This window comes from Salvelinus alpinus, chromosome 16 (assembly GCF_045679555.1).
Source record: "Salvelinus alpinus chromosome 16, SLU_Salpinus.1, whole genome shotgun sequence".
In the NCBI taxonomy this organism is placed as follows: domain Eukaryota; kingdom Metazoa; phylum Chordata; class Actinopteri; order Salmoniformes; family Salmonidae; genus Salvelinus; species Salvelinus alpinus.
This window is the reverse complement of record NC_092101.1, coordinates 30916724-31060902: the sequence shown is the minus strand read 5'-3', so window position 1 is coordinate 31060902 and position 144179 is coordinate 30916724. Positions and strand designations below refer to the sequence as shown.

Here is a 144179-nt window from a genome sequence, read left to right as displayed (position 1 = left end):
GGACTGAAGGATACTGTAGATATACAATGTGCTTCTGTGCGGTATGAAACTGTACAGCGGACCAATGTCTTCACTGACATTTTCAACCTCCCTCTGACCGAGTCTGTAATACCTACATGTTTCAAGCAGACCGCCATAGTCCCGCCCATAGGAAAGCATAATCCAAGATGAGATCTCCTTTATAACCTGTGTCCATCTCCTATACAAAAAAGAGCACTAGTCAATACTAAAGTGAGATGTTGTGCATTTTCTCATACATCTCAATTGTCACTCCTGAGAAGTAGACATGGATCTGTCTCACAGTGATCACTGTATGAGTTCTCTGAACTATATACGAGACTAATTATTACAGGTCTGATCAATTCGTGCAAATGTCATCTCAGATATATATCTACATGATCTCAAAGCGGTGCTGAAGTGTAAAATAATCACTAAAGTGGAGCAGATATGATTTATTTCCATTAATTCATCATTCAATACACATTCATACTGTTCCAACACAAGTTATTTGTTGAGTATACCTAGTCCTTCTCAAGTGTGTTTGGGAAATGAGCTGCAAACACAATACCGGGCATAGATGTCAAGTCAAGGAAAACAACTTTGCCCAAAACATGGTCAAGGGCAATTACAGGAGTTTCCAATGGCGGCACAACATGAAAGCATGTACCATATGTTACAGTGTCTTGCAGCAAAGAAAAACCTGCACTTTCATACTCGCTAATAAGTGCCCATTTGTCACCTGATTCCTCAGAGTTAAAGAATAATTAAATCTGTCCATACTTCAGTTGTGCTACATTAGAAAAATAAACTGTAAAGTTGTTCCCTCTTTTTCCTTTCCCATAATGCCTTGATGTGAGACGAGTTCTCAACTTGTGCCCTGTGAAATGCCTTCACTGAATGTGGTGAATTAATGTGGAGACCTTGCCTCCAGTTGAAGTTCACTTGATGCTCCAATTATGTTTGTTCTCGACTTATCACTGTTTTCGTCACAACTATGGTCATTGGTCATCCGTGCGTAAAAGTCAGCTATGGCATTAGCTGGCTTTATGATTTGCCAAATAGCAGGGATAGACTGCATTAGTTTGACTGCATGGACCATTTGCATGGGTATATTTTGAGTACCATGTATGAGCCTTAACAAATAGCCATTTTCTCTTCAAAATGGAAACATGAATGAGTCCATAATGGGCCAAAGACTCTGACGCTGTCTGCTAAGTGCACAAGAAGGTGAATATTGGCAGTTTGGTCACGCTCACCATAGAGATGACTAATTTGAGAGCAAAAGTTCCATAGCAGTTTCTCTGCATGATCGATCTGTTGTATTGATATGGAGTCCATCAGAAGAATGAAAATAGCTTCACTTAGAAGGAGGAAGTGATTGTAGTAAAGCATTCCAAGAACACCACGAAAAACAACAGGTCCAAAAAAGGTTAAAAGAGCCCGATATTCCGATGCCTTAAAAAACATCCTGTGAGATGCTACTGATCCGAGGATATCGTGTCAAGGATGGTGGTCAGATATCTTGCAATCACTTGTCTATTTCTTTTGTTTCTTTTGACATGCTGAAGGGCTGATGAGAAAAGTGGAAAACCATGGAAGCATCAGAAGGCGCATTACTCCCAACAGAGCTGAGTGCACGTAGTCTATGCCAGTGCTTTGGATTAGGTCATAACTTTTAAATTGGCTAAGACAACAGGGTCCCTTCACACCTTCATAGGCCATTTTAGCATCATCAGAAAATGTTTGCTGCGTGCGAGGTGGCCCTTTTGGATCCATTTCTTGGAATGGAAATGCATGAACATGGCCCCTTCACCCTGTCTTCAGTCTTTCCAGGCTGCTCACATTTCGAACATCCAAAGTTCCTATTGAACTGCACTGTATTTATAACTATTGCTTTGGCAGGCAAGTCACATGTGCCAGCAATGGTGAGCACTTTGCACAAAAACGAGTCCTCTGCTGGTTGCACGTGAATTGCATCCTCTTGAAGTTTACTCAGTGTGTTACTTACTGGTCTAAGAAATGCAACCATAGGTGGTTTTGAGTCCCCATACTAAAGCCCAGCAAAAATGTTATGTTCTCTTTTTGTGCGTTCAATAAAGCTCAATTCATTAATGATAAAATAAAAAGGCCACACTGAAAATGTAGATGATTTAAAAATAGGTACCCCATCTGTGTTCCATGTTTCTAGGATCACTAAGAGGACCCCCCCATCTACATGCTGTCTGCAAACTTCTTCTAAGAAATATATTTCTTCTTCCTACAAAATCTAAAGTTAAGCTTTTCCTGAAAGCCATGCTTGAGAAAACATTGTGTTGCACCTTCACTGAAATGTACACATGGGTCTCAAAAAAACTTGGCAAGATAACACACCACATAGAAGTGATAAAATCTAATTAGATGTTTATGCAAATATGTTTCTAGTACAAGAGGGTGCTACTATAAAACATAGGGAGTGGAATAAGAATGTATAACTTAAATATTGTTCATCCGTCGTGCTGTCCTGATTGAGTGGGTGTGTTCTGTCCTGATGGGGCAGGTGTGTTCTGTCCTGATGGAGCGGGTGTGTTCTGTCCTGATGGGGCAAGTGTGTTCTGTCCTGATGGGGCAGGTGTGTTCTGTCCTGATGGGGCAGGTGTGTTCTGTTCTGATTGAGCGGGTGTGTTCTGTCCTGATGGGGCGGTTGTGTTCTATCCTGATGGGGCGGATGCCTTCTGTTCTGATGGGACGGGTGTGATCTGTCCTGAGGGGGCTGGTTAGGTTCCATTCATGCGGGCAAGCTGCAGGGAGTAAAAGAAAACTATTATAAAAAGTGTGTCTGCTATGTTAAAATATGGCAAAGCAATGCCACACCACTCACCAAATGTGCAGTCCTTCTTGGTCGTTTAAGTGGCCTAGCGATGTCTTAATTCATATTTCTTCTCCATCGGCTTCCAGGCTTTGGTCTTGACATTTTGAGTCTCCAATATTATTCAATAGAGATACAACTAATTACGGCTAGCCCAGTGCTGCAATGTGTTTGCTCACTCAATTATCATCAAGATACGTAGTCCTAACACATTTTTTAAAGATACAAGATGCAATACTAATATGCATTACCAAATAAAATTGTTAGGAATTTTGTCCCTTATACACAGTACACACATATGCTGAAATACTAGAGTTGGTGTTTTTCATAAACACATGCATATCAAAAATAATAAGGCTACCTGCTAGGCTAATGCTATATTGGAATGGAATATGGGGTCTCGATTGAAGGATATTATGTGATAAACTTTCATTACTAATACAAACAGATAAAGCTATTTTACTTACTTAGTTACCTCTTGCAAACACTGAAGCAACTTTTCCCAATGAGTTTGTAAGAAGAGCTCCCTGGTAAAACCATATAAAGCCTATTTGCTCCCTAGCAACTAGGTAATCAACCCAGGCATACTGTTTCATGTGTTTTTCAAATAACATATAATTCATTGGACGACCTTACTTGAAATGTGATTGGACGCCAGTCAAAGAACCCGCGAAATGACAGTTGGAGATTGGATTGAGATCATTGCTTTGCTGATGCTGATGATGAGTGATCCACGAGGACCCTCGCCACAGATAGTTTCAATTTGTAAAGTAAAGAACGTAAGATTCGTAATCAACTGAATACACTGTGAACTATTAAATTATTGTACCTCAAGTTGAAATAATAATACATGTAATATATCATTTCCAGGGGTATTTTCCAACATTAGCTTCAGCCGGGTTAGCAGCTGGCTGTTCAGAAATACAACAGCACAATTTTTATTTATATAAATTGGTCAAAGCAGGCAAGTTACAATTGAATCCACAAATTCTCTTGAAAACAAACATATTGAAATTACTATTCACAGAATGGACATGCCAAAGCCTAAGAGATTTGTCCTCCAAAGAGACAAAGGTTTCCCATAAAGAAGGTGCTGGATATGTCTCCAGAATTGGACCCAAATGAGCATTCTGGTAAGTACCGCTAATCTGAAATCATATCAATGTTTACTACTTGTAGGATAAGCACCATGCAGGAGAATATGATGATGTGCAAATATGTGTCATTTTTCACGTCTCAACCAGTGATATTTTGAGTATCATGGCAGACCTCCTTTAACATTTTCTCTCCCTCTTCTCAATTTGTCTCTCAGGACATTTAGCTTTTGTAAAGTTTGAGGATGGATACACTGCAAAAATCTTCCAAACATCTGATACTCTAGGTGAAGAGGACGTTCCTATCAGATAGCTGCAAGATCTTAAGTCAGGAGTAGCCATTCTAGCCAAGTGGTCAGATGGCAGATTTCATAGGGCCACTGTTGAATACATTGGGCAGCCAGACCAGATTGAAAAGAAGGTTTGATAGAAGGCCATCAGTGCCATCCGGCGAGCAAAAGTTGTTTCCTGACAGTGGCATGTTCCTCTCATCGTTCCGCCTTGCTGCCATCCATCAGGCATCTAGGCAAGATTGCTTGCGTCTCTTTCATTTGCTTTTTGACAATTTTTTCTCAGTGGAAGAACGTGTCAATTCAGTTGCCTTTGGACGCCACGGCAAGATCCCCAAGGGGAAGCGAGTCCTCGACCGGAAGAGGGTCAGTGGAATTCTAAGTATGTATTTTCTCAAAGCTAAGAAAATTAGGATTGATTCTTGATGAAAAGGATTTACATATGTTATTTGCTAATTCATCACTGCAATCAAGTCAAATCAAGTTTATGAAAACGATATCTTAAATACTTGACACTGTTCTCTTAGGGGAATTTACAACTAGATTTGTGTTCTGCTCTGGCGGCCTCGTACGGTGTCGCACATAGTCTCAACCCCCCCCCCCACACCCCACCGGCCTCGATGAGGCTCATCATGGGTTTGGGCTACTATTCCCCCCCTTTGTGGCTCGGGACCCCCTCCCCCCCACCAGCGGTTGGTGTTGGTTACAGAGTCACAAACGAAAAGGTCGGACCCTATGTACGACTGTGGTACCCTATGTACTGACTGTGGTAGCAAACGAAAAAAACAAAAGCCCCAATGTCCTTTCAAGTCGTTTGTGTTTTATGAGATTTGTGTTTTGCATACTGTGCGTGTGTGTGTTATTTGACAAAATATTCATAACATGTTTTATGAACTTTATTCCAGCCCATGTCTTGCGATGTGCTATCTTGGATGGTTAACCGGAATCGATTAAGCCAAACTGAAGAAGGCATTCATCAACAAGTGTAGGACCAGAGCAGGACATACATAGTAGTGACTGTACTAAAATATGTTTGTTTGTGTACAATGTGCATATTTGCAATAAGGTTAATTTAAGAACATACTGTTATGGGCTTACTGGTGTCACATGTAGGGTAGACTTTTGTTCACTACATCTAGTGGGTGACAAGTGCCTATTTTCATTTCTACAATATTCTTTTTGGGTTTACCTAATGTTTCAAATCAGGTACAAGAGCATATGTTGTATATTCATTTTATTTATTTATAGTTAATGGAACCCAATCTGTGCTGGGAATGAAAAGTGAGATGCTTTGTTAATATAATAAGCACTGTTAAATACATTTGTATATTTGTATCAGTTATCATTCTTGTTTTTAACAGGTAATCATAATTAATTCTGCAAATTAATGCTAACATATTAAATTCTCAATTGTGTAGCTTCTGTAGTAATTTTTTGAGAAATAAATGAGACATGGAGGAGACGTTGCACATACAATGTAGAGATCTCCTTTATGGCTTATACTTCTTAGATATTTCTGAAATTATCATCTCAGACTAAGATCAATAGTCTAATAAAAGTCTCAAACTTGTCTCAGGAACTTATCATTATTTCTCCTTTAAATAACTGAGGCAAGAATGAGCTCAAAGGTGTACTATGATGAGACCTCCTCTGCTGATCATACTTTTCGAATACTTCTAAAACGATCATCTCAATTCAGCTTCAAGTGTCCAATATATGTCTCATGGAAGTCTAACTTCTTCTCAATATTTCTCTTAAGGGGCCTTTAGGAGCAATAACCCAGACACAAACGGTCACAGAATGACTCACAATTGAGAAGCTCTATGTAGTCTCAAAAGATCTGGAGGATATCTGAGTGAGCATCAGATTTTTTCCTACGGGCCCAAAAAAGTGAAGGTAACCTGCCTACATGACTACTGACCCATAGCACTCACGTTGGTAGCCATGAAGTGCTTTGAAAGGCTGGTCATGGCTCACATCAACACCATCATCCCGGAAACCCTAGACCCACTCCAATTCGCGTACCGCCCCAACAGAGCCACAGATGACGCAATCACACTCCACATTGCCCTTTTCCACCTGGACTAAAGGAACACATATGTGAGAATGATGTTCATTCAATACAGCTCAGCGTTCAACACAATAGTGCCAACAAAGCTCATCACTAAGCTAAAGGACCCTGGGACTAAACACCTCCCTCTACAACTGGATCCTGGACTTCCTGATGGGCCGCCCCCCAGGTGGTAAGGGTAGGTAACAACACATCTGCCACGCTGATCCTCAACACAGAGGCCCCTCAGGGGTGCGTGTTAGTCCCCTCCTTTACTCCCTCCTTTACTCCATGACTGTGTGGCCAAGCACGACTCCGACACCATCATTAAGTTTGCTGACGACACAACGGTGTTAGGCCTGATCACCGACAAAAAACAGATAGCCTATAGGGAGGAGACCTGTCAGTGTGGTGCCAGGACAACAACCTCTCCCTCAACGTGAGCAAGACAAAGGAGATGATTGTGAACTACAGGAAAAGGAGGGCCGAATAACGACCCCATTCACATCGACGGGGCTGTAGCGGAGTGGGTCGAGTGTTTTAAGTTTGTTGTTGTCCACATCGCCAACAACCTATCATGGTCCAAAACACACCAAGAAAATCGTGAAGAGGGCACAACAACGTCTTTTCCCCCTCAGGAGAGTGAAAAGATTTGGCATGGGTCCCCAGATCCTCAAAAAGTTCTACAGCTGCACCATCGAGAGCATCCTGAACGGTTGCATCACCGCCTGGTATGTCAACTCCTCTGCATTCGACCGGAAGGAGCTACAGAGGGTAGTGCGTATGGCCCATTACATCACTGGGGCCAAGCTTCCTGCCATCTAGGACCTATATGCCAGGCAGTGTCAGGGGAAGGCCCAAAAAATTGTCAAAGACTCCAGTCACCCATAGTCATAGACTCTTTTCTCTGCTACCGCACGGCAAGCGGTACCGGAGTGCCAAATCTAGGTCCAAAAGGCTCCTTAACAGCTTCTACCCCCAAACCATACGACTGCTGAACAAATTATCAAATGGCCATACGGACTATTTGCATTGACACCACCTTGTTTGTACAATGCTGCTACTCACTATATATTATCTATGCATATTCACTTTACCTCTACCTATGAACAAATTACCTGTACACCCGCACATTGACTTGGTACCGGTACCCCCTGTATATAGCCTCATTATTGTTATTTTATTGTGTTTCTTTAAAAAAATATTACTTTATTTTCTTAAAACTGCATTGTTGGTTAAGGGCTTGTAAGTAAGCATTTCATGGTAAGGTTGTATTTGGCGCATGTGACAAACACGATTTGATTTGATTATGTATACATGCTACATGATATACAATGAAACACATATAGATAATTTACTTTAATACCAGACTTTGCAATGCTGTCACTGACTACTGTATACACAAACCTATATGTCTAAAATGATGATGATTTATAGTAGACCTGTTCCAACCTTACCTCGGTTGGTGACCTTCAGAGATATGTATTTCCTAGTTTCAATATATTAGCATCTGTGTGACCGATAGCAGGGAGGTTTTCCATCTGAGGATGGGCGTGAGAAGTTGGGCTAGGCTTGGTTATCTGGCCCTATATTTCACCCACTGAACGTCCATTTGTCTCGCTAGCTGCGCATTAATAACAAACAGGGAGCTGTTTATCAGCCTAACGTTACGCTCTTTATTCACATGCCATCGCTCCGAATACTCATACACGCACACACACACACACACACATAGCCTTCACTCATCCCCTCCTCCCTCGTCTAAATCAACTTTCTCTAGAAGTCACTGGGAGAGTGGAGCTCCAACGCTCCATATGTCAACAAGATTTGCCCTTACAGCGAAGGAAAAGAAATAGTCAAAAGACAAGCAGGCTCCTCGTGAAATATTGAAACTCTGAAGGGGTACATACATGTGTTCTAATGGAAATGCCACAGGCTATGCCGGAAAATTGCCACATCGCGTTCATCAGTGTACACTAGAGTGGAAAAACATAACCTTATCCGGTATGATAATTATTTAATCAAGATACCTTGTTTTTATCATCATGTATCTTTAATGTTCTTTTGATGCGGTTGTTGGCTTGTGGAGTGCTCATCAAGGCAACACACCCTGCTGTTTGGAATCCTCCTCAGAGTGAACACACACACACAAGCACACACACACACGCAAGCAAGCACACACACACACACACACACACACACACACACACACACACACACACACACACACACACACGCGCGCGCGTGCAAGCATACACACACATACACATGCATGCACACTCACATACACCTAGCTAGGGGGATGATTGCAGACAGTATGTCAGTGCAGTTAGATGCCAGCATTGGAGGAGACCACTGGTTTCCATGGCAATGTAATATATGATGGCAGCTTGCTGCCAGGGAATGGGAGGGGTGGGTACTGGCAGAGTAAAGTCTGGATAAGAAATTAAAGCAGGAAGTGGCCAGGAGCTTCCTTCAAGCCTTTGTCAGTCACACTGGTTAACTGATACACATGATCGTCCTGTAGAGGCACACAAGATCCATCTCTCCCTGACAGAACACAGGGAGGGGTTGGTGGAGTTGAAAGAACAATCTGGTGTCTACACTTTCCTTGAACCCTACATTATGAGTTAGTTCATAATACTGATATAGACAGGATATAACAGATGTTATAAACTGTCATGGCAGCTGGTGTCCATTTATAACTGGTATAGCTAGGGCCCTGAAGGCCATACGAGGAATGGTTTGAGTAAAGTATGGCCATCTATCTCTGTGCAACATCTGCCACATACAAATCTTGGCAAATCACTGTCGGACCTAGAAGCACAAGCATTTCACTACACTCGCAATAGCATCTGCTAACCATGTGTATGTGACCAATATTGGATAAACAATGGAACATGTTTGAAATATTTGAAAAAAATATGTTTTGCTTTGTTTATGGGTTTTGCCTTTTTCAGTACTTCCTCTCTCTCGCTCTTATATTGAGGCGTTCACTTAGACTGACTGTCTGTAAACTTGCTTGGGCTTGGAATTGTTCTATATTCACAACACAGTCCACACACTCAGTATAACAGAAGTGGAATAGATATTAAAAAAAATATATAAAAAAATAACAATATGAATTATAGCAGGCTTTTTTTTATTACTTTCCAATGCTAGCCGAAATTAATCAAGTCTTCCATCTGAAAGTAGAAGTGATATTCAATACCTATATATACAGTTGAAGTCGGAAGTTTTTCACAGTTCCTGACATTTAATCCTAGTAAAAATTCCTTGTCTTAGGTCAGTTAAAATCACCACTTAATTTTAAGAATGTGAAATGTCAGAATATTAGTAGAGAGAAGGATTTATTTCAGCTTTTATTTCTTTCATCACATTCCAAGTGGGTCAGAAATTACACTCAATTAGTATTTGGCAGTGTTGCCTTTAAATTTAATGACTACAACCTAAGTGTATGTAAACTTCCGACTTCAACTGTACATACATACATGGGCATATATATATATATGTATGTATATATGTACAGTTGATATACAGTGGGGAGAACAAGTATTTGATACACTGCCGATTTTGCAAGTTTTCCTACTTACAAAGCATGTAGAGGTCTGTAATTTTTATCATAGGTACACTTCAACTGTGAGAGACAGAATCTAAAACAAAAATCCAGAAAATCACATTGTATGATTTTTAAGTAATGAATTTGCATTTTATTGCATGACATAAGTATTTGATACATCAGAAAAGCAGAATTTAATATTTGGTACAGAAACCTTTGTTTGCAATTACAGAGATCATACGTTTCCTGTAGTTTCCTCACAGAGTGATCTCCAGTCTTGTACTCGTCAACACTCACACCTGTGTTAACGAGAGAATCCCTGACATGATGTCAGCTGGTCCTTCTGTGGCAGGGCTGAAATGCAGTGGAAATGTTTTTGGGGGATTCAGTTCATTTGCATGGCAAAGAGGGACTTTGAAAACAATTGCAATTCATCTGATCACTCTTCATAACATTCAGGAGTACATGCAAATTGACATCATACGAACTGAGGCAGCAGACTTTGTGAAAATTAATATTTGTGTCATTCTCAACTTTCGGCCACGACTGAACACCCAGTCACTGCAAAGAGGAAAGGCATCCTTCCTAACTCAGTTACCGAAGAGGAAGGAAACAATTTAGGCTTTACACTGAGGCCAATGGTGACTTTAATACAGGTACAGAGTTGAAAGCATTATGTTTGAGGCAAATCCAACACAACACATCACTGAATATGATGGTGGTGGCTGCATCATGTTATGGGTATGCTTGTCATCCAGCAATATAAGGCACCAAAGTAAAACCGTCTCGCACTGCTCGTATAAACAACATATTCTGTTGGCTTTCGGTTATGGCTTTCACTACACAGCAGCAGGAGTTAGTTGGGCTTGACGCACCGGGGTAGCTTGTACACAACCCAAAGCCTATCTGGCCTCACGTGGTTTGAAACTGTAATCCATCACCAGGAAGAGAAAAGGCTAGGGGAGAAGACTAACAAATCAACTCCGAAATCTCATGAAACCTCCCGAAACCCAGAAATGGTGGACAGTTGGGCATTGGGCTTGCAACCCCATCCCATAAAACCTTTGTGATAAAGAAACAGCAACAAATGACAATCCTACAACTGGATGCAAATATCTACCAGAGTCCCAGACTTGTACGAATGCCATCAGTGAAAGACTAAGGGAAACTATTGATGTGAAGACTGGAGCACTGAACACCAAAAACAAACTGCACGTTGGCTTATGGAATGTTCAAACAATGTTTGAGTCCCAAAAGCTGGCACAGGTTACCAATGAAATTAGAAGATACAAGCTACAGATCCTGGGAGTGAGTGAAGCCAGGTGGACTAACTCTTGTTCCAATGAGAACCAGCACTGGAGAAACACAGTTCTACACTCTTGCCAAACATACACTCGTAAAACTGACTATCCTACCGATCCTTGACTTTGGCGATGTCATTTGCAAAATAGCCTCCAACACTCTAATAAGCAAACTGGATGTAGTCTATCACAATGCCATCCATTTTGTCACCAAAGCCCCATATACTACCCACCACTGCGACCTGTATGCTCTCGTTGGCTGGCCCTCACTACATATTTGTCGCCAAACCCACTGGCTCCAGGTCACCGTAGGAACACCCACCCGTAGCACGCGCTCCAGCAGGTATAATTCACTGGTCATCCCCAAAGCCAACACTTACTTTGGCCACCTTTCCTTCCAGTTGTCTACTGCCAATGACTGGAATGAATTGCAAAAATCTCTGAAGCTTGAGACTGATATCTCCCTCTCTAACTTTAAACATCAGCTGTCAGAGCAGCTTACCGATCACTGTACCTGTACACAGCCAATCTGTAAATTGAACACCCAACTACCTCGTCCCCATATTGTTATTTGTCTTCTTGCTCTTTTGCACCCCAGTATCTCTACTTGCACATCATCATCTGCACATCTATCAATCCAGTGTTAATGCTAAATTGTAATTATTTCACCTCTATGGCCTATTTATTGCCTTACCTCCCTAATAATCTACATTTGCACACATTGTACATACAGTTGAAGTCGGAGGTTTACATACACCTTTGCCAAACAAATTTAAACTCAGTTGTTCACAATTCCTGACATTTAATCCGAGTAAAAATTCCCTGTCTTAGGTCAGTTAGGATCACCACTTGATTTTAAGAATGTGAAATGTCAGAATAATAGTAGAGAGAATGATTTAATTTAATTTCACTTTCATCACATTCCCAGTGGGTCAGAAGTTTACATACAGTCAATTAGTATTTGGTAGCATTGTCTTTAAATTGTTTAACTTGGGTCAACCTTTTCGGGTAGCCTTCCACTAACTTCCCACAATAAGTTGGGTGAATTTTGGCCCATTTCTCCTGACAGAGCTGGTGTAACTGAGTCAGGTTTGTAGGCCTCCTTGCTCGCACACGCTTTTTCAGGGTCAGGGCTTTGTGATGGTCACTCCAATACCTTGAATTTGTTGTCCTTAAGCCATTTTGCTACAGCTTTGGAAGTATGCTTGGGGTCATTGTTCATTTGGAAGACCCATTTGCGACCAAGGACAATGGACAAAACATGTGCTTTTCTAAGTGAACCCAGGACATTTCTAAGTGACCCCAAACTTTTAAACGGTAGTGTATGTATACCGTAGCTAAGAAAATAATACTAAGTGTATGTTGTGTAGTAAGCTGTTAGTTACCCATGTGCCTCACCCTAATTGGTCCCTTTCCACTCATAATTTAACTTACTGTTGTGACTTGGTGGTGCACGTGTAGCCTGTTTTAGAGAAATGTAATCATGGAATATTGTAAGAGCTTTCTTTGTCTGCTTATATGACCCCTTTACTTATTATACAGTTCTGACTTGGTGTACAGGGAGAATATTGTATGAACAGCCAATGTTCTGAATTTTTACATTTCAAAAGTGCGGAACAAATAGTTATATTGCCTATGTCAGTCCTAGCTTGCTCATTAAAGTCTTAATCAAAATTACAGATAGCCTCTTATCCGCTCGTCGTTCTCTTATGCCATAGTTTGTACATTCAAGTACAGATGGAGATTCACTCCATCTATGTTGCTGAAAAGAAAGCTCTGCTGTTGGAATATCTTTATGTAGGCCCTAACGGTTTGTGGCCACTGTTTGTCACCATTACAGTGCAATCCATGTATTGTTTAGCAATGTGTGGTGTTGTGTAGTGGATTTATTGGTATGCATCTAAAACATTTGTTTTGAGTTGGCCCCATCAAGATTAACATGATAAAATCGCCACTGGTCATAGATTTAGCTGGTAACACACAGTGTATTGGCACGGTAAAATAAAATTGCTATAGTTCACTCTTACATGCTCTATATTTGAGCTGTTTTTGAAAGCAAAAGTCGAATTGAAAACATTATTGACATTAGAACATGATTGTCATAATGGCAAGCTAGGACTGATGGTTTGGATAGCTAAACTGCCAAGTCTGTTTGTTTGGTTACCACGGCAACAACTGTAGCTAGCTATCTAGTAAACTTGCTAGCTACTTCAATAGATGTTGAACGTATTTATACTGTCAAATGTGTTAAATTATAGCCATGGTTTAAAAGGGATAACCAACTCGAGGTTCTATGCGTTCTCTGGAAAATAATGCAACTCCGTGGAACTCCACTAGCGCATTGTGGAACACACCTTCCAAGTTGTTCTTTACTTTTCCATAGAATGCATAGGCCCTTGTTGATTATCCCTTACATATACTGAACAAAAATATAAACGCAATATGTAAAGTGTTGATGTTTCAGTGTTTCCCAACCATGGTCCTCGAGTACCCCCAACAGTATACAGTTTCGTTGTAGCCCTTGACAAACACACCTCCTTCAACTTATTGAGGGCTTAATGATTAGTTGACAAGTTGAATCAGTTGTGCTTGTCCAGGGTTACAATAAAAATGTGTACTGTTGGTGTGCACATTTTTTTTTACATCCCTGTTAGTGAGCATTTCTCCTTTGCCAAGATTATCTATACACCTGACGGGTGTGGCATATCAAGAAGTTGATAAAAAGCAATATCATTACACAAGTGCATCTTGTACTGGGGACAATGAAAGGCCACTCTAAAATGTGCAGTTTTGTCACACAACACAATGCAACAGATGTCTCAAATTTTGAGGGAGCGTAAAATTTACATGCTGACAGCAGAAATATCCACCAGAGCTGTTGCCAGAGAATTTGTCAGTACTTACAACCGGCTTCATAAACGCTGAACACATGTAGCCACGCCAGCCCAGGATCTTCACCTGCGGGATCAGCAACCTGAACAGCTGATGAAACTGAGGAGTATTTATATCTGAAATAAAGCCCTTTTGTGTGGAAAAACTCACAATTGGGTGTCCCTATGCCCTCTCAGTCAAACCCATAGCTGTGCCCCTGCCCAATCATGTGAAATCCATAGATTAGGCCCTAATGAATTTATATCAATTGACTGATTTCCTTATATAAACTGTATGCATGTAGTTCTGTCCTTGAGCTGTTCTTGTCTATTGATGTTCTGTATTATGTAATTTTCTATTATGTTTCATGTTTTGTGTGGACCCCAGGAAGAGTAGCTGCTGCTTTTGCAACAGCTAATGGGGATCTTAATAAAATACCAAAACTCAGTAAAATCATTGAAATGGTTTTATGTTGCGTTTATTTTTTGTTCGGTGTATATATACAGTGCATTCAGAAAGTATTCCCACCCTTAACTTTTTTCACATTTTGTTACGTAACAGCCTAATTATAAAATGTATCAAATTGTTTTTTCCCTCATCAATCTACACATAACACAAATGACAAAGGAAAAACAGTTTTTTTGTAATATCACATTTACATATGTATTCCGACTCTTTACTCAGTACTGTTGAAGCACTTTTGGCAGCGATTACGGCCTTGAATCTTCTTGGGTTTGGCGCTACAAGCTTGGCATACCTGTATTTGGGGGAGTTTCTTCTATTCTTCTCTGCAGATCCTCTCAATCTCTGTCAGAGATGTTCAATTAGGTTCAAGTTCGGGCTCTGGCTGGGCCTCTCAAGGACATGCAGAGACTTGTCCCAAAGCTACACCTGCGTTGTCTGGCTGTGTGCTTGAGGTTGCTGTCCTGTTGGAACGTGAACATTCGCCCTAGTCTGAGGTCCTGAGTGCTCTGGAGCAGATTTTCATGAAGGATCTCTCTGTATTTGGTCCGTTCATCTTTCCCTTGATCCTGATTAGTCTCCCAGCCCCTGCCACTGAAAAACATCCCCACAGCATGATGCTGCCTGATCAAGGTCACCTCCCTGACCAAGGTCCTTCTCCCCCGATTGCTCAGTTTGGCTGAGCGCCCAGCTCTAGGAAGTCTTGGTGGTTCCAAACTTCTTCCATTTAAGAATGATGGAGGCCACTGTGTTCTTGAGGATCTTCAATGCTGCAGACATTTTTTGGTACCCTTCCCCAGATCTGTGCCTCGACGCAATCCTGTCTTGGATCTCTACAGACAATTCCTTCAACCTCATGGCTTGGTTTTTGCTCTGACATGCACTGTCAACTAACTGTGGGACCTTATATAGACAGGTGTGTGCCTTTCCAAATCATGTCCAATCAATTTAATTTATCACAGGTGGACTCCAGTCAAGTAGCAGAAACATCTCAAGGATGATCAATGGAAACAGGATGCACCTGAGCTACATTTCAAGTCTCATTGCAAAGGGTCTGAATACTTATGTAAATAAGGTATTTGTATTAAAAAAAAATCTAAATTAGCAAACATTTCTACGAACCTGTTTTTGCTTTGTCATTATGGGGTATTGTGTGTAGATTGATGAGGGAATAAAAAATTAAAAAACACATTTAGAATAAGGCTGTAACGTAACAAAATGTGAAAAGGGAAAGGCTCTGAAAACTTTCCGAATGCACTGTATATATTTATATTCCGGACTCTGACATTGTTCATTCTGATATTGCTTAATTTCTTTCTTTTTACTTTTTGGATTGTGTACTTATTGTGGCTAGGAATTATTACTGCACTGTTGTAGCTAGAAACACATGCATTGAGCTGCAGCTGCGATAACATCTGCAAATCTGTGTACAAGTCCAATAAACTTTGATTTTGGTTTTGATTTAACCAAACACAATTCAAAATCACTTTTGCAATACAGTAAATAGCCTATTCAAAATCACTTTCAATATCACTTTTGCAATACGATAAGTAGCTTATTAACTAGTCAATGATGTTCACTTCTCCAACTAAAACAAAAATAAAAGTTAGATAACAGGAATAAGCCAGTGGCTCAGATTAACTGCCTAAACATTAGATATCCTTTAAATGTTGATATTTGGTTGCATTGTCAACCAAACACAATTCAATAAGTGTTTTGTAATACAGTAAATAGCCTTAAATTAAGGCTATTTACAAACTAATGTAACAGTATTTATTCAACCTTAAAATTGCTGTAATAATCTGAGTCTTGAACAGCATTGATCACTTGCGCTATGCACTCTAATCTCAACTGCAATCCAGGTCATTTGGTTGTTCTATTAGATGAGGCACAGTGATAACACATTAACACATGATAAAGCAGCGGTCTAAGGCACTGCATCTCAGTGCTTGAGGCGTTACTACAGACACCCTGGTTCGATTCCAGGCTGTATCACAACCGGACATGATTGGGAGTCCCAACACAATTGGCCCAGTGTCGTCCGGGTTTGTCTGGTGTAGGTTGTCATAGTAAATAAAAATGTTATTTTTTTAACATTTTTTATTTCACCTTTATTTAACCAGTTAGGCCAGTTGAGAACAAGTTCTCATTTACGACCTGGCGACCTGGCCAAGATAAAGCAAAGCAGTGTGACAAAAACAACATCACAGAGTTACACATGGGATAAACATGGGATAAACAAACGTACAGTCAATAACAGTCAATATCTGTATTTCACACCATAAGAAACACAGGGAGGTGATGGGTTGTGGGTTACAGACAAAACTAGAGGACAGAGTTTGGCCACCCATCTATTTCTGTCGTTTTATATAGGTCTGGTGTGGTAGACATGGAACACTAGGGGATAGTATTTCAGTATGTACTGTACAGTACGAGAGGGAATCTTGCCTGTGGTGCTCAGGACTAGCAAGGTCAGGAACAACATAGCTGTTGCAGTTGTTCATGTACTGATAGTGGGAATGAGCTTTACCAAGCATCTATTTAATATGGATTTATACCCTCCACTGTGTTATTCCCCTTATCTAACCATAATAAAAATGTCCAGCACTTGCGAAAATGGCTAATGCAGCATGTGAGTGTTGGCTGTCTTTATTTGTTAAAGCTAGATTGCACCCAAAGATGCAGCACCTGTACGGTACACTCCTGTTCAGATTTGAGCACACCAGATTTTCCAACTGAATTGGCTCTCCTTTCCATCCGGTATTCCTAGTGACAGCAGAAAAGTGGTGTGACCTTTGTGAGTGCGGTCAGGTGCTGATGCAATGTCTCGCCAGGTAGGCCGAGGTAAAGGCTCACTAGCTTCAACAACCACATCAAAGTGAGGATTCTATTTGACATGCATGACTTCATGGGAACACTTGGTACTCCCAAGCTTTCTCAACATGTCTCATGTTATCTATTTGGGTTTTTCTAGTTTGTTTCAGTTACATACACAGAGGAACAAACTCTCTAATAATGGTATTGTTGTCTCAATCTTGATTCCACATTTTTAGAAATTGCCTTCTAACAGGGACACAAATGTAATTTGCAGATTTTGCTAATTTGAAAAAAATTCCTTTAAAAATCCCTCCTTGACGTTCAAGGAACAACACGGCTCCGTTGAATAGAAAGGCCCTACCGGATAACACAAATGTCATGCATAGAAAATTGGTGTGAAAATGACTGTCCAGAACAGTTTATAATAAAGACAGCAGCACCCACCCTGCCTCTGCTACCACCAGGCCTCTTTCTAACAGCATTCCCATCATGGATGCGGCCCTGCTCTGACTGATAACGGTGTGTACTATCTCCTACTCTCCCAGCCTCTTTCCAGGAATAGTTGCTCAGTGTGATTGGTTTGGGCGGCCGGTCTGAAAGCCTGTGCATAATGCTCACATCATTTTCACACCACATGTCGCTGGAAATAACAGCTGCCTGGCCCTAGCTCCATACTGTGTGGCCCTAGCTGTCTCTCGATCGTTCTTTCTTTCTCTTTTACTTTTTCTCTCTCACCCTTTTCATCCTGCAGTCCTAAAGACAACGTACCGCCAAAGGAGTAGTACGCACAGAGAGAGAGAAAGAGAATGAGAGACAGACAGTTTGTCAGTATCCACTCAAGCAAACGTCTGCACACATGCACGCACACACATGCATAAAAGGGAAAGGGGGATACCTAGTCAGTTGTACAACTGAATGGATTCAACTGAAATGTGTCTTCCGCAATTAACCCAACCCCCTTAAGGGTTCTCAACTAAGCATTGAGTCGTCTGTATACGACAAAACTAGTATTAGTATGCTGAGCCAAAGCCTAGGCATTAGCTTGGGGAGGTAAAACAAGTCTTCATGCAAGGTTATCATCACGTGAATGTGGTTCAACAAAACACCTCCATTACAGAGGCACACAGACAAACACACACAGACAATATGATATATTGAAAAAATATATAATCTTATCTTCATCGCACAACCCCAAAACATCAATAATTCATTTGTGGATAAGAAACCATCCCTTAAGGACAAAATAATGTCTTAATCAGTGTTTAAAACTAGCATGGAGGGAAACAAATGGATTTTAACTTTCCAACTTCCTCTCAGCTTTACATCAATTGTATAATATGCCGCCTCTGCCTCACCTGCTCAAGTAGTTGGTTGCAATTATAAACTGAAAAGTGGGAGAAAACAGAAAGTTCCACAGTTGTCTGGTGACAGTAAATAAATGGATTTCTGTCACCTTGGTGCGCATAGTATTAAAGTGTGTGTCCATTTGGTTTTAACACAACACTTCAGAGAATGAAAATAATCTAAAGGAACTCAATGAGCTTCTCTCTCTCTCTTCCATCTCCACCTCTGTCTGCTACAAGCTTTATTATCACTCACTTAGTGCTGCCGCAACAACCATACAACACATCTATCAGCACTCAGAACTCTGTTATTACTGTGTGTAATACCATGACATTTGAAGGACCTTTGAGAAAAAATTTACCTTCAGGTTTAACCTGATTCTAGACTGCTCTGCTTGGTTCATCAACTGGAATCATGTCATGGTTTTGAGAGAAAAGGATAGTGAAAGAGAGAGGGGGGATAGATAGAAGAGTAGACAAAGCATGTATGGTTTCAGAGGGCTGTGTTGAGAAACTAGAAGTATAATTTTAGTCTTATGTTAATGAGTTGAGCATGGCTGACAGTGTGCAGGTATCTTCATTGCACTGAACTCCCAGCATAATTCTAAGTAATCTCCATAAAAGCAAGGTGCACTGTTGAACAGAGCTTTGTAGCTAAAGTCATAGCATACAATGACAGAGACCAAAAGCCTGTTGTTGTATCAAAGTTCAATACCAGTAATGAAAGAAGCAATTGCTTTTCATTAAAAAAAAAATTATATATAAAAAAAAAAAAGAAGAAACCTGGCCCACACATTTACTACAAACCCATTCATTTCTTCTGGGCTGACATCACTGGAAAGTTGTAATTGTTTAGTTCTATTTGCTTTTTTATGGGTTATTTAGCTGCCTAAGAGTCTATTGTCTGTCCCAGTCTCTGTGTCTCTATTTCTCTGACTTCGCAGTCCACTCACACAGGCTCAGGGCGCTGCTTTGGACAAACACAGCAGTCTTTTCATTAAGTAGCCTCCACTGTTTCCAGCCCCCTAAATATTTCTCCCCTCACACCACAGCCTCCTCTAGCTCCACACTGGCTGCTCTGTTTAGCCTCTTTGTGACCAACTCATTTGCACCTGTTCCTCTCTCTCTCTCTCTCTCGCTCTCTCTCTCTCTCTCTCTCTCACTCACTCACTGCATCGAGGTGCCTTTGAGAAAATCCACTGGCATCTAGCTCTATGAAAATTCCCACAATCAATGGTTTGGGTGAGGAAAACATAATGCTTGTTAAAGTGAAAATTAAGGTTCCTCTCTCTCTCCATCTTTCCTTATCTCTCTCTCTCACTATCTCTTTCCCTAACCCTATCTCTCACACCCTTTCTCTCAAACTCTTTCTCTCTGTCAATTCAATTCAATTCAAGGGGCTTTATTGGCATGGGAAACATGTGTTAACATTGCCAAAGCAAGTGAGGTAGATAATATACAAAAGTCAAATAAACAATAAAAATGAACAGTAAACATTACACATACAGAAGTTTCAAAGCAATAAAGACATTACAAATGTCATATTATATATATACAGTGTTGTAGCAATGTATAAATGGTTAAAGCACACAAGTTAAAATAAATAAACATAAATATGGGTTGTATTTACAATGGTGTTTGTTCTTCACTGGTTGCCCTTTTCTTGTGGCAACAGGTCACAAATCTTGCTGCTGTGATGGCACACTGTGGAATTTCACCCAGTAGATATGGGAGTTTATCAAAATTGGATTTGTTTTCGAATTCTTTGTGGATCTGTGTGATCTGAGGGAAATATGTCTCTCTAATATGGTCATACATTGGGCAGGAGGTTAGGAAGTGCAGCTCAGTTTCCACCTCATTTTGTGGGCAGTGAGCACATAGCCTGTCTTCTCTTGAGAGCCATGTCTGCCTACGGCGGCCTTTCTCAATAGCAAGGCTATGCTCACTGAGTCTGTACATAGTCAAAGCTTTCCTTAAGTTTGGGTCAGTCACAGTGGTCAGGTATTCTGCCACTGTGTACTCTCTGTTTAGGGCCAAATAGCATTCTAGTTTGCTCTGTTTGTTTGTTAATTCTTTCCAATGTGTCAAGTAATTATCTTTTTGTTTTCTCATGATTTGGTTGGGTCTAATTGTGCTGTTGTCCTGGGGCTCTGTGGGGTGTGTTTGTGAACAGAGCCCCAGGACCAGCTTGCTTAGGGGACTCTTCTCCAGGTTCATCTCTCTGTAGGTGATTGCTTTGTTATGGAAGGTTTGGGAATCGCTTCCTTTTAGGTGGTTGTAGAATTTAACGGCTCTTTTCTGGATTTTGATAATTAGTGGGTATCGGCCTAATTCTGCTCTGCATGCATTATTTGGTGTTCTACGTTGTACACGGAGGATATTTTTGCAGAATTCTGCATGCAGAGTCTCAATTTGGTGTTTGTCCCATTTTGTGAAATCTTGGTTGGTGAGCGGACCCCAGACCTCACAACCATAAAGGGCAATGGGCTCTATGACTGATTCAAGTATTTTTAGCCAGATCCTAATTGGTATGTTGAAATTTATGTTCCTTTTGATGGCATAGAATGCCCTTCTTGCCTTGTCTCTCAGATCGTTCACAGCTCTGTGGAAGCTACCTGTGGTGCTGATGTTTAGGCCGAGGTATGTATAGTTTTTTGTGTGCTCTAGGGCAACGGTGTCTAGATGGAATTTGTGGTCCTGGCGACTGGACCTTTTTTGGAACACCATTATTTTGGTCTTACTGAGATTTACTGTCAGGGCCCAGGTCTGACAGAATCTGTGCAGAAGATCTAGGTGCTGCTGTAGGCCCTCCTTGGTTGGTGACAGAAGCACCAGATCATCAGCAAACAGTAGACATTTGACTTCGGATTCTAGTAGGGTGAGACCGGGTGCTGCAGACTGTTCTAGTGCCCGCGCCAATTCGTTGATATATATGTTGAAGAGGGTGGGGCTTAAGCTGCATCCCTGTCTCACCCCATGACCCTGTGTGAAGAAATGTGTGTGTTTTTTGCCAATTTTAACCGCACACTTGTTGTTTGTGTACATGGATTTTATGATGTCGTATGTTTTACCCCCAACACCACTTTCCATCAATTTGTATAGCAGACCCTCATGCCAAATTGAGTCGAAGGCTTTTTTGAAATCAACAAAGCATGAGAAGACTTTGCCTTTGTTTTGGTTTGTTTGGTTGTCAATTAGGGTGTGTAGGGTGAATACATGGTCTGTTGTACGGTAATTTGGTAAAAAGCCAATTTGACATTTGCTCAGTACATTGTTTTCATTGAGGAAATGTACGAGTCTGCTGTTAATGATAATGCAGAGTATTTTCCCAAGGTTACTGTTGACGCATATTCCACGGTAGTTATTGGGGTCAAATTTGTCTCCACTTTTGTGGATTGGGGTGATCAGTCCTTGGTTCCAAATATTGGGGAAGATGCCAGAGCTAAGGACGATGTTAAAGAGTTTTAATATAGCCAATTGGAATATGTTGTCTGTATATTTGATCATTTCATTAAGGATACCATCAACACCACAGGCCTTTTTGGGTTGGAGGGTTTTTATTTTGTCCTGTAACTCATTCAAGGTAATTGGAGAATCCAGTGGGTTCTGGTAGTCTTTAATAGTTGATTCTAGGATTTGTATTTGATCATGTATATGTTTTTGCTCTTTATTCTTTGTTATAGAGCCAAAAAGATTGGAGAAGTGGTTTACCCATACATCTCCATTTTGGATAGATAATTCTTCGTGTTGTTGTTTGTTTAGTGTTTTCCAATTTTCCCAGAATTGGTTAGAGTCTATGGATTCTTCAATTACATTGAGCTGATTTCTGACGTGCTGTTCCTTCTTTTTCCGTAGTGTATTTCTGTATTGTTTTAGTGATTCACCATAGTGAAGGCGTAGACTCAGGTTTTCCGGGTCTCTATGTTTTTGGTTGGACAGGTTTCTCAATTTATTTCTTAGATTTTTGCATTCTTTATCAAACCATTCGTCATTGTTGTTCATTTTCTTCGGTTTTCTATTTGAGATTTTTAGATTTGATAGGGAAGCTGAGAGGTCAAATATACTGTTAAGATTTTCTACTGCCAAGTTTACACCTTCACTATTGCAGTGGAACGTTTTACCCAGGAAGTTGTCTAAAAGGGATTGAATTTGCTGTTGCCTAATTGTTTTTTGGTAGGTTTCCAAACTGCATTCCTTCCATCTATAGCATTTCTTAATGTTACTCAGTTCCTTTGGCTTTGAGGCCTCATGATTGAGTATTGCTCTGTTCAAGTAGACTGTGATTTTGCTGTGGTCTGATAGGGGTGTCAGTGGGCTGACTGTGAACGCTCTGAGAGACTCTGGGTTGAGGTCAGTGATAAAGTAGTCTACAGTGCTACTGCCAAGAGATGAGCTATAGGTGTACCTACCATAGGAGTCCCCTCGAAGCCTACCATTGACTATGTACATACCCAGCGTGCGACAGAGCTGCAGGAGTTGTGACCCGTTTTTGTTGGTTATGTTGTCATAGTTGTGCCTAGGGGGGCATATGGGGGAGGGAATGCTGTCACCTCCAGGTAGGTGTTTGTCCCCCTGTGTGCTGAGGGTGTCAGGTTCCTGTCCAGTTCTGGCATTTAGGTCGCCACAGACTAATACATGTCCCTGGGCCTGGAAATGATTGATTTCCCCCTCCAGGATGGAGAAGCTGTCTTCATTAAAGTATGGGGATTCTAGTGGGGGGATATAGGTAGCACACAGGAGGACATTTTTCTCTGTTAAGATAATTTCCTTTTGAATTTCTAGCCAAATGTAAAATGTTCCTGTTTTGATTAATTTAATGGAGTGAGTTAGGTCTGCTCTATACCAAATTAGCATTCCCCCTGAGTCCCTTCCCTGTTTCACACCTGGTAGTTTGGTGGATGGGACTACCAGCTCTCTGTAACCTAGAGGGCAACCAGTGGGTCCGTCTCCTCTATACCATGTTTCTTGCAGGATGACAATGTCTGCATTACCGATTTCTTTGGTGAAGTCCGGGTTCCTGCTCTTTAGGCCAAAGGCAGATGACCTCAGGCCTTGGATATTCCAGGATGATATAGTGAAGGCTTTTTGTTCCATAAAGTGTCCAAAGTTGTTGGTCGGGGTTTGGCCTCAGGCCAGTAAGTGTGAGCAGAGCCTGCTGAGCATCTGGTACATGCCGTTGGCTTGGGCGAGTGTAAGAGTGGGGGTTGGGCCTGTTTGCCCGCTCACTACCTGGGCGTATGTGTGACTTCCATGTTGATGCCCTCTTTGCGGGGGTGGGGTGCATGGGGTGGGCAGGAGTGGCATGGGTCTGATCTGAGGGGGCCTAAATTGGGTGTCTCTCTGTCACGCCCTGACCTTAGAGAGCCTTTTAATTTCTCTATTTGGTTAGGTCAGGGTGTGATTTGGGTGGGCATTCTAGTTTTCTATTTCTTTGTTGGCCGGGTATGGTTCCCAATCAGAGGCAGCTGTCTATTGTTGTCTCTGATTGGGAATCATACTTAGGCAGCCTGAACTTTACGTTCGTTTATATTTTGTTGGTGTTTCAGTATTAAATTATCATGAACACTTTCCACGCTGCGCTTTGGTCTCATTCATTCAATGACGAGCGTAACACTCTCTCCTTCTCTCTTTATGTTAATGTATGCTGTAAGCCTCCATAGGTTCAGCTAAGTGTTTACTATAGCTCCTATGATGCTATATTAGGGAGGAAGTATAGCAGCTCTCAAGGATCCCAGTCCTAGACGGTTTGCTCATCCTTGGCACATTTGCTGAGGTTTGTTAAAATAAAGATATGGTTGCACTGCAGCAGGCAGATAGGAAGGCTAGAAAGTCCTGAACCAGAACAGAAACAGAAGGCCATATCCTGTTGGCTAGCGGAACTCCTCGCCAACAGCCAATAAAATTGCAGGGCGCCAAATACAAAATAAAAAGAAAACTCATAAATCAAATTTCTCAAACATACAAGTATTAGGCACCATTTTAAAGATAAAATTCTCGTTAATCCAGCCACAGTGTCTGATTTCAAAAATGCTTTACAGCGAAAGCTCCACAAACGATTATGTTAGGCACCACCAAGTCACAGATAAACCCAGCCATTTTTCCCGCCAAAGAGAGGAGTCACAAAAAGCACAAATAGAGATAGAATTAATCACTAACCTTTGATGATCTTCATCAGATGACACTCATAGGACTTCATGTTACACAATACATGTATGTTTGTTCGGTAAAGTTCATATTTATATCCAAAAATCTTATTTTACATTGGCGTGTTAGATTCAGTAGTTCCAAAGCATGCAGTGATATTGCAGAGAGCTACATGAATTCACAGAAATACTCATAATAAATGTTGATGAAAATACAGCTATTATACATGAAACTTTAGATACACTTCTCCTTAATGCAACCGCTGTGTCAGATTTTTTTTTTTACTTTACGGAAAAAGCATAATCTGAGAACGGCGCTCAGAGCCCAAACCAGCCAGAGAAATTCCGCCATGTTGGGTAGTCAACATTTTTCATAAATAGCATTAGAAATATTCACTTACCTTTGATGATCTTCATTAGAATGCACTCCCAGGAATCGCAGTTCCACAACAAATGCTTGTTTTGTTCGATAATGTCCATCATTTATGTCCATTTATGTCCAATAGCTTCTTTTGTTAGGGTGTTTGGTAAACAATCCAAAAGCGCAATCTGGTCAATTCGGACGAAACGTTCAAAAAGTTATATTACAGGTCGAAGAAACTTGTCAAAGTATAGAATCAATCTTTAGGATGTTTTTATCATAAAAGTTCAATAATGTTCCAACCGGAGAATTCCATTGTCTGTAGAAATGCACTGGAACGAGAGCAACCTCTCAAGTGAAAGCGCGTGACTGAGAACGAGGGTGTAGGCAGACCCCTTAGTAAAACAGCTCCCATCCGGCCCCCCTTCACATGAGAAGCCTGAAACCATGTTCTAAAGATGGTTAACATCTAGTGGAAGCCTTACATGCTGACCAGACCGGACACGTCGCGTGCGCGAGCGTCGCAAAATAAATTTTGAAATCCATGTTATTAAATTTTTGCACCCACACTGCTTGCGCGTGCCAACGAGCGTCTGCGACACCAATGGCTAAAATAGATGTCATTCCTATTTCTGATGCAGATCGCGCTGCAAGTCCTGCCTTTCCCATCTCCTCATTGGTTTATAGAAGCAGGTACCCACGTGCCATCTCCTCATTGGTTGTACCCACGTGGGTGATAGAAAGACGAACTGTTTTGCCGGTAGTCGTGGTAATACAATGAAAGTTTAGATGCGATCACCATATAATTTAAACGATGAAAAAGCATGGAAGGAGGAGAGATGACTAGAAACGATTTGGTTGGCCGTTTTATGTGTGGATTAATTGTCGGAGTAGAGATCCTTGTGCATTTCAGGTAAAATAATAACTCAATGTTTATATCCCAGGACAAATTAGCTAGCAACAGCAAGCTAGCTAAATAGGACAAATTAACGTTAGCTAGCAAGAGCAAGCTAACTAGCTAAATGACCATACATGTTTAATGCTTTTCGACCTGTCCCCAAATTAATGTCAGTGGTTCAGAGTTTGTTTTGATATTTTAACCTGCGTGTCGTGATCGCGTTTGGTGTGGGGGGGGCAAAATACATTTATGCACGATAGCGCACGATGGCGCACGCGTGCAGACGGTTTGAGCAAGGTGTTAGGAAGTGAAAAATAACCCGTATCCCACTGTGTATTTGATAGGGGTGAGTTCAAAAACTACAAACCTCAGATGTCCCACTTCCGGTTTGGATATTTTCTCAGGTTTTGGCCTGCCATATGAGTTCTGTTATACTCACAGACATCATTCAAACAGTTTTAGAAACTTCAGAGTGTTTTCTATCCAATACTAACAATAATATGCATATATTAGTATCTGGGACTGAGTAGGAGGCAGTTCACTCTGGGCATGCTATTCATCCAAAAGTGAAAATGCTGCCCCCTATCCCAAACAAGATATACTGGAGCAGACACTAGCCTAGCATGAGGGAAAGCCATCATCATTGAACGCCTCTCAGGGAGAGAGAGAGAGGTAGGTGAGAGAGAGGGAGAGAAAGAGAGAGTGATGGTGAGCAGTGACAGAGAGGTAGCCAGAGAGACAGTGAAGGGTGTCAATATATATAAAAAATTTAATTAAAGTATAATTAGGAGAGTCATCACCTGACACTTCTCCAGTGGGATTTGGTTAATCCACTCAACAATCCTTCAGCGAATGGATTGCGTCTTATAAGACATTTTTTTCCCAGGGTGACTGACTTGCTGTATGATAGGAGCTGAACTCACAATACCCTTTCTGAGACTGACAATCAAAGGTGATGCCCAATCAATTCAATCAAATGTGATGCCCAAGCAATGTCTACCTAGTTTGATGAAAGTACACAACATTATTTTGTAAACTGGGGATGTCATTAGACATAACATGTATCTGGGGGTGTCATCAAATATATCTGACCACTGCCGAAAAAAAGTTAAGCAGGATACGTTTGTTACACTGCCAAAATGGCATGTCAAAAACAAGACTATGTCCCCAAAATTAGGGGGAAAATTCTCAAAGTAAGTCAAATGACCTGCCAGTGCACTGAGATAATCCTACTTGGTAAGATTTTCTTAAAATAAGACAAAATATCTAGTTGACTAAAACCAGCCTTAAATCGTAAAATAAGTGAAAAGGGATCAATTTCAAGCTTCTCTGTCTAGTTTTAAGCATGGCTAGTTTAGTGAGATGTTAAAATAATTCAACAAAAATTAGCATTTTTGTCTTATTTCCGGGAACACATACTTTAATCTTTGATGAAAATGTCTAGAATCAAGACTACATGTGAACTAAAACAAGCGCAAGGCTGACAATAAGACTGAAATTGTCACGACTTCCGCCGAAGTCGATCCCTCTCCTTGTATGGGCGGCATTCGGCGGTCGACGTCACCGGCCTTCTAGCCATCGCCGATCCACTTTTCATTTTCCATTTGTTTTGTTTTGTTTTACACACCTGGTTTCATCCCCCAATTACTTGTTCATTATTTAACCCTCTGTTCCCCCATTGTTTTTGTGTGGGATTGTTTGTATATATATGGTCCGTTATTGTGGGCTAGTTTATTGTGTTGTATATATTTGTATTCTTGCGTAATGAATGTTCATTACTCATATCTGCTGTCCTGTGCTGGTATCCTCCACACCAGCTACACACAGGCCGATTACAGACATTTGATGAAAATTCATATTGACACTTGTTTCAACAATCTTACAATACAGAAGAATGAGGGCAAACCACTTAAAACAAGAAGTCATTCCTTTTCAAATAAATTGCATTTATTTCAACATAAGGCACTCCACAATTGACCTAAACATGAATTAAACTCAAAAGTGAAAGCATAGGTTTTTCTATTTGATTGTATTTCTTGTCCAAGACAAAAGTTTACGAATGAAACCAGGGTCTATGTTTTGTGATAATTCAAACATAAAACTGGAATACATTATCTATGATTTGAATGTGTCACATTTATTTATGCTTAGAAATGCAACAGCTTCAACCCACATCGAACACAGCATGAATATTTTTCAAGATCAAATCAATATTTTTGGATTGAGACCAGGCTGCATGATGGGTTAGGGTTAAAGTGACTGTCCATTGCTTCTGAATGTACTTGATACTGATAACAAGTTATGTACCTTACACAATCACTTCTTTGCAACCAAGATAATGCATTTTCTGATCAACTTTTTTAATGGAACTTCTCTGTTGACTGTTAACATGTTGGATTACACATTTGTTGAATATCAAGACACGAAGTGCAAAGAGTATCAACGTTTGTTTCATTGCTAAAGTAATAGCTCAGCAACAGACACAGAGCAAAGAGTATCAATGTTTGTTTCATTGCTAAAGTAATAGCTCAGCAACAGACACAGAGCAAAGAGTATCAACGTTTGTTTCATTGCTAAAGTAATAGCTCAGCAACAGACACAGAGCAAAGCACATGAATTCAAGTTTTGATTGGATTATCAACATTATAGCTAGTTTCAACTGTCAATAAAAATGCAGTAAACATGTGAGGAATGTTCAGATACAGTTCTGGGAAGAGGACTTAGAGTCTTTGTGGCTAGGGCACAAAGAGCTGCAGTTAGTTTCGGAATGGGTATCGAGGAATAAGTTAGTCCTAAATATTTACAAATCTAAAAGCATTGTATTTGGGACAAATCATTCACTAAACCCAAAAACCTCAACTACATCTCATAATGAATAATGTGGGAATTGAGCAAGGTGAGTTACTGTGGATTGCAAACTGTCTTGGTCAAAACATATTGATACAACAGTACCTAAGATGGGGAGAAGTCTGTCCATAATAAAGCGCTGCTCTGCATTCTTAACAACACTATCAACAAGGCAGCAGGTCCTACAGGCCCTGGTTTTGTCACATCTGGACTACTGTTCAGTCGTGTGGTCAGGTGCCACAAAGAGGGACCTCGGAAAATTGCACTTGGCTCAGAACAGGGCAGCACAGCTGGCCCTTAAAAGTACACAGAGAGCTAAAAATACACATTTTGGAACAACGGTACTGTGAAGTAACACAAACATAGGCACAGGCACACAAACACATAATAACATACACACTATAGACACACGTACACATGGATTTTGTGTTGTAGATAAGTGGTAGTGGAGTATGGGCCTGAGAGCACACACTTAGTGTGTTGTGAATTCTGCAATGAATGTATTGTAATGTTTTTAAAATTGTATACTGCCTTATTAATTCTGCCAGACCCCAGGAAGAGTAGCTGCGGCCTTGGCAGCAGCTAATGGGGATTCATAATAAATGCAATAGAAGCCAAGGAGATAAAGCACTCCCTCCTGCAGCTGGGTTTTGGGGAAGGTAATGATCGGACAGGTCCCAAATGCCACCATGCAGTTGGGACCTTCACCAACAATCAGGACAGGGCAGGAGAGGGAGGGAGATCGAGAGCGAAAGCTAAACATGTTACAAAATGTTTAGGCTACAAAAAAACAAGGCCATCACATTAATCAAATCAAATCAAATTGTATTTGTCATATGCTTCGTAAACAACAGGTGTAGACTAACAGTGAATTACTTACGGGCCCTTCCCAACAATGCAGAGAGAAAGAAAATAAATAAATAATAGAAAAGTAATAACATGTAATAATAAAAGCTATAATAAATACACACTGAGTTATGATAACTTAGCTATATACAGAGGCTAGATCAACAACATTGTAGTTCCTCCACGATACTAACCTAAATGACAGTGAAAAGAATGAAGCCTGTACAGAATAAAAAATATTCCTAACATAAATCCTCCTGTTTGCAATAAGGCACTAAAGTAAAACTGCAAACAATGTGCAAATAAATTAACATTATGTCCTGAATACAAAGCATCACTCAGTACCACTCTTCATATGTTTCACCATGTTGTTGGCTACATCATGTTATTGGTGTGCTTGTCATCGGCAAGACTATGGAGTTTTAAGGATAAAAAGAAACGGAATAGAGCTAAACAGCAGGTAAAATCCTAAAGGAAAACACTGGGAGACAAATTCACCTTTCAGTGGGACAAGAACCTAAAACATAAGGTCAAATATACACTGGAGTTACATACCAGACACCATTGAATGTTCCTGAGTGGCCTAGTTACAGTTTTGACTTAACCTTTCATGAGCCTCTACCCCGGGTCCGGGATCACCCCCCACCCCCCCACACACTGATTAGCATAGCTAGCATAGCTTCACAAGTAGATAGTAGCATCTAAATATCATTAAATCACAAGTCCAAGACACCAGATGAAAGATACAGATCTTGTGAATAAACCCATCATTTCTGTTTTTTAAAATGTTTTACAGGGAAGACACAATATGTAAATCTATTAGCTAAACACGTTAGCAAAATACACAATTTCTTTGTCCACCATTTTTTCTCTCCACCAGTAGCTATCACCAATTCGGCTAAACTAAGATATTGATAGCCACTAACCAAGAAAAAAACTAATCAGAAGACAATCTGATAACATATTTATGGTATAGGATAGGTTTTGTTAGAGAAATGTGCATATTTCAGGTAGAAATCACAGTTTACAATTGCACCCACCATCACAACTCGACTAGAATTACTAAAGAGAGCAACGTGTATGACCAATTTACTCGTCATAAAACATTTCATAAGAATAGACAAAGCATAGCAATGGAAAGACCCAGTTCTTGTGAATTCAGACAATATTTCAGATTTTCTAAGCGTTTTACAGCGAAAACACAATAAATCGATAAGTTAGCATACCACATGTGCAAACGTTACCAGAGCATCGATTCAAGCCAAAGAGAGCTATAACGTAATCATCGCCAAAATATATTAATTTTTTCACTAACCTTCTCAGAATTCTTCCGATGACACTCCTGTAACATCATTTTACAACATACATATAGAGTTTGTTCGAAAATGTGCATATTTAGCCATACAAAACCGTGGTTATGCAATGAAAATAGTAGGAAATCAAGCCTCAAAATGTCGGACGTCATCTTTCAGAGTGATCTAGTTTAATCGAAAGCTAATCATATACTTGACTAAAAAATACAGGGTTGACAGGAATCGAAAGACAAATTAGTTCTTAATGCAATCGCTGATTTACATTTCTAAAATTATCCTTACTTTCTTATACAGCGTTCACCAAGAGAAGCTATAACAAACAAAATGGCGTAATATGCGTTTAAAATATTTCGACAGAACAACGATTTATCATATTAAATATTTCTTACTATGAGGTGATTTTCCATCAGATTCTTGGGCAATGTATCCTTTCTTGGGTCTAATCTTCTTTTGGTCGATAGATGTCCTTTGTCCTTCGAAATGTCCACTAACGATCGAACGGGACCCCGAAACGTGCCCAAAGTTTCAGAGTGCACGACAAAGAAATTCCTCAAAATCGCACTAAACGGATATAAATTGCTATAAAACGGTTAAAATTAACTACATTATGATGTTTCTAACAACTATAACGAGTAACAACATGACCGGAGAAATATAACTGGCTACACTAATGCTTGGAAAAAGAGCAGGTCGGTGTCCACCGCGCGCCCGATGCATCTGGAAAAGAGTTCCTACCTACACGTGTTTTTGTTTTATAGGGGCTGTGATTGCGCAATCGATACCATTCAAATCGTCATCACGTAAAGGCATCCAGGGGAAGACGTAAGCAGTGTCCGTATCCTGATAGCGTTCACAGTGGCCTTTAAACTGACTCCAGATCAGGGGTCAAAATTTCTGAAATCTGACTCCCTGTCAGGAAAAGTGCTGTAGAAGTAGTTCTGTACCACTCAGAGACAAAATTCCAACGGCTATAGAAACTAGAAAGTGTTTTCTATCCAATAATAACAATAATATGCATATTGTACGATCAAGAATTGAGCACGAGGCAGTTTAATTTGGAGACCAAAAAATGCTAATGCGGAACAGCACCCCCTATAGTTGCAAGAAGTTTTAAATCAGCTTGAAAATATATGGCAAGACATGAAAATGGCTGTCTAGCAATGATCAACAACCAACTTAAAGAATAATTTGAAAAGAATCTGCAATCCAGGTGTGCAAAGCTCTTAGAGACTTACCCAGAAAGACTCACCACTGTAATCGCTGTTAAAGGTGATTCTGACATCTATTGACTCAGAGATGTGAATACTTATGTAAATTAGATACTATATTTCAATCTTATCTGTACCACAATTCTTAAGCATCTGCCAAACATTGCACCAACTGGATTAAAATACCATCTGCCTTGGGCACATGGGTGACGTTTTTCTTTCTTTTGGTAGCACCAGTGCTCCCAATATAAAGAAATTAGGAGCACCCAGATAGAATTTCAGAGCACCCCAGAGCAACCGTGTGTGCTCTTAAACGTTGATTACCCAGCTAGGTTCATTGTTTACCTAGCTAGCTAGCTATATGTCTTAAGCTAAAGTGTACTGTTAGCTAGCTGGCTAATGTTAGCTAGCTGGCTCCCTAGCGGACGTTATTATTAGTTTCCCAGAGGTGTTTGCTTTTCTAGTTCAAGCCTAATGAAATTATTGCCAGCAGAGCTGGTTAGGCTGTTTTCATGTTAATTATCTAGAGGTAAACAAATGATCGGCCAGAGTGTCAAGTGTGCACTCCGAGAGTGAAACGAGATGGTTGGAGCTAAAGCTTAAGAGGGTGTGAACAAAGAAGAGTTCTTCACTAGATACCAAAACATTCAAAGGCGATTTTTTCAAAAGTGAGTTTATAAGTTGATTTCAAAGCAGGATTACTTTCTCATTGTTCCTCAAATGCAGTGTATGATATACCATTTTGTAGCTCTGTCTTTTATCCAATGTAAAAAACACTGTCTCACATTTTGCTTCATAAGACCGAATCCAGGTGGTGAGTCACATCGGAAGACTTTTAATGCCAAAACTTTGATGCTGTCATCCTATGCCCCAAAGAAGGGGTTCTTTGAATGTATTCTGGTGTTACTGATTTTGGAGTCAGGGGACTACTTTGGGGTATTTTGGAGTAAATTGCAGAAGCAGTTGACCAGCATAAAGCATTTATATCCTATGTTTGGTGGACTCTATAATCATGTCGCTAATCTACAAGTTTTTCCTTAACTGCTCTCTTCCATAATATTTGATTGTCACAAAGAGAAAATTCTCATCTTTCAGATGATGTTAAGATCATCTCTCTACCCCCATTATTGTGCGATTGGCAAACTGTTTAGACTATCAACCAAATCTAGCAATGCGTTATGAAGAGTATGCGGTTGCAGGCTGTGCTGCTTCTGACTAGGGAGGCTGTGCTGCTTCTGACAGGGAAGGCTGTGGTGCTTCTGACTAGGGAGGCTGTGCTGCTTCTGACTAGGGAGGCTGTGCTGCTTCTGATAGGGAGGCTGTGCTGCTTCTGACTAGGGAGGCTGTGCTACTTCTGACAGGGAAGGCTGTGGTGCTTCTGACTAGGAAGGCTGTGGTGCTTCTGACAGGGAAGGCTGTGGTGCTTCTGACTAGGGAGGCTGTGCTGCTTCTGACAGGGAAGGCTGTGGTGCTTCTGACAAGGTAGGCTGTGGTGCTTCTGACAGAGAAGGCTGTGGTGCTTCTGACAGGGGAGGCTGGGCTGCTTCTGACAAGGGAGGCTGTGGTGCTTCTGACAAGGTAGGCTGTGCTGCTTCTGACAGGAGAGACATCCACAGTTCAGGCGCTAGAGTCAACAACAAAGTCCTCGGTTGAGGTCTCATTGCCCTGGTCGCTTGAAGTATCAAAATCAATGCGATGCCTTTTCAGTCCACAGCCCCTCTGTGGTGTTGGGCCCTACATCTTCTTTGGTGATCCTATATTCTGAACTCTCTTGTACAGTCCTTTGTACATCTGTGGCATGTAAGGACATGATCACATAATGTTTTTCCAGAAATATGCATGTACACTATGCACTTCCCCACATTAAATTTGAGGTTGAAAAACTGGTGAAGTGTTCCTTTATTAAAATAGACATATTTACTCCTCTATGTGTAAAGCCAGAGGGCTGGTCTTGCAGCATAGGATAGTATTCAACAAGTCTCTTAGCCATTGCCATTACCTCTTCTTATGAAGAGTATCTGTCATCTTCATCAGTCTCAACAGTTGCCCTCAGAATGGAGACTAGGTTTGTAATGGTGTGTCTCACCCAAATGGCAGTGTGAGGACAGACGCTGGGAGACGAGAAGCAAGTACAGGGAGTGAAGATTTATTGGATAAACGGTCATGAAACAAAACAAGAACAGCATCTGGACAGGGGGAACAAAACAACATTAATGCTGACACGGGGATCAAACTTTGGAACAGACAGAAATAGAGGGGGCAATCAACAAAGTGAAGGAGTCCAGTTGAGTCCAAAGAAGCGCTGATGCGGGTAAAGATGGTGACAGGGTTGCGTAATGATGGGAGCAGGCGTGACAGGCAGGTGCTTTCAGACTGGGGAGGCTGTGCTGCTTCTGACAGTTAGTCTAATCAATTGAATCCAAGATGGCGTAGCGGTCGGACGTGTCTTTGTCTTGTCTTGTCCCGTGTAAATAGTCTTCGTATTTTTCGTATACATTTCGTATATATTTTAATTTCACTTTCCATCTAGGAACTGAATATACATTCCTACATTCCGCCTCACCCAATGTGGTACGGACCTGCTATTTTTTTATACTTTAGAACCGTAACCCCAATCAGAAGCTAGCCAGATAACTAGCTACTAGCTAGTAGTCAGTTAGCCACTGCTGCGGTCTTCACCCTCAACTCGGACACAGCCAGCTTCAATACCGGGCCAATACCTGCCAGTCTGCAAGCGCGATATCAACCCAGAGCATATAGGACTGCTTTTTCTCTACCACATCACCGGATTCCTGACGCAAGCTCTGGACAATTACACCGTATCATCACAGCTAGCTAGCTGCAACCGAGTGGCTACTACTGGCTAACACCTCTGTCCCGAAGCAAGCACCAGTTAGCCTTGAGCTAGCCTCGAGCTAGGCCCATCTGCCGGCTAGCCGAAGAGGTCTACCAGCGAATTCTTGGGCTTCAATACCTCTTTTGCCAATTGGACTGGACCTTTTTTTTTTTTTTTTTTTTTTTTTGCCGACACAGAGCCCTGCCAATCCATCACAACTGGTCTAAATCAGCTACAAGCTAATTTAGCCATTTTTTTGCCGCTGCTAGTAGCTTTTACCTTCTGCACAGACACCAGCCCTGTTATTAGCCTGGATATTACTCACCAATTTACCAGCATCGGACTGTCTCTCGACAACAACGCCGGATTCCTGCCGTAATCCCTGAGCCACTACTTCTGATCCTCACAGCTAGCTTGCAGCTAGCGCAGCTAGCGCAGCTAGCGCCACTGCCACGAAGCTAGCACCAGTTAGCAAACACAATTCTACAATTCACAACCTCTCTTTCGCCATCCGGCTTGGATTCTCTGTCGACACAACCACGTCTGAGCAGACCCCCTCCGTCTGAGCAGACCACCCCCCGGGCTACTAACTTTAAACGCCGCGTGCTAGCTTAGTGGAGGCCTCCCTGCTCCATCTACGGCTGCCCCCTGGACACTATGATCACTTGGCTACATAGCTGATGCATGCTTGACTGTCCATTAATTCACGGTACTCCATTCTGTTTATTTGTGTTTTATCTGTCGGCTCTGTGCTTTAACTCAGGATCTGTGTGTAGTTAATCCGACCCTCTCTGCCTAGTCGTCGCCATTTTTACCTGTTGTTGCTGTGTTAGACTAGCACCCTGTTATTGCTGCTGTTATCTTACCTGTTGTTTTAGCTAGCTCTCCCAATCAAGACCTGCAATCACTTTATGCCTTATTGTATGTCTCTCTCATATATCAATATGCCTTGCATACTGTTGTTCAGGCTAGTTATCATTATCATTGTTTTGGTTTGCAATGGACCCTGTAGTTCCACTCTCCGTACCTCTGTTACCTCCTTTGTCCCACCCCCCACACATGCGGTGACCTCACCCATTGAGACCAGCATGTCCAGAGATACAACCTCTCTTATCATCACCCAGTGCCTGGGCTTGCCTCCGCTGTACCCGCGCCCCACCATACCCCTGTCTGCACATTATGCCCAGAATCTATTCTACCACGCCCATAAATCTGCTCCTTTTATTCTTTGTCCCCAACGCTCTAGGCGACCAGTTTTGATAGCCTTTAGCCGCACCCTCATCCTACTACTCCTCTGTTCCTCGGGTGATGTGGAGGTAAACCCAGGCCCTGCATGTCCCCTGTCACCCTCATTTGTTGACTTCTGTGATCGAAAAAGCCTTGGCCTCATGCATGTCAACATCAGAAGCCTCCTCCCTAAGTTTGCCTTACTCACCGCTTTAGCACACTCTGCCAACCCTGATGTCCTTGCCGTGTCCGAATCCTGGCTTAGGAAGGCCACCAAAAATTCTGAGATTTCCATACCCAACTATAACACTTTCCGCCAAGATAGAACTGCCAAAGGGGGAGGAGTTGCAATCTACTGCAGAGATAGCCTGCAAAGTTCTGTCATACTTTCCAGGTCTATGCCCAAACAGTTCGAACTTCTAATTTTAAAAATTAATCTCTCCAGAAATAAGTCTCTCACTGTTGCCGCCTGCTACCGACCCCCCTCAGCTCCCAGCTGTGCCCTGGACACCATCTGTGAATTGATCGCTCCCCATCTAGCTTCAGAGTTTGTTCTGTTAGGTGACCTAAACTGGGATATGCTTAACACCCCGGCAGTCCTACAATCCAAGCTTGATGCCCTCAATCTCACACAAATCATCAAGGAACCCACCAGGTACAACCCTAAATCCGTAAACATGGGCACCCTAATAGACATTATCCTGACCAACCTGCCCTCCAAATACACCTCTGCTGTCTTCAATCAAGATCTCAGCGATCACTGCCTCATTGCCTGTATCCGCCACGGGTCCGCGGTCAAACGACCACCCCTCATCACTGTCAAACGCTCCCTAAAACACTTCTGCGAGCAGGCCTTTCTAATCGACCTGGCCCGGGTACCCTGGAAGGATATTGACCTCATCCCGTCAGTTGAGGATGCCTGGTCATTCTTTAAATGTTATTTCCTCACCATATTAGACAAGCATGCTCCGTTCAAAAAATGCAGAACCAAGAACAGATATAGCCCTTGGTTCACTCCAGACCTGACTGCCCTCGACCAGCACAAAAACATCCTGTGGCGAACTGCAATAGCATCGAAGAGCCCCCGCGATATGCAACTGTTCAGGGAAGTCAGGAACCAATACACGCAGTCAGTCAGGAAAGCAAAGGCCAGCTTTTTCAAGCAGAAATTTGCATCCTGTAGCTCTAACTCCAAAAAGTTCTGGGATACTGTAAAGTCCATGGAGAACAAGAGCACCTCCTCCCAGCTGCCCACTGCACTGAGGCTAGGTAACACGGTCACCACCGATAAATCCGTGATAATCGAAGACTTCAACAAGCATTTCTCAATGGCTGGCCATGCCTTCCTCCTGGCGACTCCAACCTTGGCCAACAGCCCCGCCCCCCCCGCTGCTACTCGCCCAAGCCTCCCCAGCTTCTCCTTTACCCAAATCCAGATAGCAGATGTTCTGAAAGAGCTGGAAAACCTGGACCCATACAAATCAGCTGGGCTTGACAATCTGGACCCCCTATTTCTGAAACTGTCCGCCGCCATTGTCGCACCCCCTATCACCAGCCTGTTCAACCTCTCCTTCGTATCATCTGAGATCCCCAAGGATTGGAAAGCTGCCGCGGTCATCCCCTTCTTCAAAGGGGGAGACACCCTGGACCCAAACTGTTACAGACCTATATCCATCCTGCCCTGCCTATCTAAGGTCTTCGAAAGCCAAGTCAACAAACAGATCACTGACCATCTCGAATCCCACCGTACCTTCTCCGCTGTGCAATCCGGTTTCCGAGCCGGTCACGGGTGCACCTCAGCCACGCTCAAGGTACTAAACGATATCATAACCGCCATCGATAAAAGACATTACTGTGCAGCCGTCTTCATCGACCTGGCCAAGGCTTTCGACTCTGTCAATCACCATATTCTTATCGGCAGACTCAGTAGCCTCGGTTTTTCTAATGACTGCCTTGCCTGGTTCACCAACTACTTTGCAGACAGAGTTCAGTGTGTCAAATCGGAGGGCATGTTGTCCGGTCCTCTGGCAGTCTCTATGGGGGTACCACAGGGTTCAATTCTCGGGCCGACTCTTTTCTCTGTATACATCAATGATGTTGCTCTTGCTGCGGGCGATTCCCTGATCCACCTCTACGCAGACGACACCATTCTATATACTTCCGGCCCTTCCTTGGACACTGTGCTATCTAACCTCCAAACGAGCTTCAATGCCATACAACACTCCTTCCGTGGCCTCCAACTGCTCTTAAACGCTAGTAAAACCAAATGCATGCTTTTCAACCGTTCGCTGCCTGCACCCGCACGCCCGACTAGCATCACCACCCTGGACGGTTCCGGCCTAGAATATGTGGACATCTATAAGTACCTAGGTGTCTGGCTAGACTGCAAACTCTCCTTCCAGACTCATATCAAACATCTCCAATCCAAAATCAAATCAAGAATCGGCTTTCTATTCCGCAACAAAGCCTCCTTCACTCACGCCGCCAAACTTACCCTAGTAAAACTGACTATCCTACCGATCCTCGACTTCGGCGATGTCATCTACAAAATAGCTTCCGATACTCTACTCAGCAAACTGGATGCAGTTTATCACAGTGCCATTCGTTTTGTTACTAAAGCACCTTATACGACCCACCACTGCGACCTGTATGCCCTAGTCGGCTGGCCCTCGCTACATGTTCGTCGTCAGACCCACTGGCTCCAGGTCATCTACAAGGCTATGCTAGGTAAAGTGCCGCCTTATCTCAGTTCACTGGTCACGATGGCTACACCCACCCGCAACACGCGCTCCAGCAGGTGTATCTCACTGATCATCCCTAAAGCCAAAACTTCATTTGGACGCCTTTCCTTCCAGTTCTCTGCTGCCTGCGACTGGAACGAATTGCAAAAATCTCTGAAGTTGGAGACTTTTATCTCCCTCAACAACTTTAAAAATCTGCTATCCGAGCAGCTAACCGATCGCTGCAGCTGTACATAGTCCATCTGTAAACTACCCACCCAATTTACCTACCTCAACCCCCATACTGCTTTTATTTATTTACTTTTCTGCTCTTTTGCACACCAGTATCTCTTCTTGCACATGATCATCTGATGATTTATCACTCCAGTGTTAATCTGCTAAATTGTAATTATTCGATTTATTGCCTACCTCATGCCTTTTGCACACATTGTATATAGATTCTCTTTTTTTTCTACCATGTTATTGACTTGTTTATTGTTTACTCCATGTGTAACTCTGTGTTGTCTGTTCACACTGCTATGCTTTATCTTGGCCAGGTCGCAGTTGCAAATGAGAACTTGTTCTCAACTAGCCTACCTGGTTAAATAAAGGTGAAATAAAAAAAAAATAATAATAATAATGTCAATGTGCATTACAATGACCCTATCTTCAGTAACGCAGATCGAGCTACTGTATATGAGTCTACTCCGAATAAAAGTTATTTAAACAACATTCAAATTGCTAAGTATTTTTTTCCCTCCAACATTAATTATTGTGTGAAAATATTGGAGGAAACTGTTGCTAGAAAGCATGTGCAAGCAGAAGCTCGCGTTTACCTGCTGGTTTAACTCAGTATGAATCGTTTCCCAGATACTTATTCTCTTCAGAAAGTGCTCTTGTCCGGAAAAATATCCCTTATATCATCCCTTGTCAGGGTGTGCAACAAGACTTCACTGAAGTTTGCAGCTGTAACACAATACGGTAGTTGTATTTTCAAAGTAGAACCTTGATTTAGAAAAACAACAACGTGTGCCCACAACACCAACAATTCCGATTGCTACTTCTCTCAAATGTCTGGATGCCAGGACTAATAGTCTGTGACATCAAAATTGAAGTTATAAACATATTATACATTGGTATCAAACACAGGTGTATGAGTTAGAAAGGAAGTCAGTCGTTCTGAAGCACATGAGCCGTCTACAGTGCCAAGAAAAAGTATGTGAACCCTTTGGAAATACCTGGACTTCTGCATAAATTGGTCGTAAAATTGTATCTGATCTTCATCTAGGTCACAACAACAGACAAACACAGTCTGCTTAAACTAATATGACACAAACAATTATATGTTTGCATGTCTTTTTCTGAACACACCGTGTAAACATTCACAGTGCAGGGTGGGAAAAGTATGTGAACCATTAGATTTAATAACTGGTTGACCCTCTGACAGCAATAACCTCGACCAACCATTTTCTGTAATTGCTTTACAAAACTGTTTCAGTTCAGCAATATTCTTGGGATGTCTGGTGTGAACCGCTCTCTTGAGGTCATGCCACAGCATCTCAATCGGGTTGAGGTCAGGACTCTGACTGGGCCACTCCAGAAGGCGTATTTTCTTCTGTTCAAGCCGTTCTGTTGTTGATTTACTTCTGTGTTTTGGGTCGTTGTCCTGTTGTATCACCCAACTTCTGTTGAGTGTCAATTGGCGGACAGATAGTCTAACATTATCCTGCAAAATGTCTTGATAAACTGGGGAATTCATTTTTCCGTCGATGATAGCAAGCTGTCCAGGCCCTGAGGCAGCAAAGCAGCCCCAAACCATGATGCTCCCTCCACCATACTTTACAGTTGGGATGAGGCTTTGATGTTGGTGTGCTGTTCCTTTTTTTCTCCACACATAGTGTTGTGTGTTCCTTCCAAACAACTCAACTTTAGTATCATCTGTCCACAGAATATTTTGCCAGTAGCGCTGTGGAACATCCAGGTGCACTTTTGCAAACTTCAGATGTGCAGCAATGCTTTTTTTGGACAGCAGTGGTGTCTTCCCATGAATACCATTCTTGTTTAGTGTTTTACGTATCGTAGACTCGTCAACAGAGATGTTAGCATGTTCCAGAGATTTCTATAAGTCTTTAGCTGACACTCTAGGATTATTCTTAACCTCATTGAGCATTCTGCACTGTGCTCTTGCAGTCATCTTTGCAGGACGGCCACTCCTAGGGAGAGTAGCAACAGTGCTGAACTTTCGCAATTTATAGACAGTTTGTCTTACCGTGGACTGATGAACATCAAGGTTTTTAGAGATACTTTTATAACCCTTTCCAGCTTGTGGCCATTCTATGTTGTGTGTCTAGTTTGTCTGTTTCTGTGTTCGGCCTAATATGGTTCTCAATCAGAGGCAGCTGTCAATCGTTGTCCCTGATTGGGAATCATATTTAGGTGGCTTGTTTTGTGTTGGGGATTTGTGGGTGGTTGTTTCCTGATAGCGCTATCTGTTTCCAGATAGCGCTGTATCGGTTTGCCACATTTTGTTATTTTGTATTTGTAGTGTTCACTGTTTATTCGTTTAATTAAACATGTTGAGCACTGGCTACGCTGCGTGTCGGTCTGATCCCTGTTACACCCCCTCTTCTAGTGAAGAGAGGGAAGGCTGCCGTTACAGAACCACCCAACAAACTCGGACCAAGCAGCGTAGCAACGGGCAGCAGCGACAGCAGCAGCGGTACCAGGAGGAATGGACATGGGAGGAAATTCTGGACGGTAAAGGACCCTGGTCAGAGCCAGAGGAGTGTCGCCGCACATGGAATCATGTAGTAACCAAAACAGTGCTAAACTAATCAAAATATATTTTATATTTGAGGTTCTTCAAATAGCCACACTTTTACTTGATGACAGCTTTGCACATTCTTTGCACACGTCTACCAATAGATGCCTTTCTTTGCGAGCCATTGGAAAACCTCCTTGGTCTTTGTGGTTAAATATGTGTTTGAAATTCACTGCTCGACTGAGGTACCTTACAGATAATTGTATGTGTTGGGTACAGAGATGAGATAGTCATTCAAAAATCATGTTAAATACTATTACTGCACACAGAGTGAGTCCATGCAACTTTTTATGTGACGTGTTAAGCACACTTTTACTCCTGAACGTATTTAGGCTTGCCATAACAAAGGGTTGAACACTTATTGGCTCAAGATGTTTCAGCTTTTTAAGTTTAAAAATGTATTTCCACTCTGACATTATGGGGTGTTGTATGTAGGCCAGTGACACAAAATCTGAATTGAATCCATTTTAAATTCAAGCTGTAACAACAAAATGTTTTATAAAGTCAAGGGGTGTGAATACTTTCTGAAGGCACTGTAGGTAGCTAATCTAATTTGAATAATGCATCACCACCTGATCAACACAACACTGGCTTTTTATTCCACCTACCCCTGTTTCTGGAAGGATGTGGACTGAGAGGGGATGACAGATGCTCACCTCGTAGGACACTGTTACTGATTATTTCAGATGTGTGGTGATCTCTCAGGTTCTTATAGCTGCGGAACCAGCACCCAGGTGGATGCTACACTTTCGGTGGTTGATATTCCCGCCTAGGAGGAGTAGCTGTGAACTTCAGAGACAGAGGTGCCTGATGAAAAGCCCCGGGCCAGCCTGTCTGACTGATGTTCTCCCACCCTGGCTGTACCATCGACGCCACCTCCGCTTAAGATACTCCTTTACTAAACTGCATCATCATCTAGCTGTGGAAGACTATCTCTCATGAACTGCCAGCTCACTGAATTGTTTGTTTTTTAAAAGCGACTGAGATTCTTTATGAAGCGCTATAGAAAATCGATATATTATTACACAATGTGGTACAAACAACAAGCTTGTGATTAAATTAAGATAAACTGTGAAGTAAATAAAGACACACAGACAGACTGACGGTGAACTATTCTTAAAAGTTCTGTTCAAAACCACATGTGTCACGGCTGTTGAAGGAGGAGGACCAAGGTGCAGCGTGTTGAGCTTACATTTTCTTTATTTAATCAAAAATGACGCCAAACACTACAAAAACAAACCATGAAGCTCAAAGGCAAAGTGCCCTAAACAAAGTCAACTTCCCACAAACACAGGTGGAAAAAAGAGCTACCTAAGTATGGTTCTCAATCAGAGACAACGATAGACAGCTGCCTCTGATTGAGAACCACACCCGGCCAAACACAAAGAAAAAAGAAAACATAGAAATAAAGAAACTAGAATGCCCACCCTAGTCACACCCTGGCCTAACCAAAATAGAGAATAAAAACCTCTCTATGGCCAGGGCGTGACAACATGTTCCACTTAAACTACTTCAACTACAACAGGCAGCCCAATGCTGATCTTTTTTTTTACTAATTGGTCTTTTGAAACACCCTAAGCGGAGTCGGAAACAACCGGATGCATCTGATTTTCAGTGATAGAGCTATCTTCAACTTAACTTCCTTTTCTGTTGAAAACCGGATGTGGGAACTTTGTTTAGGCTTTTCGTTTACGCCTGCTATGTTAGGTTAGCTCTGGTAAAGATCGAATGTGAAAAGAGCTGATGTGATTGGTCAAAAGACCAATTAGTGGAATAAAATATTAGAATTGGGCTGCCTGTGTGTTCACAGCCAAAGTGACACATCCATCATGTCTATCTGGATGACTTAAAAGTAAACAACGTTAACCCTTGACTAAAACAATTCAGGATATGACCCAGATGCAGACACAGGAGACGGAAGGTTCAATATACAGAGTAGTTTATTAAAACCACAGAAGGCAGGCAAGGGCAGGTTGGGGACAGACAGATGATCATGACCAGGTCCGAGTCTGATAGGTACAGGGCAGCAGGCATGCTCAGGGTCAGGACAGGCAGAAGTTTGTAAACCAGGTCAGATAGATACAGGACAGCAGGCAGGACAGCAGGCAGGATCGGGGACAGGGCAGGCAGAAGAGGTCGGAACCAGAAGAACTAGAAAACAGGGACTAAAGAGAACAGAAGTACAGGGAAATAAACACGCTGGTAAGCTTGACGAGACAAGACAAACTGGCAACAGACAAACAGAAAACACAGTTATAAATGCACAGGTGATAATGGGGATAATGGGCAACACCTGGAAGAGGGTGGAGACAAGCACAAGACAGGTGAAACAGTATCCCCCCTCTGAGGACGCCACCTGGCGTCCTATCCTGGCACATACCTGTTTGACCTGGGTGCAGGCGGTGGAATTCAACGATGAGGGCTGGGTCCAGGATGAGGGCTGGATCCCAGGTACTGGAATCCCCTGCCCCGAGGTCGAACACTCAGGAGGTGCCTTATCGTGTATGCCGGATGGCCGTCGATGAGACGGGGCAGAGGGATGGGCCTTGAAAAAGAAAACAGAGGAATGTGAGACAGAGGTTTAATTCTTGATACATGAAAGTGGGATGTATATGGGGGGGGCGGGGCAACAGAAGATGAACAGCAGAGGGGCTAAGAATCTTAGAGAGTGGGAAAGGGCCAAAAAAGGAAAGTTTGTGGGACTCCACCCAGAGGGTCAGATCCCGAGTGGACAGCCATACCCTCTGCTCGAGACAATAACGGGGAGCCGGGGTCAAGGGTGGCGGTCCGCCTGTCGTCGATACCTGGAGGGGGTCTTGAGAAGAGCAGGCTCTCTTCCAGGTATGGCGACAGTGGTGGACGAACATCTGGGAAGAGGGTATGCTGACCTCTTGCTCAGAGAAGAGCGGGGGCTGATAACCCATAGAAAGGCAAGAGACCAGTGGCTGAGCAGGAAAGGGTGTTGCAGGCTTATTCCACCCACATGAGTTGCTGCCTCCAGGTGGTGGGGTTGACGGAGACGAGGCAACAAAGAGTCGTCTCCAGGTCCTGATTGGCTCGCTCCGACTGGCCATTAGATTGGGGGTGAAACCCAGAGGACAGGCTGGCCGATGAAACCAATGAGTGTGCAGAACGCCTTCCAGAACCGGGACGAGAACTGAGGACCACGGTCGGGGACCATGTCCACACGAAGTCCATGGATCCAGAAGACGTGCTGCACCATGATTTGGGCCGTCTCCTTGGCTGAGGGTAGCTTGGGGAGGGGAATGAAATTGGTGGCTTTGGAAAAACCTGTCCACCACCGTAAGGATAGTGATGTTGCCATCAGATGGAGGGAGACCAGTTACGAAGTCCAGGGATACATGTGACCTGGGACGGTCAGGGACAGGAAGTGGTTGAAGGAGGCCAGATGGAGCTTGCAAAGGAATCTTATTCTGAGCACAGACAGTGCAGGCGGCAATGAATGCAGAGACATCAGAAAACATGGTGGGCCACAAAAAGTGTTTGTCACACAAAGGCCAGGGTCCGACGGGAGCCAGGCAAGCCTGGCGGAATGAGCCCATTCCAGGACTGTGGAGTGGGCAGCGTCTGGGACAAACAACCGGTTAGCCATCCCCCTCGTCCCCGGGGTCCAACTGGAAAGCTGCGCGTCACGGACATGGTACTCTATTCCCCAGATGTGTGCAGCCGCCAGACACAAGGTAGGAAGGATGGTCTTGGGGTTCAAGGGTGTAGCAGCGGGGTAATAGCAGCGTGAAAGTGCATCCGGATTAACATTCTTGGACCCGGGGGGTAGGAGATGGTAAAGTTGAACCGAGTGAAAAGCAGGGCCCAACGAGCTTGCCTGGAACTGAGATGCTTGGCAGTGTGGAGATTTTCCAGGTTCTTGTGATCCGTCCACACAAAGAATGGATGTTCCGCCCCCTCTAACCAGTGCCTCCACTCCTCCAACGCAATCTTCACCGCGAGTACTTCTCGATTTCCCACATCATAATTCCTCTCTGTGGTGTTAAGACGATGGGAAAAGAAGGTGTAGGAACACAGCTTTAGGTCCAGGGGAGAACGCTGGGACAGAACAGCCTCCACTCTGACATTTGAAGCATCAACCTCCACCACAAACTGACGTGGGTGTCAGGTAAAATATATGGAGTAAAAAGTACATCATTTTCTTTAGGAATGTAGTGAAGTAAAAGTTGTCAAAAATATTAATAGTAAAGTACAGATACACCAAAAAATTACTTAAGTAGTACTTTAAAGTATTTTTACTTAACCTCTCTTGGGCACGTGAGACGGTAGCGTCCCACCTCTTCAACAGCCAGTGAAACTGGTGGGCGCTAAATTCATATACAGAAATACTCATTATAAAAATTCAGAAAACAAAACATATTTTACATAGGTTTAAAGATTAACTGCTTGTGAATCCAACCACGGTGTCAGATTTTTTAAATGCTTTATGGCGAAAGCATACATTACGATTATGAGAACATAGCCCACTAAACAAATCATTACAAACAGTAGCCAGCCAGCTAGAACAGTTACACAATTTAGAAATAGAGATAAAATGAATCCCTTACCTTTGATGATCTCCATATGGTTGCAATCAGCAGACATTCATTTACTCAAATGTTATTTTTGTTCGATAAAGTATCTTTATACCGCGTTTTCTTCAGTAATCCACAGGCTAAAACGCAGTAAAAACAGGAAGACCAAAAAATCTAAATTGTATCCGTAAAGTTCATAGAAACATGTCAAACGATGTTTATATTCAAACCTCAGGTTGTTTTTAGCCTAAATAATCAATAATATTTCAACCGGACAATAACGTCGTCAATATAAAATGTAAATAAGAAACGCACTCTCTCGGTCTTGCGCAGGAAAAAGCTCTGTGACACGGCAGGGTCCAATCATTCAGACTGCTCTTACTTCTTCATTTTTCAGAATACAAGCCTGAAACATTTTCTGAAGACTGTTGACATCGAGTGGAAGGCATAGAAACTGCATTTTGGATCCTAAGTCAATGGATACTGTATTGGCATTGAATAGAAAACTGCAAAACCCCCCAAAAAACTACTTCCCGAATGGATTTTTCTCAGGTTTTTGCCTGCCAAATCATTTCTGTTTTACTCACAGACACTATTTTAACAGTTTTGGAAACTTTAGAGTGTTTTCTATCCATATCTACCAGTTATATGCATATCATGTATTCTGGGCCCGAGATGCAGGTAGTTTAATTTGGGCATGCATTTCATCCAAAATTCCGAATGCTGCCCCCTACCCTAGAGAAGTTAAGTACTTTACACCACTGTTAATTATTTATTTAGGTCAAGGTAACTGAAGGAAAAGGTAAATTAACTTAATGACTATCACCTCTGTCGTCATGAAGTGCTTTGAGAGACTAGTCCAGGATCATATCACCTCTACCCCTACCTGTCACGCTAGTCCCACTTCAATTAGCTTTACGCCCCAATAGATCCACAGATGATGCAATCGCCACCACTCTGCACACTGCCCTATCCCATCTGGACAAAAGGAATACCTACTGTATGTAAGAATGCTATTTATTGACTATAGCTCAGCATTCAACACCATAGAACATCCAAGCTCATCACTAAGCTCGAGGCCCTGGGTCTGAAGCCCGCCCTATGCAACTGGGTCCTAGACTTCCTGACGGGCCGCTCCCAGGTGGTGAAGGTAGGAAACAACATCTCCACTCCACTGATCCTCAACACTGGGGCCCCACAAGGATGCGTGCTCAGCCCCCTCCTGTACTCCCTGTTCACCCATGACTGCGTGGCCAAGCACGCCTCCAACTCAATCATCAAGTTTGCAGACGACACAGCATTAGTAGGCTTGATTACCAACGATGACGAGACAGTCTACAAGGAGGAGGTGAGGGCGTCAACAAAACAAAGGAGATGATCATGGACTTCAGGAAACAGCAGAGGGTGCATCCCCCTATCTACATCGAAGGGACCGCAGTGGAGAAGATGGAAAGCTTCAAGTTCACTGGCGTACACATCACTGACAAACTGAAATGGACCACCCACACAGACAGTGTGGTGAAGACAGTGAGGCTAAAGAAATTTGGCTTGTCACCTAAAACCCTCACAAACTTTTACAGATGCACAATTGAAAGCATCCTGTTGGGCTGTATCACCGCCTGGTACAGCACAACGCATTACCGGGGGTAAACTACCCGCCCTCCAGGACACCTACAGCACCCAATGTCACAGGAAGGCCAAAAAGATCATCAAGGACATCAACCACCCAAGCCACTGCCTGTTTACCCCGCTATCATCCAGAAGGCGAGGTCAGTACAGGTGCATCAAAGCTGGGACCGAGAGACTGAAAAACAGATTCTATCTCAAGGCCATCAGACTGTTAAACAGCCATCACTAGAACATTAGAGGCTGCTGCCTATAGGCATAGACTAGGAATCACTGGCCACTTTAAGGAATGGAACACTAGTCACTTTAATTACTAATCTCATATGTATATACTGTATTCTATACTATTCTACTGTATCTTAGTCCGTTCCGCTCAGACATCGCTCTCCCATATGTACAGTATATAGTCTTAATTCATTCCTACTTAGATTTGTGTGTATTGGGTATATGTTGTGTAATTTGTTAAACTTGTTAGATATTACTGCACTGTCAGAGCTAGAAGCACAAGCATTTCGCTACACCCACAATAACATCTACTAATCACGTGTATGTGACCAATAACATTTGATTTGATTTGATTTATAGGTCCCTCACCTCTCTAGAAACGTAGAGGTGTAGGAGATTGATAACTTTCCTGTGATACAAAACATTTCATTCTTTCCTGAGGACACAACCTTGACTCCACCACTAATTTCTTCACACATCCCAGTATTTGAAGACAGCTGAACATTCTTTATTTGGGGACTATCCAAAACCACCCATCTCTGTCCCACTGTTGGTGACAGCTGACGGGGTGTCGTACAGTCATCCTACCAGTGACCTTCAGCCTGTAAAGCTTTAGTCCAGCCTGGCCATGTAATCTGCTGTCACAGTGTGTGTCCAAACAACATCTGGCCCTGCATTTTACTGCCTGCCCACCTCTGACAGACAGACAGAGAGACTGCACCCGTCTCCATCTATTCTCACTATATTAGGAACCTATAACCACAGAGATGCAGTTGCCATGGTACAGTGCCAATCAACTCAAGGGTTTGCATGTTGTTGTGTCATCACGTATAAGCCTTTGACATGGCATGAGGAGATGTGCACAGTAATACCTGACCTTTTTGTAAAACTAAATAATCAGCCGAGGAGCCTGATATCATCAGTGACCCAGCAGGATGTCAGTGTTGTTGGGATCATGATTCTGAACAGGATGCATCCCATCAAGCAGACCCTTAGGGGGGCTCTCTGACCCGGGTCAGCTCTCTTAGAATAGAGACAACGCTTTGCACGTCAGTCAGGGAATCACACACACATACACTCATTTCATGCATACGCAAGCTCTTGCACAAATTAACACACACACACAGATGTATAAGCAAGGTTAAACTCTTACAAGGTAGAACAAGAGTAAACACTTTCATCTTACTGATTTTACATAATCTCCACATGTCAAGTTTGTGATTATCTTCCAATATTAAACTGCACTCTGTTCCTTGCATAGACTATTGAGCAAAAGTCGTTAAACCAATGTTGCTTGGCATCTGTATTTGTACAAATAACAAAGACACACACACCAATGCATGCACGCACGCAAACACTTACACACACACACACACAAACACAGTCTTGTATAACGAACCTTGCGAGGACACACAATTTAGTCCCATTCTAAACTCTTAACCTAACCATAACCCTTGTCCTAACCTTAACCCTAACTCCTATCCCTAACCCAAAAACAAACCCTAATTCATAACCCTAACTCTGAACCTAATTCTAACCCTAACACTAACCTTAACCCTAAAACCCTTAGAAACAGCATTTGACCTTGTGGGGACTAACAGAATGTCCCCAGTTAGTAAAATGTTTGTTTCTTTACCCTTCTTGTGGGGACTTCTGGTCCCCAAAAGTATGGTTAAACACGTCCACACACACACTTTTTTTTTTACTGATTAGCAACATGTTGAATATTCTGATTTGCTTGTATATAGTCCTCAGGTACATCCACATTCCACAGGTGTGTGTGATGCAGAGCAGAGCAGATTGGGTTCTAGCAAGCTGTTAGTTTCACTGATGTAATGATAATTATGACAATCAGCCATGCCATTAGTTACAGTAATCAGCCCAGGCCTCACCACAGCATGGAGAGTGGGAAATGGTAAATAGTGGAATAGACCTCTATGATAAGGCCAGGCCACTGTCCTACAAGCTTACAGCTTTCTGGGCCTAAATCATTTATCACCTGCTATTGCTGTACAGTGTACACGGAGGCTGCACTACTTCCTATCGGTGACCTACACGCCCCATAAACCCACACCACACAGGTCACACATACAGTAGGACAGTCCTCCTAACGCTACTTTTTTATACCAGAAAAATATGCTCTAAAGTTGCTTTAGTAGTCTGCATCCTGTTTGTTTTAAATCATCCTTGACTTCTGGAATTTTGGAGATGAACTAAAAACAAACCCAAAATATTACTGTCGATTGTTTGTATTCCCTCTTACAAAATCCACTCCAAATGCAAACTTGTTGTTATGCAACCCGTCTATAAATTAATTGGTTTCTCCTAACAGGAGTGGAAAGATTCTGAATCTAAAATAAACATTTTGGGACCACAAATGGTTTCAATTCCCTAGCGGTTAGAATGTCTGGCTGTTCACCGGCTTAACCTTAGCATATTAACACAGTTGGTTTGTCCAGCCCTCAGGCCCCAATCCCCTTCACGGATAAACTGAAGGCCTAATGGACAGTGGTAATTTTAGGTTATGTATTCCCATCTGATACATATCCTGCCTTAACTGTTAATAGATACTATAGCTGTGTATGTGAGTGGAATCATAATGCTTTTGAGGATGGAATTTGGTTTGTAGTGCAGGGTAACTGGCCTTGGTATGGAAGTGGTTAATTATGCATGACATTTGTTGTAATCATGTTGTTTGTCTTAATTGTGTGCTTTTAAAATGTAAATTCTATGGATCAGGTCCAAAACACCTTGTGCCAAGCCTTTGATATTACTAATTGCCCCTCTGCCTACTGTTACTCTTAGATTTACAATTAACAAGGAGAAAGAAGCCATTTGGATTATCGAGTTCAGCATATCATTTTCTCTCTTTTCCTAACCATTAATTACATGCATACTGTAATTCAATTAAATGTTCTGCTTAAATTGACTGGCAAGGTCTCTATGTTCCGTTTAACATATTTTTACTGGTGAGTAAAAATCCGAGGTTTGGGCTGACTCGGTAGCGCCGAACTTCCAAGCCCAAATTTTGCCTTCCAGTCTTCAAAAGGAAAATAGAGTGAATGAATCTACTGTTGATCACTTCCTTGGCTTGGAGTGTTAAAAACATTGTGAGGCTATAAACAGTCCTGAAGCGTTTGGAAGGGAACTAAAGTGAACAAGAGTGCATGTGCACAATACTATAGCAAATCAAATCAAATTGTATTTGTCACATGTGCCGAATACAACAGGTAGACCTTACAGACCTTACAGTGAAATGCTTACTTACAAGCCCTTAACCAACAATGCAGTTTTAAGAAAAATACAACAACAACAAAAAATAAACAAAGTAACAAATAATTAAAGAGCAGCAGTAAAATAACAATAGCGAAGCTATATACAGGGGGTACTGGTACAGAGTCAATGTGCGGGGGCACCGGTTAGTCAAGGTCATTGAGGTAATATATATATGTGGGTAGAGTTATTAAAGTGACTTATGCATAGATAATAACAGAGAGTAGCAGCAGCGTAAAAGAGGGAGGGGGGGCAATGCAAGTAGTCTGGGTTGCCATTTCATTAGATGTTCAGTAGTCTTATGGCTTGGGGGTAGAAGCTGTTTAGGCTACAGGACAAAACGCCTTGGTTTAAACAATATCATATTTTTTTAACTCTACTACCATTGTAAGAGTTGCAAAATATTTTCAGCACATGATGATGATGATGACCAGAAATAAAGCATCCGACAGTCTAACTCACTTACTGTGCCTTCGGAAAGTATTCAGACCCCTTGACTTTTTCCACATTTTGTTACGTTATAGCCTTATTGTAAAATTGGTTAAATTGTTTTTTTTTCTCATCAATCTACACACAAATAAACTGTTTAGAAATTTTAGCTAATTTATTAATTTTACATAAGTACAATTTTACACAATTTTACATAAGTATTCAGACTCTTAACTTAGTACTTTGTTGAAGGACCTTTGGCAGCAATTAAAGCCTTGAGTATGACACTACAAGCGTGGAAAACCTGTATTTGGGGAGTTTCTCCCATTCTTCTCTGCAGATTTTTCAATCTCTGTCAGGTTGGATGGGGAGCGTTGCTGCAGAGCTATTTTCAGGTCTCTCCAGAAATGTTTGATCGGGTTCAAGTCCGGGCTCTGGCTGTGCCACTCAAGGACATTGAGACTTGTACCGAAGCCACTCATGTGTTGTCTTGGCTGTGTGCTTGGGGTCGTTGTCCTGTTGGAAGGTGAACCTTCACCCCAGTCTGAGGTCCTGAGCGCTCTGGAGCAGGTTTTCATCAAGGATCTCTCTGTACTTTGCTCCATTCTTTTTCCCCTTGATCCTGACTAGTCTTTGAAAAACACCCCAACAGCATGATGTGCCACCACCATGCTTCACCACCGTCCCAGACGTGACTCTTGGCATTCAGGCCAATGATGGTGAATCTTGGTTTCATCAGACCAGAGAATCAATGTTTATCATCGTCTGATAATCATTAGGGGTCTTTTGGCAAACTCCAAGCGGGCTGTCATGTGCCATTTACTGAGGAGTGGCATCCGTCTGGCCACTCTATCATGAAGGCCTGATTGGTGGAGTGCTGCAGAGATGGTTCTCCTTCTGGAAGTTTCTCCCATCTCCACAGTGGAACTCTAGAGCTTTGTCAGAGTGACCAAGGTCCTTCTCCCCCGATTGCTCAGTGTGGCCGGGCGCCCAGCTCTAGGAAGAGTCTTGGTGGTTCCAAACTTCTTCCATTTAAGAATGATGGCGGAACCTGTGTTCTTGGGGACATTCAATACTGCAGAAATGTTGGCTTGGTTATATAGACAGGTGTATACCTTTCCAAATCATGTCCAATCAATTGAATTTACCCCATGTGGACTCCAGTCAAGTTGTAGAAACATCTCAAGGTTTATCAATGGAAACAGGATGCACCGGAGCTCAATTTGGAGTCTCATTGCAAAGGGACTGAATACTTATGTAAATAAGGTATTTCCGTTTATTTTATTTTATTAATTTGGAAAAATTTCTAAAAACCTCTTCACTTTGTCATTATTGGGTATTGTGTGTAGATTGTTAAAGATTTAAAAAAAATCTATTTTAGAATAAGGCTGTAACGTAGCAAAATGTGGAAATTCAAGTGGTCTGAATACTTTCCGAAGGCACTGTACATCATCTAAACGAAAACATGTCTATTTCTCTCCCATTTTGTCAAACTATGAATCAAACTACATAATTATTATCTTGTGAATCTAAAAGAATCCACTTGTAGTAAACCCCAACCAGTCCATCTATGTCTGTACAGCAGCACGACTCTATTTCGGGAATATACATTCAAATGTCTGTACTGTAACCAGCCAACATTATGTCTTCAATAAACAAATCACAACACATGATACTGATCTGACAAAGTAGTGACAAAAGCTGTCTAGTATCTGGTAATTAAAATATTATCTTTGGTAACTCTTCCCTGGTTGCTTGTCACTGAGACACTTCATTGGTGTTAATGAACAAGCTAGAATGAATACTCTATTGACTGTTAGGCAGTTGTATAGAGAAAATACTGTGCATACCTGAAAATGTCACGTGAATAACACTTTATTAGAAGGTCTGCTTATAAGCTGTTTATAAACACTATTACATTATTCATTTGCCAATATTATCAAATAAATACAAACTGAGCATTTATGAAAAATTCCAACGATATGAGCTACCTATATACGACAAAAATATGAGCTCACCTCACCTGCCAAGGACATCATTTTTGCAAACTGCAGCCCCTGCAACACAAACCTATCCATACAAGTCCTCATTATTCTGTTGAGCCACGGCAACCTGGACAGACATCCTGTGCTTTCTATCCCTATAATGAGCACTCTGCTTTGACACACTCTTAGATTTTCCTCTGGCTTTCCAACTGTTCTTTCCATGGCCAATCAGATAGAATACTGGCCATCAATTGCAAATCACTTTGACCATCTTTTTTTATAAACACTCACGATTAGACAGGCACGCAGGCACGCACACACATGCATAGCTCAGTCACACTTATCATTGATTCTGACCTATAAATAAAATATTGCCTCTTGGTTCTCTCCACCATTGCGTAGTTATGCCATGTTGAGACACGTCAGTACATGAGTCACCTTTTATAGCACCAAACAGAAGCAGGTGGATGACCAAAGAGGAACCAGACTTCTGGGTCTTATCTAAGGAAAGTGAAAGAGCATAGTGTACGATCCAACATCAGTTTTTTTTATCAAGGATCCAGTGCTACAGTTGGCTGTGTTCCTTTGTCATAGTTTGCACACAAACAAGGCTCTGGTCAAAAGTGGTGCACTATAGGCCTATAGGGATTAGGGTCTGAGATCAAATAAAATACAATTTTATTTTATTAGTCACATGCGTCGAATACAACCTTACAGTGAAATGCTTACATATGAGCCCCTATACAACAGTGCAGTTAAAAAAAATATGGATAAGAATAAGAGATAAAAGTAACAAGTAATTAAAGAGCAGCAGTAAAAAAAAATAACAATATATATAGGGGTGTGCTGGTGCAGAGTCGTTGTGCGGGGGCACCGGTAAGTTGAGGTAGTATGTGCATGTAGGTATTAAAGTGACTATGCATAGATGATAACAGAGAGTGGCAGTGGTGTGGAGGGGGGGCAACGCAAATAGTCAGGGTAGCCATTTGATTAGATGTTCAGGAGTCTTATGGCTTAGGGGTAGAAGCTGTTTAAAAGCCTTTTGGACCTAGACTTGGCACTCAGGTACCGCTTGCCGTGGGGTAGCAGAGAGAACAGTCTATGACTAGGGTGGCTGGAGTCTTTGACAATTTTTAGGGCCTTCCTCTGACACCGCCTGGTATAGAGGTCCTCGATGGCAGGAAGCTTGGCCCCAGTGATGTACTGGGCCGTTCGCACTACCCTCTTTAGTGCCTTGTGGTCAGAGGCCAAGCAGCTGCCATAACAGGCATTGATACAACCAGTCAGGATGCTCTCGATGGTGCAGCAGAAAAACTGTTGATGATCTGAGGACCTATGCCAAATCTTTTCAGTCTCCTGGGGGGGAATAGGTTTTGTCGTGCCCTCTTCACGACTGTCTTGGTGTGCATGGACCATGTTAGTTTGTTGGTGATGTGGACACCAAGGAACTTGAAGCTCTCAACCTGCTCCACTGCAGCCCCGTCGATGAGAATGGGGGTGTGCTCGGTCCTCTTTTTCCTGTAGTCCACAATCATCTCCTTTGTCTTGATCACGTTGAGGGAGAGGTTGTTGTCCTGGCACCACACGGCCAGGTCTCTGACCTCCTCCCTATTTACTGTCTCATCGTTGTCGGTGATCACGCCTACCACTGTTGTGTCATCTGCAAATTTAATGATGGTGTTGGAGTTGTGCCTGGCCATGCAGTCATGAGTGAACAGGGAGTGCAGGAGGGGATGAGCACGGACCCCTGAGGGGCCCCTGTGTTGATGATCAGCGTGGTGGATGTATTGTTACCTACCCTTACCCCCTGGGGGCGGCCTATCAGGAAGTCCAGGATCCAGTTGTAGAGGGAGGTGTTTAGTCCCAGGGTCCTTAGCTTATTGATGAGCTTTGAGGGCACTATGGTGTTGAACGCTGAGCTGTAGTCAACGAATAGCATTCTCATATAGGTGTTCCTTTTGTCCAGGTGGGAAAGGGCAGTGTGGAGTGCAATAGAGACTGCATCATCTGTGGATCTGTTGGGGCGGTATGCAAATTGAAGTGGGTCAAGGGTTTCTGGGATGATGGTGTTGATGTGAGCCATGACCAGCCTTTCAAAGCACTTCATGGCTACAGACGTGAGTGCTATGAGTCAGTAGACATTTAGGCAGGTTATCTTAGTGTTCTTGGGCACAGGCACTATGGTGGTCTGCACTTCTTATGGCTGCAATCCCGTTAACGGGATGATATGACAACAGCCAGTGAAAGTGCAGGGCGCCAAATTCAAACAACAGAAATCTCATAATTAAAATTCCTTAAACATACATGTATCTTATACCATTTTAAAGGTAATCTTGTTGTTAATCCAACCAAAGTGTCCCATTTCAAATAGGCTTTACAGCTAAAGCACCACAAACGATTATGTTAGGTCACCGCGAAAAACACATCCATTTTTCCAGCCAAAGACAGGGGTCATAAAAAGCAGAAATAGAGATAAACTGAATCACTAACCTTTGATGATCTGCATCAGATGACACTCAAAGGACTTCATGTTCCACAATACATATATGTTTTGTTCGATTGAGTTCATATTTATATCCAAAAACTTCAGTTTACATTGGTGCCATGTTCAGAATTGCCTCCAAAATATCCTGAGAAATTGCAGAGAGCCACGTCAAATAACATAAATACTCATCATAAACTTTGATGAAAGATACATGTTTTACATAGAATTAAAGATACACTTGTTCTTAACTTCTTCTGGCTGAAGGAGCAGTATTGAGTAGCTTGGATGAAAGGTGCCCATATCAAACGGCCTGCTCCTCAGTCATAGTTGCTAATATTTGCATATTATTATTAGTATTGGATAGAAAACACTCCAAAGTTTCTAAAACTGTTTGAATTTTGTCTGTGAGATTAACAGAACTCATATTGGCAGGCAAAATCATGAGTTGAAATCAAAACAGGAAGTCAGAAATCTGAGCTTGTATGTATTCACCAGAGTCCCTAATGAAATCCCCTGAGATATGAATGATTGTGCACTGCCTAGGGGTTCCACTAGATGTCAACCATCAATAGAAATTATAATGAGACTTCTATGATGTTGTGGGAGAGAATGATAGCAGAATCAGTCAGGTGTCCATCAAGCAGCCATTTTCTGATCATGCTTTTTCCTCATGGTACTCACTTATGTTCCATTGCTCACGAAAACAAGAAGGAATACTCCGGTTGGAACTTTATTGAAGCTATATGTTAAAAACATCCTAATGATTGATTCTGTACTTAGTTTGAAATGTTTCTTCGACCGGTAATATCACTTTTTGAAGTTTTTGTCCGATATAATGCTGACCAGAAATAGCGTTTGGATATGTAAACCAGACGCGCTAACAAAAGAAGGTATTTGGACATAAATAACGGATTTTTTCGAACAAAACAAACATTTATTGTGGACCTGTGATTCCTGGTGTGCTTTCTGATGTAGATCATCAAAGGTAAGGGAATATGTATCATATATTTTCTTGTTTATGTTGACGCCATCTTTGCGGCTGTGGTGTTTTACTTTTGAGCGCCGTCTCAGATTATAGCGTGGGTTTCTTTTTCCGTAAAGTTTTTTTGTAATCTGACACAGCGGTTGCATTAAGGAGAGGTATATCTCTAATTCCATGTGTATAACTTGTATTATCATCTATATTTATGAGTATTTCTGTTGAAACGATGTGGCTATGCAAAGTCACTTGATGTTTTTGCCACTAGTGAATCTAGTCGCCTCAATGTAAACTCAGATTTGTTTATATAAATATGAATTTAATCAAACAAAACATGCATGTATTGTGTAACATGAAGTCCTATGAGCGTCATCTGATGAAAATAATCGAAGGGTAGTGATGAATTTTATCTCTATTCTGGTTTTTGTGAAGCTATCTTTAGCTGGAAAAAATGGCTGTGATTATTGTGGTTTTGTGGTGACCTAACATAATCGTTCGTAGTGCTTTCGCTGAAAAGCCTATTTGAAATCGGACACTTTGTTGGGATTAACAACAAGATTACCTTTAAAATGATATAAGACACATGAATGTCTGAGGAATTTTAATTATGAGATTTCTGTTTTTTGAATTTGGCGCCCTGCACTTCGACTGGCTGTTGTCATATCGATCCCGTTAACGGGACTGCAGCCATAAGAATTAATGCAACCGCTGTGTCAGATTTCAAAAATCTTTACGGCAAAAGCACAATATTCAATAATCTGAGAACAGCGTTCAGCCACAAAAGGAAGCTATACAGTTACCCGCCAAATTGTGCAGTCAACAAAACTCATAAAAAGCATTCTAAATCCTCACTTACCTTTGCTGATCTTCGTAGGAATGCACTCCCAGGACTCCCACTTCCACAAGAAATGTTCATTTTGTTCGGTAATGTCCATCATTTACAGTGGGGAGAACAAGTATTTGATACACTGCCGATTTTGCAGGTTTTCCTACTTACAAAGCATGTAGAGGTCTGTAATTTTTTATCATAGGTACACTTCAACTGTGAGAGACGGAATCTAAAATTCCAGAAAATCACATTGTATGATTTTTAAGTAATTAATTTGCATTTTATTGCATGACATAAGTATTTGATAACCTTCCAAACAGTAAGAATTCCGGCTCTCACAGACCTGTTAGTTTTTCTTTAAGAAGCCCTCCTGTTCTCCACTCATGACCTGTATTAACTGCACCTGTTTGAACTCGTTACCTGTATAAAAGACACCTGTCCACACACTCAATCAAACAGACTCCAACCTCTCCAAAATGGCCAACACCAGAGAGCTGTGTAAGGACATCAGGGATAAAATTGTAGACCTGCACAAGGCTGGGATGGGCTACAGGACAATAGGCAAGCAGCTTGGTGAGAAGGCAACAACTGTTGGCGCAATTATTCGAAAATGGAAGAAGTTCAAGATGACGGTCAATCACCCTCGGTCTGGGGCTCCATGCAAGATCTCACCTCGTGGGGCATCAATGATCATGAGGAAGGTGAGGGATCAGCCCAGAACGACACGGCAGGACCAGGTCAATGACCTGAAGAGAGCTGGGAACACAGTCTCAAAGAAAACCATTAGTAACACACTACGCCGTCATGGATTAAAATCCTGCAGCGCACGCAAGGTCCCCCTGCTCAAGCCAGCGCATGTCCAGGCCCGTCTGAAGTTTTCCAATGACCATCTGGATGATCCAGAGGAGGAATGGGAGAAGGTCATGTGGTCTGATGAGACAAAAATAGAGCTTGTTGGTCTAAACTCCACTCGCCGTGTTTGGAGGAAGAAGAAGGATGAGTACAACCCCAACAACACCATCCCAACCGTGAAGCATGGAGGTGGAAACATCATTCTTTGGGGATGCTTTTCTGCAAAGGGGACAGGACGACTGCACCATTTTGAGGGGAGGATGGATGGGGCCATGTATCGCGAGATCTTGGCCAACAACCTCCTTCCCTCAGTAAGAGCATTGAAGATGGGTCGTGGCTGGGTCTTCCAGCATGACAACGACCCGAAAAACACAGCCAGGGCAACTAAGGAGTGGCTCCGTAAGAAGCATCTCAAGGTCCTGGAGTGGCCTAGCCAGTCTCCAGACCTGAACCCAATAGAAAATCTTTGGAGGGAGCTGAAAGTCCGTATTGCTCAGCGACAGCCCCGGAACCTGAAGGATCTGGAGAAGGTCTGTATGGAGGAGTGGGCCAAAATCCCTGCTGCAGTGTGTGCAAACCTGGTCAAGAACTAGAGGAAACGTATGATCTCTGTAATTGTCTCTCACAGTTGAAGTGTACCTATGATAAAAATTACAGACCTCTACATGCTTTGTAAGTAGGAAAACCTGCAAAATCGGCAGTGTATCCAATACTTGTTCTCCCCACTGTATATCCAAGTAGCTACTTTTGTTAGCACGTTTAGTACACAAATCCAAACGCTCGTGCAGGTCCAGCCGAACGTCGGACGAAAACTTAAAAAAGTTATATTACAGGTCAAAGAATTTTGTCAAACTAAGTATAGAATCAATCTTTAGGGTGTTGTTATCATAAATATTCAATAACGTTCCAACCGTAGAATTCCTTTGTGTCTATAGAAGTAATGGAACGCAAGTCGATATCATGTGGAATGCGCGTGACCAGGACCTGGCTCTCGGCCAGACCACTGACTCATTCCCCTCACATTCAGCCCCACATCACAGTAGAAGCTTCTACAGTTCTACAGACTGTTAACATCTAGTGGAAGCCGTAGGAAGTGCAAACAGATCCATATCCTACTGTGTTTTCAATAGGTGATGAGTTGAAAATCGACCAACCTCAGATTTCTCACTTCCTGGTTGGATTTCTTCTCAGGTTTTTGCCTGCCATATGAGTTCTGTTAAACTCACAGACATAATCCAAACAGTTTTAGAAACTTCAGAGTGTTTTCTATCCAATACTAATAATAATATGCATATATTACCAACTATGACTGAGGAGCAGGCCGTTTACTCTGGGCACCTCTGTGCACCTTTCATCCAAGCTACTCAATACTGCCCCTGCAGCCATAAGAAGTAAAAAAATGTTGGTATTACAGACTCGGACAGGGAGAGTTTGAATTTGTCAGTGAAGACACTTGCTAGTTGGTCAGCGCATGCTCGCAGTACACATCCTGGTAATCCGTCTGGCCCTGTGGCCTTGTGAATGTTGACCTGTCTAAAGGTCTTACTCTCATCAGCTGTGGAGAGCGTGATCACACAGTCTTCCTGTGCAGCTGGTGCTCTCATGCATGTTTCAGTGTTATTTGCCTCGAAGCGAGCATAGAAGTAGTTTAGCTCGTCTGGTAGGCTCGTGTCACTGGGCTGTGCTTCCCTTTTTAGTCTGTAATGGTTTGCAAGCCCTGCCACATCTGACGAGCGTCAGAGCCGGTGTAGTACGACTCGATCTTAGTCCTGTATTGATGCATTGCCTGTTTGATGGTTCGCCGGAGGGAATAGCGGAATTATTTTAAGCTTCCGGGTTAGAGTCCCGCTCCTTGAAAGCGGCAGCTCTAGTCTTTAGCTCAGTGCGGATGCTGCCTGTAATCTATGGCTTCTGTTTGGGTCACTGTGGGGACGGCGTCATCAATGCACTTATTGATGAAGCCAATGACATATGTGGTGTACTCTTCAATGCCATTGGAGAAATCCCGGATTATATTCCAGTCTGTGCTACCAAAACAGTCCTGTAGATTAGTATATCACCATTTTTTTTATTGATCTAGTCACTGGTGCTTCCTGCTTTAATTTTTGCTTGTAAGCAGGAATCAGGAGGATGGAATTATGGTCAGATTTGCCAAATAGAGGGCGAGGGAGAGCTTTGTATGTGTCTCTGTGTGTGGAGTACAGGTGCTCCAGAGTTCTTTTCCCTCTGGTTGCACATTTAACATGCTGATAGAAATGTGTTAAAACTGATTTAAGTTTCCTTGCATTAAAGTCCCCGGCTACTAGGAGCGTCGCCTCTGGATGAGCGTTTTCTTGTTTGCTTATGGCGGAGTACAGCTCAATCAATGCTATTTTTGTGCCAGCCTCTGACTGTGGTGGTATGTAAACAGCTACAAAGAAATACAGATGAAAACACTCTCGGTAGGTAGTGTGGTCTACAGCTTATCATGAGAAATTCTACCTCAGGCGAGCAATCGCTTGAGACTTCCTTAGATATCGTGCATCAGCTGTTGTTTACAAAAATACATAGACCGCCGCACCTTGTCTTACCAGACGCCGCTATTCTATCCTGCCGGTACATTGTATAACCAGCCAGCTGTATGTTGATGTTGTCGTCGTTCATCCACGACTCGGTGAAGCATAAGATGCTACAATTTTTAATGTTCCGTTGGTAGTTTAATCTTAAGAGTAACTCGGCAATTTTATTGTCCAAAGATTGCACATTTGCTAGCAGAATGGAGGGAAGTGGAGTTTTTTTGATTGCTTTCGACTTCTCAGCAGGCAGCCCGCTCTCCGGAATCTCTTTCTCCGCCTCCTCTTCACGCAGATCACGGGGCTCGGGGCCTGTTCCCGAGGGAGCCGTATATCCTCTGCCTCGCGCCCGTCAGAGTCGTGAAAAAAGCAAAAGGATTTTGCTAGTCCGTGGTGAGTCATCGCAGTCCTGATGTCTAGAAGTTATTTTTGCTCATAAGAGACGGTAGCGGCAGTATTATGTACAAAATTTGTCAAAAAATAAGTTACAAACAACGCAGATAAACGAACAAAAAAACTCAATCGGTTGGGGGAACGTAAAACACCTGCCTTCTGCTCCGGCGCCATTTTAGGGAGATGACTCCCTATGATCATTTAAGATGATCGTTTAAGGTCTATCTGAAGTCTTTACTCTCATTACAGAGGATTGGAGAGAAGGCACAGCTTTAAGAGTTAGAATTATGTTTCCATGAGCTCAACCTCCTGAGAGCTGATGACATGGTGGGGAATCGACTCAGTCTTTCTTGAGACTGGGTCTTGGGATTTCAACTCTTCTATGAACAGCACAGCACACATATGTCATCATGACTCAATAGTGTTGGTTTTCTAATGCAATCTTCTTTTGATCGTCTGCAGGAATGCATTATATGCCTTTCCCTTCTGCTCTACCTCCGTGTGACATGCTCAGTGTCAAACGTATCAATTCAGAGGAATAGCAGAGGTAGATTACTGTCTGAGACCTGGATTATCTTTCAAATTAGGTGTGAATATCATAGGCCTGTAGATATACAGTACCAAAGTGATGTGATGATGATATCAACCATAAAGAACTATCTTCATCAATCTTCCTCTTCCTCTGCCCACCATCATCATCATCATAGGGCTAAGGGAGAGGCCAGGCGAATCCATGGAGAACAGTCACAAAATTAGAATGGATTGATAATGGTCCATGGTCCGTGCACGCGTGGAGTTTGTAACAAATAAAATGCACTATTTTCAAATTGGTTGAACAGAGGGTAAAAAAATGTTTTGCCCATGCTACAGACGGCTAAATCAGTCCGCTAATACAGGACTAGTAGGCCAGGTTCACTACTTTTGCAAGTAAAAAAATTATGTGTATTTTGTTTTAATTCTGATTTTTCAGGCTTAGCATCCCTACTTCCCACGGCTATGGCCAGGACAACGACCTCTCCCACAATGTCAGCAAGACAAAGGAGCTGATCGTGGACTACAGGAAACTGAGGGCTGTAGTGGAGCGGGTCGAGAGCTTCAATTTCCTCGGTGTCCACATCACTAAGGATCTATCATGGTACAAACACACCAACACAGTTGTGAAGAGTGCACGACAATGCCTCTTCCCCCTCAGGAGGCTGAAAAGATTTGGCATGGGTCCTCACATCCTGAAAAAGTTCCACAGCTGCACCATTGAGAGCATCTTGACTGGCTGCATCAGCGCTAAGTATGGAAACTGCTTGGCATCCGACAGCAAGGCGCTACAGCGGGTAGTGCGTACGATCCAGAACATCACTGGGAGCCCGAGCTCCCTGCCACCCAGGACCTCTATACCAGGCGGTGTCAAAGAAAGGACCTAAAAATTGTCAAAGATTCCTTTCTCTGCTACTGCACGGTAAGTGGTAGCAATGCACCAAGTCTGGAAGCAAAAGGACCCTGAATAGCTTCTACCCACAAGCCATAAGACTGTTAAATAGTTAGTTAAATATTCAACTAAATAGCTACACAGACAATCTGCATTGACCCTTTTTGCAAAAACTTTTTTGACTCATGACATATGCTAATGCTACCGTTTATTATATGTACTCTACAAATCTACCTCAATTTTCTCGTACCCCTGTACATCGACTCGATACTGGTACCCTATGTATATACAGTGGTTCCTCCTTTCAAAGTTGCGTCATACTGCGGCACACCCTGCGTGCTGCTGCAGCTTTCTGTGGCATGTCATTTAATTCTCAGCCATTTCTTCTGTTACTGAAAGTTAATGCTAGTTTTACCACCAGAGGGCAGTTTTGAGAAGTATTTGATAGTATTCTGTATTGGCATCACCAGAGAATTTAAAACCTTTTTTGTAATAACATAGTATGTGGGATTGATTTTAAGAAATTTGGCTTAATTAATTTGATTAATATTATGGTGTTTACATTCAGAGAAAAATGAAAAACGAAACACTAAGGGTTTCTGTTAGGATGGAATGGAACATATGGCGCTGTACAACGTAATTGTCGGGAGTAGGCTACAGGATTGGAGGATTCTAAATAGTTTGCCTTCATTAGACAACTTTGTTCCAATATTTCTGTAAATCAGTGATATTTATTCCCATAGTAATTCATTATGGATCCATAACTAAATCAACATCTGCATTTTGAAAGAGTATTTTTATCTTTATTTTATTAACGAAATGTGGTTATTTGTTTATTAGGCTACTGTGCTCTGGTATTCTGTGCTCTGGTACACTCAGATGGGAGTGCTCTGAAATCCGTGTAGATAGTAGGCTGGACACATTACATTTTTAACAATGTTCTTTTCTGATACAAACTAGTTCATTGCATCCGCAGTGGAGCCCAGTTTCATAATATGACCATATTTCCCAGCTGCTTGCTGTCTTTAGAAGTAATCGTGAAAAAACAGGCCTTATTTTAATGCATTTTTCACCCTGCCAGCTCCTATTAGTTCTATTGAGCATCGTGTCACCAACTCGCCTTCCGAACGTTCTATTCCCAGCTTATTGTTCAACGTCACAATGCCTGCTTCGCTATGGTTGGCAATGAGATCTGCTCACGTTGCTCTATAGTTAAAATGTAAACAACAAAAATAATATTGGAACCCTGCGGTCTTCCCATTGTTTCCGATGGGAGAAATACATCAAATGCTAGCTCCAAAATACTTTTTGCCCTTGGAACACTGAGCTCCCCCCCATTGTTTTGTGCGCTCTAATAGCATTTCAATTGGTGACGTCACTCGCTCTGAGACCTTGAAGTAGTAGTTCCCCTTGCTCTGCAAGGGCCATGGCTTTTGTGGCTAACATACCGACAAAAAAATATGAACAAACGTTTGTCTCTACATTAACTAACATTTTCCTCTCAGTTGTACATTTTGTCAGCCATCTTCACCCAGGGACGGGTGGCTTGCGTCAGAATTCGTCATTGGAACCACTCGATATGATAGGTCATATAAAAACCTTGGGACCCAAATGCATAATGAGAGCTCTAACTCCCCCTTGTGGTGGTCTGGAGCAATGAAGCCGGGTACCTCTAAGTTCCGCGGTGCAAGCTCGCAACTTTTAAAGGAGGAACCACTGTAGCCAAGTTATAGTTACTCCTTGTGTATTTATTATTACGTATTTCACTTTTATATTATTTCTCGATTTCCTTTCTCTCTGCACTGTTGGGAAGGGCACGTAAGTAAGCATTTCACTGTTAGTCTACACCTGTTGTTTACAAAGCATTTGATGAATACAATTTGATTTGATTTGATAGGTCGTTATACAAAAATGATTGGCTTTTTGACCAGCCAATTAAAATATATATAAATATATACATTTTTTTTACCAACACTTAATGAGATAAAAGTTAACCCATAAACATTGTAAATCAACATAAATGACAGCTTAATGTTTTTTATATTTTTACTACATACATTTTTTTTTAAATATTGTGTTGCCTTTTTGTCATCATTTGTCAAGTTGAAGTCGGAAGTTTACATATACATTTAAACTCAGTTTTTCACAATTCCTGACATTTAATCCTAGTAAAAATTCCCTGTCATATGTCAGTTAGGATCACCACTTTATTTTAAGAATGTGAAATGTCCGAATAATAGTAGAGAGAATTATTTATTTCAGATTTGATTAATTTCATCACATTCCCAATGGGTCAGAAGTTTACATACACTCAATTAGTATTTGGTAGCATTGATTTTACATTGTTTAATTTGGGTCAAACGTTTTGAGTAGCCTTCCACAAGCTTCCCACAATAAGTTGGGTGAATTTTGGCCCATTCCTCCTGACAGAGCTGGTGTAACTGAGTCAGGTTTGTAGGCCTCCTTGCTCGCACACACTTTTTCAGTTCTACCCACAAATTTTCTATGGGATTGAGGTCAGGGTTATGTGATGGCCACTCCAATACCTTGACTTTGTTGTCCTTAAGCCATTTTGCCCTAATTTTGGAAGTATGCTTGGGGTCATTGTCCATTTGGAAGACCCATTCGCGACCAAGCTTTATCTTCCTGACTGATGTCTTCAGATGTTGCTTCAATATATCCACATAATAACACCATCCTGCAGCAAAGCACCCCCACAACATGATGCTGCCACCCCCGTGCTTCAGGGTTGGGATGGTGTTCTTTGGCTTGCAAGCATCCCCCCTTTTCCTCCTAACATAACAATGGTCATCATGACCAAACAGTTCTATTTTTGTTTCATCAGACCAGAGGACATTTCTCCAAAAAGTACAATCTTTCTCCTCATGTGCAATTGCAAACCGTAGTCTGGCTTTCTTTATGGCGGTTTTGGAACAGTGGCTTCTTCCTTACTGAGTGGCCTTTCAGGTTATGTCGATATAGGACTCGTTTTACTATGGATATAGATACTTTTGTACCTGTTTCCTACAGCATCTTCACAAGGTCCTTTGCTGTTCTGGGATTGATTTGCACTTTTCGCACCAAAGTACGTTAATCTCTAGGAAACAGAATGCGTCTCCTTCCTGAGGGGTATGACGGCTGCGTGGTCCCACGGTGTTTATACTTGCGTACTATTGTTTGTACAGATGAACATGGTACCTTCAGGCATTTGCAAATTGCTGAAGAATGAACCAGACTTGTGGAGATCTACAATTTTGTTTCTGAGGTCTTGGGTGATTTCTTTAGATTTTCCCACGATGTCAAGCAAAGAAGCACTGAGTTTGAAGGTAGGCCTTGAAATACATCCACAGGTACACCTCTAATTGACTCAAATGGTGTCAATTAGCCTATCAGAAGCTTCTAAAGCCCTGACATCATTTTCTGGAATTTTCTATTTTAAAGGCACAGTCAACTTAGTGTATGTCAACTTCTGACCCACTGGATTTGTGATACAGTGAATTATAAGTGAAATAATCTGTCTGTAAACAATTGTTGGAAAAATTACTTGTGTCATGCACGATGTCCTAACTGACTTTCCAAACGTATAGTATTTTAACAAGAAATTTGTGGAGTGGTTGAAAAAAGAGTTCCAACCTAAGTATATGTAAACGTCCGACTCCAACTGTATATTTGAATGACAACTGAGGCTTTCCAGAATGTAATTTGACTATTTAATTTGAATATATAATCAAAGACAGAAATAGTTAACGATTAAAAAAAAGATTTGTAACAATTTACTTTAAGCCCTTACACTCATGGGAATTTGCCTATATTCTTACAGAAATGTGAAAAGCAAATGCATAACCATGGTAGATATTAAAATTGGACAGTTTGGAGGTCATGGTAAAATTTTTAGACTTAATGTGAGGACACCGCAGTTTGCCTGGCACAAGACTGAATCCAAATATTACATTGTTGATTTGATGTGCATTTTACATTTACTGCACTTTTTACCAGATTTGTTGATAACAAAATACTCTGGATCCATTCAGTAACATGATAAGAATATTCTTGGAGAATTTGGGGTAGGCGCATCATAAGAAAAAAACATACAAGGGTTTGAGTGAGATGTCTACCTGGTGTATCAATGTGGCCACACACCTCTCCAACGTGTGCACAGTAAATAGAATTGCTCTCCTAACTGTGGAACTAGAGCAAGCACAATTGTAGTTGTTTTGTTTGGAAAACCACCCTGCATCCCTGCCTAAAACACAATCACTGTTGTTTTTTACGCAATCCAAAAACGGTGCATCAAATCGCAATCTGGGTCAGGTGGCCATAATATTAAAGCTTGTATTGCCAGCATGACTAGCTAAATTATAAAATGCGATATTACAGTGTTAGGCTTTCACAAGGCAATTAAAAAAAGCTCATGGTAATTTTGGCAAGCATAGAATGGAGTCATGAGTGCATTCAGACGCGTGGTCCACGGCGACTTTTCTTCACAATACAACAAACACAGGCTCATTCTGTTCAGGACAACCCAGAGTATAACACCATGTCATCTTATAATTGTACATCAAACATAGTGATCATAAACGTTGACACTGTATATTACAGTGACTTTACACCCATTGACTCTTTCCAGATTTTGTTGTGTTACAGCCTAAATTTAAAACTGATTAAATGTAGATTTTTTGATCACTGGCCTACACACACACACACAATAACCCATAATGCCAAAGTAGAATTATGTTTTTCGAAATGTTTACAAATTAATAAAAAATGTATAGCTGAAATGTCATGAGTCAATAAGTATTCAACCCCTTTGTTTTGCCGAGCCTAAATAAGTTCAGGAGTAAAGCGGACTAAATATTAGTGTTTAACACAATATTTTATGACTATCTCATCTCTGTACCCCACACATACAATTATCTGTAAGGTCCCTCAGTCGAGCAGTGAACTTCAAACACAGATTCAACCACAACGACCAGGGAGGTTTTCCAAGAAGGGCACCTATTGGTAGGCCTACATGGGTAAAAATGTAATAAAGCAGACATTTTTTTTTTTTTTATATCATCCAGTATTATAAATAATTTACAGGGAATAGTTGTCCCTCAATCACATGTTGCTGATGTTACCCTTTATAAAAACCACCAACGCAACATCCTTCACAATTTCTTCCTGGGTCAAAGGTTCATTGGAGGTAGGGCTGTTTTGAAAATCACATGGTGGATCTGCACTCGATCTTCATACGTTATCATCTGATGATTTCATGCGAGGCTTTAAGATCTGTCACTCGTTTTGCACCATTTATAATAAGGTGAAAGGACATTTTATTAAAATCACGATTAAGTGATTTATTTACAATTTAAGAAGTGTAGTTTGAGCTGCTGTGGCCGCCATCTTGTCTGCAGATTTGTTACTGGTGTTACCGTCACTGGTGTTACTGTTCCTGCTGGTGTTAATAGAAGTGTGCAGATTTGTCACTGGTGTTATTATAGAAAAATATGTTTTGTGTAGCCCTTTACACTGATACCCGTATATGGTTGAAAATTGCAGATTTGGACAATGATAAGCACCTAAATTGGAATGCAGTAGCTGTACAGTAACAAACTATACATGATGTCAGAGCTCAGGTTCTCCACTTCACAGCTCTGTGTGAGTTTTGACTGACAGCCGTTCTGAACTTGAGCACCGTGTGCGACAAGAAGTAGCCCCCATCCCTCCCGCTAATTGGGCAACTTTTGCACATTTGTTGTCTGAGTGAGGGAAATGCTGTAAATTATGAGGACTCAGTGTATTTTGATAGATGAGACGCTGAGGCTTATAAAAAAATACAAAAACATGTATGTCATACAAGCAAGCCAAACACCAGTCCAACTGTGCACTTCACATTTCCATATCATAAAACTCATATACAGCACCTTCAAAAAGTATTCACACCCCTTGACCTTTTCCAAATTGTGTTGTTACACAGTGGGATTAAAATTTATTTCATTTTCATTTTTTTGACAACTATCTACACAAAATACTATGTAATGTCAAAGTGGAAAACAAATACTATTATTTGAAAAAATGTATGAAAAATAAAACTAATATGTTTTGATTATATAAATATTTTTGTATTTTTATTTATTAAGGATCCCCATTAGCTGCTGTCAAGGCAGCAGCTACTCTTCCTGGGGTCCAGCAACATTAAGACAGTTACACACAGTTTAAAATAGTACTTGACATTACTTTACAATACACTTTACCAAATACATTTAGTGTGTTCCCTCAGGCCACTACTCCACTATCACAAATGTACAATACAACATCCATGTGTATGTGTGAACCCTGTTCCATAAGGTGTGTTTTTGTCTGTTTTTTCAAATCCGATTCCACTGCTTGCATCAGTTACCCGATGTGAAATAGAGTTCAATGGAGCCATGGCTCTATGTAATGCTGTGCACCTCCCATAGTCTGTTCTTAACTTGGGGATTGTGAAGAGACTTTCTGTGGCATGTCTTATGGGGTATGCATGAGTGTCTAAGCTGTGTGCTAGTAGTTTAAACAGACATCACTGTGCATTCAGCATGTCAACACTTCTTACAAAAACAAGTAATGATGAAGTCAATCTCTCCTCCACTTTGAGACATGCATAGTATATATGCTAGCTCTCCATGTACATTTAAGGGCCAGCAGTGATGTCCTGTTCTGAGCCAATTATAATTTTGTGAGGTCCCTCTTTGTGGCACCTGAACACACGTCTCAACAGTAGTCCATGTGCGACAAAACTAGAGCTTGTATGACCTGCCTTGTTGATAGTTTTTGTGAATCTGCCCATTCCTACACCTCACACAATTCATTGAGCCTTTCACGGGTCCACGAGAAGCAGGATAGTGTACACCTGCTGCTCCTGGCGTTAAGTCCAAACCTCCCACAGCAGGCAGTGCCCCGTCAGATCCAGACTGAGGGAAAGGACACAAACTCGACAGCGAAGCCGCTGCTGGAGTCAGCGTTGTTGGAGTCAGCACAGCCTTCGTAGACACAGGCAATCCCAGCTATGAAGGCACAGGTAGATCAGGCACCAGTGCAACGAAGCTATTCCTTATGTCAATCTGCTCCGACCCTCTCCCAGTCACTCCTGTCCGCTTAGCAGCATGCCGCTGCCTTCGGTTTCCACGACTTGTTACATGGCACCAGCCCTGGTTGGAATAGTCTTCTTGCTGTTCTCCATCTACTCCACTACTAGATGGAGGAGGAGAAGCAGATGGAGACGACTTCCTTGGCAGGCAAGTTCCAGGTAGCACAGGCCATTTGGATAGGGACAGATGACAAGGCGGGGGAAAATCCATCAGGCCTGAGCGGCGTCCAGTCAGAAAGTTCAAATTTGCGTTTTCCCAATATGTATGCTCAGAATTGAGATTTGCTTGCTAAGAATAGCCACCTCCTTCCTGTATTCCTCCACTAGCAAACAAGTGCTGCATTGGAACGCTGGATAGTCAATATTGTCCCGGACAAGAGAGTAATAAACACAGCTTCTACATTGCTGGAAACTTTTGTTAGCTATTCCAGGCGAAGCGGTCTCCATTGCAACCCAGCTAGCCAGCTAGCTAGTTGGTAGCCGGTGTTGACACAAACAATTATGAACAATACAAAAATAAAACAAAATAAAACTTCCGAAACAGGCTGAAGCAACAGGTCTAGGTGCAGGAGGTATCCGAGTTTGTGACAGGAAATGACAGGAACTCCCGAAGTCAATACATGTTAGAATCACCTTTGGAGGTGATTACATCTGTATGTCTTTCTGGGTAAGTCTCTAAGAGCCATCTACACGTGGATTTTGTAACATTTTCCAAATTCTTCAAGCTCTGTCAAATTGTATCTTGGTCATTGCTAGACAACAATTTTCAGGTGATGCAACCATTTTTGTAGTTGCATCATGCCGACACACATCAGATAACATGTTTGTATTATCTTATCTGTATTGTAGGCATATGCACTGCTCAAATAATCCATCCATCCCCATGAACATTATTCCATGGTCTTTTTCATATAATTTTTTTGGTGGCTAGTCGGGAAAGGCCTACCAGCGCCTTTATTTTGACATTGGATCCTCGGCACATCTCATTGTTATCTTTGTTGAGTATTTATAATTACATGTTGTTTTATCAACTATAATAGCTTTATATTTGCAAATCATGCAATCATTATTGTAAATCATTGAAATTAGAATTGTTAGTTGGCGCCAAATCTCATCCGTAGTCTCTGTCCAAACAGGAAGTGGCATAGGCTGCTATACTTGGTTTAAACCAATGACTGTATTTATGAATGGACAAAGCCACCGATCACGTGACACCATTAATTCCTATGTGAAGACTAAATATTGCATTAAACCCAAATTAAGTCGTTTAAGATGGCGTCTCATGCATAGTTTGAGCTATTCCAGGAAGTGACGTTGCAGGCTAGCTCAGTGCTGGCACCTCTTATTGAGAAACTCAAGTTGAAGGCCGACGGGGTACTGCAGGCTGCCATTAGCAACTAAATTATCCGTATAACTTCTTCAGTGTGAGATTTAAAAAAAAAAAATGGTTCAAGAACATACACAGTACCATGAATGGCTTCAAAAATGTTTTTATTTACACGAAGATTGACCACCAAGATTGTACATTTTCCTTTCTCTGTGAAGGTCAAAAAGCCACGGATGGTTACTAAGCTAACATATGGAACTGTTTTAAAATGGTCATACTAATTTAACTATTTTATAAAAAAATGTATGACCGCTATATGTAACCCAAAAATATATTAAAGCAGTGTTTGATGAAATATTAAATAATAGCCTTACCGCATTTGGCCTTGAATTTACATTGATTTAATGAGAAGGAGCAGTTATTCTCCCCTGGATTGAACACTGGGACCTCCTCTACTAATGTCCTTGGAATCTCGAAACCGAGGTTTGCCACTTCCTGTTTGGACAGACGAATTTTGGCGCGAACAAACAATTCTAATTTCAGAACAGGTTGGAATTTTAGTGTTGAAGTTTCATTATAATTGTCTTTGATTAATTTATTGTAACTTGATATGTTATGTGTAACATAATAGTTCCCATGTGGCTCAGTTGGTACAGCAAGGCGCTTGCAACGCCAGGGTTGTGCTTCAATTTCCACAGGGACCGGTACAAAAAGTATGAAAATGTATCAATCAATCAAATTTATTCATAAAGCCCTTCTTACATCAGCTGATGTCACAGAGTGCTGTACAGAAACCCAGCCTAAAACCCCAAACAGCAATCAATGCAGGTGTAGAAGCACGGTGGCTAGGAAAAACTCCCTAGAAAGGCCGGAACCTAGGAAGAAACCTAGAGAGGAACCAGGCTATGAGGGGTGGCCATTATAACAGAACATGGCCAAGATGTTCAAATGTTCATAGATTACAGGTCAGCACCTCAGGAGTAAATGTCAGATGGCTTTTCATAGCTGATCATTCAGTATCTATACCGCTCCTGCTGTCTCTAGAGAGTTGAAAACAGCAGGTCTGGGACGGGTAGCACGTCCGGTGAACAAGTCAGGGTTCCATAGACGCAGGCAGAACAGTTGAAACTGGAGCAGCAGCACGGCCAGGTGGACTGGGGACAGCAAGGAGTCATCAGGCCAGGTAGTCCTGAGGCATGGTCCTAGGTCCTCCGAGAGAGAAATAAAGAAAGAGAGAGAGAATTAGAGAGAGAGAATTAGAGAGAGCATACTTAAAATTCACACAGGACACCGGATAAGACAGGAGAAATACTCCAGATATAACAGACCGACCCTAGCCCCCCGACACAAAAATACTGGAGGCTGAGACAGGAGGGGTCAGGAGACACTGTGGCCCCGTCCGATGATACCCCCGGACAGGGCCAAACAGGCAGGGTATAACCCCACCCACTTTGCCAAAGCACAGCCCCCACACCACTAGAGGGATATCTTCGACCACCAACTTACCATCCTGAGACAAGGCCGAGTATAGCCCAAGAAGATCTCCCCCACGGCACAAACCCAAGGGGGGGCGCCAACCCGGACAGGGAGATCACGTCAGTGACTCAAATGATGCACCCCTCCCAAGGACGGGAGCACCAGTAAGCCAGTGACTCAGCCCCTGTAATAAGTTTTGAGGCAGAGAATCCCAGTGGAGAGGGGGGAACTGGCCAGGCAGAGACAGTCAGGGCGGTTCGTTGCTCCAGTGCCTTTCCATTCAACTTCACACTCCTGGGCCAGACTAGACTCAATCATAAAACCTACTGAAGAGATGAGTCTTCAATAAAGACTTAAAGGTTGAGACCGAGTCTGCGTCTCTCACATGGATAGGCAGACCATTCCATAAAAATGGAGCTCTATAGGAGAAAGCCCTGCCTCCAGCTGTTTGCTTAGAAATTCTAGGGACAGTAAGGAGGCCTGCGTTTTGTGACCATAGCGTACGTGTAGGTATGTATGGCAGGACCAAATCGGAAAGATAGGTAGGAGCAAGCCCATTTAATACTTTGTAGGTTAGCAGTAAAACCTTAATCAGCCCTTGCCGTAACAGGAAGCCAGTGTAGAGAGGCTAGCACTGGAGTAATATGATCACATTTTTTGGTTCTAGTCAAGATTCTAGCAGCCGTGTTTAGCACCAACTGAAGTGTATTTAGTGCTTTATCCGGGCAAAGTAGAGCATTGCAATAGTCTAACCTAGAAGTGGCAAAAGCATGGATACATTTTTCTGCATCATTTTTGGACAGAAAGTTTCTGATATTTGCAATGTTACTAAGCAGATGGAAAAAAGCTGTCCTTGAAACAGTCTTGATATGTTTGTCAAAAGAGAGATCAGGGTCCAGAGTAACGCCGAGGTCCTTCACAGTTTTATTTTAGATGACTGTACAACCATCAAGATTACTTGTCAGATTCAACAGAAGATCCCTTTGTTACTTGGGACCTAGAAATAGCATCTCTGTTTTGTTCGAGTTTAAAAGTAGAAAATGTGCCGCCATCCACTTTCTTATGTCTGAAACACAGGCTTCCAGGGAGGGCAATTTTGGGGCTTCACCATGTTTCATCGAAAGGTACAGCTGTGTGTCATCCACATAGCAGTAAAAGTTAACATTATGTTTCCAAATGACATCACCAAGAGGTAAAATATATAGTGAAAACAATAGTGGTCCTAAAACGGAGCCTTGAGGAACACCGAAATGTACAGTTGATTTGTCAGAGGACAAACCATCTACAGATACAAACTGATATCTTTCCGACAGATAAGATCTAAACCAGGCCAGCACTTGTCCGTGTAGACCAATTTGGGTTTCCAATCTCTCCAAAAGAATGTGGTGATCGATGGTATCAAAAGCATCACTAAGGTCTAGGAGCATGAGGACAGATGCAGATCCTCGGTCTGACGTCATTAAAAGGTAATTTACCACATTCACAAGTGCAGTCTCGGTGCTATGATGGGGTCTAAAACCAGACTGAAGCGTTTCGTATACATTGTTTGTCTTCAGGAAGGCAGTGAGGAAGGCAGTGAGCTGCGCAACAGCTTTTTCAAACATTTTTGAGAGGAATGGGAGATTCGATATAGGCTGATAGTTTTTTATATTTTCTGGGTCAAGGTTTGGCTTTTTAAGAGAGGCTTTATTACTGCCACTTTTAGTGAGTTTGGTACACATCCGGTGGATAGAGAGCCATTTATTATGTTCAAAATAGGAGGGCAGGAAGCAGCTCTTACAGTAGTTTAGTTGGAATAGGGTCCAGTATGCAGCTTGAAGGTTTAAAGGCCATGATTATTTTCATCAATATGTCAAGAGATACAGTATTAAAAAACTTGAGTGTCTCCCTTGATCCTAGGTCCTGGCAGAGTTGTGCAGACTCAGGACAACTGAGCTTTGGAGGAACACGTAGATTTAAAGAGTAGTCCGTAATTTGCTTCTAATGATCTTTTCGTCAAAGAAGTTCATGAATTTATCACTGCTGAAGTGAAAGCCATCCTCTCTTGGGGAATAGCTGTGCGACAGTATCAAAAATACATTTTGGATTGTTCTTATTTTCCTCAATTAAGTTGGAAAAATAGGATGATCGAGCAGCAGTGAGGGCTCTTTGATATTGCACTGTACTGTCTTTCCAAGCTAGTCGGAAGACCTCCAGTTTGGTGTAGCGCCATTTCCGATACAATTTTCTGGAAGCTTGCTTCAGAGCTCGGGTATTTTCTGTATACCAGGGAGCTAGTTTCTTATGACAAATGTTGTTTGTTTTTAGGGGTGCGACTGCATCTAGGGTATTACGCAAGGTTAAATTGAGTTCCTCAGTTAGGTGGTTAACTGATTTTTGTACTCTGACATCCTTGGGTAGGTGGAAGGAGTCTGGAAGGGCATCTAGGAATCTTTGGGTTGTCCGAGAATTCATAGCACAGCTTTTGATGATCCTTGGTTGAGGTCTGAGCAGATTATTTATTGCGATTGCAAACGTAATAAAATGGTGGTCCAGGATTATGAGGAAAAACATTAAGATCCACAACATTTATTCCACGGGAGAAAACTAGGTCCAGACTATGACTCTGGCAGTGAGTAGGTCCGAAGACATGTTGGACAAAACCCACTGAGTCGATGATGGCTCCGAAAGCCTTTTGGAGTGGGTCTGTGGACCATGTGAAAATTAAAGTCACCAAAAATTAGAATATTATCTGCCATGACTACAAGGTACGACAGGAATTCAGGGTACTCATTGAGGAACGCTGTATATTGCCCAAGAGACCTGTAAACAGTAGCTATAAAAAGTGATTGAATAGGCTGCACAGATTTCATGACTAGAAGCTCAAAAGACGAAAACGCAGTTTTTTTTTTTTTTGTAAACTGAAATGTGTTATCGTAAATGTTAGCAACACCTCCGCCTTCGCGGAATGTGCAGGGGATATGGTCACTAGTGTAACCAGGAGGTGAGGCCTCATTTAACACAGTAAAATCATCAGGCTTAAGCCATGTTTCAGTCAGGCCAATCACATCAAGATTATGATCAGTGATTAGTTAATTGACTATAACTGCCTTGGAAGTAGCCCTATTTTGAGATGTGAGATATCACAATCTCTTTCAATAATGACAGGAATGGAGGAGGTCTTTGTTCCAGTGAGATTGCTAAAGCGAACACCGCCATGTTAAGTTTTGCCTAACCTAGATCGAGGCACAGATATGGTCTCAATGGGATAGTTGGGCTGACTACACTGACTGTGCTAGTGGCAGACTCCACTAAGCTGGCAGGCTGGCTAACAGCCTTCTACCTGGCCTGCACCCTATCTCATTGTGGAGCTAGGGAAGTTAGAGCCCTGTGTATGTTGGTAGATAAGATGAGAGCACCCCTCCAGCTAGGATGGAGTCCGTCACTCCTCAACAGGCCAGGCTTGGTCCTGTTTGTGGATGAGTCACAGAAAGAGGGCCAATTATCTACAAATTCTATCTTTTTGGAGGGGCAGAAAACAGTTTTCAACCAGCGATTGAATTGTGAGAATGCTGTAGAGCTCATCACTCCTCCTAACTGAGAGGGGGCCAGAGACAATTACTCAATGCCGACGCATCTTTCTAGCTGATTTACATGCTGAAGCTATGTTGCGCTTGTTGACCTGACTGTTTCATCCTAACATCGTTGGTGCTGACGTGGATAGCAATATCCCTATACTCTCTACACTCGCCAGTTTTAGCTTTAGCCAGCACCATCTTCAGATTAGCCTTAACGTCGGCAGCCCTGCCCCCTGGTAAACAGTGTATGATCGCTTGGATGATTTGTTTTAAGTGTAATACTGCGGGTAATGGAGGCGCCAATGACTAGGGTTTTCAATTTGTCAGAGCTAATTGTGGGAGGCTCGGTGTCTCAGGCCCCGTAACGGGAGGAGAAGAGACCAGAGAAGGTACAGCCTCTGACTTCGACCCGTTGCTTAATGGGGAGAACCGGTTGAAAGTTTCTGTCGGCTGAATGAGCGACACTGGTTGAGCATTCCTACAGCATTTCCTTCCAGAAGCCATGAGAAAATTGTCCGGCTGTGGGGACTGTGCGAGGGGATTTATACTACTATCTGCACTTATTCGTGGCACAGACGCTGTTTCCTCCTTGCCTACACTTAAATTACCCTTGCCTAACGATTGCGTCTGAAGCTGGGCTTGCAGCACAGCTATCCTCACCATAAGACGATCGTTCTCCTGTATATTATGAGTACAGCGACTGCAATTAGAAGGCATAATGTTAATGTTACTACTTCGCATTGGTTGGTGGAGGTCCTGACGAACCATGTCCAGATAAAGTGTCTGGGGTGAAAAAGTTAAATGAAAAAAGTTGAGCGAGGGGGAAAAAAAATATATATAAAAAACGGTATTTAAAAAGTAAAGTTGACAGGTAGCAAAGTAAGGTTAGCAACAAACTGCAAAGCAGCACATAAACAAGTCTACAAGTTGTGACCGGAAATGACGCCTGTCTCACAAGTCACCACAGATCACAAGACCGTCTTGGAAGCCCTCACTACTGTATGCACTCACTACTGTAAACCGCTCTGTATAAGCACATCTGTTAAATGAATAAATGTCAAAAATATATATGTTTGTCATTTTTTGTCTTTTGCATGGAGCATGTAACTTTATTGGCCCAAGCCAAATTGATGTTTTGTTATGTAATTTTTTTGTCCAGCAAGGTATTTTCCTCCCTTCCACTTGGATCTGAAACTACACATCTTTTGTAAAATTAACGAATGGTGTCTTTCAAGCTTTCAAGGGCTGAGACAACATTACAATCAGCATAGCCCAATAACCTACAACAAACATTTAGCCGATATAAGATGTGTAGCCTATAGTCAGATGTTGTGCCTCTCAAATATTTGTATTCGACAAATGGCCCCTGATTTATTCTGACAGAAGTGAAGAGCCTATTCTCTAGGTAATCTCTTGACCATCCGTTCTATTATACAGCCAGACCTAAACCCTGCCTCTCTTATCTCCATTCAGCCAATGGGGAGTGGGGTGGGCTCGGTTTGGGAATAAATTTGACATTTTAACCGTGCTCGAGAGCAAACCAGCGAATATCACTCTGATACATGCCACCACACTGACTGGAGTACAAGAGAGCATCGCACTCGAGTGCGCAGTGCTCCAAGTGCGTCTCAGTTAGAAAATAGGATAATTTTGCTTTTTTGACGTTGAGGGGAAAGCAACCACCTATTTCTGCATTGTGTTTTTTCTTCTGAGGAACATCTTAAACAACTTATTTTCCCTCGGAAAAAAACTACAGAAAATTCACCTGGAAGGTGGCAAATATTTTTCCTCCAGCTGAATGAGCAGCACGCCCTTGTTCGTCTCTGTCCGGTGCGCTGTTGCCTTCTCCTTCCTTTGGATTTTACATAATCGAGTGTAGCCTAACAACTGGACGTATGATGCGGTAAGAGGGAGCTCCAGCCATTTAGGTGGATGTCGCTCAGTCACTATTTTTTTTACTTCCCATGGCCGTGATTTATAGCGTATGATCGTCTGACCCGGTAAACGGAGGTTTAGCTAGTTGGGTCTCCATCCCATGCGAGTTCTCTAATGCATTGGGCTGATCACAACTTTACGGTCCACTCAGAAGATCCACTGGGGCGAAATTGTAACAATAACTTCACCGATAAGCTTAGTACCACACCGTTAGCCGAATCAGGTAAAATGGCTTTCTACTAATGTTCTACCACGAATGTGTAAAAATACAATAGCCTATCAATTGTAGACAATTTGACACCTGTGTTTAAAATACTATTTACATTATCATATTAATTTGGTTGTTTATTGATTAGAAAACGTATTCATAATTTACAATACACACTACATTATAATATTTAAATCGCATAGTGTTAATTCGGTAGATAATCTTTTTTTGGAAAAGACTTATTGAAAAATAGTCAGGTTGCCTAGCTAATGGAAGGTCAAGAAATGACAAGCTCCTAGTACCTACAGTATTTCACTGTGATGACACAAGCACAGTATCTCTCACACACCACACACACACACACACTGTGGTGACATGTTAGCCTCTGGTTATTACTCTCATTACAAAACTCACACACTCATCCCCTTCTAACATCTAGCCATCCTGTCTGTCTCCCTCCTATCGTTCAGGACAAGGGGAGAGAAGTTTGGGGAGAATGAGGAGTCGTCGGGTGCGGGGGAAGCATGAGCGGCCGGCGTATCACTGTTAGACGGGTGGCTCTGATGGTTCTATGGGAGTGTACAGCTCTAAGCCTCCTACAGTGCTGGGTGGTAGGGGCGGCAGCCAGCAGGGCCGGGGCAGGAGCGTCTGCAGGGGCAGGGGGCTCCAGCGACGCCACGGGGCCCTTCGCCTGGCTCCTGTCTGACAAAGGGCCCTTTCATCACTCCCAGGAGTTTTCTGACTTTACGGAGCGCTACCAGCAAGGATTCACCACCAAGTACAAGATATACAGGTGAGTCTGTCTGCATGGCTTAAGTAAAGATGGCTGCAGGGTTTAGCGAGACTGTTGAGATCTTCGAAAGTTTGTTGAGTAGCAAGGTTCAGAGTAAGATCAACACTATGGTTTAGGGATACCTGTACATGTGACATTGATACAGGTGGGATTGCCAGTGTGTGTGTGTTACGAAGCAGAGGGGTTTAGCCTTACAGCTGACATTTCTAGTTCCAAAAGAACAGGAAGGACGAGGCAGTTTGCAAAGTCTGGCAGAGTGGCCGCATATATCGCAGCTCACAACCAGTGTTCTTCATCAATAACATATACTGCACTGACTGCTGGCAAGGTCAGGTGGATGAATACTGGGGTTGTTTGCTGTAGTGAGTGCTGTCTTTGTCACCTGTCCATACCTATCATGTTTATTGTGATTTTTCCATATTCGTGCAAGGCGTGTGTGTGATTTTGCATGTGTTTGTCCCTGGTGTGTTTGTGTGATGCTGTCAGGCATGGGATTGCTGGAACAGCATAGTGGATGATACCAGCTAAAGGGTCCTGATTGACACAGTGGCGTTTGGCTGCCGGCTGTGGTGACACGGCCAGGCACAGATGGGGAATGTAACGCTGCTCTCTCTCATCCAGTGCTCCAGTGACCTGTTCAGTCAGGACCAGGGAAAGGGAGTCAAGAGGACTGTGAAAGTGTTAGCTCTCTCCCTCTTTCTCTCTCTCTGTGCCTTACTCCCCCCTGCTGGTGACTCTCAGCACAGAGCTACACCTACTGACTCTGGAAGAGAAAGGGCAATAGTATCTTAGAATTTCAACACCTCAGTCAATGTCATCCCTTATTAAGGACTGTGATATGTAAGATAAGCTCTCCCTTCTCCTGTGCAAGTGATAGTTATTTTGAGCTGTTATGTTGTGCCATAAAAATACATGTTAGAATTTTCAAACTCGTTTTCATTGGCAACGCATGTAAAGCATTTTTATCAAAAGCAATCACTTTTCATGTGAAAACACAGAATCCTACTCATCACACATGCTTAATTACGTCACTTTTGTTTTGAGCTGACTTCGCTGTCGGCCAGAGCGAGGCACCTGGCTCACGCCCGGGAGGCAGCCTGGATCCAAAACGAGTGCAATCACTTTTCATCCGGTTTAAACTCCTCCCACCGGGGTAACCCTTGCCAGATAAACAAACCCCCTCAATACCTTTGCCATTCAACTGCATTAGAGCAGAATTCTGGATTGACAGTGGAATCAACCAATCAAATTTTGACTTGCAAAAAAATGTCAGTGTATGGGATGATTTGTATATTTTACTGAGTGACTGCTGTCTTTCTATCGGCCGTGGTATATAGGCCTATGTTTTATAAAAAGTGCGCTCTCCTACATGGAGTGTGCAGGTATTATGGTTGCTGTCTTTTCAGGACCACGAGACTAGCTGTCACATCCTTTGACGTGTCACTGACTTTTGTCGCTATTGGTGATAGTGATGGTGTGGGCTACCATAAATTGGGTGCGCAGTGTGGCTGTTGCGGGTCGCATTATTCTGTGCCAGTACTGTTATGTCTCTGTGCAAGTTGCAGCCTTGTTTGATTAATTCACGATGTCATCAAAAGCATTGCTTCTTCTGCATTAGAGCTATATATAATGTTGGGTGCATATAGTGATGTTATGACTCTGTAATTTGTCTCGATTTTTGAGTTTGATACAATGTTTTGGAATATTTTTTTTTTCTCTCAGAAGGTCTAGGTCCAATAGCCACGGTTCGCCACCGACAAAAACATGTTTGTTCTGGAGAGGCGTCTTGATCAAAGCCTACAAGATTAAATCATACGATAGTGTCGTTCAATGGCTGGTAACTATGCCACTGGTTTATTTTCAGAGCCATCCTAAGGCAACAGACAGTTCTCATTGCCTGTAGAATAGTCCTCCAAGAGGGAAATGATTTTCAGTCTCCTAAAAATCACACAACATAGCCACACAGAATATAAACTGCTTCAAATGGTTAATATATAGACTCAGCATAACCTCTCCTCCCCCAGCCAAAGGTTGAGTGATGCCTCGGGACAGTCACAGTAGCGTGTCCCTGTAGCTCGGGGAGTCGTGACGAGGAGCTCATAGAGCACAGGTCTTATGGTTCCTGACAAGTGTGTGATGGGGGAGTTATATGGGGCAGAGGTCCATGGTGTCACCTCTGCCATAGCGACTGTGTGTGTGTAGCAGAGGTCCAGAGCCTATGCTGTGTGTCGGTGACAGAACTCTCAGGGGCAGCCGAGTGAAGATGTGAGGAGTGTTGATGGCAGTCTGGTGCTGTGTGTGCTTATGTGCACAGTCTTGCGTGTGTGTGAATAAGCTATACCGATGTAGGATCTTCATTTGATCACTCTTTTGTTGCTGAGAAATGCAAACTTGTAGTGTATTCAAGGTTTAAAAAAGCTTCTAAAGTTTGTAATTTCCACTTTAAAATGTCAGACTTGATTTGCCCTAACAAAACATTTATCAACCCTACAAAAAAAATCTATTAATTAGAATCCACATAAGCTTCTGGATTATTTTCCACCTGTAGCAAACTGGGTCATTAAGTATTCAGACCCACATTTTATTACGTTACAGCCTTATTCTCAAATGGATGAAATCGTTTTTTCTTCTTCATCAATCTACACACAATACCCCACAATGACAAAGCAAAAACAGGTTTTTCAAAATGTTTACAAATTTAGAAAGAAAAAAAAAAACAGACCCTTTTGAGCTCAGGTGACTCATTTTCCCATTGATCATCCATTAGATATTATACAGCTTGATTGGAGTCCACCTATGGTAAATTCAATTGATTGGACATGATTTGGAAAGGCACACTCCTGTCGATATAAGGTCCCACAGTTGACAGTGCATGTCAGAGCAAAAACCAAGCCATGAGGTCGAAGGAATTGTCTGTAGCGCTCCAAGACAGGATTATGTCGAGGCACAGATCTGGGGAAGGGTACCAAAACATTTATGCAGCATTGAATGTCCCCAAGAACACAGTGGTGCCCATCATTCTTAAATGGAAGTTTGGAGCCACCAAGACTCTTCCTAGAGCTGGCCACCCGGCCAAACTGAGTAATCAGGGGAGAAGGGCATTGGTCAGGGAGATGACTGAGCACCAGAGTTCCTCTGTGGACATGGGAGAACCTTCCAGAAGGACAACCATCGCTGCAGCACTTCACCAAACAGCACTTTAAGGTAAAGTGGCCAGACGGAAGCCAGTCCTCTGTAAAAGGCACATGACAGCCCACTTGAAGTTTGCCAAAAGGCACCTAAAGGACTCTCAGACCAAGATTCTCTGGTCTGATGAAACCAAGATTGAACTATTTGGCCTGAATGCCAAGCGCCACATCTGGAGGAAACCTGGCGCGATCCCTACAGTGAAGCATGGTGGTGGCAGCATCATGCTGCGGGGATGTTTTTCAGCAGCAGGAGACTAGTCAGGATAGGGAAAGATGAACGGAGAAAAATGCGGAGAGGTCCTTGATAAAATCTGCTCTAGAGTGCTCAGGACCTCAGACTGGGGTGAAGGTTCACCTTCCAACAGAATGATGCCTCTAAGCACACAGCCAAGACAATGCAGGAGTGGCTTGAACCTGATCAAACATCTCTGGAGACCTGAAAATAGCTGTGCAGCGACGCTCCCCATCCAACCTAACAGAGCTTGAGAGGATCTGCAGAGAAAAATGGGAGAAACTCCCCAAATACAGGTGTGCCAAGCTTGTAGCGTCATACCCAAGAAGACTCGAGGTTGAATCACTGCCTAAGGTATTTCAACAAAGTACTGAGTAATATCTTTTTTTTTTATGTAAATGTGGTATAATTTCATTATGGGGTATTGTGTGTAGCTTGAGGGCTGTAACGTACCAAAATGTGGAAAAGGTCAAGGGGTCTGAATACTTTCCGAAAGCACTGTATGTGTGAGATATTCCAGGCACTGCTACAGTAATGTGTCCTTGCGCAGAGTGTGAGATCCTGACTCGTCTGCTTTGTTGTGACAATAGAGACACAATGAGGATCAACAGTGAACATGGTGTGTAGCTCTACCCCGCTCTGCCAACCACCATAGATTATAAACCAGGCCAATATGATGGCTGTTTACAGTGAAGGTGATTACATTCACACCTGCCTCTGGTAAGGAAGAGAGGCCAGGTACTAAATACGCATATGTTAGGCTCCCTCCATTATGTGACGGTAGCCTCATTTTGTGGCCCAGGCTAAAGTCTTATGGCTGGGATCGGGACTAGGGAGAAGGTAATACCGTAATGACCCTGTTGTGTGATGAAAATTAGCTCCTCATCCTGGAGATATAGCGATACGCTACAGTGACTATTACATGCAATTCTGTCCTAAATCCATGATGCTGAATCCATATCACATTGTTTACGTAAATCATTCTCCGTTTGAGTGTTTGATCCTTTTTGGTGGTGTTGGTGGCATGTTCACTATTGGGATCATTATTCAGAGAGGATCATAGCTGTTCTCCATTCCAATACTCCATCTCACGTGTCTCTTTTCTCTTGCTTGCAGTCTCTTGCTCTCTATCACACAAATTAAGCAGCTCAATTAGGAAAGTTGATCTGTGCTCCTTTGAATGTGAAGCTGGCGTAGGGGCTGTTTACTTCGACGTCATGTATGGTGACTTTGAAGTCGTTGCAATCAAAAGGATATTTCTTCCTGGGTCTAAAAATTCAAAACTATTCCTCTGTTGCTGATGGGGCGTGCACATTGAACATTCAGAGGGATCAATGTCATATTAGATTAATCCCTGAGAGAGAACGCACAATGTAAGTCTTCAACTTGTAAAAACCACAGCAGGAGCTGTAAGCTGTGCACTGTTAAAACATTTTTTTTAAATTAAGTCAAAAGCATGGCAGCACAGGGGTGCCAAACATTTACCGTAAAATGACATTTGAAAATCTTAATTACAGACATTTACGAGTGACAAACTGTTAATTAACATTCTCTGCTTTAGCAGGCAAATTACAGTAAACATTTTTATTTATTTAAAGTGTGTTAAGATGACTGAAACATATTGTAGAAATGTTCCAAATAGCCAATTTTAGGGGTACAATACTGTATATTTACAGTTTAACAGTAATGCCATAACTTTTTTAAATTGTTTTTATAGATTTACTGTTAATGTACCCTTAAAATTGGCTATTTGGAACATTTCTATGTTTGTTATCTTAACAGTAATTTCTGATTTAAAGTATGTGTTAAGCTGTAAATCAACTTGACAATTTTGTAAAAATACGTAAATAGTCACATTTTGGGGTAAATCTGTATATTTACGGTATTAGTCATTTTATAAGATTGCTTTATCAAAATATACATTTTCAATCAAATTAGGGGTTTCAGAAGTAAATTAAGTACATTATAAAATGCAGTAGTTTAATCAGATGACTTATTGTAATTTTTGCCTGCCATAGCAGTAAATCTGTTAATGTCTGTAATTTCAAGATTTTCACATGGCATTTCAATCTGACATTTTTCTGTAATTTTACAGTTAATGTTTTTTTATGCATATTTACAATATTGCCCTGTAATTTTAGGGGCCATATCTATAAAATTACAGGACAATATTGTAACTGTCAAAAGCATGGCACCACAGGGTGCCAAAAATTAACAGTAAAATTACAGATTCAAATGACGTGTGAGAATCTTAAAATTAGACATTTACATGAAGAGTAAGAATGACAGAAATGGTTAATTAACATATGGCCTGCTTTGGCAGGCTAAAATTACAGTAAAACAAGTAATTTGATTAAATTACCATATTTACAATGTGTTTTTATAATATTGGCTAGTTAATTTAAATCTGAAACCCCCTACTTTAACTGAAAATGTATGTGTTAGGATTCAAGTTAATGTACAGGATCAGATCTTTCGAACATTTCCAGTTAGATTATGGGCCTCAAATTATTATAAAATAAGCAGATGTAATTATCCAGTAGAAATTGTTGATTTAAAACATTGTAATTTAAAACAAATAATTCATAAACAAGTATTCATATGCGTCTAGCTCAGATATAAACCGCATCGTTAACAGTAGGCCAAGGGCCTGTGATATTGGGAAAGCAACTTGCTGTGCATGATTCTTCAAATATGTGTTAGTGATGGGCTGGAGAAATCCTGCACAGAAGCTCTCTAGGAATAGACTTGGCGAACCCTGGGGTAGGCTATAACTTACAATAGTTTAATGCAGTGGATAGGGAATAAAATGCAATGGTAGCAAATTCATAGACTCCTTTTATAGGAGCATAACATGTGGAGAGTCACCTCATGCATGCTCCTTCCCTCCACTTCAAAGCCAGCAAAAGGATATCCCCTCATGATGAACATCTCTGGAGCACCTGATGAAAGCATATTTATAACACCATTAGCAATTTATCCAAAACTGAATTATTATTTTTTTTTTGGGGGGGGGGGGGGGCTTGAAAAAGTACACATTACAAGTACATTTCAAAACTTACCCAACCACTTTGTTTTATTTGTAGATATTATCAGTTGAAAAGCTTATGGATGTTCACCCCCCTAACAATTGTTTAAGATGGCTTGATGGTTTGTTTTTATTATTTGATTCTCCATTTAGGACACCTGGGGGTATCAGAAACAAATGTGGATTTTTGTTGTTGATGAAACTTGAATTTGACCTCACTGCTATCATCTCAATAAACAAACTTCCGCTTCACACAAAGTAGCCACGTTAGCAAGCTAGTTTAGATAACTACCAGGGATGAATAAACTGTTATTATTCACTTCTGTGACTTTCAGAATGCAAACAGCGCTGCTCTGGAAACAGAACCAAAAAACTTCAGGGGTCATTTTCTCTAAACAGCTGATCAGGGATATCTCCGGTGTAATTAGATCAGCTCTGAAAAAGATCTGTTGTGAAAAGGAGGTTGAAATGATAACATTGTTTTGTATTGTTATATACTCAAATCTCAACCTCAAATCTTCAAGAAATGGATAGGGTCCTCTCATGAAGCAAGGCAGGCCTCGCAGCACAGCCCATCAAGTGTTTTAGCAGTACCTCCACTTTTCTTGGTCCTGTAGAATTCAATGAGCTTGGCCAGATGACTGTCCAGGCCTTCATAGAACGACTTCTTGAGGTCCACAGACACCAGTGTTGTGAACTACGGAGCAACCTGTTTGAGCGAGCATAAAAACAGACAATTTCCTTAATGAGTCCTTACGCAATTCCGTGTCACCTTCACAAAATGCAATTAAGAAGGTCTGAAGGGAGGCCTATTGAGGTATTCACAAGTTATTTAATGGCAGCAAATATCAGATTTCACTTTGAACAGTCCTGGCAAACTGTATTTAATCTATTCAGGCTCATCTTCCAAAATCTATTTTCTTAATGAGAATGTACTCCCAAAGCTGCATTGACAGTTACACAGCCTTGCAGTTGCATAGGTGTAATGTGTGTGATTACAAATGAGACACATAGCAAACATCTACGTGTTGATAGGCCTGATTTGCAAATTTGACACGTGCTATAAAACCTAGACTAACGGGCTTGCTAACTGATGTTAGCTAACCCTAACTAGAAAGACACTGCATGGCCAAAAGTATATGTGGATACCTCTTCAAAGAGTGGATTTGGCCATTTCAGAAAGAGCCGAACCTGTTGCTGACAGGTGTATAACATTGAGCACACAACCATGCAATCTCCATAGAAAAACATTGACAGTAGAATGGCCCGTACTGAAGAGTTCAGTGACTTTCAACGTGGCACCGTCATAGTATGCCACCATTCCAACAAGTCAGGTTGTCAAATTACTGCTCTGCTAGAGCTGTCCCGGACAACAGAAGTGCTATTATTGAAGTGGAAATGTCTAGGAGCAACAACTGCTTAGCCGTGAAGTGGTAAGCCACACAAGCTCACAGAATGAGATGCCTGAGTTCTGAAGCGCGTAGCGCGTAAAAATTGTCTGTCCTCGACAACAACACTCACTACTGAGTTCCAAACTGCCTCTGGAACCAAAGTCAGCACAATAACTGTTCGTGGGAAGCTTCATGAAATGGGTTTCCATGGCCGAGCAGCCACACACAAGCCTAAGATCACCATGCGCAATGCCAAGCGTCGGCTGGAATTGTTTAAAGCTTGCCGCCATTGGACTCTGGAGCAGTGGAAACACGGTCTATGGAGTGATGAATCATGCTTCACTATATGGCAGTCCAATGGATGAATCTGGGTTTGGCGGATGCCAGGAAACGCTACCTGCCCAATGCATAGTGCCAACTGTAAAGTTTGGAGGAGGAATAATGGTCTGGGGCTGTTTTTCATGGTTCGTGCTTGGCCTCTTAGTTCCAGGCCCTTTCCTGTTTCAGCATGAAAATGCTCTCTTGCACAAAGCGAGGTCCATACAGAAATGGTTTGTCAATCGGTGTGGAAGAACTTGACTGGCCTGCACAGAGCCCTAACCTCAACAATTGGAACACCGACTGTGAGCCAGGCATAATTGCCCAACACCAGTGCCCGACCTCCCTACTAGTCATGTGCTTGTGGCTGAATGGAATCAAGTTCCCGCAGCAATGTTCCAACATCTAGTGGAAAGACTTCCCAGAAGAGTGGAGGCTGTTATAGTAGCAAAGGGGAACCAACTCGAAATTAATTGGCCATGCTTTTGGAATGAGATATTTGACATTCATACTTTTCGATGTCCAACATTTTGGCCATGTAGTGTACATGGTAGCCTCAACGTTTTTCTGACTTATTCTTTTTAAACAATTTGAGGAAAATAATTGGAAAAATGCCATTATAGAAACCAATGTTAGCTTACTTTCTTAACCGAATGTAAAACTAGCCAAAGTTAGATTGAACAAGCTAGTTATCAGACTTTGGTAACTAGCCAAACTTGAAATGGAGGTACATATTAGATTCGTAGAACACCAACTTGCTTTCCAAACCCCCCCACCCACATATAGCAAGATGGCGCTGACAGAGATGGTCGCTTCGATTCAGGTCCTTAGAAAACTATGCAGTTATGTTTTTTTCTTTTAAATGTATCATTTACATTGTTACCCCAGAAAATCTCAAGTGTTACTGCATACAGCCGGGAAGAATTATTGGATATAAAAGCGATGTCAACTTACCATCATTACGACCAGGAATACATCTTTCCCGAAGCGGCTCCTTTGTTCGGACCTCCACCCTGGACATGCGATCTTATCCCAAACGGCCGACCCAAAACAACGTGGTCGCCGCAGGAGAGGCAGACGGAGTGGCCTACTAGTCAGACTGAGAAGGCAAGCACACTTTACAACGCTTCCGAGCGTATTACTCGCCAATGTCCAATCTCTAGATAACAAGGTGGATGAAATTAGGGCATGAGTTGCCTTCCAGGGAGACAGAGAGTAACCTACTCTGTTTCACAGAAACATGGCTCACTCGGGATATGGTGTCAGTCGGTACAGCCACCCGGTTTCTTCACGCATCGGGCCGACAGAAACAAACAACTCTCTGGTAAGAAGGGCGGGGGTGTATGCCTTATGATTAACAACTCATGGTGTAATCACAACAACATACAGGAACTCAAGTCCTTTTGTTCACCCAACCTAGAATTCCTTACAATCAAATGCCGACCGCATTATCTACCAAGAGAATTCTCTTCGATTATAATTACAGCCGTGTAGAGTCGCAATTCAACGGCTCAAACACGAGACGTATGTGGCAGAGTCTACAGTCAATCAAGGATTACAAAAAGAAAACCAGCCCTGTTGCGGACACCGACGTCTTGCTCCCAGTCAAATTAAACAACTTCTTTGCTCGCTTTGAGGACAATATAGTGCCACTGACACGGCTCGCTACCAAAGCCTGTGGGCTCTCCTACGTGGCCAATGTGAGTAAAACATTTAAACGTGTTAACCCTCGCAAGACTGCCGGCTCAGACGGCATCCCTAGCTGCGTCCTCAGAACATGTGCAGACCAGCTGGCTGGGGAGTTTACAGACATATTCAACCTATCCCAGTCTGTTGTCCCCAAATGCTTCAAGATGGCCACCATTGTTCCTGTTCCGAAGAAAGCTAAGGTAACTGAACTAAATGACTATCACCCCATTGCACTCACTTCTGTCATCATGAACTGCTTTGAGAGAGTAGTCAAGGATCATATTACCTCCACCCTACCTGATACCCTAGACCCACTTCAATTTGCTTACCGCCCTGGGTCTCGACCTCGCCCTGTGCAACTGGGTCCTGGACTTTGACGGGCCGCCCCCAGGTGGTGAAGGTAGGAAACAACATCTCCACCCGGCTGATCCTCAACACTGGGGCCCCACAAGGGTGCGTTTTCAGCCCTCTCCTGTACTCCCTGTTCACCCATGACTGCGTGGCCATGCACCCTTCCAACTCAATCATCAAGTTTGCAGACGACACTACAGTGGTAGGCCTGATTACCAACAATGACGAGACAGCCTACAGGGAGGAGAGGAGGGCCCTCGGAGTGTAGTGACAGGAAAATAACCTCTGACTCAACGACAACAAAGGAGATGATCGTGGACTTCAGGAAGCAGCAGAGGGAGCACCCCCATCCACATCGACGGGACAGTAGTGGTGAAGGCACAACAGCGCCTCTTCAAACTCAGGAGGCTGAAGAAATTGGACTTGTCGTCTAAAACACTCACAACCTTTTACAGATGCCCATTCGAGAGCATCCTGTCGGGCTGTATCACCGCCTGGTACGGCAATTGCACCGCCCTCAAACGCAAGGCTCTCCAGAGGGTAGTGTGGTCTGCAGAACGCATCACCGGGGGCAAACTACCTGCCCTCCAGGACACCTACACCACCCGATGTCACAGGAAGGCCATAAAGATCATCAAGGACAACAACCACCCGAGCCACTGCCTGTTCACCCTGCTATTATCCAGAAGGTGAGAGGTCAGTACAGGTGCATCAACGCTGGGACCGAGAGACAAACTATTTTTCAATCTCAAGTCCATCAGACTGTTAAACAGCCATCACTAACATAGAGAGGCTGCTGCCAACAGACTCAAATCTCTGGCCACTTAAATAAATTGACTTAATAAAAGGTATCACTAGTCACTTTAAATAACATCACTTTAATAATGTTTACATATCCTACAATACTCATCTCATGTGTATATACTGTATTCTACACCATCTACTGCTTCTTGCCTATGCCGCAAGCCATCGCTCATCCATATATACATATTCATCCCTTTACATTTGTGTGTGTATAAGGTAGTTGTTGTGAATTTGTTAGATTACTTGTTAGATTTTACTGCATAGTCGGAACTAGAAGCACAAGCATTTCACTACACTCACATTACCATGTGTATGTGACCAATAAAATTGGATTTGAAATAAAAACTAGTCAACAACCTTAAGTCAGCTAGCTAAGTATCATTAATGTTTTTTAAGAATAAGATGCTCACTTTTTGATTCACTCCTGTTTCAAAATCCTCTTGTGAAGTGCAGGTGCAGCCAAAGCGTGCTGCGGATCCATCTTCTCCCTGTTAGAGAAATGCACAAATCAGAGATTTTAGTGTGGTAAGGTGGTACCATGAGAATAACATCAATAGGAGTGATTGCTAACCGTTGTTCTGTTTCTCTGATAGAGTTCAAAGGCAAGCTCCCGTGCTCTCTTAAGTGTACACACACATCTAACCTCACACAAGGGAATGAATGGTCAAAAACATATATCTCTGACTACACACACCCAGTGCTCCAGGCAAATTATATAACTTTAACCCACTTTGATCAAAGAAAATATTTTGTTATAGGCCCCGCCCTGCCCTACAAATGTAAAAGGCAGGAACTATGTAATTTTCTTTACTGCAAAATCGGACATCAAAGATTTTTTTCTCAGACAGACAGCAATTTCTGATACACCATTATATATTCTGAACAACAGGCTTGTTCTAGTGTCAGGAACTGATTAAAATTATCAAAGCTAATTATCATTAGGCTGTAGATTTTCAACACCACCAAAGTGGAAGGTGTGCTTTCATTACTAACACCTGCTCCTTCCATGACACAGACTGACCAGGTGAAAGCTATGATCCCTTATTGATGTCACCTGTTAGATCCACTTCAATCAATGAAGATGAAGTGGAGGAGATGGTTAAAGAAGGATTTTCAAGCTTTGAGACAATTGAGACATGGATTGTGTATGTGTGCCATTCAGAGGGTGAATGGGCAAGACAAAATATTTAAGTGACTTTGGAGGAGGTATGGTAGTAGGTGCCAGGCGCAGCTGTTTGAGTGTGTCAAGAACTTCAACACTGCTGGGTTTTTCACACTCAACAGTTTCCTGTGTGCATCAAGGTCTACCACCCAAAGGACATCCAGCCGACACCAGGCCAGTGGTCAAAAACGTGTCATTGATGAGAGGACAAAGGAGGCTGACAAGAATTGTGCAGAGAAACTGACTGGCTATAGTTAGTCAACTGACAGTCCAATACAACATTGGTGCCCAAAGACCCGTAAATAATGCACAACTCGTTGTACCTTGACACAAATGGGGTATGGCAGCTGACGACCTTACATAGTTACACTCCTTTCAGCAAGAAAGTGTGATTCCAGTGGGCTAAGGAATGAAAACAGTGGAGAATTGGAAAAACGTTCCCTGGTCTGATGAATCCTGGTTTGTGCTTTTTTTAGGCTGGTGATGGTGTGGGTTGTGTTTTCATGGCACACATTGGTCCCCTTGACCAAGGTGGACCAACATTTTAATGCCACATAATATCTGAATATCATCAGTTGCATCCCTTCATGGAAGCAGTGTATGCATCTGCAAATAGATTTTTCTAGCAGGATAATGCCCTATGCCACAAGGTTAGAATTGTCCAGGAATGGTTCCACAAACATGACAGTGAATTCAGCTTACTGCAGTGGCCTGCCCAGTCACCAGATATCAATCCAATTGAGCAGCTGTGGGATGAGATGGAACGAACTACGACCAGCCAACTTGACACAACTGTGGGAAGCATTGGAGTCAACATGGGCCAGCATCCCTGTGGACCACTTTCGACACCTTGTAGAGTCCATGCCCCGACAAATTGAGGCTGTTCTGAGGGCAAAAGGGGTGTATATCAATATTAGGAAGGTATTCCTAATGTTTTGTACACTCAGTGAATAGTAATTCAGTTTTTGCAGACCATGATGCATGCCCAGAGTAAAAAAAAAAATAGATATATTTATTTTACCCCCTTGCTCATTGGTTAACTGTGTAAAATGGCTGGAAATATGTTCTTTGCTCTAGCTCCTTGCTTTAACTAATGTTGAAAATCACAATTGAGTATTTTATCTGAAAATCCACATGCTGGTGTGAGGGTCAAACACCCTACGCATCGCGCCAGTAGGGTAAACCCACTTGTGAATGGTAACGAGGCTCATATTAGCGAGGACCACTATATTGCTCTCTCCAAATGGGAATGCATGATTCCGTGCTTCAACCACATCGGCCTCTTTTTAAATGTCTGGCTGTGCGTTCCAATGGCCTCACGGCCGCCATACCAATTTTGGCACCAGAGTACCGAATGGCGGGGCGGGGCAGGGAAGGGAACCTGGGTCACTGGCATGAAAGGAAAACTCCCTATGTTAACAGGGTTAACCCACTTGGTGGGAATTGTAACGTCACTATAATACATTTGCAAATAGCCTATTTAAAGGGATAGTTCACTCAAATTACAACATTACATTTAGGCTTTAATTACCCTGTAAAGTATGACCTCAATCCATGCTTTGGTTTAGCTTCCCTGGCACTGTTTCCAAATGCTAATATTTTTTTTGCATTTGTATCACAAATCCCATTCAAGTCATGGGACCGATATGAGCGTATTTCGTGCATCATGTCCAAATCATCCGAAAGTATCTACAATTGAGTGTAAAGCTCAACAAAGTAACTTAGATGATTTGAACAAAATGCGCAAAAATGCTATTATCGGTCCCATAACTTGAATGGGATTTGTGCCACCAATGCTAAAACGTTAGCATTTTGGAAACCTTTCCAGGGAAACTCAACCAAAGAATGGATTGCTGTCACCCCTTTTCCATATACTGCTAACAGGGTAAGAAAACCAATATGTAATTTGGGTGACCAAGAAATGCTTACCTTATATTAGAATTTGTGGCGCAAGTCAATGGTACGTACAGTACCAGTCAAAAGTTTGGACACACCTACTCATTCCAGGGTTTTTATTTTATACTATTTTCTACATTGTAGAATAATCTTGAAAACATCACAACTATGAAATAACACACATGGAATCATGTAGTAACCAAAAAAAGTGTTAAACAAATCAAAATATATTTGAGATTATTCGAAGTAGCCACCCTTTGTCTTGACAGCTTCATGAGGTAGTCACCTGGAATGTATTTAAATTAACAGGTGTGCCTTCTTAAAAGTGAATTTATGGAATTGCTTTCCTTCTTCTTAATGCATTTGAGCCAATCAGTTGTGTTGTGACAAGGTAGGGGTGGTATACAGAAGATAGCCCTATTTGGTAAAAGACCAAGTCCCTATTATGGCAAGAACTGCTCAAATAAGCAAAGAGACACGACAGTCCATTACTTTAATGACCCTAAACACAACCCTAACCCTTGCTTCGTGTCCACATCCCGGTTCAACCTTAACCCTAGTATCAAAAGTATTGGACTAGACATGAAGGTCAGTCAATACGGACATTTTCAAGAACTGTGAACGTTTTTTTCAGATGCAGTTGCAAAAACTGGCTCTCATGAGGACCACCACTTCTTGGTTCTGATTTGTTATTTGCAAAAACAACTAGATTTCATTTTTTTGCAAACTCAAAACATTTTGCAAATGTATTTAACTTGACTAGATAGAATTTCTCTCTAAGTGAGTCCTTTTATCTTTTTTTACAGTGTTGGTAGGCCAATCCTTTTCAAATTCAGAGCTCTAGTTGCAAGGTCAACCATCTGTGTCGTGAAGAGAAATATTTGGCCAAACAGATTAATATCTTGACTTGGGGTTAATGTTGGGATGAGACCCCCTTCAGCCCCCAGCTGTGCCATGGACACCATATGTGAATTGATCGCCCCCCATCTATCTTCAGAGTTCGTACTGTTAGGTGACCTAAACTGGGACATGCTTAACACCCCGGCCGTCCTACAATCTAAGCTAGATACCCTCAATCTCACACAAATTATCAAGGAACCTACCAGGTACAACCCTAATTCCGTAACTATGGGCACCCTCTTAGATATCATCCTGACCAACTTGCCCTCTAAATACACCTCTGCTGTCTTCAACCATGATCTCAGCGATCACTGCCTCATTGCCTGCGTGCGTAATGGGTCCACCCCTCATCACTGTCAAACGCTTCCTAAAACACTTCTGCGAGCAGGCCTTTCTAATCGACCTGGCCCGGGTATCCTGGAAGGATATTGACCTCATCACATCAGTAGAGGATGCCTGGTTGCTCTTCAAAAGGGCTTTCCTCTCCATCTTAAATAAGCATGCCCCATTCAAAAAAAAATGTGAACTAAGAACAAATATAGCCCTTGGTTCACCCCAGACTTGACTGCCCTTGACCAGCACAAAAGCATCCTGTGGCATTCTGCATTAGCATCGAATAGCCCCCGCAATATGCAACTTTTCAGGGGAGTCAGGAACCAATTTACTCAGTCAGTTAGGAAAGCTAAGGTTAGCTTTTTCAAACAGAAATGTGCTAACTGTAGCACTAAATCCAACAGGTTTTGTGACACTAAAGTCCATGGAGAATAAGAGCACCTCCTCCTAGCTGCCCACTGCACTGAGGATAGGAAACTGTCACCAACGATAAATCTACGATAATTTCAATAAGCGTTTTTCCACGGCTAGCCATGCTTTCCACCTGGCTACCCCTACCCCGGCTAGCCTATTCAACCTCTCTTTCGTATCGTCTGAGATCCCCAAAGATTGGAAAGCTGCCGCGGTCATCCACCTCTTCAAAAGGGGAGACACTATAGGCCCAAACTGTTATAGACTTATGTCCATCCTGCCCTGTGTTGTGTCTTTGGCTATGCCGGATTAAGTGATTTGACATGCTATTCTATGAAATAATTTCTCTGTAATTAATATCACCTGATTAAGCTAATCAGGTAAATGTAGTTAACTAGAAATTTGGGGCACCACAAAATAATGTTTGTAGAGCTGTTATCTTCCGAATAAACTCTTAAAGACCTAGTAATCTTTTACATCAGTAGCAGTCAATATTTAATCCTCACCTTATCCAGTCTCATCTGAAAGTTGTAAATTCTTGGTTATCTTCACGAACCCTGGCTAACAAGTTGAATCAGCAATACAACATGTGGTTTAATTATTTATTTACTAAATACCTAAATAATCACACAGAATTACATCTACACAGAATGGATCATACGTTGATTACAAATTCTGTCATAAAGGAAAACGTCCCTAGTGGACGGAACAGATATGATGGCTGGTTACACAAACAAAGGGGGTTGGGTTTTGAATGAAAGAGCGGGAAGACTGAGGAACAAAAATACTTTGTCTCTATCGGGCCGTAGGCAGCTATGCTATCGTAAATACAGTATCTTATGCATTCTAAATAACCACCCATTTGAAAAAGGAAAATGCAATACATTTTTACTCTGAGCTGCGCTTCGGTAGATTGGTCGTAGATAGAAGGCAGGGTTGTTCAGCATGGATCTCTTGTCCTCTGAAGAATGTCTAGTGGTGAACTGGAGAGTGGTAGAATGGATACTCTGTCCGTCCTCTCCTAGCCCACGTTTATAGCTGCTGTTGCTAACGCAACGGCTAGGAGGTATCACTTTAGTGAATAAGAGTTCAAAGTTCATGCTATATAAGCTCATGCTATATTCCGGCTGGTATAGTTGAAATTCATCCTTTTGGCATGTTGATCGTTATCTTTACGTTGAAATTCAATGCTAATTTTGTTTGGTTCTTGTCGTTCAACCAGAGTTCACGCTGAGGTTGGCTTAGTTCTGTTGGTGATCCTTTTAACGTGGGGACCGCCGTCCTCTCGTCCTTGGAACAGAAAGTTGAATTTTCGTCAACGGGTTTATATAGTGGTGAAAGAAGGGCGTGTTTCATAGTTTACATCCAATGTCTGTTCACTTGGGTGGGGCCACTGAGTGAGCAAAGTTTACTCTTATGACAATCCGTTCTCTCATTTAAGAAGCTAAAATTACATTTCATCTTTTCACAAATAGTTTCATATTTAAACATTTAAATTGCACAACAATTCCATGTGAATCTGATAACTAGAATTTGTCGACTTTCCAAGATACAGTTTCTGTCATCCTGTCATTAGTAGTAATGTCTTAGACAGCAACTGATCTGAGATCATATTCATTAAGTACCAATGCATATTTTCAACTGGTTGGATTACTGAAATATGGTTCCGTTTCCCACTTTTTGATGTTACCAGACTCTCTGTTACAAAGGCTTTACAAGAGTCAACTCTATAAAGTAGAGAGAAAGGAAAGGTATTTATGGGGGTCATAAACCTCCACCAACAGGCCAATGTCATGACACCTGCCTTTCTAAAATCTTTGAAAGCCAAGTTAATAAACAGATCACCGACCATTTCGAATCCCACCGTACCTTCTCCACTATGCAATCTGGTTTCCGAGCTGGTCATGGGTGCACCTCAGCCACGCTCAAGGTCCTAAACGATATCATAACCGCCATCGATAAAAGACAGTACTGTGCAGCCGTCTTCATCGACCTGGCCAAGGCTTTCGACTCTGTCAATCACTGCATTCTTATCGGCAGAATCAATAGCCTTGGCTTCTCAAATGACTGCATCGCCTGTTTCACCAACTACTTCTCAGATAGAGTTCAGTGTGCCAAATTGGAGGGCCTGTTGTCCGGACCTCTGGCAGTCTCTATGGGGGTGCCACAGGGTTAAATTCTCGGGCCGACTCGTGTCTTTGTATATATCAATGATGTTGCTCTTGCTGCTGGTGACTCTGATCCAACTCTACCCAGATGACACCATTCTGTATACATCTGGCCCTTTGGACACTGTGCCTACAAACCTCCAAATGAGCTTCAACGCCATACAACAATCCATCCGTGGCCTCAAACTGCTTTTAAATGCTAGTAAAACTTCAACCGATTGCTGCCTGCACCCTCCCGCCCGACTAGCATCACTACTCTAAGCGGTTCTGTCCTAGAATATGTGGACAGCTACAAATAACTAGGTGTCTGGTTAGACTGTAAACTCTCCTTCCAGACTCACATTAAGCATCTCCAATCCAAAATGAAATCTTCCTATTTCGCAACAAAGCCTCCTTCACTCATGTCGCCAAACATACCCTTCTAAAACTGACTATCCTACCGATCCTTGAATTTGGTGATCCTTGACTTCGGCGATGTCATTTACAAAATAGCCTCCAACACTCTACTCAGACTGCATCCAATTTTCTATCACAGTGCCATCCGTTTTGTCACCAAAGCCCCATATACTACCCACCACTGTGACCTGTATGCTCTCGTTGGCTGGCCCTCACTACATATCCGTCGCCAAACCCATTGGCTTCAGGTAATCAATAAGTCTTTGCTATGTAAAGCCCTGCCTTATCTCAGCTCACTGGTCACCATAGCAACACCCACCCGTAGCACACGCTCCAGCAGGTATATTGCACTGGTCATCCCCAAAGCCAACACTTCCTTTGGCTGCCTTTCCTTCCAGTTCTCTGCTGCCAATGACTGGAACGAATTGTAAAAATCTCTGAAGCTGGAGACTTATATCTTCTTCACTAACTTTAAGCGTCAGCTGTCAGAGCAGCTTACCGATCACTGTACCTGTACACAGCCAATCTGTAAATGGCACACGCAACTACATCATCCCCATATTATTACTTACCCATTTGCTCTTTTGCCTCCCAGTATCTCTACTTGCACATCATCATCTGCACATCTATCACTCAAGTATTAATGCTAAATTGTAATTATTTTTGCCTCTATAGCCTATTTATTGCCTACCTCCCTACTCATCTCCATTTGCACACACTGTACATAAATAGAAAAATATTTATTTTCCTTTGTGTTATTGACTGTATGTTTGTTTATATTTAACTGTGTGTTGTTTTTGTCGCACTGCTTTGCTTTATCTTGGCCAGGTCGCAGTTGTAAATGAGAACTTGTTCTCAACTGGCCTACCTGGTTAAATAAAGGTGAAATATTTTTTTTTTTTAAATGAGCATGCACACAAGATAGACATATCAGAATAGTGGCTATACAAGAGAAAAAAAATGTTGAAGAGAAACTTCCAGTGAGCAGCCAACATGACACAAATATTTCATTTCTAAATTGTTAAATAGATTTTTTTATTTCCACTTTTTTCTTTGACATTGTGGTGTATCTTTCTAATTTATTTTTAAGCTTGCATGCATTATTTCAAATATGTTACTTATCTTCGCTGCTGTCAGATGCCACTCCAAATTTGGAGGGCGAGGGAGAGCTTTGTACGCATCTCTGTGTGTGGAGTAAATGTGGTCTAGAATTTTTTTCCTCTGGTGGCACATTTAACATGCTGTTAGAAATTAGGTAAAACAGATTTGAGTTTTCCTGCATTAAGGCCACTAGGAGCACCGCCTCTGGATGAGCGTTTTCCGGTTTACTTATGGCTGTATACAGCTCATTGAGTACGATCTTAGTGCAAGCATTGGTTTGTGGTGGTATGTTGACAGCTACGAAAAATACAGATAATCTCTTAGTAAATAGTATGGTCTACAGATTGAGAAACTCTACCTCAGGCGAGCAATAGCTCGAGACTTACTTAGATTTTGTGCACCAGCTGTTTACAAATACATAGACCAGCACCCCTTGTCTTACCAGAGGCTGCTGTTCTATCCTGCTTAAAACCCGCCAGCTGTATGCTATTCATGTCGTTGTTCAGCCACTACTTGTGATTGTGTTTTATACTATTTACTCCTTGAAAGCGGCAGCTTTAGCCTTTAGCTCAATGCGGATTTTGCCTGTCATCCATGGCTTCTGGTTGGGATATGTATGTACAGTCACTTTGGCGACAACGTTGTCGATGCACTTATTGATGCTGATGACTGAGTTGGTAAACTCCTCAATGCCATTGGATGAAAACCCAGAACCTATTCCAGTCTGTGCTAGCAAAACAGTTCTGTAGCGTAGCATCCGCGTAATCTGACCCTTCCATGTTGAGCGAGTCACTGGTAATAACTGCTTTAGTTTTTGCTTGTAAGCAGGATTTAGGAGGATACAATTATGGTCAGATTTGCCAAATGGAGGGTGAGGGGAGAGCTTTGCATGTGTACCTGTGTGGAGTCAAGGTGGTCTAGAGCTTTTTTTGTGTTTTTTTTTCTTTCTGGTTGCACGTGACATGCTGGTAGAAATGAGGTAAAACAGATTTAAGTTTGCCTGCATTAAAGTCCCCGGCCACTAGGCGCGCCGCTTCTTGATGAGCAATTTCTTGTTTGCTTGCGGCCTTATATTGCTCGTTGAGTGCGGTCTTAGTCCCAGCATCGGTTTGTGGTGGTAAGTAGACGGCTATGAATAATATAGATGAGAACTCTCTTGGTAGATGGTGTGTTCTACAGCTTATCATAAGGTACTCTACCTCAGGTGAGCAATACCTTGAGACTTTAATATTAGACCTCTCGCACCAGCTGTTATTGACAAACAAATACACACACAGAATGTATTTCTACAATATGTTTGAGTTATTTTACGTCTTAAAACAGCTACTTTAATCAGAAATTGCTGTATTTTGGTTGTGTATTTCCATAACTGTTAACTTCTCTGGGATAGGTGGCAGTATTTTCACGTCCGGATGAAAAGCGTGTCCAAAGTAAACTGCCTGCTACTCAGGCCCAGAACCTAAGATATGCATAGTATTAGTAGATTTGGATAGAAAACACTCTGAAGTTTCTAAAACTGTTTGAATCATGTCTGTGTATAACCGAACTTATTTGGCAGGCGTAACCCCGAGGACAAACCATTCATATATATTTTTGAGGTCACTCTCTTTTCAATGGGGTTTCATTGGGAATCCAGATTTCTAAGGGACCTTCTTGCAGTTCCTGTCGCTTCCACTGGATGTCAACAGTCTTTTGAAATTGGTTGAGGTTTTTCCTTTGAGAAATGAAGAAGTAACACTGTTCAGAATGAGGCTCGAGGGAAGTGTACTCTTTGTTAGAGGCCTGTTACACAGAGGCTCGCTACACTTTTTTCCTCCGGTATTGAACACAGATCATCCCGTCTTCAATTGTATTGATTATTTACGTAAAAAATATACCTAAAGTTGTATTACAAAAGTAGTTTGAAATGTTTGGAAAAAACTTACAGGTAACTTTTGAGATATTTTGTAGTCACGTTGCGCAAGTTGGAACTGGTATTTTTCTGGATCAAACGCGCCAAATAAATGGACATTTTGGATATATATCGACGGAATTAATCGAACAAAAGGACCATTTGTGATGTTGATGGGACATTTTGGAGTGCCAACAGAAGAAGCTCGTCAAAGGTAAGGCATGAATTATATCTTTATTTCTGAGTTTTGTGTCGCGCCTGGAGGGTTGAAATATGATGCTCTGTGTTTCTTTGCTTGGGTACTATCCTCAGATAATGGCATCGTTTGCTTTCGCCGTAAAGCATTTTTGAAATCTGACACATTGGCTGGATTCACAACAAGTGTAGCTTTAATTTGGTATATTGAATGTGTGATTTCATCAAAGTAAAATTTTTATAGTATTTTTTTTGAATTTGGTGCTCTGCATTTTCACTGGATGTTGGCCAGTTGGGACGCTAGCGTCCCACATATCCCAGAGAGGTTAAACTGTGTGTGTGTATATATATATATATATATATATATATATATATATATACAGTAATTTAGTTATTTTATTCACAGTGAACTAAATGTCTTTTGACTCTGATTTCCACGTAAAAGTACATTTACATACAGTATGTTAAAATATAATTATTTCCCCCCCCCAAAAAAATCCATAATTTCTTATAATTGACATAAACCATTATTTTACAGGAAACATTTAAATGAGAGAATACTGTAATTTTAAAAAAGTGTTCATTATTCAGAAAAAAGGAAAATACTGAAGCCTTTTACAGTGAATTTTCTGTGAAATTATGTGTGCCAATTTCTAGGCAGCGCAACTGAAGATATTTAAGAACAACCAAAAGCTGTTCTTAGCAGTAATGCATGTTGGTTATGGGATCGATTTTGCCAGCGGAGGAGCACAGTTGCCAAATCCGTGTCATATTATTAATTATTAATGGTTTATTAAAATATCACCTTGGAGAGCACCAAAACAGTCAGCTGACATTGTCCTTTTTTCTGTGTATTTGACATTATTTTTGTCTAGATTCTGTGAAAAGTTTGGACTTTATTATATTTATTTTTAAAATTTTATTTAAGCAGGTAGGCCAGTTGAGGACATGTTCTCATTTACAACTGCGACCTGGCCAAGATCAAGCAAAGCAATGCGACAAAAACAACAGAGTTACACATGGGATAAACAAACGTACAGTCAATAACACAATAGAAAATATCTATATACAGTGTGTGCAAATGTATTATGTGCGATGCCCATTGAATGAAAGGTCATGGCTGTAGGAACATCAAGTTGTAGGAACATCAAGTTATTAAAACAAGCTTAGTTGTACTTATTTTTGAACCCCCCCCCCCCCCCCCCAAAAAAAATGCATTTGCACTCTCCTGCTACAATAATCCTGGAGCAACAGGACATTTTTAATTGTTATGTGGATTATAATGAATTATGCTTTTTAGGGGTTGATAAAAAAAAAAATTGGGTGGTAAATCAAGTCTGAAATGTGGAAATTACAAACTTTAGAAGCCTTTTTAAAACTCATACACTACAAGTTTGCATTTCTTGCTTTGTAGGGCCTGACCCCACAGGTATGACACAAAATTCTCAGCTACAAAAGAGTGATGAAATTAAGATCCTGCTTCTATAACTGGCAAATCACAGGAATTATGATCTCTTAATGTAGTGATGAATACGCTTGTAGGCTATTTAACTGTTTACCTTTCACGTGGTAAAGTTACCACAGGCCATATCAACGGCGATAGTAGGATTATTTTATAACGTTTGGTTAGAAATGCGAATGCAATGCGTCTTAATATTTCCATGTTGAAGCTAATTACTTATTTAATGTAAAACAAACTAGACAAACTAGGCTAGGACATTGTATTCTCTTTTTTCTGTACTCCCTGACGAAGGCCATGCAGCCGAAACGCGTCGGTTTTTAAACAACTTTGTTTCTATTGAACATGCCATACTAATAAAGGCATTTTAATTAATTATATGAAGAGTGCCTTGGTCCTTTCTTTTTGATGACCAATTTACACCTTTTACCAAAGAGCACCTTCTATCTACCAAAATATACTATAGTGTACCTTAGTAGCGCTTCCCTTCCTCCTCTTTCTACTACATGTTTTTTTTAAATAACTAGGCCTATTGTAGGGCACTGTATACCATTCAATGGCTAGGACAAACATCCATGCTTCCCATAGTCGTGCCAAGTTGGTGTCCAGCAGTTCTTGACACTTAAACCGGTGTGCCTGTCACCGACTACCATATCCTGCTCACAGGCACTTAAATATTTTTTTCTTTCTCATTTACTCTCTGAATTGCACAGATACACAAACCATGTCTCAAGGCTTAAAAGTCCTTCTTTAACCTTTTTATATATTTTTTGTTTACACATTTAACCCCTTATTGTCAAAAGTACCTCCGTACTTCCATTAATTTGTATGGGTTACCTTTAGATGGTTGTAGAGCGGAGAGGCCTATTCAAACGGAGAATACAATTGTATTTGTGAAAGTCAACCCCTTTCTACTGTGGGGTCATATTAGTTTGTAGGCCAAACCGTTCAGATGGTTTAGTGAGAAGACTCTGGCACTTTCTATCACAGATGTGGAAGGGCGACATACTGTAGGAGGATGCAGTGAATTGAGACGCAGCCCATGCAAAGTACCTATATTTATAGCTTAAACTGACAGATTTTGATGGGGATTTTTTTATTATGTTACTTATGTTGATGCACTGGTCATCAATAGACTCTGGGGGTTGTATTGAATCTATGTCCAGCTCTTGTGAAAAGTTTGGATGTGTGTAAATCCCTCCAGACTAAGTTGCCTTGATTTAATATTACAGTATATGTCCACGTGGAGTAATTAGAGTATGCTGCCTGTAACTGTATTTGGACATGGCCTATTTAAAACAAGTTGTTGAATTTTTTACTGGAATTTAATTACAATTATTCACTTTTTTTTGTTTGGTCTTATCAATAGTGAATTTCTTGCTTATTGACCACTTTTGGCATGTCCATGGCTGAGACATAATGCCAGTTACAGTAGGCCTAGCCCCTATATAAGTGCAATGCTATGTTAAGATCATCAAAGGTAAGTTAATATTTATAATACGATTTCTGACGTCTGTTGACTCCACAACATGAATATGGATAGGGCTTGTTTTGTTGTCTGAGCGCTGTACTCAGATTATTGCATGGTGTGCTTTTTCGGTAAAGCTTTTTTGAAATCTGACACAGCGGTTGCATTAAGGAGAAGTGGATGTAAAATTCCATACATAACACTTGTATCTTTTAGCAATGTTTATTATGAGTATTTCTGTAAATTGATGTGGCTCTCTGCAAATCACCGGATGTTTTGGAAGCAAAACATTACTGAACGTAACGCGCCAATATAAACTGAGATTTTTGGATATAAATATAAACTTTATCGAACAAAACATACATGAAGTCCTATGAGTGTCATCTGATGAAGATCATCAAAGGTTAGTGATTCATTTTATCTCTATTTCTGCTTTTTGTGACTCCTCTCTTTGGCTGGAAAAATGGCTGTGTTTTTCTGTGACTTGGTACTGACCTAACATAATCGTTTGGTGTGCTGTCGTCGTAAAGCCTTTTTGAAATCGAACACTGTGGTGGGATTAACAACAAGTTTATCTTTAAAATGGTGTAAAATACTTGTATGTTTGAGGAATTTTAATTATGAGATTGCTGTTTGAATTTGGCGCCCTGCACTTTCACTGGCTGTTGTCATATCGATCCCGTTAACTTCTTATGGCTGAGATCCCGTTAACTTCTTTGGGGTAGGGGGCAGTATTTTCACATCCTGATGAAAAGCATGCCCAGAGTAAACGGCCTGCTACAAAGCCATAAAAGCTAGAATATGCATATTATTAGTAGATTTGGATAGAAAACATTCTGAAGTTTCAAACTGTTTGAATGATGTCTGTGAGTATAACAGAACTCATATGGCAGGCAAAAACCTGAGAAAAAATCCAACCAGGAAGTGGGAAATCTGAGGTTTGTAGCTTAGGCCATGCCCTCCGCACCTGCCAGCTCGGGGATAACCCGGATGGCGAGTTACGTCACCTCCTGTTGGGCGCACACCGAGACGGCCCCTCCGATGGTTCCGGTACGAATCGATGGCATCGACACCAGCGCTCTGCTGGACTCCGGTAGTATGGTGACCCTGGCCCACCCGCAGTGGCTCACACGAGAGGGGAAGGAGAAACCGGGGGACGAGGAGGTGACAGTGTCCTGTGTACATGGGGACACGAAGAGGTACCCAACGGTGGCCGTGAGGATAACCACCCCAAAGGGGGAGTGCAAGATGCACGTGGGAGTTGTGCCTAACCTACCCGTGTCATTCTCCTCGGTCGAGTCTGCCCTCTCTTCCAGGCACTGTGGAGGAGGGACCTGGGGAGGCGAGCACAGGAGGTAGGAAGAAAAGGAAAAAAGACGGTGGCCTGTGACACCCAACCCCCGCCACAAGAGGTGGCCACTGGGCCCGAGTCGGACCCTGAGGAGGGAGACAACCCCGCTCCGGCAAGCGAGCCACCGTGCAAGGAAAACCTCAGGCTACACTTTGTGGAGACCCTAGACGGACCTCCCAACATGGGAATCCTCACGGGTCAGTTCGGGACTGCCCATGTAGAAGACCAAAATCTCCAGAACGCTAGGGCCTCAGGTGATGGCGGTGGATGGCGTACTGTTACCTGGGGTAAGTGATTGGCGCTAATCCCACTTCACAATTAAGCATAATTTATTGTATCAGGTAGTAAAGCATAATGGTGAGATCAAAGACTTGTTACTCATACCCAGCCAGTATGTTAGGACTGTGTTGCAGCTTGCCCACACCCACCTGCTTGGGGCACACCTGGGGTGGAGAAAACCAGGGAGCGGATCGGGAACCGGTTCCACTGGCCCGGAGTCAAGCGCACCATGGAGGACTACTGCCGTAGTTGCCCGGAGTGCCGGATCACAGCTCCGAGGGTGTGGTATTGAAACCCTTTGGTTCCCTTGCCCATTATAGGAGTGCCATTCGAGCGGGTGGAAATGGATCTGGTGGGTCCGTTGGTGAAGACCGCGACGGGACACCAATACATCCTGGTAATCATGGATTACGCCACCCGGTATCCTGAGGCAATCCGTTACGCACGGCGGCATCCAAAGGTATCGCACGGGAGCTCTTCCATTTATTCAGCCGGGTGGAGATTCCGCGGGAAATCCTGACGGACCAGGGTATCGCGTTCATGTCTTGTGTGATGAAGGATGTCTGCAATCTGTTACGAATCAAACAGGTGAGAACCAGTGTGTACCATCCACAAACCGACGGGCTGGTGGAACGCTTCAATAAGACCCTGAAACAGATGCTGAAGAAGGTCATCGAGAGAGACGGGAGGAACTGGGACGAGCTGTTGCCCCACCTGATAATTTCAGTGTGCGAGGTACCCCAAGCATCCACGGGGTTCTCCCCCTTTGAGCTCCTGTATGGCCGTCGGCCCCGAGGGCTGCTGGACCTAGCCAAGGAGGTCTGGGGAGAGCAGCCAACCCCCCCCCCCCCCCCCTTCACAGCGTAGTAAAACATGTGGAGGATATGAGGGAGGGAGAGGATGACGGTGATTTGGCCAGTGGTGAGGGAGCACATGGCGCAACGTGCCCAGGAGCGTGTCTACAACCGGGGGGCCCAACCACGAGAGTTCCAACCTGGTGAGACGGTCTTTGTGCTGATCCCTACCACGGAGAGTTAATTCCTGGCTATGTGGCATGGGCCCTACGACATCGTTGAGTGGGTAGGCGACGTCAACTATAAGGTCCGCCAACTGGGGCGGAAAAACCCCTCCAGCTTTGCCATGTGCATTTACTGAAGAAAAGGCATGGACGCGAGGCGCTGTGCGTAACGTGGACCCGGCCACAGCAAGGCCCGCCCTCGGTTGAAGTTGCAATGGGGGAAGATCTCAGCCCGACCCAACGACAGGAGCTCAGAGTTGGTCCAGTGAAATTCGGCCGTGTTCTCCGAGGTGCCGGGGCGCACGGACCTCGTGGAACATCAGATCCATTCTCGGGAGGGGAAATGTGAAACCCCAAGAAAGAAAATCGCTGCCAATAGGGGATGGCCGGTCCCCTGAACCAAGAGGCAGGTAAAGTCATTCCTGGGGTTAGCAGGCTACTACAGTAGATTTGTACCTAACTTTGCCGCAATAGCTTCTCCCCTGACAGATTTAACAAAGGCAGGACTACCCCAGACGGTGTGATGGACGGAGGACACAGAGGCGGCGTTCCAGGCCCTGAAGGATGCGCTATGTTCGCACCCGGTACTCGTCACACCGGACTTCTCAAAAAACCTCCTGGTCCAGACAGACGCGTCTGACACCGGGATAGGGGCCTTTTTGTCCCAAGAGCAGGAAGGCGAGGAGCACCCCATGTATGTCAGCAGGAAGCTCCTCCCGAGGGAGAAGAAATACTGAATTATCGAGAAGGAGTGCCTCGCCGTGAAGTGGGCCCTCGACACCCTCAAGTATTACCTCCTCGGGAGGAAGTTCACCTTGATTACTGACCATGCCCCTCTCGTGTGGATGGCACGAGGTAAGGACACGAATGACCGTGTCACCCGCTGAATCCTGTCCTTACAGCGATTCTCTCTGTCATCCACAGGTTGGGGGCCCAGCACGGCAATGCGGACGCCCTATCCAGGAGGGATGCAAACCTAGCCCTGAGCATGCCTCCCTCCCAGTCAGGGCTAAGGGGGGGGGGATCCCAGGAGGTCTACCCCGGGGGATGGTAATAGAGGAGGTACGTGAGGCGATGTTGGCTCCCTCTGCTGGGAATACGGGAGCTGGGCACCCTGACACGGACAGCTCAGTGGAGGTAATTAGAGGAAAGTGCCAACCAGCTGTGGAGGCTAAATAAAAGGAGCACGATAGCGCACCGCGGGAGGGAGACGGACACCGGTTTAGAGAGAGAAGGAAGACAGAGAAAGTTATTTCTTTGATATATTTATTTTCTGTCTTAAGTAAAGTTGTTTTTCTGACTAACGCCTCCCTGTCTCTGTGTCAATCTCTGCACGCTCAACCCAACACCCCATGGTTTACCACACTAGGCTATTTAGCAAATATGGGATTGGCTTACATTTTTGTTGTTTTGTTTCTGTAGGGTATTTTATAAACTAGACTACAGCATACTCATGTTTGAATTGGAGTTGAAAACAATGCAATACATTTAATACACAACTTAAAGGAACCATATACTGTATTTAGACATGGAGTACGTTTTGATTGGGCAGTGAGGGGTCAAGCCCTTATGTGCCACCGCCAGCTAGTGCACCCATAATTCCCGCTGTGAAAATAGCAAAAATATTTCTGACACACCGCCTGACCTATGGCACTACTGCCAGTGCTAAGATTTACCATTGCGTTCTTTAAAAAAAAGTTTTTTAAATAAATAAAGCCCTGAGTGTCTTAGCATCCCTGTGGGGGAATTGCCCAATGTTAATGCTAGCTAATTCGCTAGGGTGTTTGTGTGTGTGCCCTTGCTAACCATCATCCGTAACTGTACATCAACAAGCCTGGCGAGGCTTTGTCAATCACGGTTAAGCTCTGCTCTACTCGCTCCCTCCTTCTCTCCCCCACGGCTCAGTTGCAGGAATACCCGTAATTGACCCTCGTTATGGAGAAACGGCATCGTGAAACAGGCCCTAATGAGCTGATTCCTGTTGGCTACTTTTTTGTGTGTTTTTTTTTTTTCTCTGGGGGGACTTTTCATTAGTGAGCTTTTGATTGACAGCTACTGTGGCTCCTGAGCGTGTGTGCGGGTGGGTGCCCGTGTGTTTTTCCTGATTGTTCCACGACAGACCTGATACTATTCCGACACACAGTAGATCACCTCCATTGTAATTCCATTAAAATCCGCAGCACTAATTTCTGACAGTTTTACAATGATCCTTTCTCTCCATAACAGGCTTGACCACTGAAGCCTGGTTATTATGGGCTGTTTGAGCTGCATGGTAATCTGTAAGGACCGACGCTGGAGTAGAGAAGCAGGTACGGGGAGTCAAACATTTAATCGGAACAGACATGGAACAAGACAGGAACAGCGTCAGCACACGGCTACACAAGAACATATGACAATCAATGCTGAAGCAGGAAACAGTGAGGGGGAACAGACAGATATAGGGGAGGTAATGACAGAGGTGATTGAGTCCAATAATCGCTTATTTGTGTGATGGGGGGGAAGGCAGGTGTCTGTAATGATGGAGAGCCTGGTGCCCTCAGAGAGAGAGACCTTCTCAGAACAGTGTAAACAGCATGGCACCGTTCATATTTTAAGAAATGGCACCAGAGATGTCGTGGCGTGGAGACATATTTTCCACCCAGCATTGCCTGAATCTAAAAAAGAGTCTCCTCATACAGGGCAAGGCTGTTGGCTGGCTGTAACATGCTCTTGAGACCTTTTTCCTCTGTCTTCACTATGACTATGAAAGAGGGTGTTTGCAAATGAAGCCTGCCGTGTGTGGGGGGGGCATCTCTGCCTGTGTGTGTGCTAATGTGTGTCTGTGACATTGCAGGGAGTTTGGCCGCTGGAAAGTGAACAGCCTGGCTCTGGAGAGACAGGACAACAATGGTCTGGCCCTGCCCCTGGACCCCGAGTTCCTCCAGACCATCAGGCACCTGGGCAGACGGCCCAGCCTCAGCTCCATTACAGACAGCATCATCAGGAAGTACGGAACACACTTCCTGCTCTCAGCCACCCTGGGGGGTAAGAATAATATTTATTTATTGGTGTAATGATTGGAAGACCTTTTTCTTTTAACCCAAACCTCTGTATGCTGCTGATGCTCAGCTTCAGAAACGCAAACAGTAAATTCTCTCTTTGCTGTAAAGGTGTCATATTGAATGTGTTGTTCTATTCCCCAGCCCAGTACTCAGTGCATATTCTGCTCCACTCTGTGTGTTTAGGGGAGGAGTCATTAATGATCTTTGTGGACAAGCGGGGGTTGAGTAGAACGGTGGAGACAAGAGAGGCCAACGGTACAGCCGTGACTCTAGAGGCCCTGCACCAACTGGCTGCCTCTTACTTCATCGACAGAGAGAGCACCCTGCGCAAGCTGCACCACATCCAGATAGCATCCACAGCCATTAAGGTAAACCTACAAGCTGCACCACATCCAGATAGCATCCACAGCCATTAAGGTAAACCTACAAGCTGCACCACATCCAGATAGCATCCACAGCCATTAAGGTAAACCTACAAGCTGCACCACATCCAGATAGCATCCACAGCCATTAAGGTAAACCTACAAGCTGCACCACATCCAGATAGCATCCACAGCCATTAAGGTAAACCTACAAGCTGCACCACATCCAGATAGCATCCACAGCCATTAAGGTAAACCTACAAGCTGCACCACATCCAGATTGCATCCATGCCCCCCCCACACACACACACACACACACATTCATTCCCAGATCCCTCTAGCTGGGTCCATTAATCACTGTGTCAGTCATTATTACCGAGTAATGAGTGTGATCGGCTGAGTTTGCCCTTTGCACAGCAGGACATGTTTGTCAGACTCCGTATTCAGAGTGATTCGTTTCCATGTGAGCCTGTGATTTGTTTACATGTACCTGTGGCAATGAAAGGATTATCATTGAGGAATTTCCCATGCATAGACACCTTGTATGAGAGCAGTGTTTCACCAGCTGGTGAGCCACTGGCGTCGAATTAACATTTCTTTAAGAGTGATGGTTTAAAACTGGACTGCTAGACTGTTTTGTACATCTTGAGGTTTGGGGAACCACTTCTAAAGAATGTGGGGGAGGGGAGAAGGTGTGTGCTAAAATACATGTGACAGTCATACCTGACACAATTGTACAGTTCAACATTGATTTTGAACATTATCTAAGATGATGTAGAGTTATAAACTCACTTGTAGTTTGAAAGCATCCATCCGTTTATCATTGACTTTTCCCAGTGCTATCCCATCTTTGGCCACCACAGACAGATAAGGCCATATATTCCTTAAAGTGAATTGGCAACGGGACACATCATGGCTTTGTTGGCAGCGTCCTCGTGGACAAAGTGCTGCTAAAATCATCTGATTGAGATGAATGGAGCAGAAGTCCTCTGAGGTGCATTTGTTTAGGAGGCAGTTTCAGGTGACTGATGTGAAATATTCACAGCATCAGCTGCCTTTAATTCAGGCCATGGATTTTTACCTCGTCAAGATGAAGACGGATGGCAAAACAAAAGCATCTCTTAGAAAGAGGGCACCGGACAACGGCTTTAAGAGAACAGATTTCAGGAGGAGAAAAGCCTGTTGTCCTGGTATAATGTAGGAGCTATAGCTATAACACTTCTGGTGAAAAATAAAGGGAAAGGAAAAATGAAAAAGATAAAGAGGGGAGGCGAAGGGAAGGGGTGCCTCTACAATTACACATCAGAGTGATGAATCCTCGGTTCTATTTCAACAATTTCTTAGAGAGCTTGCCCCATTTGTCAGCCATTTTGGGTATGAGTTAAGGTGTCACGCTAATGAATAGAAGACGTATGAAGAATACTGGGGTTCCGCCATCTGTAATAATCGGTGCTTTAACCTACCAGCGAGCAAGAAACACTGACAGGAGACACTAACAGTGCTGGGTGGACATAAATCAATTGGTTATAGTTTGATTTACAACCCAGGTCCGTTTCTACTAAGGTTTATTACAATTAGCCTGAAAAACAACTAGCCATCGATGGGGAGAGGACAGAGGAGTGTTTTTGACCCAATTTGCTGCCTTGCTACTGCAGTGTTTAGTCATTCATGTCCTCTTATGGTTCATTTGTAGGAGAATAAAGATCATTTGTGAGGCTGAGCTTTGGAAATCAAGGAAATCTAGGGAGAAATTATGGTTGCAGTTGTTCACGATGTAGAACAGATTTGATATGGATAAATAAAAAATAAAAACACTTTTATTCCTTGTGTATCAATGAATTATTAATTTCATACGGATTTTGTCATCTTCGTTATTATATTGTTGTGTCCTCTTTAACATTTTGCCATGTCCTCCCCCTCAAGAAAAAGACACCCTCAGATGTAAAAACAATAGGAAGTTTGTTATTTTCTATCAAGGACTTATATACTCTGGGAGAACTTTACAAATTAGATAAAGGTATGTGCTGCAGTTGGCTTCGCTTACCCTTTAACCTCTGTCTGGGTCATCGTCAGTCAAGCTACTAATATGCAAGTTGTGAGTAATCTTAACCTTTTGCCAGCTCTGTTTCCTCTCTCTGCAACATTGTTTGCCAAGAGCACCAGAATGATTAAGCTCTGAGAGAAGGGAAGAGGGATGATAATTTGTTCCAAATCAAAAGGAGTCTCTCTCAGCCCCGTCCAAGTTGGAAAACAGACTCCCATCTAAAAAAAAACAGCATATTATAGTTTCCCTTGCCACAGTATTAACTCCTACTTTCTTCTCTTAATGGTCCCCTGCGGATTTCAATGAGCCTCCATTTATTTAGGGGGCACAAATATAATCTCATGCTAGTTTATTTTTTCTCTCTTCAAGTCGATAAGCTGATCCCCAGCTCTGGTTGACATCGTAGTGTAAGCCAGTGCAACAAAGTGGTTTTAAAACATCTTGCCGGAATCGTCAAAGAATGTCTAAACACGCGTAAACACATCTAGGATGCAAATGGGAATATGCTGCATCGACTAAGGCTATGCCTAGTGATTAAAAACAGGACGATTCTCTGTGGTGCCGTGAAAAAAGCAATTTCCAAAGAAGTGCCGGTCCCAAACATTAATGCCATTCCATACTTTTTTAACAGGTTGGTGTATAGGCCTCTTAATACCCCTTATTATTTAAATATCTGACATCTGGGGCTCACTTACTGGCATTTTATGTATTATATTCTGCTTTTGTGGAATTACTCATAGGTGGAATTAACAGAAGGCATGATCTTCACCAGTTTCCATGCCTCTGCCTTAGTGGTATCATGATAATATTAATAATGCTTGCATTTAGAAAATAATTGAGCTTCCTCGTCATTTGAGGCATTGCATATAAAAGTATACAAGGGTTGTTACTGCATTGCTTTGGAGCACTTGTGATATGCTTATATTTTCATTCTCGCTTAAAACCATTATCTATTCCCAAACACTAGCAAGACCTTTAAACAATTCCCCAGGGGCAGATTCTTTGGCTGAGGCAGGACAGGGGACTCTGGTCTCTGCGTTAATCAGAAGAAGCATCCATACTGTGAGTGCTGTTCCCTTATATCAAGTCTCATGTGGCTCAGTTTGGTAGATTACTGCGCTTCCAACGCCAGGGTTGTGGGTTTGATTCCCACTAGGGACCAGTACGAAGTTTTAAAAAATGATGCACTCCCTACTGTTACTCGGTTTGGATAAGAGTGTCTGCTGAATTACTTGTAAATGTAGAATATGATGATGCATACCAGACACGTCTCCATCACATAACCAAGCAACACATTCCTATTCCAGGAAAGCCTTTAAGAGCAATCGCCAGACCCATTAAATGCAGCTGTTAGAATTTCTGATAGTCAGCACTCGATTATGGCATATTAATACAACCCCCGCTCGCTCTCTCCACCTCATTTACATTTTTTTATTCACCAAAGTCCCCATAAGTTACTGAACATACTTTTATACAAACAACTGTTAAGAGTTTTTTTCTCTTTTTTTTCTAAATCCATTTCTTATAGAAAGGACTAAGTGTGCATATGCTCGGCTTCACTTGGTCCTTGTTGCAGATGGTCTCATTGCTATGCATAGAAAATCCAGATTTAAATTAAAACATTTCCCTTTAAGTTGGACATCTGTCTGTTAGAAATTTATCTGCCCATCCCTCTAGACATTTTGCGGATTTTAATTATTTGCGTCGAAGCATCAATAAAAAAAATAATGGAAATGCCGTCGATAGGCCTGCTGAAGTTGAGGTTTTCATTCTCTCTTTCTCAACCCTCTTCCCCCCCCCCTCTCCATTTCAAAGTAACTCAAAACTCAATGTTAAATGAAAAATAATATTTTGTGATTATCATATAATGAATCACTGCTGCTTATGTAATTAAGGTTGGTTATGGTTCTGGTGTCTTAATGTTTTCAATGCATACCTTTTTGATACAGTTCAGTTTCTGTTATTCTTTTTCTTTCTTGTGTCTCGCCCTTCCCTCTGTTTTCACAGTGACCTTAAAGTAGGTGTCAAAGAAAGCCAACTTTTCTGCCCACAGAGCGAAAGGAAAGTGTCCCCTTTCTTCTGAATGTAGAACCATAGTTCCTCATTGATCTACACTGGTGATATGGTTACTTTTATTGGCCCTTTGGGAAAATATTAAAAGAAGGAGCCACTGTGGCGTTAGGGGAGAATAACGTGCAAGTGACGAGGAGGGAGATGGATAGGCCCGCAGGCTGCCAGACTTGGAATGGTGGCAGAGAAACCTTGATATATGGGAGCTTTAAATCATCCTTTTGTCAAGGATGATTGAGCTGTGATTGTGAACGATCTAACCGCTCACCCAGAGGAGAAGAGATCCAGTGTCTTTCTCATTTGTCAGCGTGAATCTAGTGATATGTCTGCCAGGCTTGCATGTAACTGCATCTTTCAAGACTTAAAGCATAATTGGAAGGTGCCACCGAAAATAATTCTTCATACGTAGTTCTTTCTTTAACTTTTTTGCATACTCCACATTCTTCTCTCCCTTGTGTCAGATTACAGTGGTTTTTGGTTGCATTGCTACTGTATGTCATCATCGCTTTCTCTGAGTAGACAAGAAACCACCTCTCACCCTTAAGCTTCATGTACTATACTTTTTTGATATAACAATGTGGCTTCTGAACAGAGAATTATCATCTAACAGACTATACTGAATAGTGGATATGTCTAAATGCACAACCTTGGTGTTGCATCATACACCAAACAACTGAACTACTGTACTACTACTTGTAATGTTTGTTGATGTGAACATTTAAACGTGTCTCAATAAGGTGTAAAATATTTAGTCCTGTGGAAGTACAGATGGTAGGAACTGAGTGAGCATACAATTGTTGTTGTTGATCTCATTCCACATGACATTCAGCTCTGCATCCCTACATTTCTTATGACTTTAGTGGCTCTCTTACAGTGTAGTGGAGTATTGCCATGTGCCTCTGTCTTTCCCGTTAGGTGACCGAAACCAGGACGGGCCCTCTTGGATGCAGTAACTATGACAACCTGGACTCAGTCAGCTCTGTTCTGGTTCAGAGCCCTGAAAACAAGATTAATCTGCAAGGTCGGCCATCCATAATTGAACCCACCCAGACATTCTGATGGAATTGTCACAGTTTATATTCTCTGCCAAACGTTAGACAAGAGGCACCAGAGTGTCAGAAGGAATTTAGCTTCAATTCGTCTTTGTCTGTCATTGGAAACCGAACCTCTGGATTCCTAAGTGGATCACGGGGATTTGTAGACATGTATGAACAAACCAGTGGAAATGTATCTATAAAGTGACAAGAAAATACCTCTTCTGTCCTATATTAACTTACAGTAGAAAGTCTATAGTTAATACAGTATTTGAGTCTAGTTTACATTATTACAGTAATTTGTCTTGTAGTTTAGCCAGTGTTGTCATATATAAACTGTACCATGTCCTCTCCCCCAGGTCTCCAGGCCATCCTACCAGAGTACCTGAGGGTCAGGTTTGTCCAGGCTGCTCTGAGCTACATCGGCTGTAACGAGGAGGGTCAGTTTGTGTGCCGAGACAATGACTGTTGGTGCCGCTGCAGCCCAGGCTTCCCCCAGTGTAACTGCCCCGACGTGGACCTGAGGGCCATGGAGGCCAGCCTACTGCACATCAGAGACACCTGGAACATGGCCAACCAGGACTTTGAGGAGTCGGGTATGGGAGTATGACATTGACGATACACTCACAAAGGCGTATATAGAGAATTTGTAACATTCAATATACTTGCACAAATGTACTGCAACTGTATGTCAAATAAAATAAAATTGTATTTATCACATGCGCCGAATAAAACCTTACCGTCAAATGCTTATTACAAGCCCTTAACCAACAATGCAGGTCAAGAAATAGAGTTAATTTTATTTTAAAAAATCTTTTCTTAAGTAAAAAAAATTTAAGTTACACAATAAAATTATAATAATAAGGATATATACAGGGAGTTCCGATACGGAGTCAATGTGCGGGGTACAGGTTAGTTGAGGTAATTTGTACATGTAAAGTGACTATGTATAGATAATAAACAACGAGTAGCAGCAGTGTAAAAACAAAGGGGTGGATTAGGGGTAGAAGCTGTTAAGGAACCTTTTAGACTTGGCGCTCTGGTACCGCTTGTCATGCGGTAGCAGAGAGAACAGTCTATGACTTGGGTGACTGGAGTCTTTGATAGTTTTTTGGGACTTCATCTGACACCGCCTAGTGTATATATAGGTCCTGGATGACAGGAAGCTTGGCCCCAGTGACGTACACGGCAGGAGGCACTACCCTCTGTAGCACCTTACGGTCAGATGCCGAGCAGTTTCCATACCAGGCGGTGATGCAACCGTACAGGATGCTCTCGATGGTGCAGCTGTAGAACGTTTTGAGGGTCTGTGGACCAATGCTAAATCTTTTCAGTCTCCTGGTATATGCCACAGAACCTTACACAATACGGAAATCAGTGTGACGTCTGCTGTCTATGGGTTCACATGTATATTTAAAGGCTGAATTATTCATATTAAATGTCAGGCCACATTTGAGAAGTCTGTAAACACATACAGTAACTCCAGAAAGTATTTACGCCCCTAGACTTGTTCCATATTTTGTTGTTACAGCCTGAATCTAAAATTGATTAAATAGAAATTTGCTGACACTGGCCTAAACACAATACCCCATAATGTCAAAGTACAAATTAATAAAAACGAGTGAATAAGTATTCAACCAATTTGTTATGGCACGCCTAAATATGTTCAGGAGTAAACATTTGCTTAACAAGTCAAATAATAAGTTCAATGAACTCTGTGTGCAATAATAGTGTTTAACATGATTTTTGAAAACCTCAACTCTGTTCCCCACACATACAATTATCTGTAAGGTCCCTCAGTCGAGCAGTGAATTTCAAACACAGAATTAACCACAAAGACCATGGAGGTTTCCCAAATCCTCGCCAAGAAGGGCAGACATGGAATATCCCTTTGAGCATGGTGCTTTTCTACACCCAATCACTACAAAGATACAGGCGTCCTTCCTAACTCCGTAGCCGGAGAGGAAGGAAACTGCTCTCCGGATTTCACGAGGCCAATGGTGACTTTAAAACAGTTAGAGGGTGATTAATGGCTGTGATCGGAGAAAACTAAGGATGGATCAACAACATTGTAGTTACTCCACAATACTAACCTAATTGACAGAGTGAAAAGGAAGCCTCTACAGAATAAAAATATTCCAAAACATGCATCCTGTTTGCAATAAGGCAGTAAAGTAAAATGGCAAAACATTTGGAAAAATAAATTAACTTTATGTCCTGAATACCAAGTGTTCTGTTTGGGGCAAATCCAACACATCACTGAGTACCACTCTTCATATTTTAAAGCATGGTGGTATCATGTTATGGATATGCTTGTCATCGGCAAGGACTAGGGAGTTTTTTTAGGATAAAAATAAACAGAATAGCTAAGCACAATCCTAGAGGAAAACCTGGTTGTCTGTTTTCTAACAGACACTGGGAGACAAATTCACGTTTCAGCATGACATTATCCAAAACACAAGGCCAAATATACACGAGTTGCTTCCCAAGACAACATTGAATGTTCCTGAGTGGCCTGGTTCCATTTTTTTACTTTAATTTGCTTGAAAATATATGGCTAGACTTGAAAATGGCTGTCTAGCAATGATAAACAACCAACTTGACAGAACTTGAAGAATTATTTTAAAGAATAATGTGCAAATATTGTACAATCCAGGTGTGGAAAGCTCGTAGAGCCTTACCCAGAAAGACTCCGTCTTTCACAGCCGTAACCGCTGGTGATTTTAACATGTACTGTATTGACTCAGGGTTGTGAACACTTATGTATATGAAATATTTATAAAATAATAATTTGAAAACATGTTTTCACCTTGTCATTATAGGGTATTGTGTGTCGATGGGTGAGGAAAAAGTTATATTTAATCCATTTAGAATTCAGGCTGTAATAAAACATAATGTGGAATAAGTCAAGGGGTATGAATACTTTCTGAAGGCACTGTATGTTTAATTCACATGGCCCATGTGAGGGACTAAACCCACAACCTTGATGTTGGCAGCATTATAGTTTAACTGTCTGAGCCAGTTGGACCAATTATACCATCCACACCATCTGCCCTACTGCATTGTTGATGTGAGTTGTTTAATTTGCCGTGGTTCAGTACCTGTAGTTCTGCAGTGGTTCGCCGCAGAGCTGTGGGAAGGCATTAAGAGAGAAGCATTGTTACCTAGCTGTTTTCAGCCTCTGACAAGATAATAATGGTGGGAAGAGGCCTGGCTTTCAGGGATGAGGTGTCATTCTCGTGGCAGTGAAACAGCGCTCTAGTCTTGGCATGAACAGACTTTTGTGTGTGTGTGTGTCCCGGGAATGGTGCCAGCCTAAGCAGGTTTACTCAGGGTGCAATGGAGCACACTAATTCATTTGAATGCAGCAGCTGGAGGCTGATTTAAAACATGTAAACATCCTTTACCGAGCACATCATGGAATCTAATGGCCGTAAAGACACTACTACGTTTACTTCTAATTGCAATCTGAGATCTCTCTATCCTAATATAGCGATGGTTTATCAAAAATTCCATTGTGTTAGTTATTTTTTAGAAGTTATTCATTTCACAGCAGTACATATTACACCATGGCTAATCACTTTGAGAGCGAATTACTATTGTAATCTGAGATAATCAACATCACTGTTAATTGTAAATATCACTGTCACTTTCTCATTACAGATTAGTTAGAATTGAATTCTGAAAAATCTATTCAATCATGAAAGCATATATCGATTGCTCTGAAAATAGATTTTTGTTCATTCCTGCGATGCCCCCTTTCACTCGTTAAGCCTAACACTTACCATGAAGCAAAGTAATATTTTTTGCTGCTTTTCTATCTGTTCGGCTGTTGTGCCTCTGCACACAGAGCCATGAGCTTGCTTTGCCAGGAGCTGGCTGGGTTCTTGGTGTTTCAAACAGAGACACAGACCTACATTTAGTTCTGCCTCTTTCTATTAGCAAATGCATCACTTCCATTTTCCCCCACCGCGGCCCGGCAAACCAAGTCCCATGTGCTCTCTCTAAAGTGATCCCTTAATGCCGTCTGACTTTATCAGACAAAATGAACAGTATCATATAAATAAATAAGCGGACTAGAACGACAAGAGGGCATTAAACCTCTCCACACCTGTCTGCCTTTCAGAGGAGTTCCAGAACTTTTTGCGGAGACTCCCGACGTTCTACGCCCTCAACACATCTGCCATCCAGTACTTCTGGAAGATGGAGCCGGCCATCCACCAACGCTACAGACAGCTGGAGCTCAGCAGCAGACAGCTCATAGCCAAATCCCGACGAATCGTCAACAAACTCTTCACCCTCAGCAAGAGGTGTCGGACACAGCCGAAAGTCATTGTGCTGAGAGAGAGGTGAGACTGTATTATGATAAACATTCCCTGTGAAGTTTAGCTGCCTTGTAAAGTACCAGTCAAAAGTTTGGACACCTACAGTACTTGTTCCAGGGTTTTCTTTATTTTTACTATTTTCTACATTGTAGAATAATCAAATCAACTTTATTTGTCACATGCGCAGAATACAACAAGTGCAGACCTTACCGTGAAATGCTTTCTTTCAAGGCCTTAACCAGCAGTGCAGTTCAAGAAGAGTTAAGACAATATTTACCAAATAAATGTAAATAAAACATTTTATAGTCCGGTGGCCATTTGATTAATTGTTCAGCAGTCTTGGGGCTTGGGGGTAGAAGCTGTTGAGGAGCCTTTTTGTCCTAGACTTGGCGGTCCGGTACCGCTTGCCGTGCGGTAGCAGAGAAAACAGTTTATGATTTGGGTGACTGGAGTCTGACAATTTTATGGGCTTTCCTCTGACACGGCCTATTATATAGGTCCTGGATTGCAGGAAGCTTGGCCCGAGTGATGTACTGGGCCGTACGCACTACCCTCTGTAGCGCTTTACGGTCAGATGCCGAGCAGCTGCCATACCAGGCGGTGATGCAACCGGGCAAGATGCTCTTGATGGTGCAGCTGTAGAACTTTGCGGATCTGGGGACCCATGCCAAGTCTTTTCAGTCTTCTGAGGGGGAAAAGGTTTTGTCGTGCCCTCTTCATGAGTGTCTTGGTGTGTTTGGACCAAGATAGTTTGTTGGTGATGTGGACACCAAGGAACTTGAAGCTCTCGACCCTCTCCACTACAGCCCCATTGATGTTAATGGGGGCTGGTCTGGCCCGCCTTTTCCTGTAGTCCACGACCAGCTCCTTATTCTTGCTCACATTGAGGGAGAGGTTGTTGTCCTGGCACCACACTGCCAGTTCTCTGACCTACTCCCTATAGGCTGTCTCATCGTTGTCGGTGTCAGCAGGGAGTACAGGGAGTACGTGGGTGAACAGGGAGTACAGGTGGGAACTGAGTACACACCCATGAGGGGCTCCAGTGTTGATGATCAGCATGGCAGACGTGTTGTTGCCTCCTCTTACCACCTGGGGGCAGCCCATCAGGAAGTCCAGGATCCAGTGACTGCACTTGAAGACATCTGGTATCATATAAAATATATTTTATATTTGAGATTCTTCAAAGTAGCCACCCTTTGCCTTGATTACAGCTTTGCATACTCACTTGGCATTCTCTCAACCAGCTTCATGAGGTAGTCACCTGGAATGCATTTAAATTAACAGGTGTGCCTTGTTAAAAGTTACTTTGTGGAATTTCTTTCCTTCTTAATGCGTTTGAGCCAATCAGTTGTGTTGTGACAAGGTCGGGGTGGTATACAGAAGATAGTTTTCACCAAATAGGGCTAAGTCCATATTATGGCAAGAACAGCTCAAATAAGCAAAGAGAAATTACACTCCATAATTTATTTAAGACATGAAGGTCAGTCAATCTGGAAAATGTCAAGAACTTTGAACGTTTCTTCAAGTGCAGTCACAAAAACCGTCAAGCGCTATGATAAAACTGGCTCTCATGAGGACCGCCGTAAAGGAAGACCCAGAGTTACCTCTGCTGCAGAGGATAAATTCATTAGAGTTAACTGCACCTCAGATTGCAGCCCAAATAAATGCTTCACAGAGCTGAAGTAACAGACACATCTCAAAATGAACTGTTCAGAGGAGACTGCAAGAATCAAAACTTCATGGTTGAATTGCTGCGAAGAAACCACTACTAAAGGACACCAATAAGAAGAGACTCGCTTGGGCCAAAGAACACAAGCAATGGTCATTAGACCGGTGGAAATCTGTCCTTTGGTCTGAGTGCTATTTTGACATTTTTGGTTCCAACCAACCTGTCTTTGTGAGATGCAGAGTAGGTCAACGGATGATCTCTGCATGCGTGGTTTCCACCGTGAAGCATGGAGGAGGAGATGTGATCGAGTGGGGGTGCTTTGCTGGTGACACTGTCAGTGATTTATTTAGAATTCAAGGCACACTTAACCAGCATGGCTACCACAGCATTCTGCAGCGATACGCCATCCCATCAGGTTTGTGCTTAGTGGGACTATCATTTGTTTTTCAACAGGACAATGACCCAACACACCTCCAGACTGTGTAATTGCTATTTGATCAAGAAAGAGAGTGATGGAGTGCTGCATCCGATGACCTGGCCTTCACAATCACCCGACCTCAACCCAATTGAGATGGTTTGGGATGAGTTGGACAGCAGAGTGAAGGAAAAGCAGTCAACACCTGCTTAGCATACAGTGGGGAGAACAAGTATTTGATACACTGCCGATTTTGCAGGTTTTCCTACTTACAAAGCATGTAGAGGTCTGTAATTTTTATCATAGGTACACTTCAACTATGAGAGACGGAATCTAAAACAAAAACCCAGAAAATCACATTGTATGATTTTTAAGTAATTAATTTGCATTTTATTGCATGACATAAGTATTTGATACATCAGAAAAGCAGAACTTAATATTTGGTACAGAAACCTTTGTTTGCAATTACAGAGATCATACGTTTCCTGTAGTTCTTGACTAGGTTTGCACACACTGCAGCAGGGATTTTGGCCCACTCCTCCCTACAGATCTTCTCCAGATCCTTCAGGTTTCGGGGCTGTCGCTGGGCAATACGGAGTTTCAGCTCCCTCCAAAGATTTTCTATTGGGTTCAGGTCTGGAGACTGGCTAGGCCACTCCAGGACCTTGAGATGCTTCTTACGGAGCCACTCCTTAGTTGCCATGGCTGTGTGCTTCGTGTCGTTGTCATGCTGGAAGACCCAGCCACGACCCATCTTCAATGCTCTTACTGAGGGAAGGAGGTTGTTGGCCAAGATCTCGCGATACATGGCCCCATCCATCCTCCCCTCAATACGGTGCAGTCGTCCTGTCCCCTTTGCAGAAAAGCATCCCCAAAGAATGATGTTTCCACCTCCATGCTTCACGGTTGGGATGGTGTTCTTGGGGTTGTACTCATACTTCTTCTTCCTCCAAACACGGCGAGTGGAGTTAGACCAAAAAGCTCTATTTTTGTCTCATCAGACCACATGACCTTCTCCCATTCCTCCTCTGGATCATCCAGATGGTCATTGGCAAACTTCAGACGGGCCTGGACATGCACTGGCTTAAGCAGGGGGACCTTGCGTGCGCTGCAGGATTTTAATCCATGACGGCGTAGTGTGTTACTAATGGTTTTCTTTGAGACTGTGGTCCCAGCTCTCTTCAGGTCATTGACCAGGTCCTGCCGTGTAGTTCTGGGCTGATCCCTCACCTTCCTCATGATCATTGATGCCCCACGAGGTGAAATCTTGCATGGAGCCCCAGACCGAGGGTGATTGACCGTCATCTTGAACTTCTTCCATTTTCTAATAATTGCGCCAACAGTTGTTTCCTTCTCACCAAGCTGCTTGCCTATTGTCCTGTAGCCCATCCCAGCCTTGTGCAGGTCTACAATTTTATCCCTGATGTCCTTACACAGCTCTCTGGTCTTGGCCATTGTGGAGAGGTTGGAATCTGTTTGATTGAGTGTGTGGACAGGTGTCTTTTATACAGGTAACGAGTTCAAACAGGTGCAGTTAATACAGGTAATGAGTGGAGAACAGGAGGGCTTCTTAAAGAAAAACTAACAGGTCTGTGAGAGCCGGAATTCTTACTGGTTGGTAGGTGATCAAATACTTATGTCATGCAATAAAATGCAAATTAATTATTTAAAAATCATACAATGTGATTTTCTGGATTTTTGTTTTAGATTCCGTCTCTCACAGTTGAAGTGTACCTATGATAAAAATTACAGACCTCTACATGCTTTGTAAGTAGGAAAACCTGCAAAATCGGCAGTGTATCAAATACTTGTTCTCCCCACTGTATGTGGGAACTCCTTCAAGACTGGTGGAAAAGCATTCCAGCTGAAGCTGGTTGAAAGAGTGTTCAAAGCTGTCATCAAAGTAAAGAAGGGTGGCTACTTTGAAGAATCTCAAATATAAAATATATTTAGATTTGTTTAACACCTTTTTGGTTACTACATGATTCCATATGTGTTATTTCATAGCTGTGATGTCTTCACTATTATTCTAAAAATAAAGAAAAACCCTTGAATGAGTAGGTGTCTGTCCAAACTTTTGACTGGTACTGTAGGTGCATGAAGAATGCGAGGGGGGGTGGGGAGGTAGAGAGAGAGTGATTGAGGGGGGGAGTGACCGAGAGGTGACCTTTAAATTACATGAATATGGATGAAAAATCAAGCCTCAAACTGGTAGTTATATTTCTGTGCTATCTCTGGATGGGGTATCAAACAAGTTTAATTGTTTTATCTTTATTTAACTAGGCATGTCAGTTAAGAACAAATTCTTATTTTCAATGATGGCCTAGTAACAGTGGGTTAACTGCCTTGTTCAGTGGCAGAACGACAGACTTTTACCTTGTCAGCTCGGGGATTCGATCTTGCAACCTTTTGGTTACTAGTCCTAAGCTCTAACCACTAGGCTGCCTGCTCCCCCAAAGTGTTGCGTTTATAACATGGTAATAAACACAACACGTTGTTTTCAGCAGAGACCTGAGAAGGGTTTTTGTAGAAAGAATTGTTTCGATGCTGATGACTTGGTCCCGGTCTAGTCTCCCTTCAAAATATCCAGGCCATGTAAAATCTGCCTGAGTATCCCTTTTGTGCCTGAATAGACTCGGGGATGTTGTGAATGTCCCAGTCAAAAATGGCTGCTGTTCAGACATACACATTGTTGATAGGTGAAGGGAGATGAATTCTGTACTCTGCATATTGCTTTGACATTTCTGCACAGATTTGTTTTGTTTCTTATGTTCAAAAGAGTTCACAGCCAATCAATCAGAACATGAGATAGCATCTCCAATTTCACCAACCCTCTTGTCGGGTGGAACTCTGCTGTGCTTGTGTTTTTTCTTCATTTTCTTCTAAATGTGTTTTAGAAAAGGTTTCACTTGGCAAAATCAGCCCATATTTCTTTGTCAGGGGAAAATTGACTTTAACAAGCAGAGAGGACTGATTAATAAAACTGAAACTCTATTTCATACATTAGATATACTGAGATAGCTTTGATTTTAATAGACTACATACAGAGAATACAGTAGTTACCTAGATCTGACTAATACCCTCAGCCAAATTTAATTCATTCATGTTTATTATTTAGATACAAAATCCCATTGAGAGAACATCCATTTCTTTCCTTTTACTGTTATTTTTCACCGTCAAGGACTATTTTGCTCAGTGAATGACTGTATTCTGTGGTGTTGAGTGTCTTTTTGTATGACTTTCCCTCTTTTTTGATGAAACGACCTATAATGGATACAAATAAAAGGTCTGTGGCCATGAGATTCTCATAAACAATGTTAATTTGTACTAGTCTCCTAGTACTACTGCTATTGTGGCTCTAACACAGAAGTGACCGTGTACATGAAGAGTCTGACTGTGACATATTTCTCTTAATGGGTTTTAGTAAAGCAATACAAGCTACTCTCTGCCCCTCCAATTTCCATTAGAGGTCTCTTTGCCCCTTCCATTTCTCAACCTTATGGTGTTTGGACAAATTGTTTAATGGACGCAATTCAAAAAGTAAATCCAGTTATTCACAGAGAGTTGGGTGCCAGCACAGAGATGCAGAGACACAGGGCTCTATTTTCGGCTGGTGCTAAGGAGGTGCACATTAGTTTGCAATTTCGTCATGTAAAAACTGTTGCACTGGCATTTTCCAAACCTAACGCCAGGTTCGGCTATTTACCTGTCTAACATCAGCTTGCTGAGGTTGAAGGGGTGGCAATATTTGAGGTGTGTCCTTCACAAGCGCAAAAGTCACAATTTCATGCAGTGCTAATGGTAGGTTTTAAGACTCACAAAAAGCAGGTCTTAACTGTAATGCAGTAGATACTGGCATGGATTTTGAGAGCGAAAGCGCACCCTATCCAGACATGATGCACAGTGCCCATGGAAGGAGAGATGTGCCTTTTGTGCAGGTGAATCTCGTATTTAGAAACAGATTTTTTCCACCCCCATTTAATAAAATAAATAAAAAAACAAGCATAGCCTGCCCTCCCCTTAATATAGGCTGGTTTAGCAGCATAACATAGTGCGTCTTTTTATCGTGGCCAAGTAGACTATGAATAAGTAGGTTTTAAATGGTCTACTGAGAGTGCTTGGAAATGTTTTTGATGCAACTGGTCAGGATGTTCTCGATGGTGCAGCGATCGTATTTGTAGAGGACACAGGGCAGCATGCCAAAGTTCTTCAGCCGCCTTAGGAAATAGAGACGCTGTTGTGCACTCTTGACACGAGTGGTGGTTTTATTGGTCCATGACAAGTCCTTGGTGATATGGACTCCAAGGAACTTCAAACTCGGAACGCTCTCTACTGCAGTCTCGTTGATGTGGCTAAATGGTAGAGTATCCATCCCCTCGTCCAATTACCAAAGACACGCTCCTCCAAACTATTCAGTCTTCCTATAATGCCATATCAACCAGGTCAAAAAAATATTTGCCTTGCACATACTGTAGACAACGATAGAATTGAGGAGCCTAGTATTTTGTATAGAAGTGTGAATATTAGGCAGAAAGACATTTAGGCCTACATGTGCACACAGTGCCATGAAATGAGAGAAACGATTTATGGTATATTTCTGACTCGATCCTATTTAGACATATTGTTGTTGGTTTAAAAAACAGATTGTTTTTTGTTTCATTTGATTAAAAACCAAACTTATTAGAAAGATGTATCGTTAATTGGTTTATGGTGAGAACATACATGGCTCGAATGCAATGTAATTTCAGCTGCTAATTCTGGATAAGTGCTAATATGATCTGTAAGATGGTTCCATGATGTTTATAAAACATTACATTTGCGAGCAGTATCACAGTGAGTGGACATTTCCTCATTCTCTTTATATTGGATCGTTATCCAGCTCCTGTGAAAAGTTTGGATGTGCATAAACCCTCCATAGTTTAAGTTGTCTGTATTATATGCCCACAAGGAGCAATTATGGTGCCTGTAACTGTATTCTGTAGCCATAAGACTCCTGAACATCTAGTCAAAGGGCTACCCAGACCCCTCTTATATGCTGCTGCTACTCACTGTTTTTAATCTATGCATAGTCACTTTAACTCTACCCACATGTACATATTACCTCAATGACCTCGACTAACCTGTGCCCCCCGCACATTGACTCTGTACCGGTACCCCCTGTATATAGCCTCGCTACTGTTATTTTACTGCTGCTCTTTAATGATTTTTTATTTTTTCCTTATCTATTTTTTACTAAACACATATATTTCTTAACTGCATTGTTGGTTAAGGGCTTGTAAGTAAGCATTTCACTGTAAGGTCTACACCTGTTGTATTCGGTGCATGTGACATAAAATGTGATTTGAACATTTGATTTGAAGTGGGATTAAAATAGATTTTGTATTTTTTTTTTTATCTACACAAAATACTCTGCCAGTGGAAGAACTTCCAACATTTGAAAAATAAAACACTAATAAATGTATATCTTCATTAGATAAGTCAATACATGTTAGTCACCTTTGGCAGCGATTACAGTTGCTATTCTTTCTGGGTAAATCTCGAAGTGCTTTCTAAACCTGGATTGTGCAAAATTCTTCAAGCCTTATAAAATTGGTTAATTGCTAAACAACCATTTTCAGGTCTTGCCATAGATTTTCAAGCAGATTTAAGTTGAAATTGTAACTCGGCCACTCAGGAACATTCACTGTCTTCATGTTAAGCAACTCCAGTGTAGATTTGGCCTTGTGTTTTAGGTTACTGACCTGCTGGAATGTGAATTAATCTCCCAGTGTCTGGTGGAAAGCTGACTGCACCAGGTTTTCCTCTAGGATATTGCCTGTGCTTGGCTCCATTCTGTTTAATTTTATCCTGAAAAACTCCCCAGTCATAAACGATTACAAGCATACCCATAACATGATTCAGCTACCACTATGCTTGAAAATATGGAGAGTGGTACTCAGTAATGTGTTATGGATTTGCCCAAAACACAACATTTTGTATTTAGGACAAAAGTGAATTGCTTTGCCACAGTTTTTTTGCAGTATTACATTAGTTCCTTGTTGCAAACAGGATGCATATTTATGCCTATTTGAATTCTGTACAGACATCCTTCTTTTCACTCTGTCAATTAGGTTAGTATTGTGGAGTAACTACAATTAATTAATTGTGTGTGGGATACAGAAATGAGGTAGTCATTCAAAAATCATGTTAAAGGCCTCCCGAGTGGTGCAGCGGCCTAAGGCACTGCATCGCAGTGCTTGAGGCTTCACTACATTCCCGGGTTCAATCCCAGGCTGTGTCACAGCTGGCTGTGATCGGGAGACCCAGTGCGGCTTGGCAGGGTTGTGTTTCGTAGAACGCATGGCTCTCGACCTCTGCCTCTCCCGAGTCGTTAGGGGAGTTACAGAGACTGTAACTACCAATTGGATATCACGAAAAAGGGGTAAAAAGCACCCAAAAATATTAAACACTATTATTGGACAAGCAACTTATTATGTGACTTGTTAAGTACATTTTTACTCCTGAATTTAAGGCTTGCCATAACAAAGGGGTTGAATACTTATTGATTCAAGATATTTCAGGTTTAGATTTTTAAATAATTTGTAAACATTACATAGAAAAAAATCATTATTTCGACATTGTGGGGTATTGTGTGTAGGTCAGTAACAAAACAATCTCAGTTGAATCCATTTTATATTCAGGCTGTAACACAACAAAATGTGCAAAGGGTCAAGGGGTGTGAATACTTTCTGGTGTATTAGAAGCAAATATTTTGTCCCATATAATGGGGGTCCTGTTTTCTGCTAACAATGCCTGCAGTACTATGGTCGGCCTTCAACTTCCATGGCTTCAATGAGAGGGGGCAGTCGTTCTCCCCTGGCGCTGACAGATTGACTGGTACATGTAACACCTCTTCAGTTACCACCCACCTTCTCGCTCACCTCACCCTGTCTCTCATGGCAACACGACTCCAGTAGTATTTACATATCCCCCATCATGAAGTATTCTGGGTCAGCGTGGTGGGAGAAAAGCATTCCTGGCTGAGCAGAAGTTCCAGTGAGGAGGAGAGATATGCACAATACCCATGTGGGCGACAAAACCAGGCCCAGTAGATATAAATGTTTCTGCAGCTATAAAGAGATTTGATTAACAAACATGGATAAAATGTCTTATAGATAAATAACCCATTATAGATACCTTGAGGCTGGCTTTTAAGGGAGAGCATTTTATTTTCGGTTTTTCCACTTTCATATATTTTCATAAACTGTTGCTGTGTGCACATACCCACATAAATTCAGTATCTATCATTGTTTACAGTATGTCTCATCTGGGGTTCTGATAATACCATGACACCCTGCCTGCATATATATATATGAATTAAACACTGCGACAACCTACTGATATGGCCAGACATAAAATACTACAGGGTAATACCTAATATAATGTTATTTTGTTAGGAAAATACAGCTGTATCATGACATGAACCCAAGGAAGATGGAATTTTGTATTGGGAATGTGAATATCTAGTTATTCTAGTGAACTTGATATCCTCAGTGACCGTGCGTACACCACCGTTCAAAGGTTTGTGGTCACTTAGAAATGTCCTTGTTTTTGAAAGAAAAGCTCATTTTTTTTGTCCATTTTTAAAATAAGATCAAATTGATCAGAAATACAGTGTAGACATTGTTAATGTTGTAAATGACTATTGTATCTGGAAACAGCTGATTTTTTATGGAATATCTACGTAGGCGTATAGAGGCCCATTATCAGCAACCGTCACTCCTGTGTTCCAATGCCATGTTGTTAGCTAATCCAAGTTTATAATATTAAAAGGCTAATTGAGCATTAGAAAACCCTTTTGCAGTTGTTAGCACGGCTGAAAACTGTTGTTCTGATTAAAGAAGCAATAAAACTGGCCTCAGACTAGTTGAGAATTTGGAGCATCAGCATTTGCTGGTTCGATTACAGGCTCAAAATGGCCAGAAACAAAGGACTTTCTTCTGAAACTCATCAGTCTATTATTGTTCTGAGAAACTAAGGCTATTCCATGCGAGAAATTGCCAATAAACTGAGGATCTCGTGCAACGCTGTGTACTACTCCCTACACAGATCAGAGCAAAATGGCTCTAACCAGAATAGAAAGAGGAGTGGGAGGCCCTGGTGCACAACTGAGCAAGAGGACAAGTACATTAGAGTGTCTAGTTTGAGAAACAGACGCCTCACAAGTCCTCAACTGGCAGCTTCATTAAATAGTACCCGCAAAACACCAGTCACAACATCAACAGTGAAGAGGCGACTCCGGAATGCTGGCCTTCTAGGCAGAGTTGCAAAGAAAAAGCCATATCTCAGACTGGCAATAAAAAAAAAAAAATTAAGATGGGCAAAAGAACACAGACACTGGACAGATGAACTCTGTCTAGAAGGCCAGCATCCGGGAGTCGCCTTTTCACTGTTGACCTTGAGACTGGTGTTTTGCGGTTACTATTTAATGAAGCTACAGTAGTCATTTACAACATTTTACAATGCCTACACTTTATTTCTGATCAATTTGATGTTATTTTAATGGACAAAAAAGTAGCTTTTCTTTCAAAAACAAGGACATTTCTAAGTGACCCAAACTTATGAACGGTAGTGGACATACATACCAGAAGCCATGGAAGCTTATAAGAAATCCCGCTTCGGCCTCCAACGAGCCATCAAACAGGCAAAGTGTCAATACATGACTAAGATCAAATCCTACTACGTCGGCCCTGCTCGACGGATGTGACAGGGCTTGCAAACTATTATGAATTGCAAAGGGAAACCCAGCCATGAGCTGGGCAGTGTCGTGAGCATACCAGATTAGCTAAATACCTTCTATGCTCGTTTTCGAGGTATGCAACACTGAGCCATGCATGAAAGCACCAGAAGTTCCGGACAACTGTGTGATCTCACTCTCCATAGCCGATGTCAGTAAGACCTTTAAACAGGTTAACATTCACAAGGCCGCAGGGCCAGATGGAATATCAGGATGTGTACTCAGTGCATGCGCTGACCAGCTGACAAGTGTATTCACAGACATTTTCAACCTATCTCTGACCTGGTCTTTAATACCAACTTGTTTTAAGCAGGCCACCACAGTCCCCATGCTCAAGAATGCCAAGGTAGCCTGTCTAAATTACTGTCGCCCCGTAGCACTCACATCTATAACCATGAAATTCTTAGAAAGGCCTGGACCCACGCCAATCCGCATACTGCCCCAACAGATCCACAGATGATCTTTATTGCATTCCACACTGCCCTCACCCACCTGTACAAAATAAATACCTATGTAATAATGGTGTTCATTGAGTACAGTTCAGTTTCCAACACCAAAGTCGTCGCCCTCCCCCCCAAGCTCATTTCCAGACTCAAGACCCGACTTCCCCTGGCGGTGAGGGTAGGCAACAATACATCCGCCACGCGGACCATCAACATGGGGGCCCCTCAGGAGTGTGGGCTTAGTCCCCTCCTGTACTACCTTTTCACCCATGACTGTGTGGCTGCACAGTACTCCAACACCATCATCAAGTTTGCTAATAACACAACGGTGGTAGGACTTATGACCAATGAGGCAGCCTATAGGAAGGAGGTCAGAGACCTGGCGGGGTGGTGCCAGGACAACAACCTCTCCCGCAATGTCAGCAAGACAAATGAGCTGATCGTGGACTATAGGAAATGGAGGGGCAAGCACACCCCCATCCACATTGATACATTGTTGGGGCTGTAGTGGAGCAGGTCAGGAGCTTCAAGTTCCTCTGTGTCCACATCACTAAGGAAATAATATGATCCACACACCCACACTTTTGTGAAGAGGGTACTTCAGTGGCTGTTCCCCTCAAGAGGCTGAAAATATTTGGCATGGGCCCCCATATGTTAATTGGCTGCATCATTGCTTGGTACGGCAACTGCAAGGCATCCAACCGCAAGGCGCTACAGCGACCGCAAGGCGCTACAGAGGGTTGTGAGTATGGCCCAGTACATCAATGGGACCAAGCTACCTGCTATCCAGTACCTCTTCACCAGGCGGTGTCAGAGGAAGGCCCAAAAAATTGTCAGACCCCAGCCACCCAAGCCATAGACTGTTCTCTCTGCTACCACGGCAAGCGGTACCAATGCACCAAGTCTGGAACCTACAGGACCCGGAACAGCTTCTACTCCCAAGCCATGAGACTGCTTAACACGACTGCTAAATAGCCAATCAAATGGTTACCAGGACTACCTGCATTGACCCTATTTTGCAATAACTCTCTTCCGCTGACTCTACATACACACTGGACTCTACCCACACACTCACACATACAGTCGGAAGTTTACATAAAAAAATGAGTAATTAAAGCTCATTTTTCAACCACTCCACTAATTCCTTTTTAACAAACTATAGTTTTGGCAAGTCGGTTAGGACACCTGCTTTGTGCATGACACAAATCATTTTCCCAACAATTGTTTACATACAGATTATTTCACTTATAATACACTGTATCACAATTCCAGTGGGTCAGAAGTTTGCATACATTAAGTTGACTGCCTTTTAACAGCTTGGAAAATTCCAGAAAATTATGTCATGGCTTTAGAAGCTTCTGATAGGCTAATTGACATCATTTGAGTCAATAGGAAGTGTACCTGTGGATGTATTTCAAAGCCTACCTTCAAACTCAGTGCCTCTTTGCTTGACATCATGGGAAAATCAAAAGAAATCAGCCAAAACCTCTGAAAAAAATTGTAGACCTCCACAAGTCTGGTTCATCCTTGGGAGCAATTTCCAAACGCCTGAAGGTACCACGTTAATCTGTATAAACAATAAGGAAGGAGACGCATTCTGTCTTCTAGAGATGAACGTACTTTGGTGCGAAAAGTGCAAATCAGTCCCAGAAAAACAGCAAAAGACCTTGTGAAGATGCTGGAGGAAACGGGTACAAAAGTATCTATATCCACAGTAAAACGAGTCCTATATCAACATAACCTGAAAGGCCGCTCAGCAAGGAAGAAGCCACTGCTCCAAAACCGGCATAAAAAAGCCAGACTACGGTTTGCAACTGCACATGGGGACAAAGATTGTATTTTTTGGAGAAATGTCCTGTGGTCTGATGAAACAAAAATAGAACTGTTTGGCCATAATGACCATTGTTATGTTTGGAAGAACACCATCCCAACCGTGAAGTACAGGGGTGGCAGCATCATGTTGTGGGGGTGCTTTGCTGCAGGAGGGACTGGTGCACTTCACAAAATCGATGGCATCATGAGAAAGGAAAATTATGTGGATATATTGAAGCAACATCTCAAGACATCAGTCAGGAAGTTAAAGCTTGGTCGTAAATGGGTCAATGACCCCAAGCATACTTCCAAAGTTGTGGCAAAATGGCTTAAGGACAACAAAGTCAAGGTATTGGAGTGGCCATAACAAAGCCCTGACCTCAATCCTATAGAAAATTTGTGGGCACAACTGAAAAAGTGTGTGCGAGCATGGAGGCCTACAAACCTGACTCAGTTACACCAGCTCTGTCAGGAGGAATGGGCCAAAATTCACCCAACTTATTGTGGGAAGCTTGTGGAAGGCTACCTGAAACGTTTGACCCAAGTCAAACAGTTTAAAGTCAATGCTACCAAATACTAATTGAGTGTATGTAAACTTCTGACCCACTGGGAATGTGATGAAAGAAATAAAAAGCTGAATTAAATCATTCTCTCTACTATTTTTCTGACATTTCACATTCTTAAAATAAAGTGGAGATCCTAACTGACCTAAGACAGAGAATTTTACTGGGATTAAATGTCAGGAATTGTGAAGAACTGAGTTTAAATGTATTTGGCTAACGTGTATGTACATTTCCGACTTCACCTGTACTTACACTGACACCCCAACACGCACACACCAAACACAGATATACCACATACGCCCTCACATCGCATGAGCACACATGCATACCGACGCAACACTCACACACACATTTAAAAAGGACAGCAAGCATTTCACTGTTAGTCTACACCTGTTGTTTACGAAGCATGTGACAAATTGAATTTGATTTGATCCTAGTGCAGATAGTGTTCAAAAGGGGTTGTGTTCAATGCGGAAGACACATTTCAGTTGAATGCATTCAGTTGTACTGACTAGGTATCCCCCGTTCCCTTTTCCCAGAACTGCAAAGTGTTTGGCCACACAAATTGCATTTCCTGTAGAAAACAGTCTGGAAGTTTATCTTCATTGTGTTTGTCTGTGTTTTGCAGGTCCTTCACCTACTGGCTGAACTTTATCTTGTCCATCATGTACTGCAGTGAGAACAACCACATAGGTTCATACCTGGAGGAGACGAGGAGCTGCTCTTGCCCCTATGAACACCCGTCCTGCCAGGGTGTCATACCCTGCACCATGGGCGAGGGCTCCTTCTGCGCCTCCTGCTCCTACGACAACCGCTCCCGTTGTGCAACATGCAATCCTGGGTACATGCTCAGCCAGGGGGTCTGCCGCAATGAGGTGCCGGACTCCACAGATCACTACATCGGCTTTGAGATGGACCTGCAGGACCTGGAGCTGAGATACCTGCTACAGAAGAAAGACAGCCGTATTGGCATCCATGGGATCTTCGTCAGCAACGATGTCCGGCTCAACAACTGGTTTGACCCGTCGTGGAGAAAGAGGATGCTGCTGACACTGAAGAGCAACAAGTACAAGTCCAACCACGTCCACATGCTCCTCGGGATGACCCTGCAGATCTGCCTTACTAAGAACAGCACCCTGGAGCCAGTGCTGTCTGTCTACATCAACCCCTTCGGGGGCAGTCACTCTGAGAGCTGGATCATGCCTATACACCAGAACAGCTACCCCGACTGGGAAAGGACTAAACTAGACATTCCCCTGGACTGTTACAACTGGACGTTGACTTTGGGCAACAAGTGGAAAACATTTTTTGAGACTGTCCACTTCTACTTGCGGAGCCGGATCAGTGCTCCGTTGCCCCAAGGGAACGGCTCAGTCTACTACGAACCTTTAGAGTTCCTGGAGCCTGGTAAGAACCTGGGCTACATGAAAATAAACAGCATCCAGGTGTTTGGCTACAGTATGCACTTTGACCCGGAAGCGATCCAGGACCTGATTCTGCAGCTGGACTACCCGTACACTCAGGGATCGCAGGACTCAGCCCTGCTGCAGTTGCTGGAGATCAGGGACCGAGTCAACAGACTGTCCCCTCCTGGACCTCAGCTCCTGGACCTCTTTTCCTGCCTGCTGCGCCACCGCCTGAAATTATCCACCACAGATGTTGTCCGAATACAGGCAGCGTTGCAGATTTTTTCTGCCAAACAGCCGAACTCCATGGAATACGAAACAACCAAATTATGTAGCTAATAAGGGTCCGGAGTCCAACTACACAGATGCTTGTGCTGCTATTACACTGACTTGATTACAGTTAAGAGCAATTTTGTAAGGCACTGAGGGACATTTTCTTTTTTTTATGATGTTGAGCGCTGTTTATTGGGATTTGTGTAAAATGTTATATTTCTGGAAAGTGTGTGTCATACACAAGGGGGCTTCACCATGCCCACTTTGCCTTTTTAAATGATAAGAATAAGAAACAGAGTTGATTTCTGACCGTGATGGATATAAAAGATGTATCATCACTGATATGTTTCCCATAGATTGCACAGATCTCAATAATCCGTTAAAATGTGAAGCTTTTGCTGATAATTAAGTGTTATCTCAACAGTGTGTTTGGTTTGACACCAGCATGGCTTTACTTAGGTCTTTCACTTTGTTATTGAACACAACATTTTTTTATTATCATACTCTTCTGTTTAATCCCACTCCACCCCATGTGTCCAGAGCTAAATGAGACGCTAAGGAAAGCAAATGTTCCTTGTTTTTCATAAGTTTAAATTCCCACACAGGCTTTTCTATTTGACATATTTGTAAAATTAGAGTTATGCAATACTTCAGACATGCAGAAATAAAACACCATACACACAATGGCTAGTATGTTTATGTTACTTTTATTTTTTATAATGCAGTCGTTTGTGAAGTTATGAAATAATGTCTATATGATGTATGAAAACATTCTGAATTTGCTAATTCACTAAATAAAAGTCATTTTTATGTGCCATCTGTAAATAGTTTAGATGTTTTATCTAGTGGAAATTTTTATGTATGATGAATCAATTTCATATTTATGTTTGATCTTTGGTTAATTAATCTAGATTATATCATATCTGATGCAACTGGCACAAAAAGAGACACATTAAAATAAAGTTATTTCCAGATCCTGTCAATTAATACCAATTCACAAAATGACAGGGATATAAAACGGAAGTGTGTCAGTTAAGATTATATTTCAATATCAATCTCTTCTATGAAAAGGAAATGCTTCATGCAAACCACAGAATATAAGATGTTCCATTCAGTCCTTCGGTGTTTTGAGAGGATTTCTTATCCTGTCATTTGAGAGCAGGACAGCCAGACATTCTAAGAAATGTTGCCTTGAATGAACCTTTACAATTTATCTGTGTAAAAGACTTCGACAAGGCAACATTGCCCGACAACAAAATAATATATTTAAGTCACAACAAACCCTAGAGCACAACTCGCTCCAGTGTTTGGCATAAAACGCCAGGTGACTTATTCTTCGACTAATGACGTTTCCCCTTGGATATCATTGAAAGCAATCCAGACAATTCACTGCAGGAAAAAAGTGTAAAATACTAAGAGTGGTAGCCTGGAAAGTTTCCCTATAACTTCAGATGACCATCAATCAAAGTGGGGGCATTCCTTATTTATCGATTTACTCTCTCTTCGTTCTGTCTGTCATTATTTAGTACTTTTTCAGAATTTGTGAGAATATGAAGTATGAATCTTTTTTATGTGCCAATATGAAATCTGGCTTTAAGAAAAAAAATGCTCAGGTTAATTGGACGTCTGATTACATAACAGTGAAACAAAAGTGTCCATTGGTACACTTGAAATGTGAGTTTCAAGGACTTTCAATTGTCTTTGTTTTAATTACATCCCACTGGGCACTAACTGGTTGAATTAACGTTGTTTCAATACAATTTGTCAACCTATTGTGATATGGAATCTACGTGGAAAATACATTGGATTCAAAAAAGTCATCAATGTAAACTTGTTTTTGAGGGTGAAAATTCAACCACAGATTTATGTCATCATGGTAACTACATTTCAACATTTCAAGAAGGTTTGTCTATAAAATATTTTGAATATGTATATTTAAAACATCAGATCTTCAAAGATAAATCCACTATCAGAAAAAAAAAACAAGCTGGACAGAAGCTCCTACTGGAGAATTAATCTATCTACAGCAACCTTTTGGTCTCCCGTTCAGGATTTTAACCAAGCACTGCTTAGCTATGATATTTGTCACTGACTATTACCAATATTTTATTGTGAGAATGATGTTGAGTGATTTCCACTTAAAAACTAAATAGATTCACTGTTGCTATCGAAGTCATTCCAAAGGGTAGATTTAACAGAGCAAATTGATGTGACTCATATAACATCAATGATGCTATTTAGGCCTATATATTTCTTTAGTTAACCTTTATTTAAAGTTGAACTGACAGCATTTTTTTTAAATGAAATATTTTTTAAATCTGTTCAAATACACCCCTAGGAAGAATGTACATTTTTTTGGTACATTTTCTGACAAGCGAGCACATTATATATCATATAAGATCATCTATAGAGATATCATATAGAGTGGGAAAGCGGCCGTGTGTTTGGACAGTTAATAGACACTACAGTAAATAAAACCTAATTAAAAAAAATCTCATCCAGGACTGGAGTCTACACAGGCTGTTGCCAATCAGAGCTACAGTAGGCCTTTACGCAAACAACCATTTGCCACAAGGACCTGCCATCATTCACTTTGAACTGACCTGTGTGTTTAGAAAATTAGAATGCATTTGGCGCAAGCCACAAATTACACCTGAATGGATTTCTACAAATATATAAATACCAACAATCCTCTTACATTTTGGAACTTTACAGTCCTATTGATCAAACGACCACAAAAAGGTAGGCTATCTTTCCTGATATGCCAATCAACAACAACAAGATGAACAACTAATGCTAGCCAGAGCAAGATGAGGTAAAATCGAACGAAGGAACATTAGATAAACCCTTTCAAACTTTTTGAGCTAGTTGGCTGTCAAAATTGCACTGATAAACGATGGGGAATAGTAAGTTGCCTGCTCTTCTTTCTGCAGCATACCTGCCATATGCATGCTTCTCACAACCAAGCACCCAATCTAAATGGCTAAAGTTGGCTAGCTTACTAGCTAGCTACTTCCAGACACAAATGAGAGAACACCTCACTTTGACCATTTTACTTGCCATAACAGAGCTGGTTAGTGTGTTTACATGTTATCTAGAGCATTCGTGACTAACAATTACTTTTTTTGCCTATGTTTACTGACACCGGTCGTATTCAGCATGTTGCACATTCTTATTCATCAGTTATTCTGTACTTTGGCACACTCAGACGAGAGTGCTCTGAAATCGGAGTAGATAGTCAGAGTAAATTTGCAAACACAAGAGATATGCTAACTGGGTAACAGTCGTTCAAGTTCAGCATAGCTAGCTAGCTAGCTGGCAAAACAATTCACATGTATTGCTAGCTAAGCAAAAGACACCTGACTCTCTAACGTAAACTCACCCCATTCCGTACAAATGTGCGCAACCGCAAACATTCAAACGAGGCTACAAAGAAAACTAATGGGACTGTAGCGACTGTGTTGACTTCAAAATCGGGGGTGTGAACTAGGTTTCTATTCAAGCGTTGATCGACATGGTAATGGCTCTATAGTATTGGAGAAAAGTTGAAAAAAAGGACCCTCTGTTACATCGTGACGTGTCGTAACGTACAGCACGCATAAAGCAACTATTTCTGTCTTACAATCTCTCTCCCCCAGGTGTAGCACTTCTCTCATCGTTTAAAAACAAGAAATGGACAGTGACGGGGGTAAGGGGGGATACCTAGTAATTTTTTTGCATCATCATTGCATGCGATCAGCATTCTCAAAGCCGCTGTTTACTTTTAAGATCACTTTAGCACCGCCCTAAAAACCCGATTCAAATTCAACACAAACCTTCAAATAGGTATGTAATGACACATTATATAAACTCTTTATAGTGTTTTATTTACATTTTAGAGGCGATAAGTTGAACAGATCGAGTGAAAAAAAGCAATTTTCCCACACAACATCTCTCCTTCTCACTATCACGCATTAGTTTCGCTTCCCCACCCGCCATTTTTAAAAAGAACTGACGGGGCTCATTGCCTGCTTGAATTATGCAGAAAAGGGTAGCGTTTAGGTAATGTAATTGATTCTGTTGGAAAGGGGAGAAATTGTGTTTTACAATGGTATTGCCATTACAGTTGATCTGGAAGTATTACTTTTTTGGGGCGCTAAAATAAGGGCAATTGTACGGACCACAACGATGTACGAGTTTACGTGAGTTTAGGTTAGCTGTGTAGCCACCGAAAAACGATATGAGGGAAGAAGTCAGTCAGTCATTCACCCACTCCTGCAATGACATAACATTCTACTAGCAGCTAGCTAGCTAACGTTAGGTTCTGTGTTTTTAGATTTCTACATAAATAAATACGCTAGCCTATTAGCCATGTTATGACTGACTTGTGATCATTGCCCTTGCTAGTTTGATTGTATTGACATTCTCAGCCTTAGTTACATTTGTCCGTTTTTGTACAAAATATTGAGTCATTGAAACTAAAACAGTGCATCCCGAATGGAGGCAGCAAATAATATTCCATGCCAGCTGTGATTTACAAGATGATAGCAATATTTTTGAGACTGCCAAGAAAAGTATTGGTAAATTATATTAATCATGCATTGATCTGCATCCACCTATTCTGCCAACAATGCCTTACTGCACGTCATGGAATGTTGATAAAATATAACCTATTTTTAAAACCTTTTCTAAAGTTGGTTTTGTAGCACAAACTTGGAATTTGATATTTTTGACTGATATTATGATTGTCTGTTTGTTTCATATCTCCAAAGTAGTTAAAATGCTGTCAGTTCCACTTTAACCAGGCAAGTCAATTAAGAACAAATTATTATTTACATTAACAGCAGGTAAAAGGCAGGAGATATGCTTATTCAAAGTTTTGAATTCCAGTTCATTATTATAGCGCCCCCCTTGAGCCTATCGGTGTAATTTTGAAAATGCCGGATCTCTATGGCAAGATGCCTAATTGACTCCATTTTTGTCAAAATTGGGCCAGTGGTGTCTGAGACATTGCGTGTGACTAACATACCAACGGATGAAGACAGATCCATAGTCCCCTCTCAGATTTTCATTGGGGGGGGGGATATAACAGTGAATATAACAGAGCCCTACATTGTGAAAATAGAAATAAGAAAGAAATAAACTAAATAAAATGGATAGAGCCCTCTACACAACCTCTCCAATGAGTCTTGCGAGAGAACTTAGTGACAGCTTGGTAAGTGAGTTCTGTCTCGTATGACTGCTGGGTGTATCACTGACCATGATCAAAAAAGGCAACAGTAAACATGTAGTCCCTCACAAATGATGCAGCACCCCCTTGGGCCAATAAGTGGAATTTTGTAAAATATGGATTGCTACGACAAGACACATAATTTACCCCCCAAAAATAATCTAATTGGGCCAGTGGTGTCTGAGATATTGTGTGGGTTAGCTAGACTCCTGTCCCTGACCATATGTGCCAAATGTCAGCACTCTGAGTCAAACAGATCAAGAGATATAAACATGTTCCCGTTATAGCACCACCATGTGGTTGATATGTAAACATATTATTTGGGGCGGCAGGCAGCCTAGTGGTTAGAGCATTGGGCCAGTTATCCGAAAGGTTGCTGGATCGAATCCCCGAGCTGACAAGGTAAAAATCTGTCGTTCTGCCCCTGAACAAGGCAGTTAACCCACTGTTCCCCGGTAGGCCATCATTGTAAATAAGAATGTCTTCTTAACTGACATGCCAATTTAAATAAAGGTTAAATTAAAAATAAAAATATGAATGTTCTTGCATGTTTTGAGTGTTTGCAACATATGTACCAAATTGTGTTACAATACGAATAACCTTGACTTATTTATATAGGCCACGACCACGTAAGTGTTTATTGGCAGTTTTGTTTTAGGTAATAGTCTGGAAAAAATTGTCCATAGATGCCACATATCAAGTTCCATGCATATCAGTTATTCGGTGCCAGAAGTGTTTTTACAAAATAAAAAATGGCGGAAATTCCATCATGTCGAACCTTATGGGTCCCTGAAGCAAATGTGTTCCTTGTGAGAAGAGGGACCTATGTACCTAATTTCATGACTTCAGATCAAACGGGGTGAGGGTCGTGACCTTTCAAAGTTTGCATTTTCAATCTCTTATTATAGCGCCACCATCTGGCCAATCAGTGTAATTTTGTAAATGCTGGATCTCTATGGCAAGACACATCATACACCAAAGTTTAGTTAAATTTGGGCCAGTGCTGTTTGCAATATTGTGTGTGCCTAAGGTATGAACAAACAAATCTACGAATGAATAAACGAGCTAACGTACAGACGGACGGAGAAAGATCCACATTCCCCTCCCCCGATTTCATCATTTGGGACAACAATGTGAGAAAAAATGGACAACACAGACAGAAGACACTGGCTACAGCACAAATACAACATTGGCAAACAGTGGATGTGTGTGACATCGAGTGAGAACTAGAAACAACTACATGTCTCAACAACCTGTTTATCTATTTGTCCTTTGAACTCCTCCAGGGACACCAGGTCCTGGAGATTTAGGTTGGCTTGGAGGGAATTCCAAGACCAGGGGGCTGAGTAATGAAAGGAACTTTTTCCGTGCTTGGTTCTAATTTGCTGTACGATTAGCATAAGACAAGATTGATATCTGAGCTTGTTTGTGTTTCCATTTCAAGCTAGAAGAGCGGATAGATAAACGTTACCTCAAATGACCTCAAGAATGTACCAGTGTTTGAGCCTGCGTGTTGCTAGTACACTGTAGAGATCACCATGATGAGTTAGACGTCTCTGATTGGTAACAAAATGAAGGCTGCATGATACAGATTCAAGAGCCTTCAGTGTAGAGCTTTAGGCTACACATAATAGTATCACCATAGACCAACACAGAGAGAAAGGTACAACAAATCAACCATTTTCTGGCGGCAAAGGAAAAAAAGAGATTTGTGCAGGTAATAAAACCCAATTCCCAGCATGTGTTTATGGACAAGGTTCTCTACATGGGTGTTGAAACTCAACTTCTCATCCTCCCTGTTGTAACAAGAGCCCACGAGTGAGGGTTACACACCCTCCAGGCAAAGATTTTAAGTTTTGTTGTTGACAAGTGGCCCTCAGTTATGAATGGTGGAGAACATATATTCCCGATGTACTACATTCCAGGCCAGAGTGTTATGTTATTGACAGCACCTTCCTCAAGCTATCAATGATGGAGCAAATGTTCCCTCTGCACGCATTAATGTGCAAAGGAGGGTCAGACCTTCCAGTCACTGAGTAGCTTACAAGGCGCCCCTATCACAAGAATAATAAACTCCTCTCCCTTTCCCCTTTTTATGACTGAGTGTCTCCTGAAGGAGGTCTAAGAGACAAAGAACAGGCACTTTCTGCAGATCAGAAGACCATCTTTACAATGTACATGTGTTACTGGGGATTACCAACTAGACTTTCGGGTACCATAGATGTGGATTCCAAGGGGGGGGCAGGCTATGATATTCCTTGTAACAAGAAGGAAAAGTAGCAGCAATTGTGGAAGTGACATTTAAACTCATTTCCGAACAATGTATCGAACAGAAGGACTCATGACATTGGTTGGCATAACTTGATATTTTTCTTCAGATTTTTCTGTCTCTAAAACGGTTACAATGTGTATTTGCTGTGACATGGAATGAATGCATTTTACTTAACCTGTCTGGAAACGGGGTTCCGCTAGCGGAAAGTTTCTTTAAATTTCTCAAACATACAAGTATTAGACACCATTTTAAAGATAAACTTCTCGTTAATCCAACCACAGTGTTCGATTTCAAAAAGACTTTTCGGTGAAAGCAGAACATATCATTATGTTAGGTCAGCAACTAGTCACAGAAAGCATACAGCGATTTTCCAACCAAAGAGAGGAGTCACAAAAAGCAGAAATAGAGATAAAATGATTCACTAACCTTTGATATTCTTCATCAGATGACACTCCCGGGACAACATGTTACACAATACATGTATGCTTTGTTCGATCAAGTTCATATTTATATCCAAAAACCTCAGTTTACATTTGGCTTTGCCTCATAATAAACATTGATAAAAGTGTTATTCACAGAATTAAAGATATACTTCTCCTTAACGCAACCGCTGTGTCAGATTTCAAAAAAACTTTACGAAAAAAACAAACCATGCAATAATCTGAGTACGGCGCTCAGACAACAAATCAAGCCAAACAGATATCCGCCATGTTGTGTAGTCAACAGAAGTCAGAAATAGCATTATAAATATTCACTTACCTTTGATGATCTTCATCAGAATGCACTCCCAGGAATCCCAGTTCCACAATAAATGTTTGATTTGTTCAATAAAGTTCATCCTTATGTCCAAATACCTCCTTTATGTTTGCGCGTTTAGCCCAGTATTCCAAATTCATGACGCGCGATCACTAGGAGCAGACGAAAAGTCAAAAAGTTCCGTTACATTCCGTAGAAACATGTCAAACGAAGTATAGAATCAATCTTTAGGATGTTTTTAACATAAATCTTCAATAATGTTCCAACCGGAGAATTCCTTTGTCTTCAGAAATGCAATGGAACTCAAGCTATCTCTCACGTGAACGCGCATGGTCAGCTCATGGCACTCTGGGAGAGAGTTCGCCCCCACTTCACAGTAGAAGTTTCAAAAAAGTTCTAAAGACTGTTGACATCTTGTGGAAGCCTTAGGAAGTGCAATATGACTCCATAGACACTAAGTATTCGATAGGCCAAGAGTTGAAAAACTACAAACCTCAGATTTCCCACTTCCTGGTTGGATTTTTCTCAGGTTTTCGCCTGCCATATGAGTTCTGTTATACTCACAGACATCATTCAAACAGTTTTAGAAACTTCAGAGTGTTTTCAATCCAAATCTACTAATAATATGCATATATTAGCAACTGGGACTGAGTAGCAGGCAGTTTACTCTGGGCACGCTTTTCATCCAAACGTGAAAATGCTGCCCCCTAGCCCAAACAGGTTAAAACTTCTTCGGGATCAGTGTCCCTTCCACGGGACGGTTGAGATAATGTAGGCTAATGCAATTAGTATGAGGTTGTAAGTAACAACAAAAAAGTCCCAGGACTTAGAC

The 144179-nt window shown here is 42.1% G+C and overlaps 1 protein-coding gene across 2 annotated transcripts; it reads left to right on the top strand.

Annotated features, from left to right (window-relative positions):
- Positions 1-78460: 78460 nt before the first annotated feature.
- Positions 78461-135935, top strand: LOC139541348 (BMP/retinoic acid-inducible neural-specific protein 3-like). 2 transcript variants are annotated; one of them, XM_071345907.1, is made up of 8 exons: positions 78461-78815; positions 79526-79848; positions 109711-109901; positions 110102-110286; positions 115310-115415; positions 115788-116024; positions 119555-119777; positions 134060-135935. In XM_071345907.1, exons 2-8 carry the CDS (start codon positions 79580-79582, stop codon positions 135174-135176), a joined length of 2328 nt encoding a protein of 775 aa, XP_071202008.1. In that variant the 5' UTR covers positions 78461-78815; positions 79526-79579; the 3' UTR covers positions 135177-135935. The 2 variants fall into 2 exon arrangements, with proteins under 2 accessions (XP_071202008.1, XP_071202007.1); XM_071345906.1 differs by having other exon boundaries at positions 78461-79070.
- The last annotated feature ends 8244 nt before the right edge of the window (positions 135936-144179 follow it).

What these genes read in the sequence shown, in the direction of transcription:
- LOC139541348 (XM_071345907.1), top strand. Translation starts at nt 79,580, where the DNA reads ATGAGCGGCCGGCGTATCACTGTTAGACGGGTGGCTCTGATGGTTCTA. An exon ending in ACCAAGTACAAGATATACAG is followed by an intron (nt 79,849 to 109,710) that starts GTGAGTCTGTCT and finishes GTGACATTGCAG; the next exon opens with GGAGTTTGGCCGCTGGAAAG. An exon ending in GCTCTCAGCCACCCTGGGGG is followed by an intron (nt 109,902 to 110,101) that starts GTAAGAATAATA and finishes CTGTGTGTTTAG; the next exon opens with GGGAGGAGTCATTAATGATC.